Source organism: Macaca nemestrina, chromosome 2 (genome assembly GCF_043159975.1).
Source record: "Macaca nemestrina isolate mMacNem1 chromosome 2, mMacNem.hap1, whole genome shotgun sequence".
Lineage (NCBI taxonomy): Eukaryota > Metazoa > Chordata > Mammalia > Primates > Cercopithecidae > Macaca > Macaca nemestrina.
In genome coordinates this window covers 106,326,924-106,451,037 of record NC_092126.1, presented here as the reverse complement: position 1 = coordinate 106,451,037, position 124,114 = coordinate 106,326,924, and the positions used below count along the sequence as shown (strand labels likewise).

At 45.7% G+C, this 124,114-nt stretch overlaps 1 protein-coding gene and 1 long non-coding RNA gene across 3 annotated transcripts; one reads left to right on the top strand and one right to left on the bottom strand.

Moving 5' to 3' along the window:
- Positions 1-15,621: 15,621 nt before the first annotated feature.
- On the bottom strand, positions 15,622-100,288 carry GASK1A (golgi associated kinase 1A). 2 transcript variants are annotated; one of them, XM_011738913.2, is made up of 5 exons: positions 99,933-100,288; positions 40,584-41,870; positions 19,063-19,185; positions 17,186-17,289; positions 15,622-16,545 (listed from the first exon to the last, which is right to left on the bottom strand). In XM_011738913.2, exons 1-5 carry the CDS (start codon positions 99,933-99,935, stop codon positions 16,335-16,337), a joined length of 1,728 nt encoding a protein of 575 aa, XP_011737215.1. In that variant the 5' UTR covers positions 99,936-100,288; the 3' UTR covers positions 15,622-16,334. The 2 variants fall into 2 exon arrangements, with proteins under 2 accessions (XP_011737215.1, XP_011737217.1); XM_011738915.3 differs by lacking the exon at positions 99,933-100,288 and adding an exon at positions 78,259-81,153.
- A 1,552-nt stretch (positions 100,289-101,840) lies between these two features.
- On the top strand, positions 101,841-105,284 carry LOC139361951 (uncharacterized). Its single transcript, XR_011620008.1, has 3 exons — positions 101,841-101,977; positions 102,573-102,709; positions 105,166-105,284. It is a non-coding gene; the product is annotated as an uncharacterized lncRNA (long non-coding RNA).
- Positions 105,285-124,114: the final 18,830 nt, after the last annotated feature.

The window sequence follows — 124,114 nt, the reverse complement described above, 5'->3', positions numbered from 1 at the left end:
TAGGCTCAACTAGACATTCAGACTTGCAAAACCTGGACAGACCACACCTGGCGTCAGAGTTTCGTAGAAGGGTGGAGATAGATGCTCAGCATGCCAGCAGGGCCATGTCAGCAGTTCCCTTCCGCACGAGCAGTCCTCACATCAGTAGTTCTGAGGGCCATCTTGATTCAGAAGCCCATGTCCCATTAGGAGTTAACGTGTTTTCAACAACCCACAATCAGAGTTCCTAGGGTACCTCAAGGGACATGCTCAGTTACGAGTTTCTGCACTTAGGGAAGCCTAAGGCCATGCTTTCTTACCAGATGGTATAGCTTATTCTTTGTCCTTCCAGCCCAGGTGTAGCTTATCAATCAGAGGTCAAAAACTCCCATGGGCAGTTTGGCCTAATACCGCACCTGACATCCAGCTAACTGGCTTGTCTGACTTCCTGGGAGCAGAGCTAGAAAGTTAGCCCAAGATCAAATCTGTCCTGAAGAAAGAGGAGTTTTGGCCTTTTATTGTTGGGGAGACCTGCTGCAGGTCTGACTCCTGTAAGGGGCAGAGGGAAAGAAGCCGGGGAGAGGAGGTGGAGCCTAGGCTGTAGCTCAGTGCTGAGAACCTCTCAGCAGGCTGATCAGGGAGTTCTTGAGCCAAAGGTGTCCATTAGATAAGTATCCCTCCCCCCGCCCACCACCCAGTGCTAGTCGTCACCTGGGAGCTGCAGTGGGAAATGTGGCCTCAGCATCAGTACTTGGTGGATTCAGCATGGCAGCTGGGCCATCCCCTTGTTCTCTGCTGCAGGAGATCTGAATGGTGCATTTTCATGGTCGCCATGGATCTTTATGACATTCCTTTTACCCAGAATATCTTTCTTCCTAACTGTAGCGTCCATCTGCCACCACCATAAACTGCCATGGGAACCCACACATCAAGACTCAGCTCAAAGCCAGAGATCTCAGACACTGCTGGGGCTGGGGGAGTGAAATGGTACAACCCCTTGGAAAACCATTTGGCGGTTTTTACTAAAGCTGAGCACTTAGTTGCCCTATCTCTCAGCAATTCCACTTGAGATATACCCAAGAGAAATGAGTGCTTATGTCAGCAAAAAGACATGTCTTCAAATGTCCATGGTTCTACTCTTAATGGCCAAACACCATAAACAATTCAAGTGTTCATCAACAGGTATATTCATACAATGGACACGACGATTTTAAAAAGAATGAAGTGAATCTCAGACAACACTGGGTAAAAGAAGGCAGACCCAAAAGAATACTTACTGTGTGATTCCATTTGTATGAAGTCCTAGAACAGGAATACAAACATAGCAATGGAAGTCAGAATGGTGGTTACCGGGAAGGGAGGTAAAGACTGAGATGGACACAAGTGGGTTGTGTGTTGGCAACATTGTGGTCTGGATGGTGGTTGCACCGTGGACATTGAGGAAAGCCACCATCTTGCTTACACGGCACATTAGTGCATTCACTCACCTCTGTGCTTTCTGTATGGCACACCTTGATTTAAAAGGAAGACCACTTAGCCCAAGGGCCAGCTCTCTTGAAAACCCAGTTTGTCACACCCACAAAGCCTTACCCCTGTTGGCCCCGCCACTGTCTCCCGGGAAGCACTTACCTCTCCACGAGGCATTGCTCACAGGCTGGGAGCTCAGTGAGGGTTTGTGTCATGTGAGTCACAGCCAAGTCAATGAATGGTTCCTTGGCTCAATGAATATACGTATCTCTGCCTTTGTCCAAACTTTTTTACAAATTGGGAATCTGCTTTATGTGAAACTTTGCCCCCCCCCCTTTTTTTTCCTCTAACATTATGACATGACCACTGCCATGTCACTGACAACTACTCTTTGGAAACAACACTGTGGTTAGCTAGAGAATGTTGTGTACAATCACTAGGAGATTAACCTTCTTCCCCCAGGCTCCACGGAGGAGCTGGATCCATGCCCAGCAGCCCAGGCCACCCCTTGACAGCACTAAGTAGTAGCAGCATTTTTTCTTTTGCCGCTGCTGCTTTTTAAAAAAAACCATTTACTGGTGTTTATGTTGAAATACACAGATCTTCAGTGTAGAGTTACATGAATTTTGACAAATACATACATCGATGTAACACACACATCCCTACACAATAGAGACCATCTCCATCATCTCCATATTCATAGGGGGATGAATGTATAAATAATCTCTTATGACTCCTATACACACACACACAGGAGTGATTAAGAGCTTACGTAACATCAAGGGCATTTACATTTCTCTATCCTGTTTATTATGAAACTGCATCTTAACCATCAAAGAGTCAGGTGAAGGGAAGAGCACAAGAGAGAGCTGAGGTCTGGGATATGCAGACAGCTACTAAGCCAAAGTCTGTCACAAGTAACCCAGTGGCTCCCGGGGCCAGAGCTCCTCAGCCCTTGGCTTCTGCTCCTCTTCCCCCTGACTTCCGCCGTAAGTCCACTCTGAAACCATCCTGCTGGCTGTAGATGGGGTGGCAGCAGGGGCGTGCCACATCTGGACAGGGGGGCCACATGATAACTTAAACCCATAAGGAATGCCTCAGGTGTTCCTCAGCCCCTGACCAGCCTCCAGCAGTTCCAATCAGCCACAGCCCGATATAGTCAGGCTGTCCAGGTGCCCAACAGTCCATGTGGCCTACAGCTGACGGAAGACCTAGTTAAGCCAGGGTTTCCACCCTTCAGGACAGGAGGGCAGTTTCAGGCCTCCAAGTAGTCCTTTTCCAGATGCAGGGAAGGACAGAAGGGAGGCAGCCTCCTGCTGCCACCACTGGTCTCTGCAGAAGTGCAGCCCTGCACCCTCCCAGTCCAAGTGATGGTGGTGATGATGGCCTGGCTAGGCCCCTGCAGTCAGCACCAGAGGCAGCGAACCAAGGCTGCATTGACCTGTGGACCGGCACTGTGGGCCTCCCTTCAGGAGGGTACAGGTTGTGGGGCCCAGGTCCCACCGCAGAAGCAGCACAAAGCCAGCCTCGCAGTCCGCTCTAGCCACACTGAGCCTATGGGAAAGCAGGTGGGCAGAGTGAGTTACCTTAAAGGGATGTGGTCTGAAGCCTCCTGTGTCATTTCTGTTTCCATTATGTTTATATATGAATTTTTGAAAGCCAAATAAATTCTAATTAACATTTTAAAAAACACACCCCTTCCAAACAGCAGCATAGTCAGCTATGTTTGTCCTTTAACCAAAGGAGTTTCATTTCTCAAAGAAAAAAATTCATGAAGTCACACACAACTAATTTAGAATTTGAGATAATTCTATCCTGGATCCTGGGAATAAAAAGTACAAGAAGATGTAATCTTTGCCTTCTGGGAGCTTACATTTAGTGGAAATAATCAAATGATGCGTTTTTGAGTGTTGTACTTTCAGACTTTTGACTGGTTCAGGTAGGTCAGCCTTTTCCTAGGGTTGCTAAATTTAGCAAACAAAAGTAGGGGACACCCAGTTCAATGTGAATTTCTGATAAACAATGTTTTGCAATACTACCTTTTCCAACTAATGGAAAATGGGGGTGGGGGTGGATTACTGTGTAACTGTGAGGTTAATATCCCCCAGTATCCCCAAATCATCCCCATTTTCCAAGTTCAAATATAGAGACATTGGTGGAGAGGGAAGACTCAACCATGCCTCCACTAAAATAAGAAACAGCAACAATACCAAATGCCAGCAATCATGCAGAACAACTGGGTTTACATTCATTGCTGGTAAGAATGTAAAATGGTACTCTGTGAAATAGATGAGCAGTTTCTTAAGAAATTAAACATGTACTTATCCTATGACTCAGAAATTGGACTCCTGGGCATTTACCCCAGAGAAATGAAAATGATGTTCACACAAAAGCCTGTACACAAATGTTCCCAGCAGATTTGTTTGCAATAGTCAAGAACTGAAAATGACCCAGATGCCCTTCAATGGGCAAATCGTTAAACAAACCGTGGCACATCTGTACCATGGAATACTACTCAGCAACAAAAGGGATTGGGTTACTGATACATCGACAACTTGGATGATCTCGAGGACATTGTGCTGAGTGGAAGAAAAGCCAACCTCAAAAGTTTACATCCTGGGTGGTTCCATTTATGTAACATTCCTCTTGAAATGAGAAAATTTTAGAAATGGAGAACAGATTTGTGGTTGCCAGGGATTAGGAATGGGAGAGAGTGAAAGGGGTAGGTGTGACTATATAGGAGTGCAGGAGATCTTTGTGGCAATGAAACAGTTCTTTATCTTGATTGCCGAGGTGTTTGATGAGTGTACACGTGATAACAGGACTGTGGAATCACACATATTGTACCAATGTCAAGTTCTTGGTTTTGATATCACACTACAATTAAGGAGGATGTAACTACAGGGGAATCTAGGTGAAGGGTACACAGGACCTCCCTGTACTATCTTTGCAACTTCTGTGAATTTATGATTTTTTCCAAAACAGAAAGTGTTTAGCAAATCCTTGGAAGGGCTGGGGGAGTGTGCTCTAGAGTCAGCCTCAAGGAACAATTCTGCAAACGCCACAACCCCAGCGGCTGCTGCTGTGGCTGTGAGTTCAAGAACCACAAATGGAGCTGGGATGTAGGGATGAGGATGCTGTTACCAGTGTCACAACCACCTCTCAACCATCACAAAGCTGGTGACTGGGCACTGGAATCATAGTCCAGCCCCACTCTGCCAGCCTCCCACCCTTGGGACCCAGAAAGCTGGCAGGTGGATACTGAAGCCTGCTCTAGGACACCTCTCATCTCCACCACTTTGCCTGTGAACTGAAAATAGCTAAAAGGCACAGGAGGACGTCCATACAGGAAGACAGCCCTCCCAGGAGAGCATCTGAAAGGTAGAGTCTAATTTGCATCCAGAGCCCAGCTGCAAGGGAGCCTGGGTAATGGAGTGTGCAGCATTTCAGTCTCAGCAGTGCAGGAGGCTCCGTAGAAAGAGGGTGGGGTGGAGGTTGGGCAGCCCAATCCCTGACATTCACCATGGTCACCCACCAGAACTAGGTGTGCCTTCATGTGGGCAGCAGAACTTCCATGTGGGCAGGGCAGAGAAAGGATGCATCCATTCATTCCCGATGTGAAAATCATCCAAGATGCCTGGGATCCTACCCCACTGTTGTGTGTGGGTGTGTGTTTTAAATGAAGCAGCAGTCGTGAGAACCAGGCAATCAGATGTCCAAGAAGCAGGGCACCCTTAGCATTCCCTTTAGGCACGGCTTCCCGGGTCATGCTCCTCATACCCAAGGTGATGCCCAGCGCACCACTCACTTGACACATGGACACAGGGAGGGCAAAGCCTTGTGTCCTGTTGTTATGCAGAGTCTGTGGTATACAATGATCCATGGCAAATGTGGCTGGGAACACACACACAGGAGACTGTAAAAATCCATATCCTCATATCCATCAGCTTTAAGTGACTTTACCTGTACCTACACTTTGAGGGTCCCTGGACCTCCATTCCCTCGGGCACTAGGGACCTTCCAGAGCTCACCCAGCTTAGCCTGCTCTGGGTCAGGGGACATGCCTGTGTTGGACCTATCACTCCACCTTCTACTCTCTCCCTGCGCCTGCCTCAAAAGGCCAGATGTTCCCTAGGAATCCTTACAAGGAGCTAGGTCCTACAGTGGAATTTTGGACACTAGCAGTAGGTCAGCAGGGCCAAGTTAGACTTCCCTAGCATTTCTCAGATCACACCTCACATGTGGCTCCTTCTTCATCTACAAGTAAGCCTGCTGCTTTCTTGCAGGCCAAGCCCCTCCCATCACCAGCACCCCTCCAACCAACACCACCTCTGGGGTTCCCTGGGCCTCACTCCACCATCTCCCCAAGAGGTGCTTCCTCCTCTGCCCCACAGCCTCCCAGAGTCCTGCAGTCCAGCACTCTCCCCTACCCAGCCTCCTCCAAGTCCACTGGACCCATGACCCCTACTGCTGTTTTCCTGCACAAACTGGGTGCTGCTACCTCTGCTGCTGTGTGAGATGTGTCGAACCCTGAGTTTCCACCTAGAGACACTTTCCTCTCTGGTTACATTGCCTTGGAGACTCAGTGATTCTTCCCTGGTTGCTTGGACAAAACCACCCAATGTGCCCTGCTCAGAGGTCCCAGAGGCTGAGCTCTCAGGCACCCCAAAAGTCTTCAGTGCCTATACCCAAATGCCATATCTCCAGCCCCCCGAAATGAGCACCCCTGAGCAATGCTAACCAGAACCCAAGATAGTTCAGGAGAGGCCTCAGGCAGCACTTTTGCTGGTCCAGGGTTGGGAGAGGGAGGCAACAGAGGAGGAAGAACTCCACAGTTCCTCGGAGAGATCATAAGAAATCCCCCTGGGCCTCCTCCCCATTGAAGAGACCTTGGGGCAGAGTAGGTGCATGTATGAGGGGAGGAAAGACCAGTGTTGGTAGCAAGGCAGGCTTCAGAGCCAAAACCTCCTGCCTGGGCAAAAGGAAAATGGGTAGTCCAGGAGTGGGATGGAGGAAGTCTACCTGAGCCGGCCAGCACACCTCAGAGGGTCAGGTGGTGGCTGTTTACTCACCCACAAGCCCAGGCCAAGTGAAAATATCTCCAGATATTCACAGAGGTCTCTCCTGCATTTCTGTGTAGGCAGAGATCTTCCTTTGACCCCCTTTTGCCAACAGTGCTTTGTCTACCCTCCCAGGCTTTCTGGATCCTCAGTTACAGGAGACGTGCTTACCATACACAACACCAAGACACAGACAGTGACAGCCAGACGGAATATGGAAGACTGGGCCTGTCCCCAAACATCTGGAACGTGGGGCCACCACAGCATGGCCTCTTACTCCTTCCAAATTCTACGTTCTCTGTGGGAAATTTGCTTGATAATAATTGTTGAATAAGTAAATGAATGAATGAATGTAAGAAGGAAGGAAGGATGCTATAGTGGTTGGGATCAAGGGCTCTGGAGTCAAACAGACCTGGGTTCAAATCCCAGCTCCACTAGTTACCTGCTGTGTGACCTTGGGCAAGTGACCCAGCCTCTCTGAGCATTAGTTTCCTTATCTGTCAAGTGGGAACAATAATGCCTACCTTGTGGAGTTGTGAGAGTTTGAGATGAGGAAGTATCTAAAGCTTCTGGCATGGTGTGAGACCACTGTAAATGTTCAGAGCATGCCAGGTGGTGCTTATGGCTGTCTTAGAGTGAGCCTCCTCCCTCAGACAAGCTCAATGCTGCCCATTCACAAGGCAATGCAAGGGTGACATGTTCCAGTCAGGGATGCAGGGACAGGCTTCTCACAAGCAGAGTGGTTTATCGTTCCCTTCATGCCCTTTGAAACATCATGTGGCCTGGGCATCCCCTCATCCCACACCACCTGCTTCCGCCACCAGCCCCTTTGGGGTAAGCTACAGCTCCTGGCAGCTGCCTCCCTGGAGTCACCCAGGTGCTCCTGTTGAGGAACAATGACCATATTTCTCTCCACCAACAGGGGGCAGCATTTTCTGCCTGGGATTCCTGCAAGGAGCAGGTGTGGCTTCCCCACCCAGCTGTCTTCCCTAAGTGGACCTGAAATCTGGAGACCCCTCTGGCATTCCTCAGGGGGACCATCCTTTCCAGCAGCTCTCCAAAGCAAAGAGCCCTGAATTGTAGCATTTACCGATTTCCATGGTATAAATACTCCTACCGTGGCAGATTCCAGGCCACCAGTGTGACATCACTGAATGCAGAGTTGGAAAGAAATGCATAGTAGTGCACACTTACACAGTGTTTCCACTGTACAGATACACAATAGATGTAAATAACCTCGAGATCATAGATGATAGCAAAATATAGTAAAATAATTGTGAGTGGTATATTTTGAATACTTATTACTTCTGTTTCAATGTAATTTATTTAATGGTAACTATATATAGGGTTTTTTTTCTCTTTTTTAATATCCTTCAATTGGGATATGCTTTTTTAAAAAAAATAATGAGTTGGGGCCTCGCTATATTGCCCAGTCTTGAACTACTGAGCTCAAGGGATCCTCCTACCTCAGCCTCCTGAGTAGCTGGGATTACAGGCATGTGCTACCACACCCAGCATATAGTTTAATTTTTAAAATAATGGCTGTGCTTTACAACATAAGCTCTTAAAAGCCGATATGAACAGACTATAGTATTTCACTGTGGCAGGCTGAAAGAATGGCCCTCCAAAGAAATATTCCCTTCCTACTCCCCAGAATCTACAATTATTACCTTAAATGCAAAAGACTGAATATTATTTTATTTGGTGAAAGTGATATCTAAAAATTCTGAGAGGAGGCTCTTACCCTGGATTATCCAGGTGAGCCCTAGATCTAATAACAAGTGAAGTGTCCTTGTACGAGCAAGGCCGCAGGAGATTCGACACAGACACACATGGAGTGGAGAAGGCAATGTGAAAACAGAGGTAGGGATTGGAGTGATGCAGCCACAAACCAAAACACAAAACAAGACCAGGCGTGGTGGCTCACGCCTGTAATCCTAGCACTTTGGGAGGCCGAGGCGGGTGGATACCTGAGGTCAGGAGTTCAAGACCAACCTGACCGACATGGAGAAACCCCATCTCTACCAAAAATACAAAATTAGCCAGGTGTGGTGGCATATGCCCGTAGTCCCAGCTACTTGGGAGGCTGAGGCAAGAGAATCACTTGAACCTGGGAGGTGGAGGTTGCAGTGAGCTGAGATGTCGCCATTGCACTCCAGTCTGGGCAATAAAAGTGCAACTCCATCTCAAAACAAACAAACAAACAAAACAGGAGGAATGCCAAGCAGCCAGCACATGCTAGAAGAAGCATGCAACAGATTCTCTCCAGAGCCTCAGGTGGCAGCACGGACCTGCCAACACCTTGATTTTGACTCACCCCCAGAACTATGGTTTTGAACCACCCATTGGTGGTAGATTGTCATGGCAGCCTGAGAAAACAGTTACAGGCCTGACGCTTCTTCTCACATGGACCTCAGGTATTTGTCTTGTCCTTAAGCAAACCAAAACCAATGGCTGCCTTCTTTGCAGAGATTTCTTCCTTTGGATTAAAAGCTGGGTTAAACTCCTGTCCCTCCTGAGTCTTCCTATCAGTCTCCAAACTCTCCTTTTGGAGGGACTTACATAGTTCAGGTTTTGCTAGAATAAGCTGTTTGCTTAGTTCTCAAATACATTATAGAATGATTCCACCACAATTTCCAAATTGCCTGGCATTTTCATAAACTCCGGAAAGGCTCCACCTTTTCCTTAACAGCAAAGACTTGAAAAATGTGCCTGGACCAGCAGTGCCAGTAGTACCTGGAACTTGATAGAAATGCAGATTCTCAGGCCACGCCCCAGGCCCACTGAGTCAGAAATTCTGAGGGTGGGGCGCAGCAATCTGTGTTTCAACAAGATCTCTAGATGATTCTGATGCTGGCTCAAGTTCGCAGCTGCAGCCACAGACGGATGGTTTCAGAGTCTACTCAGGCTCTCAGACTCAGCAGCAGGCCAGGGGATGTCTGAGAGTCGGGGTGGAGCTAGCCCAGAGCTCCTGCACTGAGGAGGTTGCTCAGGACTCCACGCATGTGAGCTGGACACTGCAGGAATTAGAGCACAAGGAAGAGACCGGCTCCTGCCAGGAGGGGCAGACCCTCTAGCCTGGGTGGAGCCCTGCCATCCAGATGGCTTAGGCTATGGGAACTTCTGCCCATTCTTCCCACTGCCATTCTCTTCTGTCGGGCACTCCCTCTCTGGATCAGCCACAAGCTCTCTGGTGCCTTTGAAACAGAGTGCCTGGAGGTGCGGACAGAGGAGGAGAAGCACTCATGCTTCCTACTTCCACTCAGTTGATAAGAGTCTGCCCAGCACGGGCCTACAGTATGGCAGAAGTCAGTTAAACCTCAGCCCACTGAGGCACGTGGGCCAGCTCCTCACATCCCTCCAGCCTCATGGGGGATGAACGGGCCAAGGGGCTGTTTGGCTTCCTTCCAATCTCCCGACCCAACTCAGGGAACCCGCATCTGACATTCCACTTAGGGTGGGGGCCGTGGCTAGGGGAGGAGGAGCATCGCATTCACCCCTCCAGGGAAGAGCCATCACCTGCATCCTTGACCAGGCTTTCCTGTCCCTGGACTTCAGGATCCTTGTCTGCAGAACAGAGGGGTTTGAGCCAAGTCAGGATGCCTCAAAGTGCATCTTGAGGAAAGCTGACAGATGTTACTTAACGCCTCTGTGCCTCATCTGTAAAACGGAGATAACAACAGCAATACAAAGGCCACAAAAAAAAAAAAAAAAACAAAAGAAGGGCTCTTTGACAAAAGTTTACGAAGGGCTGCACTGAACGGGGCTGTAGCCTCAGGATCACAGAGCCTTCAGATGCTACGGTGGCCACATGGCCAGGATGCACCACACCCAGAGCCTCCACCTTGGAAACTTCTGAAGTCAAAGATCTCAGGATCCATGAAGCATCTGTCCAGCATCACAGGTTAAAATCTGCTGCTCCCATCTGTGTGGCCTCAGGCAAGCCACCTCTTTCTTTTCCCTCCCCGCTACCTCTGTCGTTTGTTCCTTATCTGTAGGGTAACCATAATCAAATTGGGGTTGTTGTAAGTCATTCATAAAATAATCTGTATAAAGCCCGTAGTATGACTTATTACAGGTCTGTCCAGAATCCCATACTCAAACCCTGGGGGCCAGATGTGATTCAGAATTCTGAATCTTTCAGATTTAGAAAGGTAATATGGTGCACATGCCGTGCATTATGCAGTACCCTCAGCAGAGTCTGAGGATACACCCAATAACAAAACACATCGTTATTTCTGCAGTAAGTTGTATAAATATTCACACTGAGTGGGACATGAGTTTTGGCATCAAACATACAAAAAAGCTTTTGATTTTCATGTTCTCGGGAATTGTTGGAATTGCATCTAGAAGGTTGTGAACCTATGTTACTATCGTCAGCTCCTCCAGCTTGGAAACCATCATTTTTCTTGGAACAGCCCATTCAGCTGGGGATGCAGGAGGAGCAGGTTGGACTTGGGGTGAGGCCTGTCTGGCAGCACGGAGGCTGGCAATCATGATTGCCTCAGCAGAGCCTCTGAGGCCGGTTTGCCTGAAGCGGAGCAGAACCCCCACCCCACCCCACCCACTGCAGACCCATGGCAGCTCCAACCCTACAGACTCTTGTAAGGTTAGTGGGAACATCTTGATTTCCAACTGTTTGCTTCACTTGGCACATGGTTCTCATTCCAGAGGGAACGGCTGGGTGAACAGCAAGCACTGAGGTGAAGAGGCTTTCTTGAAAAGGATAAAAGTGGATGAAGTTTCCAGTTTGCAGGAAAGACACAGCTAATAGATTAGGCAGACTTTAACAAGCAAAGAGCCAAATGCATGTGAATGTGCTTGACCAGGAGTTGCAGTTTGCGGCTCCCCGATCCAGAGAACCAGCCCTGCCACATCATTAACAGAAAGTTCTTCTGCTAATCCTTCTGAATCCAAAGGGATTAGCAGAAGAGGAACTGTCAGGGTGGCTAGGCTGGGCAGCGTGGTGGGAAAAGTGGTGGTCTTGGAGGCGAGACTTGCTAGCACAGTTCCTGCTGGGTTTGAAGTCCCACCCTTCTACCTACAAGCTGGGTGACCTCAGGTATGTTATTTAACCCCTCTGTGCCTCATCTGTAAAATGAAGATAGTAACAATCACACTTCCCCATGTGGTTGCTGTGAGGTTAAAAGCTTTGATCCATGTAAACCACCTATCCTAGGGAGCCTGTCCTCCTAACCCCAGGGAGGAAGAGGTCAGTGTTGATGGGAGTGCCCGGAAATGGTGTCCTTGCCAGATAAGCTAAGGAGGGAGAGCTGGCCCTATGCCACAGTGCTACAAGTGGTTGCACTGGGCAGGCTGAGAGGGGCCACTCCATATCTGCCCACATGGCCCCCGTCTGTGCTGAGTAGACCTGTTCACGTCAGCACACAAAAGGGCTTGGTGCAAGCTGGGGCCTTGCTCACTGACAGGAAGAGTCTGGTGTGGTCTTTTCAAAGAGAAACTCTATACACACACACACACACACACACACAAAACCAGGCAGATTTCCCCTCCTTTCTTAGGCGGCCACCTCTGCCCCATTTCAGTGTAAAGGAAATCTGCTCTCAGGATGTGGCTCAGTTTGCCTGCTCTTCAAGGTGCTGGGCCACTGCATTCACCTGGATTACCAGCTAACTTTGTTTAATCCTCACAGCCAGGCAGTATGGAAATCAACAAAGACCACCCAAGGGAGAATAGACAGAGGCTTGCTACGGCAAGGGGGTCAACACCATCACTTGCATTTGGCAGGGACTCCGAGACAGGTAGGGACTGGGAAAGCTTTATAGTGAGAAAGAAAGGGAAGGCTCCAGGTGCACCCTGATTGGAGGCTGTTGGCACGAGAGACACTGGAGGAGGGCAAACTAGAAGTGGGGCATCCTAAGTGATTGATTAGGGGAGCATATTTGGCTTTCTCTGATTGATCCCGAGTTGGAAGTAGGGACAAAAGTAAGGAAGCTGGCAGTCACTGACTAGGTCCTCACCCTACTGGGCAGATGATACAAACATTGTGGTTGGTTCTCTGAGCTGCTACAGAGGTGGTGGGTAGAGTTTTATTATTATATGTAGTTTGGTCATTGTCCACTTGCATGTTCAGTCCCTCGGTGGTGAGACAGGATTAGATCTGTTTTATTTCAAAGGGGCTGTTTAAGTCACAAAGTAGAATGAGCCTCATCCTGATGTGAGAACTCCAACTCTGCTTTGCAATGAAATGTTTCTTTGTATTCCTTTTTCCTTGACATTTTCTAGGATGACAAGTGTCTCACTCCCACCTGGCTGAGTGTAGGTCTACCAGGCAGAATGCAAAGCAGAGACTGTTAAACAGAAACTGGTTGATGCCTGGAGGAGCAGCATCACTTGATAAGGGTATCCTTGGAAAGAAGTGAGAACACAGGAAGAAGAGAGGAGAAAAGACAAAAAATCAAAGTCAAAAAAACATTGGTGACCTTAAGAGAAATGCCTGAACTCTCTAAATCCAAACTCCCTTTTCCAAGGGCCTGAGTCTTGCCCAGGACACTTCTACATTTCCACGCCCACTGAATATGCCAGGCATGTTGGTTTATTGTAGGCCCCTGCTACCTATCTCCTACAGTAGGTTGTAAAAGATCTAGCAAAAGGCACAGGGCCTGGATGGTTTTATGGGAGAGTGCTATAAAACTTTTGAGGAATAAATGGTTCTTATTTAAACTGTTACAAAGCATTAAAAAGATAATATAATTCTGAATTTATTTTATGAGGTATGTTTAAATTTAATAGTAAGACAGCCATGGAGTGCCCAAAAAAGAAAACCTTATGAATGTATATGCAAAGATTCTAAATAAAATATTTGCAAGTTAAATTCTGCAGTTCCCAAAATACTAACATACCTCAGCCAGATAGGTTTATTCTGAGAATGTAAAGATTATTCAGCATTAGAAAATAAAGGAGAAAAACTAAATGCCCAATAGATATTGAAAAGGGCATTTAATAAAATTCAATCCCCATTCTTGATTTTTGAAAAATTATTTTAGTAAGCTAAGAATAAAAAGAAACTTCCTTAACTTGATGAAAGATATTTATCAGAATGATTTCATTAAACCTTACAAAACTTAATAGAAACCACAGAGGTGTTCCCATTAAAGTCTGGAATAAGATGTGGATGCCTACTATTGTTGCTCTCCAGAAAGCTCCCAACCTAAGTAATAAGACAATATAAATAAATGAGAGGAGTACAAAAACACACTTGTGAAATATAAATGTAAAATTATCATTATTTGAAAGTATTATTTTCTACTTAAAAACTATAAGATATGCACCTAAAAGTCTATCTAGAAAAATCTAATCAAGAAAAAGAACTCATTCTCAATAGGATTGAGAAAATTACAAGCTAACTTTAAAATGAGCTTATTTGTCGAAGAAATCTTTAAAATGTTACTAGAGTTCAGTGGCTCATGCCTGTAATCCCAGCACTTTGGAGGCTGGGATGGGAGGGTGCTTTGAGCTCAAGAGTTCAAGACCAGCCTGGGCAATATGGCAAAATCCCATCTCTACAAAACAATACAAAAATTAGCTGGTCGTGGTGGTGTGCACTTGCCATCCCAGCTACTCAGGAGACTGAGGTGAGAGGATCACCCGAGCCCGGGAGGCTGAGGCTGCAGTGAGCTGAGATCTTGCCACTGCACTCCAGCCTGGATGACAGAGTGAGACCCTGTCTCAATAATCAAAAAAATATTGCTAGAGATTATCAAAGAATAGGTGGACTGATAAACCAAGAATAGGTGGATTGATAAACCTGAATGAGAGCACTCAATATTCAAATAAGTCAGATTCCCACTAATTATAAATTCAATATAATCACAACCAAAACACCCATGGGATTTTGAGGATAATAGGAGAGGGGTGGCATGCTTCATAGATTGACATTATCACATGAAAGACAAATGCACAAAAATAGCAAAGGAAAAAAACTAAAGTAGAAGAAAAATATGGGAACTCAGTCTACCAGACAGCAAAAAAGAAAAGAATAAAGTAACTTTAATTAAAACACTGTCATACTAATGCAGGAACTGAAAAATAATATCAGAACACAGTTCACAAATGGACCTCCGTGCATGTGGGAACCTAGTATCTGATAAGAGTATACTTTCACAGCAGTAGAGAAAGAATAGACTATGAAATAATGTTATAACAACTAACTATCCATTTGAAGGGAAATGAAACTTGTTAGATCCCTAACTCACACCATTCTCTGCTTAAATCCACATAAAATATAGGTTTTATATATGAATTTACAGGGAATATATAAGAAGTATATGAAAATATATAGTAAATACTATATAATATATAAGAAATATTATATAATACTAGAAGAAACACAGGAAATTATTTCAATAATCTTGAAGTGGTGACAACCTTTTTAAGAAGGCATGAAACTGAAAAGACTTAAAGGGAAAGATAAACAAATTTGACTACGTGGAAATTAACATTTTACGCTTGGCAAAAGACTATAAACAAAGTTAAGAGACAAATGATAGGCTGGAAGAAAACATTTACACCAAGTCAACAGAGAAAAGATTGATTACACTCATTAGAGTCAAAGACTTCCAACAAATTAACAAGCAAAGGGCAAGCATCTTAAAAGAAAAGGACAATGCAGAAAAGAAAATACAAATGTCTGGCAAATAAGTGGAAAGATGACTTCGTTCATGATTAAGGAAATGCAGTTTTTAAATAGGTTTTCCTCCTAAAACCCCAAAGTCTGAGAATGTTAAGTGTTGGTGAGGGTGTAGAAAAATAATCACTCTCCTACCCTCTTGGGAGAAATGTAAATTGACACCACCATTTCGGACAGCAATTTGGCAGTTTCTTTCAGAATACTGAATGCCCATACCCTTTGCCCCAGAAACCCCTTACGGAAATCTGACTCGCAGAAATATTTGCACGCCACGCAGTCATGTTCACGGCAGCAATGTCTGTAATTGATGAAAAATTGGAGCTACTTAAATGTTCATGATTATGGGACCAGCTAAAGAAAATATGACACATCCCTGCCTTGGAATTTCATGCAGTCACCAATAAAGATTGGGTCAAATCAGATGGCTGATACAGAATATAGTTAATAAAGTAAAAATATAGTGAGTTGACAAACAAAGCATGACCGCACTTTTATTTTTTAATTTGCAAGTAGTGTGACCATGAATAACACACACACACACACATACGCACTGCTAAAGAGTTTGTGGAACTTATGCTTTTTGTCATATGCTTCTATTATTTATGAACTTGTTTTTACTGAGCATGTATTACTTTTAGACTTTTATAATTTTTTAAACCAAAAAACATAACTGAGTAATAATTGAAAAGTTAAAGTCTATAAAGACAAACACATTACGTGTCGTTTATTAGACCTGAGTCTACTTTCAGCTGGAGCAACTCTGGGCTGCAAGTGCAGTTCTATGAAGATTTTACCTTTATTGGGTTTGTCTCATGTATTGCATGCAGGCACGCACACATGCCACCCACACCTACACACCTCTACACACACACAAAGTTCTCCAGCTCTGCATGTGCACGTGCATCACACATTTTTACAGTATCTTGAGCAGCTCCAGAACATTTTTTAATGTATTTGTTGGTGCAGGGGAATAAATAGCCAGAGCCGAGAAAGCGGAAAGGGATGCATTGAGATTGAAAACCCCATGCTACCTCCACCATCCCGGGCAGGTGAAATATCCCATGACATCCTTGTGCCCCTCTGGCTTCTGGCTTTTCCCATTTGTCCTCAAGATGAGTGAGCCCAAGAAAATGTGGCCATCAGGATGGATGCTCATTGACTCAGGGCTGGTGTGAGGCTCACGGGTCCTCGTCCCTGAAGAGTGTGAGGTTGTGCTTTCGGATGTGTCCCAGCAGCACCTGTCCTCGCTGCTCCAGGGTCTGGAGGACGTGCTTCAGCCCCTGAGCCCCGCCTTGGCTTTCCCAGAACACGGGGTCCATCTGCAGTGACTTCAGCAGCATATTCTGTAGACACCCTGATGCGAGAACCTTCACGGCAGACTCAGGAAACCTGGAGCGAAGGCCCCAGAACCCCGTAACAGAAAGAAAAAGCAACAGCGATCTCAGAGAATTTCAATAACAGGTGAAGCCAGATGGCCAGAGCTTGCATAGTTGAGGAACTCTGGCAAAGTCACCCTGCAAACTCCCCAGGCCTGCACCTGCTATCTCATTAACAGAGGACCCTTTGCCTAGCTCTGCTGTGAAGGCAGGGGATAGACCCTTCAGATGGGTCCCATCCTATAGAGAAGCCAGGTGAACAAATGCTGCTATCCCAGGCTCCATTTGGCAAATGCAGGGCCAGAAAGAATCCTGGGAAGGCAGAGCTGCCTGCCAAGAGTGAGCAGGGAGGGGTAGACTCTTCAGCCTAGCTCTCCCACCCAGAACAAGGGAAGGACTAGCCTCTCCACACCCCAGCAATGCAGCTAGTATTCTGCAGGCACAGGAGGCCCTCTGGATGTTGGGGTAGGCCCTGCCAACTGTGTCCCCTCTCAGCTTTCCCAGGGCTCCCCACCACCACCTAAAGTTCTGATCCAACAGCTTGTCTGATGGACCGTGGGCTTCTCAGGGCCATAGTTCAAGGTCCCAAGGTTTGCCGCAAGGCCATCAGGTCTCAGTCCCGTGAACTTCCACCCGACCCTTTTGACCCTCACCCATCTATGCCCTCCAGCAGCCGAAAGTTCAGCTTGTCCTCAGGGTGCTGAAGGTTGCCGGCGTTATCGATGTAGACCAGGTGAGATGGATTGCTGCTCCGGACCTCAGGGAAGAGGGTGGACAGATAGAGAGGTGGGTAAGGGTGCAGCTACGGCTGGCACCTATGGACTTGGTCAAGATTAAGGGGCTGAGAGCCCTGAGCTGTCAGTCCCACAGTCCATGCTAACAAACAGTCCTCACAGCTGACCACTTACTCTATGTTGGGCACTGTGCTAAGTGCTTCCAGGCATCCTGTCAGTTAATTCTCCCAGTAACCTTAGGAAGCGGGCACTAGTGTTAGCCCTATTTTACAGAAATGGTGGCACCTTAACTTAAGCAATTTGCACAAAATCACACAGCTAGTAAGTAGCTGGGCCGTTTCAAACCTGGACCCATAGGGCTAAGGCAGAGCACCATCTGCTAAATTGCAAGGCCAAAGGACTGATCCTGTTTTGGTGGCTGAAGGGTTGAGGAGCACAGGTGGGAATCGGCAGGTGCCGAGGTAGCCTGCTCCTCAGGGCCATCGCTGTGAGAGGCATCACACATGTGCTGCTCACATGTGTACACACTCAGTCACCCCTTTGTGCCACCTGTGCCTATGCACCTGGGCATCCCCCTTAGCATCACTGAGAGCACACACAGATGTCTTTTATCCTCGAAAAGCAGTGACCACACTCTGTTTCTACAGAAGAGTTTAGCAGCTCCTAAACATTTTGAAAACCAAAATCAGCACCGGAGAATTCTTTAGTACCTTAAAGAATATGGTGTGGTTGTGAATGGGAGACCATCTCTTCTCGTCCCCACTCCCACGCACGCACTCCTTTCCCACATAGCCTCCAAAAGCCCATGGGCATTTCCCACAATCCTCTCCAGCGGCCTAGGCTTAAGCTATGAACTTCTGTTTCCAGGACCCCAGCTTCCCTTCTCTCTGCCTCTTCTCCTTTCTCACCCCACTCCACATGTCAGGATCACTTTTTGCTCAAAGCTGGGTGGCTCTTCCCTCTAGAAACTGCTGTCCTAAAAGATCTGTGAAATGCCTGCTCACCAGGGGTAAACAATGGCTATTAAAGCTTTGTCTCTCCCATGGATATTTACCTTTGACAAGGGAAAAGGAGAGATGGCTCTGGGGGTAGAGGAGGAGAATTGCCAGCACCCCCACTAAGCAATCCTGGCCTCTGGGTGATGTGGCCTCCCTGAAGCCCATCCCTGGACACCATGCTGACAGCTACCCTCCAAGAGGAAAGGGAGGCTGTGGGGACACTATGCCTCACTGCAGGAGAAGATAGAGAAGCCCTTCCCTGGGGGAAGCACTTTGCTTCTTATGCAGAGGAAATGGTTATTCTGCCCTCTCCGATGGCCACAGCACATTGCTTCCCACCCTGGACTCTAGTTTTGACAGGAGCAGCAGCAGCCTGTGAGCCACTGGGGTCTTGGGTTCATGCCCTAATGCTGCTACCATATGGCCTTGGAGATTCCTTTCCCTCCAGACTGCAACTCCTCATTTACTGGCACAACGAGGATGTTGACTAGACACACCATTCTCAAACTCTACTTCCAGGAGCCCTAGTTGTTCTCTGGAGTCTCTTATGGGCAGTGGAGACAGTGAAAAGGGGGCTCCAGCCCTCATGCCACACTCCTCCTCAGGCACATTCTTAAAGCTCCATTTTATCAGTTTACATATTGCAGACTCCTGGAAATATTCAAACAACTGGTTTTGCTGAAAAGAACAAGACTGGGAAACCCCAGCAACAAATGATTTTTGAAACTTGTTAGCATCTTCTGAAGGACACAGGAAGACCTGGTTCTGGGGTGACAAGGGGATGGTGTGGAGACGTACCAGGATGTGGACCAGCCGCAGCTCGGCTGGGTTCCGGCATTTCTCTCGGAGCCTCTCTTCTACACAGGGGTCTGAGGGCTCAGGCTCGAAGCCACAACAGTAGCGATCCAAGCGGTCGTGGACCTGTGGAGACACCCACCCTTTGGTAGGGTGAGGCAGGGCAGGGGGCCTGCCTCCACCAGGCACAGCATGGAGGCCACCTGACCTGCTGTTTCCTACATGACGCTGGGGCCACAGCAGGGGTGACTCTCAGTGGTTCTCTGTGCTGGTCATTACTAAATGGGGCTTCCACTTTCCTCCTCTGGCCAGCTCACTCTGCACACCAGGAGCTGTTTGCTCATGCCTCAGGCCAGTGTGGATTTTCACCCAGTGCCCACAGCTTGACCTACACTGTTGCTCTTGAGCTCTAGCCTGGCACCACTGGGGCTCCGAATGCTGACCGTCTGCCTGTCTACCCAGGGAGATTCTACATCACTCTATTTTTTCTTTAAGCAGCAAATGCTACATCAGGGATTCCTCCTTTCTTTAGAGGTGCAAGTCCTTTAATGATCATCTCAACAGCTCCAACTGGACAGCTCTTTTACCCTGCAGCAGGCCTGAATCAAGCCGGGGAAAGAGGAGGGCATCCTCAATGTGGTGTGAGGTCAGTTCTGAGGAGCTTTGCCACCCTTCCCCTGAATAGATACATACAGATGACACCCACAGCATTTTAGAGTGGATCAGAGGATTCCTAGAATCACGCTTCCCACTCACTTGCTTCTGGGATGCTTTCTTCAGAAGGAAAGTCGCAGCCTGCAAGTCAGCAGTAGGAAGAATCGTGGTCTGCCCCAGCCCTGACCTACATGAGGATAGCATCTGCTGTAAGTGTCTAGGACAAAGAGATTGAGGATGGAGAGGCATACAAGCAGAACTGGTAGAGTCCTCTGAGGATGGTTAGGGGAGGGCTTGCTGTGGGGAGAAAGACAGGAAAGGGAGAATAGTCGAAGTGAGGAGTTGGTCTGGGGAAGGCTTGGGAGATGCTAGGGAGTGGATGAAAGATGAAGTAAGCGCGGCTGAGCAGCAGGGAATCACCATCACACACAGGATGTGCAAGCCTGGGAAAACTCATTCTATTTTCCTTTTACAAAGGAAACTTGGTTTGATGCAATACCTTGACGAGTGCTTAGGGTTGAAGGTGAAATTACAGGAGGTCTGGGTGTGGGAGGACTTGCTTTGCATGGGACAAGAAGAAAAGTTAGTTTCTTGCTGTGGAAGTGGGAGGACAGAGGAATAGAGAAGGTGAAGGGAAGCAGGGAGCAGCAGAAGGCTGGGGCTGTGAGATGTACTCTCCCATAAGTTCTCCATCCTGCAGTGAAGCTGCTGCCCTTATGAAATGTTTGGTGGATGCTGAGCTTTGAGTTCAGGTTTGGTGTGGGGCAAGTCAAGGTAGTGCTCATGGCACATCAAACAGAAGGAGTCCATCCACTACTTGGGATTTCTCCAAATCCTAGGAAGGGCTCCAAACCCCACAGGTTATGGGACCAGGGGTTTTAGTTGTTTTCTTAAATCTCTCAGGTGGTGGTGAAAGTCAGTGGGGAGGCCTTGAGGACCTCTGGGATCTACCAATCAGAACAATGAATCACATAGGTATCTAACTCTCAGGCTGCAAAATGTACTAAGTTCCTGAAAGAGCCTGCTGTGGGGAAGACCTAGATTGGACACTCTGATCCCATCTTTGCAGAATGGCTAGTCTGAATTAGAAAGCCTAGGAACACCACTGGAGAGGAAGACATCAGCCTGGGAACTTGGAAACTCAGTATGAAGGGAGCAGAGCAGACCTCATTTCAAGAAAATTGTCATTATCTGAACTGTCTGGTGATTCCCTGGTAAACTCCACTAAAAGGCATGGTTTTTTTGGTTGCCCAGTACTAAAAGCCTTCTCCTGGACGGGTAGAGGACATTTGTTGAAAACATTTACTGCCACATGTTTCAAGAACATGGCTGTCTGAGACAATGGATAACAGTTGGGACAAACAATAGATTAACCAAAAAGCTTAAAAAGGAAGAGATAAGAAATGAAATGTCCAAGGGGCTGTGAAAAGCTCCAGTATGTTCCTGGAAATCTGGAAGTCCACATGCACATGTGTAGGACTGTGCACATGTTCAGGAAAAACTTGAAAAGACCCTAAGCTCTCACCTCTGGTTGACCTTGAGACTGTACAAGCATGAGTGAAGGCAAAAGCAGATTTATCAACTGCATACATACGTGTTGGAGATGCCTCAACACACACACACACAGACCCTTTGGCAAACACTAGGAGACTTACTGGCTCCAGAAATTCATGAAAATCTGCTCAATCATCAGCTGATCACTGAACCAACTGAGCAGAAATTTCAGTGGCCATATACAATAAAGAATACAGATGAATATAGACTTTGTTCATAAAAATAAAACAAGCAAATAACAAAGAAAATAACTACAAATGAAAAAAACTACAACAAACAGCAACAACAAAAATCCTGGGGAAAAGAAGAATCTGATTTTCAGAGTGGCCATCTTATATTATTTAAATACTCAGGTTTCAACAAAAAATATGAGACAGTCAAAGAAACAAAGTATGGCCAATATGCATGAAAAAAGGCAATCAATCAAAATTGTTCCTGAGGAAGCCCAGATGTTGGAGAAAAAATTTAAATTAGCCATTTTACATATGTTCAAAGAACTAAAGGAAATCAGGCCTAGAGAAGTAAAGTATGAGAATGATACCTCACCATATAGACTACATGAATAATGAGATAGAAATTATAAAGAGAAACCAAATATAAATTATGGAGTTGAAAAGTACTACAACTTTTAAAAATTCACTGAGAGGATCAAACAGCAGTTATGAGCAGGCAGAAGAACAAATCAGAAAACTTGAAGATAGGTCAACTGAGATTATCAAGTATGAGGAATAAGAAGAAAAAAATGAAGAAAAATAAACAGTGCCTCAGACACCCATGTAATACCATTAAGTGTACCAACATATATATAAGAGGACTTTTAAAAGGAAGGGAGGAGGATGTGAAAATAATATTAGAATTAATGTACAAAACCTCCCCAAATTTGGTGAAAAGCATTGATCTACACATCCAAGAGGTCCAGTGAACTCCATTAATATAAACTGAAAGAGACCTACACCTAGAATAAAACTGTCAAAAACCAAAGACAGAGAGAGAATCCTAAAAGCAGCAAGAGAGAAGTCACTCATCACATAAAAAGGATTATTTCAAAGAGTGGTTTGGTATCAGATTTATCAAAAACCATGGAGGCCAAAAGGCAGAGGAGCAACATTCAAAGTGTTGAAATTAAATTAAAAAAAAGAGAGTCAGTCAACCAAGAATTTTATATACAGCAAAACTCTCCTTCAAAAATTAAGGATAAATGAAGACATTAACAGAACAACAAAAACGGAATTTATTGTCAGCAGGCTTGTTCTACAAGAAATACTAAAAGGGGGCCTTCAGGATGAATGAAAGGATACTAAGTAGTAACTTGAATTAATATCAAGAACTAAAAAGCTCTGTTCAAGATAACTGTATACATAAACATAAAAGACAGTATAAATGTATTTTTTTTTTGGTCTGGACTTCTTTTTTCCTCTCTGATTTTAAAAAACAACTGCTTAAAGCAATAATTATAATCTATGCTGATGGGCAGAAAATGTATAAAGATGTAATTTGTGACAAGAATAGCATAAAAGTGGGAGGGGAACAGATTTATATAGAAAGAAAGTCTTTTTACATTATTAAATTGCTGGTAATCTGACCTAGATTGTTATAAATCCAGATGTTAATGGTTATCCCAGTGCAACCAATAAGAATATAACTATAGTCCTAGTCACCAATAATCTCACAAAACCAGATGTTGAGAAATGAGACAGCATTCAATAGTCCCAAGTACTGTCCCCAAACATTATTTTCTCTGTTTTATACAGTTGAAAACAGAGAAATCACACCTCAGGTCTAGACAGGCTGAGGGCATTTCTGTGAGGCCACATTAGTAGCAGTAGACCAAATGGATTAAATATATCCACTGATTCTGGTAAAAAAGCAAGTTTATGCACAGAGGCCAATGCACAAAGTCCAGAAGATTGGTCCAGCTTGGCAAAGAACCACAGCCCTGGTTATGCAGTGAGCCAATTAGCAAGACTTCCTGAGGAGGACCCTCTTTACTGCTTTGGCCTCCTGAACTTTGGGTAACCAATACCCAATTTTCCTTCTTTCCTCTAATACCTTATTATGAAAAATTCCAAACATACAGCAAATTTGAAATAATTATATGGGTATATGAATACCCATATACCCATCACCAAAATTCTACCATGAATATTTTACTTATTTTATGACATATCTAACCATCGATACATCTCTATATCCATTCATTAAATCATCTTATTTCTTATTTTTTATGCATTTCAAAGTAAGTTGCAGACATTAGAAATTTCCCTCTAAATATATTGGCATGCACACCGCTCATTAGAGTTCCTGGTTTTCCTATAAGAGAACCAATCTTCCCTGCTAGATACAGTCTGGTGGCATCATCAATCCAAGTACCCTGCACATCCAGCCATGAAGTGAAGATGGGGTCCAAGCTCCTCTAACCATATACCCTCCATCCTTCCCCTGACTCTTCAGGCTTCCCAGGCCTTTTTCTTCCATTCCTTGAAGCCCTTAATGTCTTACCAAATACAGATTCTTTCCTTGCTTATGTTAATCAGAGTTAGTCTCTGTTGCTTGGAATCAAACTCCCTTCAAGTGATGCACCCCCTGAATTTTCCTTCTTCCAGGTTAAACACACTTGGGTTCTGAAACTATGGTAGATGTTTTTGATGCCCCCAACCCATGAACCTAGGGCTCACCTACAGAAGGTCCCAACCATACAGTGCCCATATGTAGAGGTACTCTTGCCCATAACAGGCTTAACCTACCCATGCAGCAGGCTGAAAGTGCTGGAAAATCAATGCTCCCAGGAGCAAGCTTCAACCAATGACTTATGGCAGTTAGTGTACAAATATCATAGCCCCTCACCTCCCAGGGGAATGATACCCTACAGCAGTGTTCTACAAAGTCTGTCAAGGGCCCTCATCTGGGTTCAGCCTCACTTGCTCATGTGGCAGCCTGCCCTTTACTGTACCCTTCATTAGCTTTTCTTCCTTCCCTGTTTCACTTCCCCATTTGCTCACCAGGTTTCCTAGGACCACCTCCCAAATAAATTGCTCTATTCAAATTCTAGTCAGAGTCTCTTTTTGGGGACCTCAAACCTAGATAGAAACCCGTCACAGTCTCTATTGCTGTCACATGTCCAAGCTCTTGTTGGTCAGTATTCTTGTCATACTTTAGTACCTAGCACTGGACGCAACAGCAGAGAATCAAGTTATAGAGTAGCACAGAAACATTGCCTCCCTGATTCCAGATGTTAAGACTAGATTTGCATCTTTACCAATCTCATCATGTTGTTGACACATATTTTGCATGTCCAAAATTAGCAAGTCTCTGTCTCATATATGTCCATTCAGCCAGGGCTTCATTAACCTGCATTTATACCACTGACTCACAGGCCCTCAGTAAAAGACTTTGCATTTAACACTATTCCATTTCCTCCTTTAATCTTTCATTGCAACCCATTGAATATTTTTTCGATGGTTTTGTTGTCACATTCATTTGCTTTTCCTTCCCCTGCCAATTTTAGGTTATGTGCCAGCCAGACCAGTAAGCTACTATACCAATGGGAGTATTTTCAGCCACAAGTAACAGAAAACCTGACTCAAAATGGCTTAAACCACAAGGAAGATTGAGATTATCTACAGAAGGAAGTCTTGAGGAAAGGCAGGCTGGGTGGATTTAGCAGCTCCATATTGTCATGATAAGGACTTGGGATGCTTTCTGCCCTCCACATACCACCCACAATGTTAACAGCATTCCATTGTTGTCTTAGGATGCCTGCAGGTAGGTGCTGTGGGAATATGTTTCCTTGTTCCTGTCCAGCAGGAGAGAAAGAAAAAGAGTATGAGAGAAGGGGAGAGAGAGAAGGAATCTCTCCCCTCAACAACCATGGAATAGAAGGCCTTCCCTTCAGCCAAATTAAGAGGCACACATTCTTGGACCAATAGCACTCAGTGGAAGATGTTAATGCACTGATCCTTGAACCCATTGCCTCTGAATCCAGGAATAGGTGGAAGGTGAATCAAATCAGGGCTCTGTGAGGAAGGACTACAAGAGACTGGCTGGGTCCCCTACAGCCCAGTGTCCTCATTCAGGCTACTAATAAAAATGTTGGCTAGGACAGGGTTAGAGAGCCCTGCAGCATACCACCAGAGACCTCACAGCCTTCCAGTTCATTTTAAATCACTAAAGCTAGTATCATACCGCATGTATTAGTCTGTTCTCATGCTGATGCAAGAGATGGTCTCCCAGTCTTGGGCAGCTCTGGCCCTGTAGGGTAGAGACCCCTCCCAACTGCTTTCACTGGCTGGCATTGAGTGTCTGCAGCTTTTCCAAGTGCAACAGTACAAGCTGTCAGTGTATCTACCATTTTGGGGTCTGGAGGATGGTGGCCCTCTTCTCACAGCTCCATGAGGCAGTGCCCCACTGGGGACTCCATGTGGGGGCTCTGACTCCACATTTCCCTTCCACACTGCCCTAGCAGGGGTTCTTCATGAGGGTTCCACCCCTTCAGCAGACTTCTGCCTGGACATGTAGGTGTTTCCATACATCCTCTGAAATACAGGTGAAGGTTCCCAAAGCTCAAGTCTTGTCTTCTGTGTAGCCACAGGCACAACGCCATGTGGAAGCCAATAAGGCTTGGGGCTTGTACCCTCTGAAGCAACGGCCTGAGCTGTACTTTGGCCCCTTTTTGGTGCAGCTGGGATGGAGGGCACCAAGTCCTAAGACTACACAAAGCAGCAAGGCCCTGGACCTGGCCCACACAACCATTTCCTCCTCCCAGGCCTTTGGACCTGTGATGGGAGGGCTGCTGTGAAGACGTCTGACATGCCTTGGAAACATTTTCTCCATTATCTTGGCATTGACATTTGGCTCCTCGTTACTTATGCAAATTTCTGCAGCCAGCTTGAATTTCTCCCCAGAAAATGAGTTTTTCATTTCTACCACATCATCAGGCTGCAAATTTTCCGAACTTTTATGCTCTGATTCCATCTCAATCATAAGTTCCAATTCCAAACCATCTCTGTGAATGTAAAAAACTGAATGCTTCTAAGAGTATCCAGGTCACATCTTGAATGCTTTGCTGCTTAGAAATTTCTTCTGCCAGATACCTTAAATCATCTCTCTCAAGTTCAAAGTTCCACACATCTCTAGGGCAGGGGCAAAATGCCGCCAGTTTCTTTGCTAAAGCATAGCACGAATCACCTTTATTCCAGTTCCCAACAAGTTCTCATCTCCATCTGAGTTCACTTCAGCCTGGACTTCATTGTCCATATCACTATCAGCATTTTGTTCAAAGTTATTCAACAAGTTTCTAGGAAGTTCCAAACTTTCCCACATCTCCCTGTCTTCTTCTGAGCCCTCCAAACTGTTCCAACTTCTGCCTGTTTCCCAGTTCCAAAGTCACTTCCACATTTTTAGGTACCTTTATAGCAGTACCTCCCTCTTTGTGGTACCAATTTACTGTATTAGTCCATTTTCATACTGCTGTAAACAACGGCCCAAGACTGAGTAATTTATAAAGGAAAGAGATTTAATTGACTCACTGGTCTGCATGTCTGAGGAGGCCTCAGGAAATTTACAATTATGGCAGAAGGTGAAGGGAAAGCAAGAAACCTTCTTCCCAAGGTGGCAGGAAGGAGAATGAATGCAGGAGGAACTACCAGGCACTTATAAAACCATCAGATCTCATGAGAACTCACTATCACGAGAACAGCATTGAGGAAACCACCGCCATGATTCAGTTACCTCCACCTGGTCTCTTCCTGGACATGTGGGGATTATGGGGATTACAATCCAAGACGAGATTTTGGGTAGGGACACAGTCAAACCACATCACCACCCATATATGAGCCTACTCCATGCTTTCATATGCACCCCATCCTTAGCAAGAGTCACCAGAGGCTACCAACACAGTGGTTTACTGCAGAGATCAGAAAACTTCTCTATAAAGGACCAGAGAGTAAATATTTTAGGCATTGAAGGCCATACAGTCTCTGTCATAACTACTTAAGTCTGCCACTGTAGTGCATATCTTATATATTATAGATAATACATAAACAAACAGGCATGGCTATATTCCAATATGTTGGTAGAAGAGCTGAGGCAGGACTGGCTTGTCTGTCATAATATGAAAGAGTCTTGGAAGATGTCCGGGGTCCAGGGTCTAAAACTCCTCGTGGCCTTTGGAACACCAAGCTCTATGTCAAAGGGTGGAAGGCTACCCTGCCACACCACAAATCTAAGCCCAGGGCATAAAACCCCTCATGACTTGGATGGAATCCAGGGCTCAGGGCATAAAACTCCTCGTAGCCTCTGCAATATGCACAGACTTGTTGGTTGCTCTCCCAGGCTTGTAAACATGCTCTCCATTATCTCAAGCAGCAGAGTATATTCTATATGTGTCAAAGAAAATGCTAAACCATCACAGCTACTCTTGATGCACTGCTACATTTCTACCCCCACATCCTCACGCCCTCACCTGTTTACCCCCACATCCTCAATGTCTTCACCATCTGCTTCTTTGTTTGATCACCAATAAATAGTGTGGGCTCCCAGAGCTCAGGGACTTCACAGCCTCCATACCAGCGTTGGCCCCCTGGACCCACCTTATGCCCTCTTAACTTGTCTTTTCTCATTCCTTTGACTCCGCCGGACTTTGTAGCCCCCACGGCCTGGTGTTGGGTGTGATCACCCCTTCCCCTTACACCCTTTGGCACAGAGCTTGGTGTCCCAAAGGCCATGAGGGGTTTTAGACCCTGGACCCAGGACATCTTCCAAGACTCTTTTATATTATGACAAACAAGCCAGTCCTGCCTCAGCTCTTCTACCAACATATTGGAACACAGGCAAAACCTTATGTGCACTGAAATTGAATTTCATATAAATTTAGATGTCCCACAATATTATTCTTTCAATTTTTTTAACCACTTAAAAGTGCTAAAATCATTCTAAACCATTCTACAAACAGGTGAGGAGTAAATTTGGCGGCATTGTGGGCCATGGTTTAGTTTGTGACCCCCAGTTTGAAGTTCAGATGAATTTGGGGATGAATACTGCCTCCACTATGTCCTGGCTGTGTGAATTCAGAAAATTGCTCATCTTGCCATGCCTCAGTTTTTTCATCAACAAAATGGGGAGGTGATACTCCCATGGGGCCGTGTTGAGGATCACACAGGATGTAATCCAGGAGGCAGATGTTATGGAGAGTTCCCAGAAGTCTCTGGCCCTGGAGGGGACAGGCCAGTGGTTCTCTCCTAAAAAGCGCTGGCCTCACCCCCCACTCACCCAGCACTACAGGCCTGAGAACCAGAGTCTGACATAAAGGAAGTTATGATGGTCTAGTATCTCTTCCATGCACAAGTCTAGTGTTTGGAGCATGGACATATCTGTGAGACAGAAACCCACCAGCTGAATTACCTTGGGCCAGGAGAGCAAATGTCAGGACAGCTCTAGCAAGCCTAAAGTGCAATAACTGCTCTGGATTTTGCTTCACACCAGCTGTGTGACCAGCCAAACCACCTTGCTCCCACCAAACCCTCCCTGCTCCCGTCTCAAGGCCTTACTATACAGATTTAAACTTGCAGCAGCATTTATTTCCAGAGGAAGCTACAAGAAATACTGGCCCATATGATGCGTGCAGTGCTGGCTTCCCAGAATCTACACCCATTTGAATGTTTCACAGTGAGGGCTTGGCTGGCACACTTGCCAGTTTGATTATTCTGCCGTGCTGTCTGGTTGGCTTTTTCTACAGAAGAGAAATTAGGTTTAAACAGTAGAAGACTAGCAGCCAAACAAGACCAAGCTTAACTTTCATTCCCATATTCCTTCAAGATTTGATTCTTTTCCCCTTTTTGAAAAAATGAAGAGATACCAAGAAAAAATGATAAACCTTTAGAGTTTGGGTTTTCTGGCAGTGTTACATAATCGTGTGGACTGAAGTTTTTGTTTAATTTTAGTTAAGCCATTGTAATGCCCTTACTCTGTGCCAGGAATTATCCTTAGTGCTTTACCTATCACAAGTCATTTGACCCCTGCTAGCAGCCAAGAGATAGATACTGTTATTGTTCCCATTTCAAAGATGAGGCTGAATAATGAGTCACAAATGCTGAGTAATGTGATCCAGCCCCCAGAACATGTTTGTCATAACCAGAGACTTAGTTGAAGGTTTTTGGATGCAAGAACAAATTGAAGCGCGTGACTGGCTGCCAGCATGAAGGATATAGTAGGGTCATTGCCTCTGTGACCTCCCAAACAGGACATCTGCATGGGACAAGATACTGCAGTCTGCCAAGGAGGGATACCAGGTCCAGCTGTGGGGGTGGGAAGGTACAGGGTGAAGGCTCTGGGGCCAAGACTCGGGTTCCTCAAGCAGTGCCTGATCTGGGTCTGGTAGAGTCCAGAAGAGCCATCTGCTGTCCCTGGTGTCCCATGTCCCCAGAGCAGAGATGCTTCCCCAAACTGGGAGCAGTCACAGGCCTGGGGCCTTCACGGTGGAAAGGGTGGCTGCTGGCTAGGCAGGCTCACTGCCTGGGGGTCAGAGAGTTGCAGCATAGTTGGAGGGAGGAGGAGAGCCAACTCCCCTTCCCATACTCCAAAACCTCTCTCCAAGGAGGGTGGCAGGCTGCTCCCATACTGGCTGGCTGGCTGTTGAAGAATTTGGTGAGGCTTTGGGAAGGTCAGAGTGTGGAAGAGGAGGGAGTTACTCGGCACTGACTCTCACTCTCCTCTAAAGATTCACCTTGCTATGCTCCTTGCCTTTCCACATACACGGCATCTTCCCTGGAAGCTCCAGGGAGGGAACATTTAGACTGCTTCATCTGCCCAAACCCCGAGGCCAGAAGTCTCAGCACCATCTTTGGAAGCCAGTGAATAGACCAGCTGATGGGCTTTGAGGAGCTGGATTGAGAAGGACTACGGCTTATCTAAAAAGACATCTGTGGAGCCTCCTAAATGTTAAACATCAACACAAAACCCAGCAGCTGTTAAAAGATGAATCCACCACAGCAAAGTAGGTTCTGACCAGGAAAGCTAAGATGAATCACCATTGGAACACTGTCACAAAAGGTCCCCACTTTAATAATTAGGGGGGAAAATATGGTGACCTCTTCCACGATACCCAAAAGGCATTTGATAAAATTACACATCCATTCCTGACAATGAAACTCTTCTTGTTTTTGTTTTCTTTAGAGACGGTCTGGCTCTGTCACCCAGGCTGGAGTGCAGTGGCGTGATTACAGCTCACTGCAACTGCCAGCTCCTAAGCCCAAGAGATCCTTCCCCCTCAGTCTCCTGAGTAGCTGTAACTACAGGTGCATGCCACCATGCTTGGCTAATTTTTAATTTTTAATTTTTTTTTTTTTTAGAGACAAAGTCTCCCTATGTTGTCCAGGCTTGTCTTGAGCTCCTGGGCTCAAGCAGTCCTCCCACCTGGCCCACTCAAACTGGAATTACAGTCGTGAGCCACTGCACATGGCCTGAAAACTCTTAATAAAGTAGCAATAATGAATAATTCCTCATATCTTCAGTCAAAAGCCAGCATAGTGTTCAATGGTGAAACACTAGAAATTGTCCCAAATCTGTAAGAAACATGTCATGTCTCTGGAGCCAAGAGGGTTCCTCAAGCAGTGCCTGATCTGGGTCTGATAGAGTCCAGAAGAGCAACCTGCCAGTCCCTGGTGGCCCATGCCCCCAGCACAGAGACGCTTCCCCAAACTGGGAAGAGTCACAGGCCTGGGGCCTTCAGGATGGAAAGTCCTGGGATTACAGGCGTGAGCCACTGCACCTGGCCTGAAAAACTCTTAATAAAGCAGGAATAATGAATAATTCATCACGTCTTTGGTCAAAAGCCAGCATTCTGTTTAATGGTGAAACACTAGAAATTGTCCCAAATCTGTAAGAAACATATCATGTCCATCATTCCATTAATATTTACCATTGCTCTGTGACACCAGTAAATGTAATGAGGTAAGAGTAAGAAAGAAGAAATGAAAAGATAGAATCCAATTTGTTACAGATGAAATGATGGTATGCAGGGGAAGCCCAAGAGGATAAACTGAGCAAACATTAAAAGCAAGATGAAGTCAGAAGGTGGATGGTGGCAAAGTTAATATGCAGAAGAAATAGCTTAAATATGAACAAAGAGCTACCAGCCAGAACATGTAATGAAAGAAAAGGTCCTATTTCCAGTAGCCACAAGAAGACAAAATGCCCAGGAATAACCCAACCTGAAAGTGAAGACCCAGCTGAAGAAAACATCAAAATGCTTCTGAGGAACGTGAACAGATGGAGAGGCATAACCTGTTCTCGGCTAGAGTGACTGTATTTCAGGATGTAAACGCTCTCTATATTAATCCACAAAAACTCAACTTGATTTCAAGAAAATCTCAAAAGGATCTGGGAAGGGGAAGGAAGTAACAAGCAAAAAAGTATACAAGAATATCAAAAAAATTCTAAAAAAGAGCAGTGAGAAGGACCAAGTCCTACTAGTTATTAACATAAAATATAAAGCTCAGTAATTCAAACAGTGTGACTCTGGCATATAAATAGACCCTTTGCTGGAACAGAAAAGAGTCCAGAAATAGACCTATATACGTATGGAAATTTGCTCTATGGTAAAGGTAGCCTTTCAAGTTGAGGGAAAGATTGATTATTCAACAAATGTCACTGGGATATTTGGGTTGCCATCTGAAAAAAAAAATAGTTGTTTTATACCTTATCCCTTACTCCAAAATAACTTCCAGATGGATCAGAGATATATCAAAAACATGAGAGAATTTTAAAAATAACCCTGAAATGAGAATAGCCTTTTAAAATATAACACATGAACCTAGAAATCAGAGAAAAGCCTGGTCATTTTAACAATGTACATTTTTAAAACTTTCTGCACTGCAAAAAGACTACAAACAAAGCTTAATGACAATCTAAGGGAAATATTATATACTACAATGGAAAACAAAGGGCTAAGTTCCTTAATCTATAAAAAGCTCTTAAAATCATTAAGAAAAAGACCAACAACCCAACAGAAAATGGGGCAAAGAACATGGATGGAGCTGGAGGCCATAATCCTAAGCAAACTAACTCAGGAACAGAAAACCAAATACCACATGTTCTCACTTATAAGTGGGAGCTAAACATTGAGTACACATGGACACAAAGAAAGGAATCACAGGGGCCGCACAAAGAAGGGAACAACAGTCAGTCACAGGGGCCTACTTGAAAGTGGAGGGAGAGGATCGAAAAACTACCTCTCGAGTACTATGCTTATTACCTGGGTGACAAAATCATCTGTATGCTAAACACTCATGACACACAATTTACCTGTATAACAAACCTGCACATGTACCCCTGAACTTAAAATAAAAGTTTTAAAAATAAATAAATAAAACCTACCTAGGCTGGGCACAGTGGCTCACACCTGTAATTCCAGCACTTTGGGAGGCTGAGGCGGGCAGATCACCTGTGGTCAGGAGTTCAAGACCAGCCTGGCCAAAATGGCAAAACCCCATCTCTACTAAAAATACAAAAATTAGCCAGATATGTTGGTGGGCGCCTGTAATCACAGCTACTCGGGAGGCTGAGGTAGGAGAATCACTTGAACCTGGGAGGCAGAGTTTGCAATGAGCCAAGATTAGGCCATTGTACTCCAGCCTGGGCGACAGAGTCAGACTCCGTCTCAAAAAAAAAAAAAAAAAAACCTACCTGGTGGCAGATTGTGCTGGTAGCAAGAAAAATAGATGTTTTAAAAAAGAAAAGAAAATGGGGCAAAGAATATGGATAGTATTTTTGTCTTTTAAAAGGCTTTTAAACAGAAGCAGGACTAAGATTGAGGCCAAAAAAAAAAAAAAATCAAAAGAGGTACTCACTTTCTTTTTTTTTTTATATATACTAAAAGAATAAAGATTTTTATTAAGCATTGTAAGTTGCATTCAGTAGCCTTCAGATACACCACAATCCATCGACAGTCAATCAAACCCAACAGCAGTTCATTCTTGCACAATCCATGCGTCAGGGCCAAACTCCCTTCAACTTACAGTAAGATCCTACTTAGTTCTTGTGGGCAGGGGTTGGGGATTACACCTCATTTCTGATCACTAATGTGATGAAGAGCATCAGAAGTATATGAAAATGGTAAGAAGTGATTCTGATTTCAAAGTACATTGTTTGGAAACATTAACAAAAACATCAAAATGATAGGAACATACCTGCTTCTACTAAATTCTCAATGGGAAAGTTCTCAAGAACAAGCATTTTGTTTCCTGCTACAGAATGGGGTGTGTGTGTGTGTGTGTGTGTTTTTAAGATCAAAGGGTTTTTTTCCACAGAATTTCATATTTGCTAATATGAAAGCATAAAACAGCAACAAAGAACAACAGTACATACAGCAGTGAATACACCAGTGTAATATTGATGTTCGAAATGGCTAGATAATTTTGGGGGGGCTTTAGAATAAATGCAACAGAGGTCAATAATCATAAAATTGCAAGGTTAGCGCAAGATCAGTCAACGACTAAACAGAGTTAACATCTTTTCTAGGACTATTACTGATTATTAGCATTTTTGTTTTGCAAATGGGCACATACTGATAAGAATGGAAGAAAGGACGATAACATGCATAATATTAACTACACACTTCAAAAATTACGAACCATGCAGAAGTTTAGCTCAAGTAGTAGTACTAAAGGTCTACATCCGATTCAAAACCACATAGTTCATTGATCACAGATGCATGGTGTGAGTCACAAAAAGTTTCAGAACACATTGTGTTGATTTTGAAAGGTCATTTGCATCTTCTATTTCAACTTTATCTCCATTTAACTTGCTCATAAGTATGTATGATGTATTGTATATTTAAAATCAGCAGAACAGCAATATTACTGTATAATTTTTTAGTTTTGATAGTTGCACTTTCTTTTAACACAAAAGAACCACATCAACAGTGATGAAATTTAAGAAAGAAAAACTGTGGTTGTGCCTTATTTCTTTCATAGTCATAAACATCAAACCTTAAGGAAAGCTTCATTGTGAAACAGCAATGCAAAATCAAATATAATGGCATACATATGGTGCCAAATACTAAAAATTGTATTTTAAACTATATATACTTCAAGACTGCCAAAATTTGTTTTCTTTATACTTCAAGAAACACAATTATAGGCTTTTGTCATAACCAGCTTATTAAACTTTATGTGTACCTCATTTTAAGAGTGGGAGTCAAATGCTCTTCATTTTCTTTCTCTTTTTTGTTTTATTATAGCATTTTGACTATAACTGGTTAAAATTTAAAATGTATTGTTTAAATCTCTGATATTAAAGAGGGATCTGAATTTCCAAAGTCCTCATTTTTCTCTTACAGAAAGGACAAAATGTACATAACTGCAAGTTCTTTCTCTCCAGATATTCCTAAATCCTTACCTTCCAGCATCCTTCACCCTCTATAAAAAATACATTTACTCTTCTTTATTTAAGACAGCTGCCTCCAGAGCAGCTTCTCTGCCACAAGGGCTGTCTGTACTTAGTGCATTTAAATGACGATTTGTATTGCACGTTTTAGAGTCATTATTCAAGACACTTTCAGAGTGGCTGGGGGCCCTGGCATCACCTGGGGTCCCGTTCATCTTGGGAGTCGGCTTCTCCTCAGCCATCACTCCATTTTCAGCCAGGGACCCGTCTGAAGACAGAGGACTTCGATTCCCCAGATTTTGACTTAGGTTCTGTGGCCACTTCTTCCGCTGAAGCAGCATAAGGAGGTCTGCCCTGAATCGCTTCCTGGTTTGAGGTACTCACTTTCAGTGTTGTGCAATCGCAGAGTCAGCACCCAGGAGTGAGCATGCTCTTAATTTTCTGCACCTTGGAAACCTCCCTTGCCTCACGTGTTAGTTTTCTATTGCCATGTAAGAAATTACCATGAGCTCAGTGGCTTAAAAGAACATATCTGTGATTTCACAGATTCTGTGGGTGAGGAGCCTATACATTTTTGCTAGGTTCTCAGCTCAGGGTTTCCCCAGGCTACAATCAAGGTATGGACCAGGGCTGGATTTCACTCTAGCTCAGGGTCCTCTCTTAAGCTATTCAGGTTGCCAGCTGACACCATTGCTTGCAGTCGGAGGACTGAGGTCCTCAGGGTTGCCACGGTCCTTCTAGATGTCTCCTCTCCCCATAGGCAGTTCATAACATGGCTGTTTACTTTTTTCCTTGAGGCCAGCAGAAGATTCTCTGGTGCTTCACCTTCTTTAAAGATTAGGTCAGGCCCACCCAGGATAATCTCCTATTTAATTAACTCAGAGTTAACTGATTGTAAACTAATCACTGGAGTAATATTCCTTCATATTTGAAGCTGGCCCAATTTTCCAACCAGCTGGATGCCCACAGAACTGAAGCTTAAGAAACGTACATTTGTACAATAAAATGTACCTGCCGCCTGTCGACCGGCTCCTCTTCCATACCCCTAATTCCTGTTTTCCCCCACTGGTTACAATGACGCTAGACCGCCTGCTGCCTGTTAACCAACTCCTCTTCCTTGCGCCTGTTGTTTTCCTTCCTGGCTATATAAACTCTTAACTTTGGTCAGGGAGGAAGGATGGATTTGAGATTTGGTGCTCTGTCTCTCTGGCTAACATCGCTGGTAAAATAATAAAGCCTTCTTCCCTGGCAACACTTGTCTCAATGATTGGCTTTCTGTGAGGCAAGCAATGGGACCTAAACTGAAACCCTGGTGTTCAGTAACAAAGTTTGGTTCTGACCAGAAACACCTTGCTTGTGGGTCAGCTGCCACAGGCTGGGAGAGTTTCAGAAGCCTCCGAAGCTGCTGCCTGACTACATTTGGCCCAGTGGTTGGCTTTGGGCTCTCTCTCTGGCCTCGTCACCGCTGGCCCCAACTGCATTCCTGATTGTCTAGGAAGCCTTTGAGATTTGACATGTGCATCCAGACAAGTGAGTGGCTTTTGTGGGTACCAGACAGCAGGATTGGCTCCTCTCAATTTGGGAGCTGAAGGAATATCCATCTGCATGTTGAACAAGCCCAACTGACTGAGAGAGGAAAGCATCCTGATTGTTTCAGTTTGGAAACTCTTAGGGCTTGTTGCTTGTTGCAGCGGTTGAATTGTATTTTACTGACTCTGTGTGTGTGTGTGTCAACACAGTCATGGGAGGTCAAAGTTTGATAACAGAGTGCAGCCCACTTGGGTGCACTCTTCAGGGTTGGTCTGAATGTGTTGTAGGCTGATGGAGCCAGGGAAAGTCTACAGCCATAGCACCCTGAATGTGCCCGATCTCATCTGATCTCGTTAGTACGTGATGTGCTGTGGTGCTGCTTGGCCCAGTGTTCTCTGGAGTCGGGGGCAGGGGTGGCCTTTAAAAAAACAAGCTGCCATAGAAACTGCTTTACCCAAAATTTTGGTTTGCAGCGTTGATTGTGTTACCTATTGGAGCAAGCAAAGTTTAGCCATGTGAACATGTTCATAAAACAGTGAGTTTGTGTTGCTATCTCATGGCTAGAATTCTGACATAAAAGCTATTGAATCTTGCCGGATGTGGTGGCTCATGCCTATAATCCCAGCACTTTAAGAAGCCACGGCAGGCAGATTGCTTGAGCCCAAGAGTTCAAAACCAGCCTGGGCAACATGGCAAAACTCTGTCTCCACAAAAAAATTTAAAAATTAGCTGGGCATGGTGGTGCACACCTGTAGTCCCAGCCACTCAAGAGACTGAGGTGAGTGGATCAACTGAGTGCAGGAGGTCGAGGCTGCAGTGAGCTGTGATCGTGCCACCACATTCTAGCCTGGGCAACAGAGTGAGACACTGTCTCAAAACACAAAACAAATCAAAACAAATATCAAAAAAACTATTGGATCTTTGTGTGTGTGTGTGTGTGTGTGTGTGTGTATGCATGTTTAGCTGTATTTACACATACTATATATTGTATCTACCAAATTGGTTTATAAATACAAGAACGCTCATAAATAAGTCCAAGTGTTTTTCAAGTCCATGTGACTTAAATAAATTTTTAATAAACAAACTGGCCCTGAGATTTTGGTAAAGTAAAAATAGGAGTGGCTTTGGGATTGTCAGCATACCCTTTTGACTGGGTTTTATCTTTGTCTCTGCTAGGTATTTTGAGGTGTCAAGGTTTGGCACAGAAGGTTATAAAACTATGATAAACCCAGCCACAACAAAATGATCTCTGTGTGAATTTGTTTTCAGCCTTGGCCACCAGAATGAGAGCAGACCTGAACCCAACCCACAGCTTGCAGCTCAGCTCAGTTGAACCCAACTGACCCACAGATCCTGGAGCAAGAATAAAGAGCTGGCATTGTAAGCCATTGAGTTTTGGAGGTTTGTTACATACACAGTGTTATTTCAGCAATCACTAATAATACAGAGTGTTATATGGGATTTGTGAAGCATAGGTAGGCTTTATAGGGTGTATAAGAGATGTTTATGTGTGCAGGCTTGTGTTTTGTGCTTAAGTAAATGGGATGTGGAGATGTACACAGGAAAACAAGGGTTTCTACAGGATAAAACCTACCCCAGAGTGGGCTGAACGCAGTTTGTACCCAGCCCCTGATCAGAAGGTTCCTGGGCAGGAAAGCCCACATTCTACAGCCCTGCATCTCTCTGACTTGCCAGTGGTTTCTAGGAAGGTAGCATTAGCCAGACAGGGGGTGTTTGACTGGACTGGCATTCAGCAAAGCAGGGAAGAAGTGGCACGAGTCCAGCCGAGTCATGTCTGCCCATACAACCAACCTGTGTGTGTTTTGGCTACAGAGACTTGTCCCCACAGCAGGGCTTGGCAGCTGAGGAAGAGTCCCACGCTGCAACCCTGAGAGGTGAACAGAGGGGCTCTGTGTGGAGCAGAGAGCAGCTGCGAGCACATCAGCTGGACTGGGGCTTTGCAAGGAGCTGTACCTCAGAGATCAAGGCCCCAGGACACCCATGCAAGCATCCCCTTTTCCTGCCCTCATTCATGGACAGCTGAATAGTGACTGTGATTCAGAGACTGAGCTCCAGAGTCAGACCATCCAGGCTGCTGCTCAGCCCACCAGCTGCCACCTTGGGCAAGTAACCTAACTTCTCTGGGCCTCAATTTCTCACTCATAAGTTGCCATGAAGAGTGGATGAGTAAATTCCCGTAAAGTGGGATGGTACCTGCTTATTATTGAGTGTGTGCCATCCTCCAGGCACTGTACTAAGTACATTACATAAATGACCTTGCATCCAGAAACTAAGCGTGATCAATGTTATTATCTGACGAAGGCTGGGATCCCCAGAGGACAGACCAGGATTCAACTGAGAGCAGTTTACTTGTGAGCTAACTCCAAGAAACACAAGTAGAGTGGGGAAGAGTCAGCAGTTACCACTGTGAATAACTGGGCTCCAATCCTGCTAGATTAACTGAGAGGTGTGTAGAATATGCATACAGGGCATCTATACACCTACTCTCCTCAGTTACAGTTGGAGGCTGCTCCTGGAGACAGCCCTGTTTGCTCACGACTGTCCCAGCTTCAGCCCTGAAAGTCCTATGATCTATGAACTGGGAAACCTCTCCTTCCCAACCTGCATGGTTGGCCACGCTACTTGGAGTGTACTCATCCCCAGCACTTCCAGTGCAGCAAGCGAGCAAGCCTGCAGATGCAGGTGCCAGCAACCAGGAGTACACCAGGTACTAAATGGTCAGGCTCAAGGGGATGAGGCTGGGGTGCACAGCCCCATTTTGGGGTGAGAAAAGTAGAGCTGAGAAAGGCTAGGTAATCTGCCCAGGAGTACACAGTGGGAAGTGGCCTGGGGGTGGGGGTTCAAACCCATGTCGGTCTGATGCCAAGGCCCATGCTCTTGACCATCAGGGTCCATAGCTCCTCCTTCCACATAGCAGCAACGGGGACATAGATTGGAGGAGCTGGGAGGACGACAGGAGAGCAGCTAGTCTCGTGACTGGAAACAGACTTATCTGTAGGCAGACTGGCGTAACATTCAAGAGGCCAGAAGGACAGTAGATGAGTGTCGGACAATAAAGAGGTAGAGCCTGTGGCCAAAAGGAGAGTACGGCAGCCTCCACAGGGGGCAGCAGATGCTCAGCTCAGGCTGCTTCCTGCTGTATGGGAATGAAGGACCAGTATTACTAAACCATCCAATTTTTCAAGGGAAGCTGGATTTTTATAGTAAATCTCTGAAGTATTACATATTATCTAAGAATTTTCTAAAATAGAAACCCAAACCCGTGTGAATGAAAACACCGCACATTGGTCCACTCACCTCTGCACGTAACCCTAAGGGCTGACATTGAGGACCCTTTTCTTCAACAGGGGTCTCTATAGAAATCGGGGCTGGCTCCATGTGCATTTGGTGCACACATCCACCCTCACTGAGCTTTATCTGTTTTTTGTCTTTGTTACTGTCTGGCCATATTTCCCCACATGTATATCTATGGCAGACATCCAGCTCATGGGCACCAGAACAGCCACACTGGTTGTTAACAGATCAGTAACTAGCTGGTGCCTATAGTCCCCCAGTCAGCCCGTGTACCGACAGTCCAGCCCCTTCCCTGGGATTCCCACACTACCCCTCGATCCAGCAACTCCAGGGTTAACTCCTGACAGGTCAGGGGCCTCAGCCAGCGCAGATCCCTCTCATTCTTCAGTGCCCAAGCATCCTCCCTTTCTCTCTCCCTCTCCCATTCTCTCCATCGCTATCTCCGTCTCTCCCTCTCTCACTTTTTAAAAAATTATACGACCATCTTGAATCCTTGTTGAGTCAAAGATGTAAAGTTATAAACAGTGGTGTGCTGGTAAATGTTGAACAATCAGCTCTCCAGGAGTAGAGGGGAGTCCTGATTTGTAGCATTTGCTGCTTTCCATGGTGTAAACAGATATTCACACCCTGATGGATTTCAAGCTACCAACATGAGCAAATGTGGAGTTGTTGAGAGATGTGCAGTGGCACACCGTTAGCCAGCATTTATTACATAGACACGAAGCTGCAAAAGCACAGATGATAGGAAAATACTTAGGAAATAATGCATTCTGAGTAGTTATTACCTTCGTTGCTAATATAATTTATTATTGTTTCTACAACTCAATTTTTTCATAATGCCTGTGTTTCACAACTAGGTACAAAATTCCTGAAAATTTTAGCCATCAGCTCTTGTGAACTGATGAGCTGGCTCTGGTAACCACTGGATAAATAAATAGAGGAAGGAAAATTACAAAAACAGGTGCTTGGTGGTCAAAAAACCAGGACGTGGGGGAGAGTCACCATCCAACCTCAGGTGGGCAATTCAGGCCTCTCCACCCGGAACCCCCTACCTCTGCAGCTCTCTACCCCCACTGCCCAACCCCACCTACCTGCAACAGGAAGTCGAAGAGCGCCAGGCGTGCCCACTCGGTATGATGGATGCCCAGGCATGGGGCCTGGCCTGGCCAGCTGCAGCCGTGTGCCAGCAGGGCCTGGTACTGCAGCCAGCCCAAGGCCAGAGAGTTCTGATCCTCATCCGGGTCACTCAGATGCTGCACATCGGGCGCCCACCAGATGACAGGCCTCGCTCTACCGTCTGTGTAGCGGTAGGGCAGGAGGGGGCTGTGGAAGCGGCGGGCCACGGCAGGTAGGCTCCGGCGCAGCCCCAGCACGCGATCTACGTGGAAGGACAGGACCTCAGGCAGGTCCCCAGGCCTCTTGATCAGGCCACAGAGCCCCTGGGAGCAGAGTTGGCTGAGCCTGGGAGAGGACATGCCCTGAAGGGCACCCTCAGCGGAGAAGCCAACCTGTAGCACCTGCCCATGGGCGGGGACCCTGGCTTTGCCCCCCACCTCCCCCTGCGCCAACAGCCGGAGCATCTGCACGTCGTGGTCTGTCAGCCATGGCGGAGCCTGCCCACCAGTCCTCGAGCTGCTCAACAGCGTCTCATCGTCACACCATACTGACCCTTGCAGCTTCTCAACAGAGCCAGGCCACTGATGAGCCCCTGAGGCCAAGGTGGGATCCTCTGCTTGTCGCCCACCAGTCAAGGCTCTGTTCTCAGCTGCCAGCAGATCCCTGCCTTCTGCTGTATGGGGCCAGAATGTCAGCCCAGCAGTAGCTCTCCAAGCCCGTAAAGTTGCCATGTCGCTCCCTGGGAGTGGACCGACCAGGGCGACCATCTCACTCTGTGTCTCTTGGATGGGACCGCCATGCTGGGGGTGACCCAAGTCTTTGGCTCCTGGATCTCCGACCTCATCCTCCCTCAGGAGCACAACATGCTGAGTACTGAGTCTTGGATGTCCTGACAAAGTAATATCCCTCCTGACCCTCCCTAGATGCCTGAGGTCCCCTCCTAGGGACTCCCTGCTTCTGTCCACTCTTGCTCTATGGCCTTGCTCCTCAGCACAGACCAAGATGGAGTTCCTGGGCAAAGCACGGCCTCTCCAGAAGCCCATGTTTCTGGCCCGCTGCCTCCGGCTGGAGCTCAAAGCCTGCCGGATACGGGTTGCAGGGGTGCCAGTTACCCCCTGAGGCTCCATGGGACCAGGGTCTGGGCCGGCAGATGGGCGCTGTGGGGGAAAGCGGGTGACAGCCATCGCAGAGAGGGTCATCAAGAGGCAGAACGCTATCACTGGCCGCCTCTTGCCACGCAGCCTTCTCCAGAGCCAAGACGCCTGGGAGACAGGGTAGAAAAAAAAAAGCTTAAGACCTGGGAAATACAACAGCTCAACCCACAAAACAATGGGGATGGGAAGCAAAGGAGACGCCCAGTTCATGAGAGACTGAGAAGAGCACAGCCCAAGTGGAGGGACACCTGGCTGCCTTCAAGAGAGGAAATGGGCAACTCCAGCCAACTGCACTCCTGCTTCCAAGCTTGGCTTGCTTCTCCTTCTAGGGCAACCTCTGCTGAGGCCTGCAGACCCATGCTCTTCTGCCCTATTCTCCCTTCGAAGAAACTGCCATTACAACACCATCACCATGCACCTCAAGGGGTTTTTCTCATGTCTGTCCCCATCACCAAGATCTGGCCTTCTCTTTTTGTCTCCATGGGCCCATTCTGGCAGATCTCTTGATGTCCCCACACACATGCCCTTACCCTTTTCCAGGCACATGGAAACCCAGTCAGAGATGACTTTGCCAGCCTCCTTAGCAACGGGGTGTGACCACATGACCAAGTCCCTGACTATGTCATGAGAGCCAACCACTTTTGCCAGCCCCACATGCTTCAAAGGAAGTTGGCTGCCCTGGCCTTTCTCTCTCACCATCTTTGCTGGTTGCACACAGATGTGGCAGCAACAGCTCTGCACATGTTAGCAAGAACACACCCTAGGGGCAGTGATTTCTCAACACGTAGTCCTTGAACCAGCAGTATCAGTATCACCTGGGAACTTGTCAGAAATGCACATTCTCAGGACCCCACCCCAGAACTACTGAATCAGAAACAGGGGCTGGGCAGCCTATGTTTTAAGAAATTCTCTGGGTAATTCTGATGTGGGCTTAAGCTTGAGAGCCACTGCTCTAGGGCATCATGAGCCACAAGAGGGAAGGAACACGGTGTCTGGAGCAGTGCAGCCTGCAGCTGGGAGTCTCTGAGCCTTTATGTGACAGACCTACAGGCAGAGCCCTGGTACATAATGGGATTCAACAGATATGTGACTGACAAAATGAATGGAAAATCTAGTCCAAATCACCAAAAAAAACTCCCCAAATTAAGTTTACTTATTAAATCCATGAGATATTCCTTAGAGATTTTTGATACTGTATGCAGTGTGAGGCAATTTGCTGGAATGCACAGAAAAGGCACACAGGTAAACAGAATTTTAAAGGTGTCAAAGAAACAACACCCACAAAACAAACCAGATTCCACTTTTTTCCCTGCATGTGCTTGCTCTTCTGAGAAGCTCCCTTGTGGGTGTCAAAAGAGTATTATCCAGGATCTGCAGTGGACATGTGGGTGAAGTCCATCATCAGTAGCCTCCTTCTTTCTCTCAAAAGTGCCACCTTTATCCCCCACAATCTACCCAAGCCATATCTATCCAGGGACCCCGATCCATGACCTAAGCTGATGGGGCCATCCTGGATCCTGACCCACAATGGACCAACAGATCCTCACCCCCAACCCAGTCCTGGGAGCATGGGCTTGTGATAAATCAGCAAGGCTGACTTGTCCTGCTCATGAAATGGAGAGCAGAGGCCCATTGCCACCCAGCCAAAGATGACAGCAGTGGGCCATACTCTGCTGAGAGCCAGTCTGCAGGGAGAGAGAAGGAAACAGTTGCATAGACAAACCAGAGATGAAAACAGAAGGAAGAGCCTTGCCCAGCTTTCTGCGCTGCGGTTCCGGTTCTGAGCCTGGCCCAGGAACAGCAGTAGCCACTGCCTAGGGCTCTTTGGGACTGAGCAGCATCCACGTAACCCATTCTCCCTCTACACCTGAGATGCGGATCGTGGGTACTCCTGCTACATGCAGCCAAAAAGGCCTAATTCAGATCATCTCTGAGTTCCCTTTCCTCTACAATTAAAAGAGCATTTCCTGGCCAGGCGCGGTGGCTCACGCCTGTAATCCCAGCCCTTTGGGAGGCCGAGGTGGGTGGATCACTTGAGGTCAGGAGTTTGAGACGAGCCTGACCAACATGGTGAAACTCTGTCTCTACTAAAAATACAAAAATTAGCTGGGTGTGGTGGCGCGTGCCTGTAATCCCAGCTACTTAGGAGAATCACTTGAACCTGGCAGGAGAACCGCTTGAACCCGGGAGGTGAAGGTTGCAGTGAGCCAAAATCACACTATTGCACTCCAGCCTGGGTGACAACAGCAAAACTCCATCTCAAAAAAAAAAAAAAAAAAAAGTCACAAAAGAGCCTTTCCTCCTTCAGTACCCATTTGACCTTCCCCTTCCTTCCAACCTCATGGCCTGGAGGAATGCCGCCCCTCATGAATTTCCTAATTTGTCTGCATTTTCAGTCCCTTCTAAGTCAGTGACAGTTGCTGCAGGAGCCAAACGCATTTCTCAGCACCGTAAACATCAGATAATAATCAAAAGGAAGTAGAAGTGGGAAATCTCAGTTACAACCCAGCCTTAAAGTTCCTCCACACTGGTTCTCTCCCTGTCCTAACCCCTTCTGCTTCCTGGACATGAGGCCAGCATCTCCCTCTTAGTGCCTCCATGAATGGTGCACTGATGTCTCTCAGCCCCACTTTTGCCAAACACCTCAGCCACAGGAAGCCAGTGTGTGGTGGTGGAAGGAACGCTGGACGGGAGTCAGCAGGCTGCAGTCTGTGGGGCCACCTTTACCCACTCTCTGGACCAGCTTCCTCATCTACAAGGGGTTGGGTTGGATGAAATAGCCTTTGAGGTCTCACTTCCCCCAATACCCAGTGATGCTAACTCTTGGTGGACAGTGGAGGTGAACTGACTCAGCTGTGGTCTCCCCTGAACCTCCTCCTGTCCATGACAAGCACCTGTAGCAGAATAAAGCTGCACAAGAGAACCCACACACCACCATTGCCCAGTAAGTCAATGTAGGCCCTTAAGGGTGGCTTTCAGAGAAAAGGGTTGAGATGAGGGTTTTCTGCCCCTGCCCAGTCACCACTGCGAGACCCAATCACCCACCTTGGCCTGAACAGTAAGACCATGATTGTTTGGGTGAAGGAAAAGGGACAAGATGGAGGAAGGTGAACAAGATGGAGCAGTCCCTGTTGTTTCCGGGTTCTTCATCACAGATTTTCCCGCGCCCGGGAAAAGAACCAAATCAACTGAGCATGCGCAGAATGACGTCAAGCCGGGGACACCGAAATTCAAGAAGCCACTCCTACACAAACGCCCCGAACTCCTCCCCTTCCAGCTCCCAGGCATAAAAGTCCGCCGCCGGCCGGAGCCAGGGTGACTTCTTCGGCCCCCCACATTCGTGGACCGGAGAACATCACCCGAGAGCGCTGGCGCGACTTCCCTGGCCCCCCCACACCTGAGGACCAGAGAACTTCGCCCGAGAGTGTGTGCATATTTGCAATAAAAGACTGCCACTTTCTTATGTACTTTGGCCTCATGTTTAATTACTTAGCTCTCCTAAATTAAGTTACATTAAATTAAATCAAAACAGTTGGTGCCGAAACCCGACCCAGGAGGAGACCCTTCCTCAACATCCCCTAAGGGTCTAACGAACCTCCTCCACAGCGAACCGGTTCCCAACCCAACCAGCCACGAACACCAAACAAGTGTTCCAGCTTTCCACTGGTGCCGCTCTGAGAATTTCTTCTTCGGTGAGTACTCCCCTTTGTTAACCATCTCCGTCCGTTTCCGTGTCTTTGGCCTAGAGTCGTACGTACGCCCAAGGACATAGCCACCCTGTGGCGCAGTGAGGCCTTCAACCCGGAGACGTCCGTCTTGAAGTTCCTCAATTCTCCGTTAGTGGCTCCAGGAGCCCCCGGTCCCCAGCAGCGGCAAAGGACGCTTTGCCACTGCGTGAGGTCGGTTTCCATTTCTGGTGGTTAAACAATGGGAACCTCACAATCGAAAATCCCTACGAACACCCCTTTAGAATGTCTCCTCCAAAACTTGGAAGCCTTACATTTAGCTCAATATTTAAAACGAAAGCGGCTAATTTCCTCTCCACTGTGGCATGCCAAAAACCCGGGAGGAGACCCCTCCTCAGGGCCCCCTAAGGTCCGAGGAGCCTCCTCCTTCCACGCCGCGGACGGACCAGGACCTAGACATCGCTTTCCACACCTCCAAGTCTCCTAGGGGTGAGTATCTCTTGCCTCCCTCTCATACTCCTTGGCCAGAAGTCCTGCGCAGGCCCAAGGTTTTTTGGTCACCAGGTGACCCACAGGAGAGTTCCCAAAGGTAGAGACGTCTGCCCAAAGGAACTCCATTCCAGTCCGTGTGGGACCCGTCCAGGATGGAGACGTCCGCCTGGAGGTAATCTCCATTCCGGCTCCAGGAGCCTCCCGGTCTCTAGTGGCTCCAAAGGACGCTTTGTAGCCAGGTAGAGTTCGGTTTCCGCCTATAGGCGAGAGAAAGGCAATGGGAAATCCCCAATCCAAAATACCTAGAGACACCCCTTTAGGGTGTCTTCTAACTAATCTCAAAACTTTACAATTAGAGCAAGATCTTAAACGAAAGCGACTGATTTTACTCTCCACTGTGGCGTGGCCAGTCTCAACGTTGAGACTGACAACCAGTCTCAACGGCCGCCTGAAGGCACTTTAGACCGTAACATTTTAATTAGATCTCTCTAATTTCTGCCAGAGGCTCAGAAAGTGGTCAGAAATTATCTATGTCCAAGGCTTTTAGGACTTGCGCTCTCGCCCAGACCTGTGCGCCCGGTGTTAAATGGCCCAGGTCTTGTTAGCCTAAACCCCTAAACCCTGCCCTTGGCCCCCACCTCAGCAACTGAGGAGGACTCCACCTCCATTTCAGATGGGGCCGACGGCAGGCGACCTCCCTCCCAACTTTCCAACCCCCCTCCCTATGGACTTCCTACCGCCCCTCCCGACACTCCTCCCTCAGCCACTCCTCTTACCTCTCCCATTTCCGCCCACACTCGCTCCAAGACCGCGGTAGCGGCCCCCATTAGTCAGCCCTCTACCAGTCAGCCTGCCTCAACCCCCTCTACCAGTCAGCCTGTCTTAACCTACCCTACTGGTCAGTCTGTTCCAACCTTCCCTGCTAGTTTGTTGCCCCCTCCCCTACCCCGAGAAGTTGCTGGAGCCAAAGGCGTGGTTAGAGTCCACGTCCCCTTTTCCTTGGCTGACCTTTCCAAAACTGAAGAACGACTTGGCGACTTCTCAGCCAACCCCACCTAATATTCCAAAGAGTTTCGATACCTAGGCCAGAGCATATAACCTTACCTGGCATGACTTACATGTCATTCTTACTTCCACTCTTAACCCAGAGGAAAGAGAGTGCATTCTCGCAGCTGCCAGGCAACATGCAGATCAATGGCATTTAACCGACGCCACCGTCCTGTTAGGAAAGATGGCTGTCCCGTCCATAGAACCAGATTGGGATTACCAACCGCAGCAGCCCGGCCACCATAGGAGAGACATTATGGTTCAATGTCTCTTGGCCGGTATGCAGGCAGCCTCTAACAAAGTGGTCAATTTTGATAAACTAAAGGAAATCATCCAGCACCCAGATAAGAACCCGGCTTCCTTCCTAAATCGCCTTACAGAGGCACTAGCCCAATTTACTCGGCTAGACCCCACCTCCCCAGCCGGAGCAGCTGTCCTAGCCTCCTATTTTATTTCCCAGTCAGCCTCAGATATTCGAAAAAAGCAAAAAAAAGGTTGAAGATGGGCCTCAGACTCCCATACAGGAAAATTGGCCTTTAAAGTTTTTAACTCCAGAGAAGCAGCAGCTGAGGCCGCAGAGCTAGACAAGGAGAAAAGAAGGGCTGTGCTTCAGGCGCAAGCTCTAGTGGCTGCCCTCCAACCAGCGTTGCCCACTCTGCCGGCAGGGAAGACACAGGGCAAGTCTCCCAGGGGCTCCTGCTATAAATGCGGAGACCCAGGACACTGGGCAAACCAGTGTCCCCAGGCCAAGCCGGCCACTCCGTCTGGCCCATGCTTTAAGTGTGGCACAACTGGGCATTGGGAAAAAAGGTGTCCAAATCCTCGCCTGCCTACCACGCCGTGCCCAACCTGCCAACAGGAAGGACACTGGAAGTCTGATTGCTCCGCCAGCAGGGCAGGCATTGCGCCTCAATGTGGTGCCTCTCCTCAAGGGTCGGAAGGCTCCTTCCAGCTCCTACACCTGGACGACGACTGACGTGCCCACATTCGGAGACCCCTGTCACCCTCACTGAGCCTAGGGTAACTCTACAGGTAGCAGGTAAGCCAATTTCTTTTCTCGTCAATACGGAGGCTACCTATTCTGTTTTACAATTATATTCTGTTTCGCCAACCTATGGAGGTCCTAGCCAGCCATCCACTATCTCAGTAGTTGGGGTAGACGGTAAACCGTCTAACCCTCGCCAGACCCCAATGCTAAGTTACTGCCTGGACTATGCATGTTTTGCCCACTCTTTCCTCATCATGCCCTCTTGTCCCACCCCCCTCTTGGGATGAAACATCTTAACCTAACTCAAAACATCTATTCCCCTTCCCTTATCTCCAGGTGGCCAGGTTCTACTCAAGGATCAACACCCTCCTCAAATTTTCCCGCTTCCTCACCATTCTTCATCTTAACTTAACTGACTTTTCCCTCATAAACCCCATAGACACCCTTCTTCCCGACCCATCCCCCAACCAGTAGGTTTCCCAACTTTTTACTCTCATAGAAGACCTAGCTTGGCAGGGTGCCCTTTGTGATTTCGGCAATGTTGAACTTACTCTCTACACCTTTGTCATCATTATTATGGTTCACTCTAATTCCCCTAGTTACTCCTACTAATCCTAACTTTGTATGGAGATTCTAAACCTGGTCTACAGACAACCAGATACACTCAGTCATGCAGGGCACTGCAGATTGTCCCCCCCGCCACCCAGGGTTGTCACTCTGCCCTCTCCCTAAATAAAATGTGGACTCATTAGGCCAGGATGAAGGACAGATACAGGGAAGGAGAGGCTATAACCAGAAGGCAGTAGAAAGCCCAGACCTCCCCAAGGGCCTCCGTGGCACTCAGTCCCTGTTGAGTCAGAGATAGGGAGAAGCCAGGAGGTAGGGGAGTTGGTGAGGGGAGCAGCCTTAATGAGCGGGAGGTGGAAAGACAGAGACGGAGATGGAGATGGAGACAAAGAGATACAGACAGAGACAGAGATGAAGAGATAGAGATGGAGAAAGACAGAGATGGGGAAAGACAGAGATGGAGAGAGACAGAGAGAGAGAGAGAGAGGTGGAGAGAGACAAAGACAGAGACGGGGAGAGACAGATAGAGAGAGACAGATGGGGAGAGAGAGAGGTGGAGAGAGACAAAGACAGAGATGGGGAGAGACAGAGATGGAGAGAGACAGAGATAGAGAGAGACAGAGATGAGGAGAGACAGATGAAGAGAGACAGAGAGAGATAGATGAAGAGATACAGAGATGAAGAGAGACAGAGTGAGACAGAGATTCCTTTTTGCTACTCTACGCCAAACTCTTCATGGTGTAATTGCACATAAGCTCCCAGCAGGACCCAGATGGCCCCTGTTGGAGGCTACTTTTGGTGTAACCAAACTCTATCTAAAACTCTTAACCATACCTCCATCACCCAGTCCCTTTGCGTTCCGTTATCTTTAGTGCCTAGCTTAACCCTATATAGCAAAGGAGAATTGTCTGAACTAGCTTCCCAGCTCAGCTCCAGCAATAACATCCAAAAGCGGGCTGTTTTTCTTCCCTTAATTATCGGGGTTTCCCTAGCTTCAAAAATTTAACGCCCCCTTAAGCCCCGGACCACCGGTATGGCTACTGCCTGTAGTACAGCAGATGCTTCCATTCCTAATTCCCATACTAATCCTCTGCCTTATGTTATGTCTTGCTCCCATTCTAATAAAATTTCTCCGAGCCAAGGTCCAAGAGATCACCCGAGTCACCTTCAACCAAATGCTCCTGCATCCCTACACCCAACTGCCAACCTCAGACCCTAACTACGCCCCTTAACAGCAGGAAGCAGCCAGACAGACCACGGCGCCCTAAATTCTTATAATCAATAAGAGGTTGGACTGTTTGGGTGAAGGAAAAGGGACAAGATGGAGGAAGGTGAACAAGATGGAGCAGTCCCTGTTGTTTCCGGGTTCTTCATCACAGATTTTCCCGCGCCCGGGAAAAGAACCAAATCAACTGAGCATGCGCAGAATGACGTCAAGCCAGGGACACCGAAATTCAAGAAGCCACTCCTACACACATGCCCCGAACTCCTCCCCTTCCAGCTCCCAGGCATAAAAGTCCGCCGCCGGCCGGAGCCAGGGTGACTTCTTCGGCCCCCCACATTTGTGGACCGGAAAACATCACCCGAGAGCGCTGGCGCGACTTCCCTGGCCCCCCCACACCTGAGGACCAGAGAACTTCGCCCAAGAGTGTGTGCATATTGCAATAAAAGACTGCCACTTTCTTATGTACTTTGGCCTCATGTTTAATTACTTAGCTCTCCTAAATTAAGTTACATTAAATTAAATCAAAACAATGATAACCAAAGCCTCCCTTGCAGCTCTGAACTGATCCCCCAAGACTCAGTGGGACACGCCAATACAGGGTGACTCAGGGCCAATGGACACTTTCCATCTACCTGAAGTTGCTGCTGGAGGGACCAATTAAGCTAACCTTTCCTCCCCCACACGTGGAGGGGAGGAGACAGTAGAGAAAACCCCTCTGGCCTCTGGTACCCACGTGCTAAAATATCTTCCCCCATCACCTGACACCCCATGCATTCATGCTTCTGTGAAGCCAGCAGGTGAGCCTATGTCCCAGGGCCACAAAGCCCTGCTTGGACACCTTGCTTAAGGAGGGGTGGGGTGGGGACCAGCAAGCTAAATAAACAGTGGGGAAATCAGGTGAGGTCATGCTTCTGATGTCCCTCTCACTTCAGCCAGGGCCTTCAGGACCACAGGGCAGGGAGACAAAGCCTAGAGAATATTTTCCTTGTCAGTTGTGTGGTCCTCTAGACAATCTGTGTTCCCCAAACCTGGATTGCATCTGGAATCTCCTCCTGCTTACCAGAGATGGGACAGAACAATGGTTCTTAAACTTGCTCTGGGGCTTCCTTCATGTTCTACCATGGGGTGGGGTTTAGGAGATGACTCTGTGTGCTCTGCATTTGCCACCCACACCCACATACACTTCCACCAAGGGAGCTCTGTGTTCTTTATGGCGGGTTTAGCTACTTTACATTACTTGATATGCCATACATGTTTAGTCTTAGTTCTGTTGTAATATTTTATGTTATATTTTCTGTATTGTAAACTCAAAATAAAATTCTAAGCCCCCTTACCATCTGAATGGACCCCTCCTTTTGGCCAAGGGCCTTCCAAAGTTAACCTGAAAAACTGGTTGAGGCCATCATGGGAAGAGGAAGCCAGACATGCCTCATTATACCCTTATCCCTTTTGAAATTTAGGCCCAGCTGACCAGCATGGACATTAACACAGACCTTAAGACTGATAGAACAGCCTCTTTGTCTGATAAGAAACATTTACAATCTATTCCCTCAAGCCAGCTACCTAGAGGCTTTTATCTGCATGATAAAACCTTGGTCTCCACAAGCCCTTATCTTAACCCAGACATTCCTTTCTATTGATTCTAAGTCTTTAGACAATAACTTAACTCTTTCAATTACCAATCAGAAAATCTTTGAATCTACCTATGACCTCGGAACCCCTGCTTCCAGTTGTCCTTCCTTTCTGGACCAACGCAATGTACATCTTAAATGTATTGATTGATGTCTTATGTCTCCCTAAAATGTATAAAACCAAGTTGTAGTCTGATCACCTGTTCTCAAGATCTCCTGAGGGCTGTGTCACAGGCCATTGGTCACTCGTATTTGGCTCAGAACAAATCTCTTTAATATTTTACAGTTTGACCTTTTCATCAACAACATTTATAATATTTGAAGTCTTATACTATGTTTTCTTTTCACTTACTATGACTTTGTCTTTTGGTGTATATTTCTTGTAATATTTAGGAAATTTTGATTTGGGTCCTAATTATTACCTTTATTATTGTATGCCCTTAGTTGTCTGGTTCTTTAGACTGTAGCTCTTAATCCCCTAAAAAGAACAATATTAAAATTATTTCCTCTTCCCCCTCCTCCCCCTCTCTTTCCTCTACCAATCAATTTTCATCACTAGTATTACCTTTTTTAATGTTTATCTTTGTACAATTAAATATGTTTACATTTCTAATATTTCTCAGCTTGAAATGATATTCTTTAGTTCTCTGCTATTATTAATGAAGTAAACAGCATATTACTTCTTTCTCCCACCTTTTGCCTTCATCCCCCTTCCAATTGTTTATATTTGTGTCATTTCTGCATTGGTACAATAGGAAGCATATACATTCGATTCCATCACTCTAATACCTACATTTATTCAGGTCTTAGTTATTCAGTTAAATATATTCTACGCACACTCCTGTCCCCTTGGCCCCAGTTTCCCATTATTTCTTGGTTGACTGAAGTTCACATGGGAACAATATTCTCTGATTTCTTGCATGTTCAAACTGTTTTCTACAGCATTGATACGTGAAGTACAGTTGCCTAGATAGAAAATACTTGGCTCACAGTTTCTTTCTTTGAATAGCTTATGGGTTCTGCTCCACTGTTTTGTAACGTTAAGGGAAATCTAAGATTAAACTGATTTTTTACTCTGCCTGGCTGCCCTAAGAATTCTTTCTTTTTCTTTAATATCCAGTAACATTCCTAAGATCTATCTGTGTTGACTGTTTCAGGTCAGCTTTTCTTGGCACGCAGTATGCCCTATTAGAAAAGGTAAACACAAGTCTTTTTATTTCATCAGAATTTTCTTGAACTAAATATTAAATATTTGTTCCATTCCATGACTTTATTTTTACTTTTTTCTTTAGGCTCTTCAATTATGTACATGGTGGCTCTCCTTTATCTTCCTTATATGTTTCTTACCTTCTCTTTAATCCTTTCTAACTATTTTCATTTCATTTTGTTCACTGTTCTTGTTTTTATACTCTATTTGACTTATTGTGTTTTATCTAATATTTATTCACCCTTTCTGTTATTTTCCACTTTTCCCTACTTCTTTCCAACTCATATTTCACATCTTTCCATCTTACCATTTTTTCTTGAGTTCTTGCATTTCTGCTTTGTGGTATTTATTCACAGAGGGTATTTTAAGTTTTAAAAATTCATTGTGATAAGATTGCTCAAAATTCCACTGTTTCCAGGTAACATTTTCAGGTGACCAGCCCTCATCTGTTAAGAAACATTGCTGTTCTTTGTCTCCTTTTTTCTCACAGTGTCTCAGTATAGATGCTGAACTCTTTTTATTGTATGAGTTGGACCAGTCAATTGAAAGAGGTTCCTTTCAAATTCCGGTGGAATTTGAAATCATCTGGTTTTCATAATGCAGATACTCTCTTCTTCTCATCTACCCCATGGCCAGGCTGCATCCTGAAATATGGCTTCTTAGCATGGCTCTTTATGTATCACAGTGTCCTCTGCTTTTCTAATCCCAATTGTCCAGCTGGATCCTCTGAGCCACTAAACTTGCCCCCATCCCATTTCCACACCCTCTTTTGCAGACAAGTGGGAGATGGTGATTCTACTCCTCAGGCGTGTCACTCACCTTCAGGTATATTTCAATGGTGCTTTCTAAGATCTGCCAACTTGGGCTCCCTCTTCCACTCTTTCTCACTTCCTCCAACACTGCACCTGCACGAAACTGGCTGCTGCTTGCGCTGTTCCCAAGTATTTTGGTGACTGCCTCCTAATTTAGCTGAAAAGGGAATTTGCATTTTGTCTTCCATCTTCTTTGTTGCTTTCTGCTAGCTTCCAGGATAAGGTGAGGATGCAGAGTTTATGCTGCCATGTTTATACCAGCAGTCCTCAATGGCACATTTTTAAGAAGAAAGGAGGGTGCCCTTACTGAATGTAGTGACTAATCGGCCCTCAGAGCAACGACCTTTTTCCAACTTCTGTGCTTGGGAAACACAGCACCCAAACAGCCCTGAGAATTCCAAGGATTTTGCTCCTGCTGCACATTTCCACAAGATCTATTCACCAGCTTTGTGTGAATTGAGTGCAGCCTCCAGGCCGATCACTTAGCAACATTCTTCTGGAAAGACCACCCTTGAAGCCCTTTGGAGTGACATGGACCAGGAAGTGAGGTGATCCACCTATCCCAGTTAGACTTCTAAGAGTCAAGGAGAGAGGGAGGGACCACAGGGTCACCTAGCAGTTCTCCACTTTATAATTTATGCACCATCTCATCCCCTCTCCTATGGATGCCCCTCCTTCTGTTTCCAATCTGGCTAAAAGGTAGCACTGTCCACCCAGATACCCAAGCCAGAAATCTGGGCCTGACCTTCATTCCACCTTTCCTCTGCCCCATACATCTAAATCTTGCAATTTTTTTCCCCTAAACAGCTCTTGAACCAGTCCATTTCTCATTAGACCCTCTGTGACTGAGCCCAGGTGCCCTCTTCTTTACCAGGACACCTGCAACCGCCCCCTTGGCTCCCACTCCTGCTCCTCTGCAGGCCACTTGCCACAAACTGGATCATACCCTTCAAAATCTCTTTAGAGAAGATCTAAATGCCAGAAGGGCTCTAGCCATACCAAACTTCTTTCAATTCTGGACAGCACCAGACCTTTATACGTGTTGATCCTTCTGCCTGGAACAGACCCCTCCTCCTGTTTCCATTGCTCAGGTCTCAGCTTAGACACCACCTCCCCCAGGAAGCCTTCCCCTGAGACTCCTCAATGAATTGGATGCCCTCACCATGTGCTCCCATAACACACTGTTCCTCCCCAAGCACACCCCTTTTCACTCTGTACTGGATTTGATCATTTAATGTCTGTCTCTCAATGGATGGGCTGATCCATGCAGGCAGGACATGGGCTCACAATTGCATCTCCAGACTATCACAGTGCCTGGCACATGAGAAGCTCTCTGCAAAATGAGCTGTCAGATAAGAGGGGTTATCAGGGAGGTGGAAACACTGTTCCCTGGCCTGTGGCACTGCACGTCTGCTGGTGAAGAGGGCTCCTCCAATCTCCAAGGCTCTTTTCTGTTTGGAATGCCAGCCACCCCCACCCACGACCCAACACAGCAGATGTGTTTTGTGCTCCATTATTTTAAAATGTACACAGAATTTGTTTCAAGCCAGTATGGTAAGACACACAGACACAAAAATAATTGCCATGAAATAAATTTGTGTTACATTCACAATCCACTAGAAACAGGAGGTGCAGCATGCCACACAGGGCCACACAGGGCCACAGGAGCTGAGATGGGCAGGCAAATTGAGACGGCAAATGCAGCTGAAGCCTTTACTGTGGTTTTCACAGTACAGAATGAGCAAGGAAAGTGAAGCAAACTGAAATTGAATAATTTCAGCAGACTCTAGGCTATAGGTGATAGGGCAGAGTACAGACAGAAACCTGATAAAAGATGGGTGATATAGACTCAGAATTGGTTGGTTTGCACACGAAAGGTGTGCTCACAGGCCATTTGATTACTCTCTCTTCTTAAGAATTAGCTAACCCTGGGAGGGGCAGTCCTTCCCTGAGTCCATAAGGCACCAGACACCAGAGCATCAAAAAACCAGAAAATAAGAGAATATAGTGAACACACCTGTGTTATGTCCCCGTGGCCCCCGATTGACTCCAGCTGCCCCCACAGCAGACAATCTCCTGTGCACTGCCAGTCCCCACCTCAAGGACTTGATTGCTCCTGCTTTCTTGCCTGCTGTGCCAGGAAGCTCAGGGGAAATTAACACCTCTGGTGACAGCCCTCAACCAATAGGGGACAAAAGTCAGTGGGTAAATAAGCCAACCTCCCTTTTGAGAGGCATTCAATATGGTTGCAACTAAGGGTGCTCGATAGGACTGAGCCTCTTTTCTATAAAACAAATGATGCCTTGTCACCCCCTAAGATACCTTTATCTGATGATTTTTTTGAAGTGAGATCCTAAATTTCTGTCCCAATTAGATATGTTTTTAATTTGGTCTCTGTTGCTATTTTAAAAAACACACAGGTACTACATGCATAGATATGCACTGTTAAAAACCCATGTAATACCAAATAAATCAGGGCAAAATCGAACATCTCCTTCCCCTTCCCAGAGGAAGCCACAGTTAGCAATTAGGGTGTGCATCTTCTCAGGCTGTTGCTTTTCTTTGCATTATAATATATGCATATGTCACAGTGTATTAGTTTCCTGTAGCTGCCATAACAGATTACCACTGACTTGCTGGCTTAAAACAACATAAGTGTATTCTCTCACAGTTCTGGAGGCCAGAAGTTCCACATCAGTTTCACCGGGTCAAAATCAAGGTGTCAGCAGAGCCGTGCTACCTCCAAAGGCTCTACGGGAAAATCTATACCTTGCCTCTTCCAGTTTTTGGTAGCTGTCAGCATTCCTTGTCTTGTAGTCACATCACTCCAGTCTCCGCCTCCACGGTCTCTTCTTTTGTTTGTGTCAAATCTCCCTCTGCCTCTTCCTTATATGCATATTTGTGATGGCATTTAGGGTTCACCTGGGTAATTCAGGATAAGTTCCCCATCTGAAAATCCCAAATCAGATCTGCAAAGATCCTTTTTCTAAATGAGGTAACACGCACAGCATTTGGGGATAATTTTTCAGCCTACTACATGTGGTAATTATTTTCAGCATAGAGGAAATGACTATGCCATGACTTGCTTTGGTTGACATAAGAGGCCCTGAAGCTTTTTCCATATCTATCCATATAGAGGTACTTTACTCTTTTTCAACTGCTGCATAATATTTCACAGTGGAAATGTGCCATGATTTCTTTATCCATCCTTCAACAGAAGATACTTAGATCATCTCCAGTTTCTTATTATAACAAACAATATTGCAGTGAACATCCAATAAATGCAGCTCTTGGAAAGAATGTAAACATTTCTATAGAGGAGATGCCGCCAAGAGAGGAAGTTGTTGGGTCCAACTCCTTCTTATTGCCCTTACCCTTTCATCATATATAAGTTACTATCTCCTTTAATCCTCACAACCACCTAGAGAAATAGGAATTATATAATTCCTATTTTACAACTGAGAAAACAGAAAGGTCCAGAGTGCCAATGTTTGCCCAGGGCCATATAGCTGGCAAGAATACTAAAGTAACACTAAAAAGGAAAATGGCCATGGACAAGTTGGCTTGGGTTTTTTGGGTTTTTTTTTTCTTCTACCATGAAAAATGTGTTGAATTCCTAATCTGTATTTTCAAAGTATTGGATACCACTAGGGAAAAATAAATCATCTTTTAAAAATGTTTCAAGAAGACAGGCTGTTTTGATCCTTCTTTCAGCCTCACTTGGCTTCAGAAAACGTGGGGAAAGTTGGCGGTTGTGCAGTTGTGCAGAGAAAAGTTTGAAACAGCCATGAGCAGATGTCCCAGGCAGGGCCACCCAAGTAAAGTTTTGGGAAAAGAAAAGCAGCTTTGATCAGACTGAAAGAAAACATCATCTGAAGAGAAATATTCAGCTGAAGAATAAAGAGTACATTAGAGAAAACATAAAGGGGAATGATGCAGAATCTACTACAAAGTTTGCCGGTGAGATCCAAACTGACCCTGTCACTGCAGACATGCCGGAGCGGGTGGGGGAACCCACCTCCTCCCCTCAATTCTGACCATCCAAGTTACACACCCTGTCTCTTCTGCCCTGCAACGATCATGGCAGGAGGGAAAGAGAAATGGAATTACCTTCACTGTCTGAATCTACAGCTACCCTCTTTCTCCTTCTCGGTCAAGCCCCTACCTCCCACCCCTTCACAAATACCCCTCCTTAATTCCTCAGAGAAGATGCCACGGGCTTAACAGTCCCATCCACCCACAGTTGCAGAGGAGGAGCAGTGAAAACAGGGGGATAGCCAGATAAATAGACACACAGGTTTTGTGGAAGACACCTCTGAGTTCTGCTTCTGCTCTTCTGAGCTGTGTTGCAATAGGCAAGTCACACAACCTTTCTGCTCTGTTTCCTCAGCTGTAAAATGGGGAGAATGAGATATCTTCTCCCTCCAGGAGTTGGCACAATAAATAAATGAGTCAAAGTATGTAAAAACCCACTACATGGTTGGGTATATTTACATGAGTGGTGGGATCCGGAATTTTCTGTTCCCACTTCTGGATACAGTCTACCTTTCTGGGGTCTGAAAACACTTCTTTTCCTGGGTTTTGGCTCATTGTAAAGTCAGAGTAAAAACGGGGATATTTGGGAGCATAACGGAAGGTAGAGACAGAAAGAGAAGCTCTTTCATTGTAAAACCACAAGCGTCAGCCAGGAGGAGGCCACTTGGGCAGTGAGAAAGTTCTCACTGTCTGCTGAAGCTGCCTCCAAAGATAACCAGGATGGAACAGGAAAGAATTTCTTGACCTTTTAAAATCACGTGGGAAGGTGAGAAGGGAAAGGGTGGGAGCCAGAAGGGAAGTATGTCAGGGAGTTAAAGGAGAAGACTGAGATTCTGACAAGAACGGAGTTGGGGCTGCCTAGCAATTGAGGGAAGGGAAACCAGGAGAGATCTGCCTGAAGGAGCCCAGCTCACTGAAGTTCACTTCTCAACCATGAAGTTCTTTTTTTTTTTTTTTTTTTTTTTTTTTGAGACGGAGTCTCGCTCTGTCGCCCAGGCTGGAGTGCAGTGGCCGGATCTCAGCTCACTGCAAGCTCCGCCTCCCGGGTTCACGCCATTCTCCGGCCTCAGCCTCCCGAGTAGCTGGGACTACAGGCGCCCGCCGCCTCGCCCGGCTAATTTTTTGTATTTCTTAGTAGAGACGGGGTTTCACCGTGTTATCCAGGATGGTCTCGATCTCCTGACCTCGTGATCCACCCGTCTCGGCCTCCCAAAGTGCTGGGATTACAGGCTTGAGCCACCGCGCCCGGCCTCAACCATGAAGTTCTAACCATCAAGGACAGTGTCCTTAATGGCATTGTTTGTTTACAATTCTTCCTTCTTCCCCACCTTACCATGGTTGCACTGCAGATGCAGTCTACTTCCCTGCCTACTTTCTTTGACCTTGGCCATGTGACTTGCTTTTGCTACCAGGATGTGAGTGGACATACCATATGCCATGTCCTATGGGAGGCTTTAAATGTGCTTTTGTGGTTTGGCTTGCCTCCTGCAAATCTGTCCTCACGATGAGAAGAGCTTGCCCCAGGTGAAGCACCTGGAGCAAACCTGAACTCAACCTCCAGCCATGCTCACTGGGCCCAGCCTACCCAACTGCTATTATCAAAATATAGGCATATGTTTTGGTTAGCTATTGAGACTTTGAGGCTATTGTTTATGCAGCATTATTACAGCAAAACCCAACTAATACACACACCTTTTGGTGGCATCTCTAGGGCTCAATGTGTGCCCTTGGTCAGATAACAGGCAGGCAGGTTAGCAATGAAACCTAGCACCCCTCCCTCAGTTAATAAGAGTAGTGCTGTCTCTACAAATGGGGCTCAGGCTGTGATGAGGATGATGGTGCAACGCAGTCACAGATATATCTCTTGAACCAGTTTCCCCAGTAAGATGGTATGGAGGGAAGCTTCTGTCAAATGGCGGTCTTTTAAGAAGGACTTTTCTGAAAACGTTTAGTACAAGTGAACTTTGCCCAGAGACAGCTTGAGAAATAGGGACACTTGGAGGAAAGGACTGAACTTGTAGTTTATAGTTTGCACCGTAATAGGCAGCAGGAGATTTTCCTCATTTTGTAGAGAAAGGAAAGCTCTTCTTTGGGGAAATCCAGTGAGGATCTTGCCTGACAGTCTGGCACTAGATCACCACTCTTCAGACTGCCTCTACGCCCTGCACCACTCTACACCCTGACACCTCCACTGCTTACAAATATGACTGCAGCTGGCTGACTGCACAGGGACCAGCTGGCAGAGACAGAGGCTAAGTCATCTTTCCTCAACTACCAGATATCAAAAAAGGATGACAAAAATCTGGTCCTCCACCAAACTGCCATGGACAATGGATAACATGTTGGGCAGGGAAGATGGGGAGAAGACAGATCACATGCTCTTCTCCCCACCCAAAGAGAAAAAACTCACCAAGCCCTTGTAAAGTGTTTTTTAAGAGTTTTCTGGGTGGGAGAAGGGGTAGAGGGAACCATGTGATAGTGTGTGCATGTGTGTGTGTGTGTGTGTGTGTGTGTGTGTTAAAAACTGAATTTGGGTCTAACTCTGGAGTCATCACTAAAGGTATGACAACCCCTTAGTTTCTGTTCCCCGACCTTTGCCCCCTTCTAAACAGCCACCCTGTCTGATTCATCACTACTTAAGCTCTGAGTTAAACTGGCAAAAATTTGGGAATTTGGAGTTTCTGTTCCATTTCTTAAAGTGCAGTTTGTCATAACAAAACTATGGCTGGGGTGAAAGGGAATATATGAGCAGACTTTCAGAGGGCTGGATTAAAACCACAAGTCCCAGCCCTGGGAGGAACTCAGCAGGCAACCCTGCTTTCCTTGACTTCCCAAAGTCAGACCCCAGGCAGGGAGAGCTGAACCGGCCTCTGGGGCAAAGGCAACAGACACAGCATCCCTCTCCAGTCAGATCTGCTGGGTCCTGGGAGACTGGGCTGTTTGCTTTACTGTGGGCAGAATAACAGGCATCCTGTCTCCAAAGCTACCACCAGGCCAGGTTCCATCAGAGGACTTTGATTTTTCCTCACACATCAGCAACTTCAAGACAAGAGCAGATTTTTGCCCCTATAATTTCTGGCTCAGCCAATTCCAGGAAAAAGAAAGAAAACCAAAGGAATGATAACTAACATTGATTCACCATTTGCTACATGTCTGAGACTGCTTGAAAACCTTACTTATAAATTAATCCTCATGCCCGTCTTATGAGGTATATACTACTGTTATCATCTTTATTTTACAGGTGAGGAAAACAACACATAAAGAAACAGAGAGGTCAAAGGTTCACACTGCTGGCAAGGGCAGCACCAGGGCAGGAACCCAGGTGGTCTGGCTTCAGAGCTAGCTGACCTAGTTGCTGTGCCACCCTAGGAAGAAGCTGCCACCTAAAGCCCCTGCTCCAGCCCTAATTCCGAAAGACGGCACTAGGTCTTAGGAGTGGGCCTTCTGTCAAAGGAGGCTTATCTGTTCAAGACTGGCCAGTTCATCCATAGAGTGGGGCTTGAATGAAGTCAAAGGCAGGTTGCAACCTTTTTGTATCAGGACAAATTAAGGAAAAATAAAAATGTTTTCAGGCTAAATGTTTTTCATTCAAAATGAAAACAGCTTTGTTATGTCTCTTGTCCTCCTCTATTCTTTATTTGAGAAATAGAAGAATATCAATGAGAAAAATGCCACCACACTTGATACACTCCAATCTGGAATATTTGAGAGGTAGTATCAGAAGCAGCTTACCAATAATCTGTTATCCTCCAATTAGTCTAGGGCTTGATATCTAAACCAGGCAGGTTCTATGCTTCCTGCTCATTCCAGAACCAGATGGTACCCCAGTTTCATGTCAAGAATTCTCCAGACTATCAGTCAGGAAACTGAAAACATCTGACTTGTGAGGTGACTACAGCAGATCCCAATAAAAATGACCACTTACTGAGCACATACCATGTGCCAGGAACTCTCAAAATCCTACAACATATGTACTAATATGATAACATTACAATGGTAGAAATTCAGATTAGTGGCAGGCAAGATTTAAATTTTTCTGATAGTCCATGTACTTTTCACTTCACACACAAGAATGAGGGAAGAATCCAGAATCTCGGGATAAAGATGTGAGTATAGGGGGTGCTAAGCACGGGGAAGAAACCTGGGATTTTGCTGTGATTTTTGCTGTCTTGTTCAACAACTTCCTGTAACTTCACACAGCCCTTCCATCTAACTAAATACAGCCACTTCCTGTGACCTCAAACAGCCCTTCCTGTGACTTCATACAGCTACTTCCATTGACTTCACACAGTCCTTCCTGTGACATCACACTGAATTTTCCTGTGGCTTAACACTACCTCTTCCCATAACTTACCATAGCCCCTTCCTGTGGCTTCACCCTGGCCCTTCCTGTGACTTCCCACAGCCTCTTCCTGTGACTTCACACTGACCCTCCCTGAGACTTCCCCTTGCCCCTCCCTGTGGCTTCAGACAGCCCCATCCTGTGACTTCACACTGCTCCTTCCTGTGGCTTCACACAGCCCCTTCTTGTGACTTCACACAGCCTCATCCTGTGACTTCACACTGCCTCTTTCTGTGACTTCACACTGCCCCTTCCTGTGGCTTCACACTGCCCCTTCCTGTAACTTGACACAGCCCCTTCTGTGATCCCACACTGCTCCTTACTGTGAACTCACACAGTAACTTCACACTGTGACACTGCCCCTTCCTATGACTGCCAATTCCTGTGATTTCGCACTGCCCCTCCCTGTGACCTCACACTACCCTTCCTGTGACCTAACACTGCCCCTTCCTGTGACTTCACACTGCCTCTCCCTGTGACTTCACACTGCCCCTTCCTGAGACCTCACAATGCCACTTCCTGTGACTTCACAATGCCCCTTCCTGTGGCTTCACACAACACTTCCTGTGACTTTACATGGCCCTGTCCTGTGACCTCACACAGCCCCTTCCAGTGGTTTCACACAGACCCTTCCTGTGAAATCACACAGCCCCTTTCTGGGACTTCACATAACCCCTTCCTGTGACTTCACACAGCCCCTTCATGGCACTTTACATTGCACCTTCCTGTGCCTTCCCACTGCCCATTCCTGTGGCTTCACACAACCCCTTCCTATGATTTCCTACAGTCCAATCCTGTGACATTCCACTGCCCCTTCCTGTGACTTCACATAGACTCTTCCTGTGACTTCACACAGCCACTTCCTGTGACTTCCCACTGCTGCTTCCTATGACTTCACTCAGCCACTTGCTGTGGCTTCCCACTGCCCCTTCCTGTGACTTCCCACTGCCCATTCCAGTGGCTTCAAACAGCCCCTTCCTGTGCCTCACACAGCCCCTTCCTGTGAACTCTCACAGCCCCTTCCAGTGGCTTCACACAGCCCTTCCCTGTGACCTCACACAGCTCCTTCATAACGCTTCACATAGCCCCTTCCTGGGGCTTCACAAACCCCTTCCAGTGGCTTCACACAGCCCCTTCCTGGGGCTTCATAAACCCCTTCCAGTGGCCTCACAAGCCCTTCCTGTGGCTTCACACTGCCCCTTCCTGTGACTTTACACTGCCCTTCCTGTCACGTCACACTGCTCCTTCCTGTTGCTTCACATAGCCTCTACCTGTGTCTTCACAGGTCCACTTCCAGCGTCTTCACACTGCCCCTCCCTGTGCCTGTTTCCCTGTCATCAGAGCCCCTTCCTATGACTTCACACTGCTCCTTCTTGTGGCTTCACACAGCCTCTACCTATGACCTCACACTGCCCCTTCCTATGACTTCACACTGCCTCTTCCTGTGATGTCACACAACCACTTCCTGTGACTTCCTATGCCCCTTGCCATGGCTTCACACAGCTCCTTCCTGTGACCTCACACTGCCACTTCTTTTGCTCTCACACAGCCCCTTTCTGTGACTTCACAGAGCCCCTCCCTGTGACTTCACACAGCCCCTCCATGTGACTTCCCACTGCCCCGTCCTGTGGCTTCACACTGCCCCTTCCTTTGGCTTCACACTACTATCCCTCCCTGTGGTTTTGCACTGCCTCTTCCTGTGACTTCACAGTGCCCCTTCCTGTGGCATCACACAGCCCCTTCCTGTGGCTTCACACTGCCCTGCCCCTCCCTGTGACTTCACACTGCCCTGCCCCTTCCTGTGACTTCACACTGCCCCTTTCTGTGGCTACACACAGGCCCTTGCTGTAGCCTCACACAGCACCTCCCTCCCTGTGGCTTCACACTGCCCCTACCTGTGACTTCACACTGCCCCTCCCTGTGGCTTCACACAGCCCCTTTCGGTGACTTCCCACTGCCCCTTCCTGTGGCTTCACACAGCCCCTTTCGGTGACTTCACACATACCCTTCCTGTGACTTCCCACTTCCCTTCCTGTGATTTCACACAGCCCCTTCCTGTGGCTTCACACAGCCCCTTTCATGTGACTTCACACTGTGCCTTCCTATGGCTTCATACTGTCCCTTCCTGTAGCTTCACACAGCCACTTCCTGTGACTTCACACTGTGACTTCACACAGCCCCTTCCTGTAACTTCTCATGCCCCTTCCTGTCACTTCACACAGTCCCTTCCTATGACCTCCCACTGCCCCTTCCTTTGACCTCACAAGCCCCTTACAGAGGCTTCACACAGCTCCTTCCTGTGGCTTCCCACAGCCCCTTCCTGTGAATTCCCACTGCCCCTTCCTGGGATGTCATGCTGCCCCTCCCTGTTATTTCACACCACCCTGACTCTTTCTGTGACTTCCCACTGCCCCTTCCTATGGCTTCACACAGCCCCTTCCTGTGACTTCACACTGCCCCTCCCTGTTATTTCACACTGCCCTGTCCCTTTCTGCGACTTCCCACTGCCCCTTCCTGTGGCCTCACACAGCCCCTCCCTGCCTGAGGCTTCACACAGCCTCCTTCCTGTGACTTCACACAACCCCTTCTTGTGACTTCATACTGCCCCTTCCTATTCCTTCACACAGCTCCTTCCTATGACTTCACACTGCCCCTTCCTGTGCCTTCACAGAGCCCCTTCCTGTGACTTCACACTGTGCCATCCCTATGGCTTCAAACTGCCCTTTCCTGTGTCTTCACACAGCCCCTTCTTGTGACTTCAGCCTGCGCCTTCCTGTAGCTTCAGACAGCCCCTTCCTTTGGCTTCACACTCTGCCTTCCTATGGCCTCCTATGCCTTCCTATGGCTTCACACAGCCACTTCTTTGAGTTCACCCTGCCCCTTCCTGTGACTTCACACTGCCCCTTCTTGTGGCTTCACACAGCCCCTTCTTGTGACTTCCCACTGGCCTTTCATGTGACTTCACACAGCCCCTTCCTGTGACTTCACACTGTGGCTATGCACAGCCCCTTCCATGTGACTTCAGAATGTGCCTTCCTGTGGCTTCACATTGCCCCTTCCTGTGGCTAAACACAGCCACTTCCTGTGGCTTCACACTGCACCTTCCTGTGGCTTCACACAGTCCCTTCCTGTGACCTCAAACTGCCACTTCCTGTGACCGCACAAGCCCCTTCCAGTGGCTTCACACCACCCATTCCCGTGGCTTCAAACAGCCCCTTCTGTGACTTCAAACAACCCCTTCCTGTGACTTCACACTGCCCCTTCCTTTGGCTTCACACCACCGCTTCCAGTGACTTCACACTGCCATTCCTACTGCCCGTTCCTGTGGCTTCACACACAACCCTACCTGTGACTTCACACTGCCCCTTCCTACTTCATACTGCCTCTTCCTGTGACTTCACACAGTCACTTCCTGTGACTTCTCACTGCCCCTACCTATGGCTTCACACAGCCCCTTTCTTGACCTCACATTGCCACTTCCTGTGACCTCACACAGTCCCTTCCAGTGGCTTCACACAGCCACTCATTCTGACTTCCCACTGCCCCGTATTGTGACTTCACAAAGCCACTTCCTGTGACTTCCCTCAGCCCCTTCCTGTGACTTCCCAATGCCCCTTCCTGTGACTTCCCAATGCCCCTTCCTGTGGCTGCACAATGACCCTCCTTTTGGCTTCACACTGCCCTTCCTGTGGCTTCACAAAGCCACTTCCTGTGACTTCCCTCAGCCCCTTCCCGTGACTTCCCACATCCATTTCCTGTGACTTTCCAATGCCCCTTCCTGTGGCTCCACAATCCCCCTCCTTTTGACTTCATACTGCCCTTTCTGTGGCTTCACACTGCCTCTTCCCATGACTTCTCACTGTCTCTGCCTGTGGCTTCACACAGCACCTTCCTGTGACTACCACCTGCCCCTACCTGTGTCTTCACACAGCCCCTTCCTGTGACTTCACAAAGCCTTTTCCTGTGATTTGATACAGTCCCTTCCTGTGACTTCACATAGCCCCTTCCTGTGACTTCACACTGTGCCTTCCTGTGGTTTAACACTTCCCCTTCCTGTGGCTTCACACAGCCCCTTCTTGTGACTTCCTACTGCTCCTTCCTGTGGCATCACACAACCTATTCCTGTGACTTCACACTGCCCCTTCCTGTCACTTCACAAAGCCCCATCCTGTGGCTTTACACTGCTGCTTCCTGTGGCTTCACTTTACCCTTCCTGTGATTTCCCACTCCCCTTTCCTGTGACTTCACACTGCCTCTTCCTGTGACTTCCAAAAGCCACTTCTTGTGACTTCCCACTGTCCCTTCCTGTGGTTTCACAAAACCCCTGCCTGTGAACTCACACTGCCACTTCCTCTGACCTCACCTAGCCCCTTTATGTGACTTCATACAGCCCCTTCCTGTGACTTCACACAGCCCCATCCAGTGGCTTCACCCAGTTCCTTCCTGTGATATCACACTAACCTGTCCTGTGCCTTCCCACAGCCCTTTCCTGTGACTTCACACAGCACCTTCCTGTAACTTCCCACCACACATTCTGGTGGCCTCACACTTCCCCTTCCTGTGACTTCCCACTGCCCCTTCCTGTTGCTTCACACTGCCCCTTCTTTGGCTTCACAATACCTCTCCCTGTAGCTTCACAATGCCTGTTCCTGTGACTACCCACTGCCCCTTCCTGTGGCTTCACACAGCCCCTTCTTGTGATTTGACATGGCCCCTTGCTGTTACTTCCCACTGCACCTTCTTGTAGCTTCCTACTGCCCATTCCTGTGGCCTCACACTGCCCCTTCCTGTGACTTCACACTGCCCCTTCCTGTGACTTTACATAACCTCTACCTGCGATTTCACACTGCCCATTCCTGTGGCTTCACACTGCCTCTTCCTGTGACTTCCTACAGCCACTCCCTATGACTTCTTACTGACCCTTCCAGTGACTTCACATAGCCCCTTCCTGTGACCTCATACTGCCCCTTCCTGTGATTTCACACTGCCCCTCCCAGTGGCTTCACACACCCCTTCCTGTGACTTTCCACTGCCCTGTCCTGTGACTTCTCACAGTCCATTCCTGTGATTTCCCATGCCCCTTCCTGTGGCTTCACCAAGCCCCTTCTGTGACTTCACACTTCCTCTTCCTATGATTCACACAGCCCCTTCCTGTGGCTTCACACTGCTTCTTCCTGTGGCCTCACACAGACCCTTTCTCTGACTTCACATAACCCCTTCCTATGACCCCACTGCTCCTTCCTGTGACTTCACACTGCCCTGCCCCTCCCTATGACTTCACACTGCTCTTTCCTGTGGTTACACACAGCTCCTTCCTGTGGTCTCACACAGCCCCTCCCTGCCTGTGGCTCCACACTGCCCCTCCTTGTGACTTCACACTGCCCTTTCCTGTGACTTCCACTGCCCCTCTCTGTGACTTAACACAGTCCCTTCATGTGACTTTCCACTTCCCTTCCTGTGACCTCACACAGCCCCTTCTTATGGCCTCACACAGCCCCTTTCATGTGACTTCACACTGCGCCTTCCTTTGGCTTCACACTGCCCCTTCCTGTGGCTTAACAGAGCCATTTCCTGTGAGTTCACACTGCCCCTACCTGCGACTTCACACAGCCCCTTCCTGTGGCTTCACACTGCCCCTTCCAGTGGCTTCACACAGCCACTTCCTGTGCCCTCACACAGCCCCTTCCTGTGACCTCACACTGCCCCTTCCTGTGACCTCACAAACCCCTTCCAGTGGCTTCAAACAGCCCCTTTCTGTGGCTTCAAACAGCCCCTTTCTGTGGCTTCCCACAGCCTCTTCCTGTGACTTCCTTCTGCCCCTTCCTGTGGCTCCACACAGCCCCTGCCTGTGGCTCCACACTGCCACTTCCTGTGACTTCACACAGCCCCTTCCTGTGGCCTCACGCTGACCCTTCCTTTGGCCTCACACTGCCCCTGTGACTTCACACGGCCCCTTTATTTGGCTTCACACAGCCCCTGCCTGTGGCTCCACACTGCCCCTTCCTGTGACTTCACACTACCCTTTTATTTGGCTTCACACTACCCCTTCCTGTGACTTCACATAGCCCCTTCCTTGGCTTCATATTGCCCCTTCCTGTGACTTCACCCTACCCCTTCCTTTGTCTTCACACTGCCCCTTCCTGTGACTTCACGCTGCCCTTTTATTTGGCTTCACACTACCCTTCCAGTGACTTCACACAGCCCCTTCTTTGGCTTCACACTACCCTTCCAGTGACTTCACACAGCCCCTTCCTGACTTCACACTGCCTCTTCCTGTAGCTTCATACTGCCCCTTCCTGTGACTTCATACTGACACTGTGCAGCCCCTTCCTATGGCTTCACACAGCTTCTTTCTCTGGCTTCACCCAGCCACTTTCTCTGGCTTCACACAATCCCTTCCTGTGACTTCACACAATTTCTTCTTATGACATCTTCCAGCCCCTTTTTATTGCTTCACACTGCTTCTTCCTGTGACTTCACATTATCCCTTTCTGTGACTTCACACAACCATTTTCCATGGCTTCACACAGCCTTGACTTGCTGCAATTCAGTGTGTGCTAAATCCTAGAAGCCAGCCCTGCCTTGTAAATGACAGCTCACAGAGTGGGTTCTTACATACAGAAAAATGTTCCTATTTGCCATAAAAATCTCTTGCGATCTCCTCCTAACCTTTTTTTTTTTTTTTTTTTTTTTTGAGATGGAGTCTCACTCTGTCGCCAGGCTGGAGTGCAGTGGTACAATCTTGGCCCACTGCAACCTCTGCCTCTCAGGTTCAAGTGATTCTCCTGCCTCAGCCTCACAAGTAGCTGGGACTACAGGCACATGCCACCACACCCAGCTAATTTTTGTATTTTTAGTAGAGATGGGGTTTCACCATGTTAGGCAGGATGGTCTCAATCTCCTGACCTCGTGATCTGTCTACCTCAGCCTCCCAAAGTGTTGGGATTACAGGCGTGAGTCACCACACCCGGCCCATTTCTTAATCTGCCTAAGCAAATGCCCTCCTGGCACATTTGAAGAAAACTATTTTGAACACTTAAAAGCACTATAGATATTTGACCTTAATGGATTTGTTGGGGGGTGGAGAGGTGGGAGCTGGGGGAGGTAGGAGGCTAAAGGTCCATGGCAGGGTATAATTTGAAATTCCTCTGAGGCTCAGATTTGAATCTCATTTACTTCAAGCAAATACAGTAGGAGGAGCCAGCCACACATCCATGGCTGTCTGCCCAGGTTCTGCTGCTTAGCTTCCATAGCATAATATCAGGGATATTGTAATCTTATTAGGTGATGGAAACTTCCTTGGTGAACAAATGGCAATAGCTAGTGCTGGGGAAGGAATAAAAATCAAAAGAAGCCTTAGAAAATGATGGTTCTCAGTTGGGATGGGCGTGGGGAGGGAGTGGTACACAGGGAGACAAGACCCAGAAAATATTAGCTTTTAAGGCAATAAAGAAAGGAATGTCAGACTTAGAGATTGCAGAAATCTATAATCCAAATGAATTCTCCACCCTCATGAAATAAGAAAAGCAATTCAAAAAATCATTTCAGCAAAGGTTTCAGCCAAGGTAAAAATTATTTTTCAAGAACAGTGATAGAAATTGAAATTTTAACTCTTGCAGCCCACTCTATTGCATTTCATGGGAGAACATAAAATGCTATAATGTTGTTTCTCGAATTCGGGGATTTGAGAAAGCCTCAAGAAGTAGGCTTTCTTGAAAAGCCTTGAAAGCATTAGGGTTCTACTGAAGAGTATGGCCTAGCAGGAAGAAGGCTCTGGCTGGGTAATATCTGAGTATGAGTTCACCTTTTCAGACTCCCTCCTTCACCAGAGTGGTTTCTGTTATTGTAGGTATTGAGTTGCTATTTATAACTGCCTGGAGCCCAACGTGTGTCTGGTAGACAACAGGGAGTGAAGGATACTGGGAAAGGCATGTGATGTTAGGCACTTTGGAGACCCTCAGGGCACCAATGTGGGAATCCAGAGCACCCTGGGGCAGGAGGCAGCTTCCTCCAAAGGAACAGTGTAGGGGTGAGGTTACTCCCCAGAAAAATTGTGCTGCATTACAATTTTATCCTTCTATTCTGACCTCCCCTAATGCCAAGCACTGGACCAAGAAATAAGGACACCAGTGTGAAGAAGGCTTGGCCCCTGCCCTCCAGCAACTCACTGTCTCAAGTGAAGAGGTAATGATCTAATCATTTCCCCCATGCCAATTCTGGCAAATTTAGCCTTGCCTACATTCAGGCCACTTATCTTTCCAAGCTTGTGGGACAGGGCTGGTGAAGCATGGAAAGCTGGACAGTAGCTCTGGGTGCCACCACCTGAGGACTCCACCAACGTCTGATGACACCATGAGTTTGTTACATGTTTTTCACTGTTATGGCTAGAAGGATGTTACCTCCAGATATTCTCACAATGACTCTAGCACGTAGGAAGCAAATATCATACCGTTTTATGGCTGAGGAACTTGAAAAAGAGACCTCGAAATTTGCTCAAGGTGACATACCATCTAAGTAGAAGAGCTGGGATTCCAACTCTGGCCTCCAGCCTGCAGAGACCAAGCCCTTTCCAGCACACAGGAGCCAATTCTGGCCCTGGGGACTTAAGGGCACATGGGGAAAGAATTAGCTTGGGCCATGAGGGATTTATCCAGAAGCATTTTCAATGCTCCCAGATAATCTGGGGGAAGCAGTGCTAGCAGAAGGATTTTAAAGACCTGAGAAATACCTGATCTGTATCTTCATTACATGGGCTGGGGTTCCTGACACCAGCTGAGGCACAGGAGATGACGAATTGTGTTATCCTTCAACAAACACTTACACTCACTTCAGAAACACAGCATCTGGAAGGATGCACTGAAGGATACACAGGAGTTGGACTCTAGGTCCAACCCCCAACTTTGCCACTAATGAGCATATAACTTCACATCAGTTTCTCCATCTGAAAAATGAGTATGAAAATGGTTCCTCCTTCACCTCAAAGTGTTGCTGTGAGGATTCAACACATTTTAATGTATATAAAGTGCTAAGAACAGAGCCTTGCATACATTTTTATAGTTATTACTTAGCGTTATCATTAAATCTCATGATTATTAAATCTCCGAGGTACTTGGTAACTCCGGCATCTCCTTTAAGTTACTGCCCCTGCCGCACTCTCTCCATCTGTGGATGGGCTGGTAACAGTTAGGGTCACAGCACTCTGAACACTGGTAAACCATGACTGAGAAGAAAGCATGTGAAGAGGTTTCAGGGACTGATGCCAAGGTGCTTCCTCGGAGCCACCACTTGCTCAAGTGACCAAAAGAGTGACCTCTGACTCCCTGCTCTGCTGCTCCCAAGTGCAGTTGACTTCTAAAGCATGGCTGCTCTGTACACACCTGTAGGGTCCTGGCGAGGGTGAAAGCATTCTTGGGCAGATGCCTGGCAGCAGAGAAGATCAGGGCTCAGACACAAAATACCTAGAAGATTGGCACTTGAGAAGGTTAAAACAAAGCTATAGTTGAAATCTGAGATAGAAAAATTAAATCTTTCCATTTTCCTTCAGTGAGTCTATCAGATAGGAAATCTGTAAACTGAATGGGAAATAAAGAGGCCCTGCAGTTGGGATGCTCATGAGGCATTTCCTGACAACCGTGGGCATACAGCCCCTTTCAGCCAGGTGACCTCCAGCTTCAGAGGACTAGGAAGGAAGCAGTCAGCCACGTCTGGGGATGCACATGGCACCATGGAGGCATGGAGGTCCTCCCTTGAGAGACTCCAGAACACCAACTGTAGCCAGCATTGCTGAGCATCTCCCATGGCAGGCCCTGTGCCAGGTACCTGACACGATGGTTCCTCTACTTCCTGCAACCTCCCTGGAAGGGAGGTATCATTCCTCACATTGGGAAGCTGAGGAAACTGAGACATTGACAGCTTATGTTGGTTTCTTACAGCCTCATAGCTAAGTGGCAGAGTTAGACTCAAACCCAGGTCTAGCTAACTCCATCAGTTTATTAGCCGGAGTTTTGACCCTGCTATTATAGAAGCCTAAAAGAATGAGTTGTTTCTCCACCTGCCTCCCTTCTCCAAGCAAGCAAGCAAGCAAACCTGGAGAGCTGGAAGCCAACCTCTTTCTGCCCCAGGATAGAATAAAAAGGCCTTTGCTTTAAAAGCCAACCAAGGCTCCTAGAGGTAAATTGAGCTGGGCTGTCTGACTGATATCAGGTCACCTGGGTGAGGACAGGCTTGGAACCAGACAATTCGATTTAGAAAAGTAATGCTATTGTTCAGCTAAAAATGGTAGATTAAGCACCTGCCATTCTCTTTCTTTCCTCCTGAAATATGAAAATAATAATAAAGTGTTCTTATTTTTAAAGAACAAACCCCTAAGGATAAAGAGAACAGGAAAGCAGACAACCATAAAAGCAAAATTCAGGAAGCTGGAAAGCAGGTGAATAAGTAGCAATGGCCTTAGCAGACTCATGAAAGCTGAATCCTAAACTGGAAGGCAGGTCAAAACTCAACATGATTTACACCAAGGGAGCCCCTAACAGGTCAAGGACTGGTGCTGCCAGGTGCCTCCAGAGGAGGCAGTAAAGATGAATAAAAAACAAAAGCATTGGCTGAAAGTTAACTTAAGAAGAAGCTAGACACCCAGATCTCTTATTCCATACCGTGAAGTCAGGCAGATGCCCCTCCTGCACCCAGCAAAAGACTGAAGATTGTTCTATGGAGAAAGAAAACCAGGGAATCTACATGCTGGGAGACATGTGGGACAGTTGAGGGCCGTGGGGACTATACTGAAAACAGGAGTTTTAAGAGAACATTTACATGCTGAACATTGAATTATTGAAAGGACCCCCTAGGTATCCAACACAATGGCTAAAAAGTGAAACCTTAGTGGTATAGAATTCAGTTATTTGCAATTGTCCCACACACTTGCATTTTGACGAGATCACCCCCTAGCAACAGTATGTCCTGTTTCCACGGTCATGGAGACAGTTGGTTGCTGCAGCCATTAAAAGCAAAAACTTCTATAGCAATGGCTGCTTGGGGTCACCTATCCTGAGCTTCACCACTTGGCTGTGCTGTGCCTCTCACCTGCTTCCCTGTGACTACCAGGTGTGTGATACTGAGGGGTACACAATCCAGAAGTATAGGGAAATTTATGTCAAGTGGAGCAAAGCTTTGATCATTGGGAGACTGAAGGCAGTGGGTAAATTCAAGTGGTCCTGAATTCAATTTATGCAGCTTCTTGGATAGGTCCATAGGATCACACAATCAATTGCCTGTAGCAGCAGCCAGCTTGATAATACATCGCCATATCATCTCTCCTGTTTCCCTGCTTCTCTTTGGGTGTTTCCTGAGATTGTACTCCCAAATAACAGCACATAAGCCTCCAGCCTCGGGCTCTGTTATTAGAAAACCAGGTTAAGACAAACCAAGGCACATCAATGTAATGTTTCAGAACACTGGGGAAAATATCCTCCAAGTTTCCAGAGAAAGAGGGAAAAAAAAATAAAACAAGTTTTATACCAAGTAATCAAGAATCAGAATGGCTGTGGAATTCTTTACTACAATACCAGAGTCTAGAGCACCATTGAGCAAAGCCTTCAAAATCTGACATAAAATTATTTCTTATAATTCTATACTCAAGCCAAACTATCAATCAAATATGAGGGTAGAATGAAGGCAATTTCAGGCATATAACATTTCAACATGGTTTACCCCTCCTGTAGCCACTTTTAACAAGCTTTTGGATACACTACTCCACTAAAACCAGGAGGTAAGCCAAGAAAGAGGAAGACACAGGATACAGGAAACAAAGATGCAACCCAAGAGAGGCAAAGAGACTCGTGGGATGCTGGGAAAGGAGCATCCTAAGCCAACGGCTGTGCAGCAACCAAGAAAGTGACCAGCTCAGAAGGGGCAGGTCAAAAGGTTTTGGGCAGGGGGTTTCCAAAGAAGGTGAAATTGATGTGTGCTTGAGTCTATTAAGAGGAAGTTAACTTGTGATAAGTACATGAAAAAAACTAAGGAAACAAAAAAGAGGATTACTAACTACAGAGAAACAGAAAGGTGCCCAGGAAAGGAAAAGTGATCATAACATATACAGCAGTCCCCACCCCTTATCCTTGGAAGATACGTTCCAAGCCCCCCAGCGGATGCCTGAAACCTTGGACAGTACCAAACCCAGTTGCCATAAATCAGAACACATTCCTGGAAGTTCATGTCTTCCACCCACAAATTGAATGCCTTTTCCATCTTAACCAAGCACTTATCACACACTGTGGCTGTAACTTTTGCCACAGTTTGAGGTGCAGCAGCAAAACTAGCACACATTTCTCTTTTTTTCTTCAGAAGACAATTTCACAGATAGCAGATTCATTCTTACTGCAGATCTTAGCAACCCCAGCCTACGATTTTTTTTCTTAAGTCGAGAAACTTTCATCTTTTCACTTCAATGAAGCACTTTCAGCGTCTCTTTGTCATACTCCAATTGCTGGATCACTACTCTTGCACTTTGGGGCCATATCATGAAGTAAAATAAGGTTTACTTGAACATGGACAATGCAATACTCCAATAGTCATCTGATAACTGAGATAGCTACTAAGTTACTAATGGGCAGAGAGCATCTGAGCGTGAATATACTGGACAAAGGGATGACTCATGTCCCAAGTAGGACAGAGCGGGATGCCACAAGATTTCATCACACTACTCAGTGCAACACACAATTGAAAACATAAATTGTGTATTTCTGGAATTTTCCATTTAATATTTTCAGACTGCAGGTAACCTTGGGTAACTGAAACTGTGGAAAGTGCAACCAAGGATAAGGGGTACTACTGGATAGCACTCAGCCATCAAGATATCCATGTCCTAATCCCCAAACCTGTGAACAAGTTACCTTACATGGTTAGAGGGATTTGGACGTGTGATTAAATTAAGGGTCTTGAAATGGGGAGATTATCCTGGATTATCTGATGGGCCCAATGTAATCATAAGTATCCTTTTAAGAGGGAAGCAAGAAGGTGGCCATGTGATGACTGAAACAGGGAATCAGAGTCAGTGAGAGAGAAGATGCTGCACTGGTGGCTTTGAAGACGGAGGTGGAGACCACAAGCCAAGGAATGCAGGTGGCCTCTAAAGGATAGAGTTGGCAAGGAAATGGATTCTCTCCCAGAGCCTCCAGAAAGAACCGGCCCTGCCAACACCTTGATTCTAGCCATATAAGACTTACTTTGGACTTCTAGTCTCCAGAACTGTAAGAAAATTAATTTGTGTCATTTTAAACCAACAAGTTCCTAGCAATTTGTTACAGCACCAATACGAAGCTAATATAGCTGTGAATAGGTTTTAAGTAGTCATAATGTAAACACTGATCTCACCAAAATTATTACCTAAGTATATTGGGGGAACGGATGGATGAGAATGATGTGTCTGTACTGGAGGTGGGGAAACGTGGTGAAAGGCCCAAATCCTCATCTTCCAGAGAGGGGAGTGAATAAATAATGGCCAAAATTGAGAACAGTTTGGGAAGCACTGTTCCAGTTTTCCACCCTCATTTTTGATAAATGATGAAAAGGAACTCCAGAGAAGCTGTAGTTGAGCTATCCAGTGAGTCATCTTCTCCTGAGAAGAGGGTGGGTGGGTGTGGGCTCTTGTGTGATGATCACTCATAAGCTAGTTTATGTTTTGTGTCTTAATTAAGCAATGAAACAGCTGATCAGTTAACCTAGTCATCCCCCTGTTAACCTGGGGGAACTATTGGCAAGATCTGACATCTGCAGTGTCAACTGCTAGGTGAGAAGTCATTCATTAGCCTTCGCTCTGAGCAGCTAAACATCTCCTTGGCCAATGAAATAGCTTTCACCTGAAGTCAACAGGTTTTATTTTCCATGGCCTGACCCAGACATCTCTCCCCATCAAAGACATGCTAAATACTAAAAACTCACCTCGGGAAGCTTAAGAAAAAAGGCCTTCCTCACTCATTCTGCCACTCCCAAACACCTGAAGCCTGCCAAAGTTCTTCAACCATGAGGCAGGCAGGAAAATAACAGAGTCAGAATCCAGGCTCTCAGAGGGCAGGTAAATGTTACCAAAACAACGACAGCCTCATAGATCCTAAATGAAAGAATGAGTGAATGAATGAAGGAATGAATGAATGAATGAATGGAGTGCGTATATTCAAAAGAGTCACTGATACAGTAGTGGGATTCAATTATCACTAGGGAGCAAAATCACCTTCTCTGGGCCAGTAGTCCCAAAACTTTTTGGTCATTTACCTTTACTGGTAAAAAATCTGAGAACATCCTTCCAATATTTACAAACTATTTTTTCCCACTATTTACAAATTAGAAGCATGTAATACTACATAAATATATTCATTATAAAACATGGACAATAAATTTAAAATCATAAAAGAATTAGGTAAAATAAACATAAACAGCAGTTCTGATATTTTCCTGCTGCACCTGGTGGACTGTCTAGTGTACCCACCGAAGTGGCTGAGCCCCACTTTGAGACCTTTGATCTAGTAGCAGACTGCCTTCACACACAAGATGACTCTGGCAGGGAGTGACTTGAGTTTGAGTCTGTCTATCATCTATTATTATTTTTTGTTTTGTTTTGTTTTGAGACACAGTCTCACTCTGTCACGCAGGCTGAAGTGCCGTGGTGCCATCTTGGCTCACTGCAACCTCCGTCTCCCTGGTTCAAGCGATTATCCCACTTCAGCCTCCCACGTAGCTGGGATATAGGTGGCTGCCACCACGCCCGGCTGATTTGTGTATTTTTAGTAGAGACACAGTTTTGCCATGTTGGCCAGGCTGGTCTCGAACTCCTCACTTCAGGTGATTCGCCTGCCTCAGCCTCCCAAAGTGCTGGGATTACAGGTGTGAGCCACCATGTCCGTCCTCTAAGGTTTTACTTTTAACACATCTATTCTCTTTTTAAAATGCATATTTATCCACAGTGTACTAGACATAATCTGAAGGGATTATGGGACTAAGTAAAGTAGCTATTTTGCTGTGTGAGTCAGGAGGATCACCAAGATTGAGATCAGTGCCCTAGAGATTCATTGCAGAAATAAATTAATCAAATGGAGTCCAGGCACATTTGAATAAGAGAATTAAGGCATAATGAACACCTGTCATTCTCAAACATTCAGAAATGAAAATCAGAGAAAAAGGTCTGGAAACAAGGAAGGTGGGAATTGTTGAGCTTCATTTTCAAGCATAAAAGAACTGAAGAATGAGATGGCTGTAAACCAATGTTTTCCTCACTCAGAATCGTCCAATAGAAATACAATGTGAACCACATAGGAAATTTCAAAGTTTCTAGTGGCCAAATTTTTTAAAAAAGAAAAAGAAACAATTGAAACTGATTTTAATAATATATTTTATTTAACCTGATACATAAAAATATTATCAGTTCAACATGTTATCAATATAAAAACTATTAATGAGATATTTTACATTTTTTGTAAAGTCTTTGATATCCAATGTGTATTTCACACAAACAGCACATCTCAGTTCAGACTAGCTACATTTCAGTATGTGGCTGGTGGCTGCAATATTGAACAGCACAGCTCTAAACCAAGGCAGAGGTCCTTGGAGCCCCAGGAGCCCACAGAATGCTTGAGAAACGCGATACTAAAGGATAAACAGCAGCAGATCACTCAGACCAATAAAAACACAAAAGCAAGCATAAAAAATTGTGGTACAGTAGAGTCCCAACTTATGAGAGATTCAGATTCTGAATACAGCAAATCAGACAAAAATTAAGTCCAGATCAGAACTACCCTTGAAAATCCCTTAAGAAATTGATACGCCATCAATTTTTCCTCCAGTCTTAGGACACATGCTGAGTCTTTTGTCTCAACAAAATAAAACCGCAGAGTTGGAAAATTATGTCACGTACTCAGCCTCTGGGATTGTCAGTCTTGAGAAACAAACTAAACCATCTGACAAGGAGGATTCTGGGAAGAAGAATGTTTGATTGCGGACCTACCTGGCTCCACTCACATTTAAAAGGAGACCAGCGATTATTAACACCAGAATAGCAAGCTGATTTCCAAAACTTCCAATCAGCAAGCTTTCTATGCTGTGTAACTTTTAGTAATAAAAAGCATCCCAAAGGGAAGGGAGGGCATACGTGACAGTAGAAAGGGCAGGGCACCCAGGAAGCCTTGAGGAGCCACAACTGCGGGTGGGAAAGAGGGTGGTTGAAGAGAGACAGGCAGCCGGTCAGACCCCTGGAGCCTGCAGGAGAAGGGGAAGGGGCGAGGCAAGGACCCACCTCACAGGAAGCCTCCCTACCCCTCAGAAATTCTTCCTCCAAAGCAAACTTGACTGCCAGCAGTCTAATTACACCCACAGAGGCCCACCTGTCCCCACCTTCACCTTTCTCACCTCCTCTCATGTCTCACTGAGGCGCCTGGAAAAATAAAGTGTCCCTGGAAGTAAGTAGCCATAGCCCCTCACCTTGGATATCAGCTCTTCTCTTTTGAAAGGGATCAAATTAATCAGTATTTCCCCTCAGCTCCCTGTCTGCAGCTTCATGTTCACAAACAAATAGGCAAGCTCTGCATTCTTGTCCACATGCTTGCTAGAGGCTGCATGAGCCTGCTGAGCACAGACCAATATTTCATAATATCTGGCTCCTTTTCTTTGTTCTGGCCTCCTGCCCTGCTCTGGCCAGGCCAAGTCCGTTGCAGGCTAGATGTGGCCACGTGCTGTTTGGATTTAGCTGTATCCAGCGTTAGAAGGAATGATGGCTTTCCTGGACTGCATATCATCAAGTTCCACGGAGAAAAGCAGCAGCTGGAAGGGTTTTGCTCCTTCGCTTGTGTCATGACGTGGAACTTCTTGCAGCACATGACCTGGGGTCAGCTTTCTGGACTAGGCCCACAATGTCTGGGCCCTGCTCAGGGTTCTGCCAAGGTGAAGATCTGGCACTGGGTGTTCCCAACACTGAGGCGTCTGGAATGATGCATCTGGTGGACAGGGCGGGGCAGGGGTGGAGGAGGGGAAGAGGAGCCAAGGAGAGAGTTCTCCTCCTAGGCAGGGAAATGGGGACTCAATCCCCTCTACCTTTCTGTGACAGGCACCCAGGCATCTCCACCAGTTCATGATGGTGCCATAGAGTCTCAAAAGAACAAAGCTTTTCCTGTCTTCATGGAAATGTAAAACTCAGTTGAGGAAAGGAGTCCAGGCCAGATTTTCAAAGACAAAACTAGCAAGCAGGAGAAATTAATCTTCACTGTCCTCCGTGCCCCACCTTGCCCCAAAATACAATGACAATGAAATTGTCCATCGCCTCATCCATGTGTTGAATGACTGTACAGTTAATTCCTTGGGAGCAGCACTCTACAACTAAAGTGAGAAGGATATTCTTTACAAAGTATGAATGTTATTTTCCTGCTTGCTTTCCTGAGAACCTGAGCTTGATCTTATTCATCTTCTGGGAAATGTGACAGAGGAATGTTACAAAGATAATATGCAGCGTGGGCCAAGGGAATGTTCGCCTTCCGATGTGTGAAATAGAATTATATGGAAATGCATGGTCTTGTAGGCATGGCTGCTGTCTTGGGAGAAGATTTCCCAGATTCCTTCATCTCTCTCTTTAGCATCAAAAGCCAAGCCTGGAGAATCTTGCTGATTGGCCCAGGGGCCTCCAGTTTGAGTCCCCTGTTTATGCGATCTCCTTCTGCTTTTAAGACTCTGGCTGCCTATCCACAAACTCAAAAAGGAACCTGACTGAAGAGCAAATCCCTACCTCTGGAAGTGGTAGAACACAGCAGTTACTTGTTAAATATCTAGTAACTACTGATTTTTCTTGTTTTGGTAGATGGGAGTCAGAAAGCCTTGGAAAGGCCACATTGGTCTAACTCGGTCCCAGGAGCACACAGCCCCAGCCTGACCGCTCTCACAGGACTGGGCCAACCGATGATGGGTAAGAACTCACGGTCCTCAAGGCAGAGCCTGGACAGCCCCTGTAGTTAACTGAATACTGACTCCAAAGATGTTCAGGCCCTAATCTCTGGGACCTGGGACCTTTGCATATGTGATAAAATTAAGGTTCTTGAGAGAAAGAGACTGTCTTAGATTAGCTGGGTGGGCTCTAAATGTGATCACAAGTGTCTGTATTAGAGGCAGGTGGAGAGAGAAATGAATACAGAAGAGGGGACAGCAAAGTGATAATGAAAGCAGAGACTGGAATGATGGTCTCTGAAGATAGAGGAATTCCTGGCACAAGCCAGTAACACAGGCAGCTGCTAGAAGCCAGAAAAGGCAAGAAAAAGGATTCTCCCCTAGAACCTCCAAAGAAAACCAGCCCTTCTGACAACTTGAGTTTAGTCCAGTGAAACTGGTTTTGGACTTCCGAGCAGAGCCTTAGAGAAAAAATTTGTGTTGTTTTGAGCCACTCAATGTGTGTTCATTTGTTACAGCAACAATGGGAAACAAACACAACCCCTACACTGGCTGCTGCAGAGATTGGAGGCATGGCCTCTTTAAGATGCCTTTCTACTGTAGGAGTCCCTGGGCAGCCAGGGGGCCAAGAGGGCCAGGCCCCGCATGCCCACCTCAGGAATCTGAGTACATCAGGGTGGGCTGCGAGAGAGCCAGCCACTGAAGCCTGAGTAGACAAGCTCCTCCCCACAGCCCTGCCCTGGGAGGAACAGTGGGGAGGCAGGCTTGGGGCTGACAGCTAGACCCAGGACAGAGGTTGCTGAGCACCTTCACCCCAGGGTTTGCTGCATGTGGAAGGCGCCTACCTGTGGAGGAGAAGCACCAGTGTGCACCAGCTCCGTCCAGAATGTGGAGAATACATAGGCAGGAGCGGTGATTTGAAAATGCAACAATGCATGCACTGCCTTCCAAATTGGCTTCATACCCACCAACCTGAACCAAGTTCCAGAAGAGGGGCAGCTCCATTAAAATGAGAAAGGAGTTCAATCAGATTGTCACACTGTGATTGGAACCCATTAGTACAAGGGAAAGAAAAGGAAGAAAAGAGAAAAAGAAGAGAGGAAAAAAATAAGTCATCAGGGTATATTATTTCATGAGACTTTAATTTCAGCTATACACACTGATATGTACATGTGCACACACACACGCACATATATTGGGTCACAATGTAAAATGTATCCCTATGCATATTGGTTCAAAAAAAAAAAGTCCAAAAGCCAATAGACAAAATGACGTAGTTGTGGCAGTAAGAAACAAAGAGGCTTTTCCCACCCTGTGAATCCTAGGGAAGCTGACACGGATTAGAGGGTCCCTCCACCCAAATCTAGGCATCACTAGTAGCCATGGAGGAACAAGTCAGCACCAGTTATAACCAGAGAAGTGATATCAGGTGAACTGGCACCAGAAAATCCCAGGTTAGCACCTAAGGTCACAGGGAGCAGGAGTGAGCAGGTGGGAGGAAGAGCCACCAAGAGGAGAGGGCCACTCACATAGGCAGTCTGTCATAGCAGAAGGCAGTGTGCCCGCCGCACACTCCTGCTGAGACACCTGTCCCGGGTATCCTAGCTCTTCACTCATTTCTAAAATGGTGGAAAGCTTAGCACCCACCTCCTAGGGTTGATATGAGTGTTTAATGAGTTAATGCGTATACAGTTCTATAAAAGTCACAGGGACATAGTAACTGTTCAAAAGGTGGTCGCTCCCATTATTAACATTACCCTGCTAAGAAAAAGCTACAGCAAAGGGCAACCTGGGTTAAGGAGCTGAGCTCCCGGTCCACGCTAGACACACCCACTAGCCACAAACTCTGCCAGGAGGCCCAGTCCCGAGTGCATCTCCATCGCTTGCCCTGCCCCCACCACCTCTTCTCCTTCAGCCTCTCCTGGTTCTTGGATATGAGGCCCCCAGAATATTCCACAAAAGCTGACCCTTCATCCAACCAGCTCTTGGGTGGAGACCCCTTCCATTAGGAGTTCTCCCAGCTGCGTCTTCTGCAGTGTTGGAGCTCATCACAACCAATGTCCTCCATACAGTGGACAGCAAGGCGATGTCCCAGACCCCTTAAAGGACTTCAGAAGTGGTCAGCAGCAGTGTGCCTGCTGGGAAGCTAATACCCCCAGGAGCAGCCCTCAACCTATGGTAGACAGGAATTGGCGAATAAAGACTCCATCCTCTTTACCTGTGGGGGAGGACAACTCCTAAGAGTGGCATGTTCCTCAAGGTCTCCCAGAAGTTCCCAGCAGGACCGAGCCCCCGAAGTCCCCAGCAGGAACCTGCCCTCTCATGCACCCTGCACTGGCTGTCTTCCCTGTCTCGCTTCCTCCCTACCTGCTGCTGTCTTCTGATGACGTCTTCCAGATAAACTGCTTGCACTGGAATCCTGGTCTCAAGGTCTCCTTCTGGAGGAAGCCAACCTAAGACACAACCTTATAGGGCCATTATACTAATTAAATGAAATAACTGTCAAATGCTTACCATTATTCTAGACCCACAATAGATGCTCAATAAACATAAGCTATGAGGGGGAAGAAGAGGAGGAGAACTCCTCTATTGTGCAGTTGTTATTCCAGCTACAACTGAGGAGGGAAGAATCTGCACCCAGTGAGGGCCAGAACAGCCCATGGAGGAGAGGCCCCTGGGAGACACACCTTTGAAAAAGAACGTGCATGTGTTGTTTTCCAATCTGAAGATGATTCTCTCCATCTCTGTGGATCCCAGATCTATCTCTCTCTCTTTCTCTTTCCACACTCACCTCTCTCTCTCTGTCTCTCATGCATGTGAAAGTAGTAGCTTGAACATGTAATACCTGACACTTGAAACACAGAAAGTCAGGCCAAAAGGGGGCTCCGAAGAGCAGGGAGCAGAGGCCAGAGGTGGGATCAGCAAGACTTACTGAGGCCTTCTCACCCTCAGACCCAGCAACTCGACCCCAGACACTTCACACACTAAACTATGTTCCTCTGCCTCTCTGAAATGGAGTTGCAGATGTCACCCAAGGTGCAGGTAGCAGAGGGTAGAGTGTGGGCAGGAAGAAAAAAATCATTCATCTCCTGTCCCAGATGAGGAACCCTGGCTGGTGGGGTTGCTCATCGCAGGGCCCCTCGGCCTGGACATGATTCCAGCCCAGGTTCCAGCCTCCGCTCTGAAACTGCTCGGCCTATGAAGGGTGCACGGGATGTGCAGTTCTGTACAGGGCTCTTCGCACGTGCAGCTGCCAGCTCTCTGCTCCAAGGACAGAGTGACCTACTTGTCATCAGAAAGACAAATGGCCTCTCAGAGTTTGTGCACATTCTCCAAGGAGACCACAAGTCCTGAGACTCAGTGTGGATGACCCATAGCCCACGGGGCACAGGCTGAGCCAGGAACTGAGTATCCTACACCCAAATGGTCACAGGGAGCACCCCTCAGTCCCTGACCACAGGACCATGACCTTTCTCCAGTCCCCAAACTATTTGACAAGTTTCATCTCTGGGCCTAAAGGGGAGATGGCCAGGTCCCCGTGGCCTCCTGCCATCACCAGCCTAGCATAGCTGCAAACAACACATGGGCTATTGATCCCAACTCCACTGTGGGCATTGATCTCAACTCCACTGTGTCCTTGCTGTGTGACCTTGGGCCTTGATCTCCTCATCTGTATAATGGGGGTCATAACAGTACCTAGTACCTCCTTCATAGGGTGGTCCGTTCATTAGTTCATTAAGCAGGTATTTCCTGAGCCAAGCACTGTTCCAGGCAGAAGAGAAACATCATGAACAAAAGAGACAAAAGCCCTCTTATGGTGGTGACACTCTGACAGGAAAAGAATGTGACTTGTCAATCATAAAAATAAAATCACTCTACTAAACACTATGAGAGTGACATGAGGTGTTGTAGATAAAGCATTCAAAACAGAGCCTGACATGCAGTTAAGTTCAGTCAATGTTAGCTGTCATTAGGATTGTTGCTATTACCATGATGGTAATTTTCTAGCAATGCCCATGGGATCAACTCCATGGCAGGGATCCTGGCACTGTGCTCAGAGCAAGAGCCCCATAGGCAGGAATGTCAACGGAGTGTCCCTTATGTCCCCCAGTTTGCTGGTTGCCCTGGTCCAGTCTCCACGTTGATTATACGTTGGGGCTTTGCAGCCCTGCTGGCCCCAGGAGCCCTCTCCACATCCACAGCTGAATTAGCATTTTGTTCCAGCTCACAAGAGTGCCAGTGTGGGAACACCACAGGCCAGATGGAATTTTGGAGACCCTGTCATTTGTTGGAAAATTTCTCTGGCTGCCTTGGTATTAACAGCCACATATTTTGCTCTCAGATCTGGGAGTGGGGCTGGGATCAAGAGGGGTGGGGATTGCTGCTGAAACATAAAGCAAGTTTCTTTCTGGGCTATACCTTTCCAACCTTCCAGAGATTTCTGCTCCCTGGCTGCTCAGAGGCCAAGATGCAACCTCAGAGAAGAAGGGGAGGGGAGCAAGTCTGTGCCTTCCCTGTGCACTTCTCCTCTCTTTTGACTAAACACGTGACAACAGGGGAGGCCGAGCCAATTGGGAATACTTCAGGACAGAATCCACCTCGCTCTTCACCGGACATCCACCCTAGTCTCCAGGAGGCGGTAGAGACTCATACAGGATGAGACCTAGAGAAGAGCTTATAAAACAGGACCTACAGGCCAAATCTGGCCTGCAGATGTGTTTTGCTTGGCTTGTACTGTTTTAAATAAATTTGAACCAATATTTAAAATCCAGGATATTTCACATAAAAATTCAGATTTCCAGCTTCCCTCGAAAAAGGGGAAGTTCTAGTTACACTTTGGGCCCAGGTCCCTATACGGCTGGCGTAGAGTATGGCACTCTCTCTCAATGATATGCTCCCTGAAGTTCCCCACAGGCCCCACAACTCCCTACTGTCTCCCAACACCAAGGAAGGACAGTTGCCTTTGGCATCTCATTTGCCTTATTGTTTTTCTTACAGAAGATGAACACTTCTCTGACTACAGCTCAATTAAACCTGAAAAAAACAAAACATAGGCGGTGTTTTCATTACACCCAGCCCACTTCCTTCACTTATGCTAGAAGCCTGGCCTCCATCTGCACTTCAGTTTATATCTCTTGGTCCAGGGCTACAATGTCCAATATGAGAGCCACTGGCCACATGTGACTATTTACATTTGAATTAATTAAAATTTAAAAATTTCCATTCCTGGTTGCACTGGCCACATTTCAGGGGCTCAACTGCCACCTGCAAGTAGTGGCTATTATGTTGGACAGCACAGGATAGAACATTTCCATCATCTCAGAAAGTTCTGTTGGACAACTCCGGAGATATTTAAATATAAGATGTAGGAGGCTAACAACCAGTCGAAACATCTGTTGCCCACATCCTCCACATCTACACTGTGCTGGACGCTGTTGGGGGAAATGATATGCATTGGGGCCGCTGCCTTCCAAGAATTAGGGAGAAAGCATAATTAGAGAGTCTCTGACTTCTCAGTCAAAGACAGGAGAAGTGCCTCGCAGTGTCTGATGGACCCTCTTGGATTCGGAGAAGAGGAACAGGTCTCTGTGTCCATGGCACAAAGAAAATGCTCTGCTTGTCTACCGCATGCCCTCTCGGCCCAGTCCCAAGCAGAAAACTGCATCGGTGGCCTCCAGAAATGGAGGTTCCCTCAGCCCTCTCATGAAGATGCTGCTTAGAAGACTGAGGCTGAGTCTCCATGCATGTGTCTTGGAGGCTCCCCAAGCAAAACACGCAAAGAGAGTCAAACTGGGCTTCAGAGCTTGCCCTCCCTATCAGTGCTTCCTCCCCAGCATTGGCCTTCCCCATCCCTCTAGGCCCGGCTCCTGCCTCCATGCCTCCCCTGGGGCTGTCCTCTGCCCAGGCCTCCCCAAATCCAGACCCAGGGCCCATTATCTAGTATTGCCCTTTCTTCTCCTCTGTCTATACAAGATGCCTCTGAGACCCAGACCCTTGGGACAATGCTTGATGCACCAAACTAATTTCCAAGGATATTTATTTTTAACAAAAAAATTTCCAAAGACTAGATATCAAAATGCAAGGGCTAAGTCCGAGTGTGGGAATTTTCAGGTTGATTGAGTGGAAAAAGCATCGCATTTGTGACTGGAGGGCCCACCTGGAAGTCCTTCATATTTATGAACTGCATGACTTGGCCATGACTCAGATTCACTGAACCTTTATTTACAGATCTCTAAAATGAGTCTCACACAGTAGTCTTAACATTTAAAGGATGAGAATTCCAGGAAATGATGAATGAGAAAGTTACAAAGTCTAATGCTTTGGGCATTGTTGTTATTGGGTTGTTATGCTACAATGACATAATACAATATGTTGTAAATACAGTATGTTATTATCACTGAGGGGAAATTATCTTTCAACACCCAGCACGGTGCCTGGCACACACCAGGTTTTAATTTTTTTAAAGATTATTTTTTAATGGCCGTGGAGTAGAGGCTGGGGAAAGATGCTTTTAGGCAAAGGGGCTTCTGTCACTCCCCAAGAAACAGATCACATTGATGAATATCTACGCAGAGGCAGGGGTTCCGAATCTTATTAATACCAAAGACCCTTCTGGCCACCTGGTGAAGCTGAAGATTCTTCTCAAGATGCGTTTTTTTATTGTATAAAATGAAAAATACAGGGTTACCAAGATAATCAATTACATTGAAATAATTATCCAGATCTTCTAAAAAACAAATGTGTGATATAATTCTACACGTGCTTCCTTATTAACACATTAAAAACCAGTATCTATCAGTATATCTAAAAACAAATGCACTTTCAAAACAGTGACGAATAAAAACTATATTTCAAAGTATCTGCTTCTGCTGTCATTACATAAAATATCTGTGACTTCTCTTGATGACAAAGTCACAGGTCCTGCCAACACTACTGTGGCTGGTGCCTACATTCATTATCGAAGAAACACTGAATTCCAGTTAGAGATGAGTGAAAATAAAGATGTAGCTTTGTTTAACCTAGTGCTCCCCTGAATTCCATGCATTAAAGCAAACTAAATATGGCCTGAGAAGGACTCTGTATTTCTATATTTGAGTCCCTGTGGATGAACTGTAACCTAGCTTAATAGTCAGACAAAATTAAAAACCTAACTTAATAGTATGCGGCAGTAACAACGGCTGAGTGTTCACCAATCCCAGCAGCCATACTTCAACCACTCATAGGCTGCCGAATGTTCAAACTGCTCAAATAAGGCAAACGCCAAGCTGTAACCAATCTCACTGTTTCTGTACCTACTTCCGATTCCTGTACGTCACTTTACCTTTTTTTGTCTATAAATTTGTTCTGACCATGAGGCACCCCCGGAGTCTCTGTGTGATTCTGGGGGCTGCCCGATTTGCGAATCATTCATTGCTCAATTAAACCCTTTTAAATTTAATTCGGCTGAAGTTTTTCTTTTATCACGTGCTTGGACCCCAGATCAAGAACTCTTGAACTAGGCATCCCTTTCCCCTTCCTTGAATTCCAGTTCACCATCATAGGGATGGATCCCCGGGGATGAGGCAAAGGCAGCCCCTCTTTGGCATACATCCCAAACTCCTTCTGAGGGGAGCCAGAGTCTAAGGCATCCCCCACTCCTAATCGTAGTGTTGCACTGAAGGATCCTCCTGACAGTTCTAGAAGCCCAGGCCTTGCTGTGCCTTCAGGCCTGTCTGTTGTCCAAGGACAAGGTAATCACAGCTCCCATTAACTGAGCAGTGACTATGTGCTGACTGTTGTGCAAGGTGCCTCATGCTCATTAAAGCACTGAGCATACACTCCCACAAGGAGGCCCTGGTATTGCCAAGGGAAACTGAGGCTAAGAAGTTAAAGGTTCACTGACATGCCCAAGGTGGTGAGCAGGGTTTCAATTCAGTTCCGATTACAACTCACCCTCTGAACCCTTCATGCTTTAAAGCCACACCAAGTAAGATATTACGACAATTACAGTCTAAACTCAGCCACTGCCAGGGAGGGAAGTGAGTGTGAACCAGCAGCCAGGAGCCTCTCCAGACTCCCAGCGAAGTGACTACACAAGGCATCCCTGCCCAGTCAGCCTAAAGGGAGATGAGAGGATTTTAACCAGAGTTTCAGGGGAGAATGTTCTGAAAGAAAGGAATACAATAGCATCTTTGTAGTTGCAACAGGATCTTGGGCAGAGGGGTGGGGGTGGGGGGCCAGAATGTGGTGAGTAACTGTAAGAGCCCACTAGGTCCAGGGCCTGCAGACAGTGGCCAGGCATGCAGGGAGGCTGGGAATGAGCACCCGTGCTATCCAGGAAGCAACCCTGCCAGCAGCCAGTCCCTGAGCTGGGGTTCAGGTCCCCCAGGAGGCACACACTGAGCCTCTATGTGGACAGACAACAGAGCCACTCTGTCCTTGAGAAAGAACCCTGTGTGTCCCACTCACTCTCCTTCCAGCACAGGCACAGACATCCAAATGGCCCATTCACTGGCCGTTACAGCCTCCAGCCCTCAAACTGCCTGCAGCTTCCACCTCCGCTGGGCCCAGGCACCCAGGCAGCGTGACCGCAGCCCCCACCACAGTCTGGGCACAGCTTGAGCCTGGCTCCAGTCCCACTACTCCATCAAACACCTCTGCTTCAGAGCCCAGGCAGCACCTCTGCAGCAGCTCTATGGCTACGCAAGTGTGTGAGGGTGAGTGTGTATGCCAGATTACCAGTGTGTGGGTGAGTGTGTGTTTCACTGTGACACTGTGAATATCAATGTGAGCATGTGGTTTATGTGTAAGTGTGTGAATAATGCATCTAAGTGCATGGAGTGGGTGGATGTGTGTGTGTATATCTGCGTGACTCTGTAGAGGGTTTGAATAGCAGAGACAACAGCAAGAAAAAGACTGATTGGCCAGGCGCGGTGGCTCATGCCTATAATCCTATAATTCCAACACTTTAGGGGGCTGAAAGGGAAGAATCACTTGAGGCCAGGAGTTTGAGACCAGCCTGGGCAACAAAGTGAGACCTTGTCTCTACTAAAAATAAGAAAGAAAAAAAGAAAGCAGGAAAAGGAGACTTACAGAAGAGAAGTCCCCAGGAGACTCCCAAGACCTCAGACGACATCCTTACAGGAACTTTCCCCAGCCAGTGGCCTGGCCTGGCCCCCACCCCCACTGCTTCCACCTAGACAGATCCAAGGACTTCAGGGGTCCCCAGACCTCCTCCCAACCAGCTAGGGTGAAAAGAGTGAGATAACCGCACCCATCATTTGCTTACTTGTCCATAGTCGCCCCAGGCACAGGCCTCAAGCTCATTCAGGTTTGGGTCCAGCCCTTTACCCCACCATTTCCCAGCCACAAGAGCTCAGGCAAAGCATTTGGTTCCTCTGAGCCTTAGTTTCCTCAGTAATAAAAAAGAGTGACACCTAGCTGACAGAGCAACACACCTGGCCCGCAGAACAACATGCCTGGAACATAGAACAACACTGCCAGGACTCAGAACATCACACCTGGGACTCTCAGAACATCACACTGGGACTCAGAGCTTCACACCTGGGATGCAGTCGACGCACTGTCATTAAGTAGGCAAGTAGGCTGGCCCCCATCCTCCCCAAGACTCGGAATTCCTGAGGGGCCAGGGTATAAGGCATGCTCATTCTCATCTCAATGCTCAAATGGAGGCTGGGCACATGGCAGGCAGATGCCGCTCTGATAAACAAACTTCGTAAATGTGGGTTTCCTTTGTCCTCCCTTCCTCCACCACAGACAACCACCGCTGCTGTCCCAGAAGCAGGCAGGGCAGTACTCTGAGAAGTTCGTTGGGAGTTATCCCCAAGGGTGTATGCATAGGGACCTCTTTTTTTTTTTTTTTGAGATGGGGTCTCACTCTGTCACCCAGGCTGGAGTGTAGTGGCATGATCATAGCTCACTGCACCCTCCACTTCCTGGGCCCAAGCAATCCTCCCACCTCAGCCTCTTAAGTAGCTGGGACTACAGGCATGCACCTTTTTAACTTTTTGTAGAGATAGGGTCTCCCTATGTTGCCCAGGCTGGTCTTGAACTCCTGAACTCAAGGGATCCTCCCTCAGCCTCTCAAAGTGCTGGGATTACAAGCATGAGCCAACACACCTGGCCCTGCACAGGGACTCTTGACCATGCAGACCTCCCAGCAGGTCCATCTGTCTATGCCGTGAGTCTAAGGCTGGGAACACCACACAGAGACTCCTCCAAAGAGACCCAAAAGCAGGTAGGATTTTCCACAATAAGCAGGTATTGCTCTTACAATTTACAAAAGACAGAGATAAAACAAGAGAGCTGCAAAACCCTATCAGGCCCAAAAGGAAAATCGAGGAAAACGTTCCCCTATGATCAGGTCAGGAAGAGAAGCAGTGACAATATGCAAAAGAACAAGTTTCTAAGAATCTTACCTCAACTCTACATTCACCAAAAAGAAAGATCAATGGCATTCTGAACCCTAAAAGGGAAGTCCAGACAGACAGAATGGGGCGCCTAGAAGAAAGAGATTGCACAGACCCGGAGACAGAAAGCAAACGTGAGGACCCGCCCCATCCATTAATGCGCCTTTTCCCAGGCTCTGTAGGAAACGTGTTCCTTGCTCCTCCCTGCAACCCTCTCCCCCTACCAACGTCTCCCCCTTTCCTTCCACCTGGCCAGTAAGAGTTATCACATTATCCGTGGGCTGCAGTTCATTCATCTCCTTTGTAGATAAGAATGAAAGGGACTGCGGCTTCTGCACTTTTTGAAATTACGCCCCTCTAATGTTACAGGTTGGCTGTATTTGGGTCTTCCCTTCCCATCTCAAAGATACCACCAAGCATTTAAAAACACTACAGTTACTTTGCCAGAATATCTTGAGAATTTCCTAGTGCCCAGTGCATTGGAAGTCAACTCACAACACTGCTGCAAAGCCAGTCTAGCTAGAAGCAAGACTGGCCAGTGGAACCACTGGGTTTGTCCTGCTGATAATGCCTCCCCCAGCAGGAGCACAGAGCTGACATTAGGGACAGCCCTGGAGCATGTGAAGCACAGAGAGGCAGTGGCAGTCAGCCCTCAGTCCATCCAGGCCAGCAGAAAACAGCACTGCTCTGCCAAAGGGCAACAACATTGACGAAAGCCAGTTCAGAAGAGTGTGCTCCACGCAGTCCAGGAGCCCCGCTGCATGGCACGCTCACAAGCTGAAAGGGGCGCCTGCCTGGCTCAGAACCATGCCTAGACGTGAAGGGTTCTCCACAGAGCTGGTCTCGTTTGTCTCTGTGCCTCACTCTCTTCATCTCGCATCCCTGTGTCTCTGGCTCTGACTCTTCTCGTTTTTCCCTCCCTTTCTCTCTTCTACTCTTATCCCCTCTGCTGTCTCTGACCAGTTCTTTGGCTGATGGCATTTCTGGAAAAATCCCTACCCAATTTGGCTCTTACAGAACCATGAACCTGCTTCCCCAAGATGGGAGGATTTGAATCCTCCAGCTGGTTCTGAAGAGGCTGTTTGCTCATTGCAAGCAAACACCCTCAAAAGCCAAACAAAAACTGCCCACAAGTAAACAGCATGTGATACAGCCCCTTCCCGCGGCCACTTAGCAGAAATCCAAGCCCATGGCAGGTGGAGAAGTTGGGCTAGGAAGGATGCAGCGGCCACAGCCCCTACCCACTCTCCAGCAGTGGTGGTCAGCTGGGTTGGAGGCCAGAAGGAAGGGAGCCAGGTGTCTATACCGGCTGCAGGAGAGCATCAGGGACCACAGGCAAGGTGGCTTGGGGGACATAAATAAACCTATACACACAATTATCACTGGAATTCTCTCTATCCTACCCCCGATCCCTTTTTTTTTTTTTTTTTTTTTTTTTTTTTTTTTGAGCTAGAGTCTCGCTCTGTCACCAAGGCTAGAGTGCAGTGGCTCAATCTCAGCTCACTGCAGCCTCTGCCTCCTGGATTCAAGCAACTCTCCTGCCTCAGCCTCCCGAGTAGCTGGGACTACAGGCACATGCCACCATGCCCAGCTAATTTTTGTATTTTTAGTAGATACGAGGTTTCACCATGTTGGCCAGGCTGGTCTCAAACTCCTGGCCTCAGGTAATCCGACTGCCTCAGCCTTCCAAAGTGCTGGGATTACAGGTGTGAGCCACCACACCCAGCCTCTCTCTATCTTACTCTTGTGATTATCAAGGCAATATGTACAAAATCAGTTCAAAGGCTTAAAGGAGAAGTATCAACATTTCACCATTGCTTTTAAGAATATAACATAAGTGATTTTATAGAACTAAAATGATTAGTATCATTGTTAAGTGACTTCTATATATGATCATTTGGTGGGATATGATGCAGTTTCTCTTCAAATAATCTGATCAATCTTTTATTCTGTAATTCATAGTACCCACTCCCCACCCCCCGCTTTTTTCTCCTTTTTTTTCCTTTTTGCCTTTGTTAGATGCCCAGGCACGCCACAGTACCAGGCGTTATCAGTACCAGCTCGCGTTCCTTTCCTTATTTGGAAAGCGGACTTACTTTCTAGCTCATTACAGACACCCCCTTCCCCTTCCTCTCCACTTTCTTCTACGTGCCCACCCTATCTAAAAAAAATCAAATGTTTAGCCAACCAGGATTAGTTTAGATTGTATGACCCGACCCCGGCCAGTGAGGAAAGGGTACAGGGGCAGGACTAGTGTCAGGAATAAAGGCTCTCGTGCCCCTTTGTTCAGGTGTGCTCTCATGGCAACTGGCCAAGGAGGAAACCCTCTGCACAGAAGTAAAATTGCTTTGTTAAGAATCTTTTGTTGGCATCTTCAATTTCCTTAGGATTTGAGCATTATTCCTAACAATTTCTAAGTGTGACTAGAAAAGAAACACCAAAAGCTAAATTTAAATAAAAATGAAGAGAAAGGAGGAAGGCTGACAGAGACCCATATATCCAGATGCCTGAACAAGAACCTGGAGTCACTCCTGACCTGCTCTCAGCCTCCACATCTGAGATTACCAAGGGCTGGAGGTTCTCCTGCCCAAACATCCTCCTACCTGCTCCTCCAGCCTGCTACAGAATCCATACCTCCATCCTGGCCCCCTGGATCACACTCCTTCTTCTCAGTCCCCAAAACTGCTCTCCAAAATGCAAACGCAACCCCACCTCTCAAAGCTCAAAAGCCCTTCCATTGCCCCCTCTGCCCTAGGGACAATAACACAAACCCCTAGCTGGGTGGGGAAAGCACCCACATCCAAGAGCCAGGACCTGGCCCCAGTCCCATCTCCAGGAAGTTCCCCTGTGGTCCCAGCCCAGCTCCTTCCCAGCCAACTTTTAACAGCTCATTTTTGCCTCCAGGGGTTTTGCACGTGCTGTTCCTTCTGCTAGAATGCCTTTCCCTCTTCTTTTTGTTATATATATTTTTTAACTTACATACAGTAAAACTGAAACTTTTCTGTATCATTCTATGAGTTTTAACACATGTATTAGATATGCATGTCCACCATCACAGTCAGGACACAACACTTCCATCACTCCAGAATTCTCCTTTGTGCTGCCCCTTTATAATCACAGCCTCTCCACCCCTAACCCCTGCAACTGCTGATCTGTTTTCCATCCCTATAGTTTTGCCCTTTCTAGAATGTCATATAAAAGGAATACCACAGTATGTAACCCTGTAGGATTGGATTCTCCCACTCAGCATAATGCCTTTGACATCCCTCCACATTGTTGCATGGATCTATGGTTCTTTTCTATTGCTGAGGAGCAGTCCACCGTATGGACATACCACAGTTTATCCAGTCTACAGCTGAGTGACATTTGGGTTGTTTCCAGTTTGGGGCAATTATAAATAAAGCTATTAGAAACATTTGCATCAGCTATTATAAACATTATAAACATATAAACAAAGCTATTATAAGCATAAACATTGTTTATTTGTAGACATGTGTTTTCATTCCTCCTGCATAAATACACAGGAATGGGATTGTTGGGATATATGGTAAGTGTATGTTTAACTTTTTATGAAAAACTAACAAACTGCTTTCTACTGTTTCCCACTTTCATGTAGGAGAGTTCCTGTTGCTGGCATCCTGACCAGTACTTGAGGTTGTCAGGGTGTTTTGTTTCACTTTTTAACTATTCTAACAGATGTACAGTGGCTTCTCCTTTCTTCCCTTGACAGAATCCAGATCCTCCTCAGATACTCCCTGTCCTGGAGCCTCCCTCTGCCCCACTCACTCCTCAGGTTGGGTCTATCCTTTCTCTATATCTTCAGCACAACTTTTGGCCTACAGGGCTGAAGCATTTCTTTGTGCTTCCCTCTCCCCTGAACCTACCACCTACCACGTGCACCCCCCACCTCTGCCCACACACACACACACACACACGTACGCACAGGCAGCCTCAATAGACTGTGTACTCCTCAGAGGCAGAGTATGTGTTTTTGATTTTTCTGTTTTCTGCCCTGCACAATGTCTGGCTTAAAGAAGACACTTTCTAAATGAATTGATGAATGAATGAATGACAAGGCGGCAGGGAGACAGAGGGAGCATTAACACACATTTACACATTGAACATGAATCCTCCTTTTGTGGCCTTCTTGATATGCCACTCAGGAATTCCAAAGCCACTTGGGAGCAAGACTCAGCCCCTGCCCATGGAGACACTCATTCCTTCAGAGCTCATGAAGGCCTAGAGATCAGAGTGAGGCCCCTATAACCGAGTACCCCCATTTGTCTAAGACAAAGAGAATAAATTTTTAAAAATTATTTCTTCTTCTCTCTTTCTTTTTTTTCCCTCAATCCTTGCTTCCTACTTAGCTCTTTAGAAATGCAGTTAGAAGCTCTACCTTCCCTTCACTAAACACTCCCTACATGAAAAGCTTATCTAACTATGTGCTTACTTAGAAGCTCCAGAGCCTGAGCTACCTTCCACCAGGAGCTTGCCTCGAGAGATAACAGTCAATTTACAACCTAAATTATGCCCACTCCAAAACTCTCTCCCACCTGCAGAGTATCTCAAGACAACGACGACCTTACAACCTAGATCTGCCTGTGATGGTGCTAGCTCAACTCCCTGGTAGATAAGGCACCCAAGCAAGTCATGGAGACCCCCACCTGCTTGCTCACTCCCCTGCATGCCATTCATGCCGAGTATCCCTTTAAAGGACCCTGCTTTCTGCTCTAAAGCAAAGCAGTATCCTTAAAGGCAGGAGCCTATACCTCTTCCTCTAGGCTAAGCTTTAGAATACAGTCACTTTCTTTATACCAGACCTCACTCTGGTTAATTGGACTCTACAAGTGGTGAGTGACTGAATCTGCATTTCAGTTACACTCCTGCTGTTTCCTCACCCTTCACATCAGCCTTCATCCTGCTTCCCTTCCACTCTTGACCTCCTTGACCCCAGGATTCACCAGATGCTATCATAAAGACTTTCCATCTTCCACTCAGCTGGACTCTGGGGAATAGGATCAGATCCCAGGCCACTCCCAGGAGTATGTGTGCATGCGTGAGTGTGTGTGTGCATGCACGTGTGTATGAGTATGTGTGTGATGTGTGAGAGTGAGTGTGTGTGTGTGTGTGTGTGTGTGTGTGTGTGTGTCTGAGAGAGAGAGAGAGAGATAGGAAGTGAAATCCACATAAAGAAGGGCGTCCTGGGGTTTTCCCACAATCATGTCTCCCTCTCATTCTCACTCTCAGGCCAAGTGGTCCTTCACACGCAGTCCTGTGCAGACACATCCAGAAAATGAAGGGATCACGTCCTAAACTCCCTAGGCGGAAACATTTTAGCAGTCACATCACAAGATGATCCAAGCAAAGACAGGCCCAGGTGACTCACAGCAACCATGCCTCAAAGAAAACTGATGCACTCTGTTTCTCTACTAGTACCTTAGGTGGGAGCGGATACTGGGCCTCCCAGACCTACTTGGAGGGATTTGTCAGCATCTTTGAGGCCAAGCTGAAGCATGTTTCTCTCACTAGTCCCTAAAACAACTAAGGAACTCATTTCTTTGTGAGACCTGTTCCCACCATCCCCTACATCCCTGTTTTTTGGACCAACCCCTGTTTGGTATGGTTGGGGCCAGTGGATGGTTTAAAACACTCTGCTCCCTGCCCAGCCCTGCACAAAGCCTGGGTTAGGTATGCAGCAGGAGCTACAAGTAAGGGCTGTACCCCAGAAGGGAGAGGGGATCAAATTTCCCACAGGCTCCATGGGCTGCATTTCAAAGTTCCAGTACCAGTTTAACCTCTTCTTCAGCTGAGCCTGATAACATTTAGGACTCATTCAGTGCAGAGGGACTCAATGAGGGGACCCCAGCATTAGACTCCAAGGGCCTGCGGCTGTTCGGGGAGCTACATTCTCATCCAGTCAGCAACACTGTGCAAGGAGGTGCGTGGGAGACTGGACAAACATCTGCAGGCTGGGTTTTCCTGCCTGATGGGAAGATGGACTTAAAAGAAGCAAGAAAACTACTTGAGGATAAATTCCGTCTATACTAGATCCTTACTTAGAGAAGAGTTCCACAAGCATCCCTTTGACTGGTATTGAATGAAAGGCGCCTGTGACTTCCTTACCATTTGTTTTAGACCCTAACAAAAAGCAAACCTATTTTTGTGGGTCTTTTGTAAAGCCCCCAATCTTAGAGCACCTTTGAGACACCAAGTGTTTTCACCTCCATGACTCCATTTGCTCCTCACAATGACTCCTTTTACAGATAAGGGGCTGAGGTTCAGAGCAAGGCAGCACTTACCCAGAGCCACACGGTAACCTAGCCCAGCACAAACCCCATTCTGACTGCAAACCCTGGGCCTTTCCTCTGCCACTCCAAGCCACACCACATCCAAGTCTATGATGGGGCTGTAGTGCCTGTGACAGGACCTGCATAGGAAGTGGAGGGGGACCTGGGCCCTAGGAGACCTGGGCCCTAGACCGGCTTTAAGTGACCCTAAAGAGGCCACATCCCTTTTCCAGCCTCAGCTCCTCCTCCTCTGAGTCTTAACCTCCAGGGATTTTAGCTCTTGGTTCTCCCAAGGAGGACTGGCCCGTGTGGGCTCCCCTGGGACTCCCTTTCCTCCACTGCTGCCTGCCTGATGACCTGCCCACAGCACAGAGTGAAGACAGGCAAGAGGAAACTCTTCCCACAGCACGCTGGGCCCTGGGAGGGTAGTTACAGTAAAAGCTTGGATAGAGAAAGAGGCCGGAGCAATTCGTTCTTATGAATTTGTCTGATTTCCACTTAGCTGGGCACTCAGGTCCTCATTTCCATGGATAATGAGAAGGTGGCCACATGCCACTGAAATCAGCCCCAATCCTGAAGTGACCTAAATGTCCACAAACAGGGAGACGATTATCAAAATCATCGTACTGAGCATTAAATGTACAGTTATGAAAGATTTTTCTAGAGATGTAGACATGGAAACATGTTTTGATATAAACTGAAGTAAAACAAATCAGACTGCAAAACTGCATGTGTGGTGAAATCTCAGCTCTTTAAAATAATACTCAAAGAGAATAGGAAATATGCCAAAATGATAATCGTGGTTCCTGTAGAAGTTGTATATTTTTTCTCAAAAATCAGGAGGAAAACATTTTTTAATTGGCAGTAATAGTTTCAACTTTCTCTATCAATATTTTTTCTTTTTTAATTTTTAACCTAACACATATACATCTGATTCTATCAATATTTTTCATCAAGTACAGAGTCCTTGGCAAACACCAAACCTCCCACCACCATCGCAAGGAAAGAAACTGACAAGTGCTCCAATCTTAGCTTTAGAAAAATACATACCAAGCCACGACCCCTGACCCCGCAGGATGATCAAAAATGCCCCCACAGATACTGCAGCTCAATGCTCTTTTCTTTCTTTTTTTCGTTTTCCAAAAAGACATTTAAGGATTCTAGGCTTTTATTTGTGTACTTCTAACCCAGAGTTTCCCATCATACGTACCTCAGACCAATAACAGGATGGCATTAGGGAATTACTGAATAAAGGATACCGTATTCAAATAAGCTGGGCAAGTTCAAATCTCAGTGTAATGAATTAAAAGAGGATACTCTACGGAAGGACCCTCAAAGAGATATAGCATATGATATATGCGATATCATATAATGGGAAATGACATAGCATCTATCATTTCCCAAAAACTATTTTAGGACTATCTCAAGGAATGACCACTCTGTGGACATAAGGATATCTTGGGAAGTGCAGCTTTGAGCCCCAGTTTTCCCCCATTCTCTCAGCCTTCTTGCCCTGTGGTTCTCAGCCCTGGCTGCACACTGGGCTCACCTGCAGAGCCTGAAAACATCCCTTGGTCTGGGTCTCATCTGGATTTGGGCTGGGGGATGGGGGCAGCCTGAGTCAGGGCTGAGAACCATTTCTTCCCCACACCTTTTTAGTTGTTCATGCTAAGCATAGCTCAACACTAGAATTGAGATCCAATCTCAAAGTTATTCACATATCACCCATTTTTGGAGCTAAATGGCACCTTGAATAACATCTAGTCCAATCTCTCATTTTACAGAAGAGGAAACTAAGATCCTCAAAGGATTCCTAGCCCCCTGTCTCCTCCCATGTGGCTTCCAGCCAGTGCCACGCTGCCCTGTGGCCTCTGGACCTCAGGAGCCTTCATTCAGAGGGAGAAACAAAGGAGAGCCTTCAGATCTCCAAGGCCATTTCACTGCCAGAGGATGCCCCCAGGCCCCTCTCTCTGCAAGTGAACACTGAGACTACGAAATGTTGCCACAAGTCCTCTTCCTAACACAATACCAGAACCCAGAACCAGGGACATGAAACGGGGAAGCGGCACTGACTCGCAGAACTGGAAGCTTGCACTGGCAGTGGGACAAACACACCAATGTTCCCCTAGGCATCCTGAGCAGAAGGCAGGTACCATCTCTCCTCCAGGCACTCTGCTTCAGCCGCAGACCACAGAGCCTCTGCTACATCTGCCTTTAAAGCCAGGAGACTCCAGCACATGCTAATGCCCCTCAGAGTGGATGACTGTGGCCTCAGTTCTGGCAACACTCTTGCTCTTAAACAGGGAATTTGTAATAGGATATCTCCACTCTTTTCGTTTCACATCTGTACCCCCAATTATTCCCCCTTTTGAAGCTTAAGATTCCACCATTTCCTTCTCTTAGCAGCTTTGAGAAAAAACCTGAAGCTGGATAGGTGTTAGGAGGGGTGAAACATACACACACCCCTGGCCTCAAAGGTACCCTTCCTGAGCCCCCAGCGCCTGATGACCAGCCCTCCACCTCTGCTCCAGCCACCTGCCAGGCCTCCCTGCACGCAAAGGAGCTGTTCTCTCAGAGACCCTCCATCCTACAGCGCAGTCTCTAGACAGCCTTCTAAACTCCAGGCCCAGCGAAACTCCCCACGAAGCATCTCCGGTGGGGTTCCAACCTGCCCTCTGTGAGCTTGGAAGGGAAGGAAAGAGGCGAGAGGGCACGGAAGCAGACAGGGGAGCCTGGTGAACTGCAGGAGCCCAGTTGGGGTTGCAGGGGATTTCTGCTGCAAGAGAAGCAGAGCAACTAACCAGTGGCCGGGCCTGAGGGACGCCCCTTTCCTGGGGTTGCATGTGTCCTTTAGCTAAGCCGCCTGGGCCATATTCTCAATGGGTTTTTCTTTTCTGCCTGTTAGTGTCTGTGAGGTTGATCAATGGAAGGACCACGTCCACAAGACCCTGGTTTCATCGTGACATTCCAGACTCACCAGTGCTTCCACAACTGCCCGTAGTCCTCCTGTCGGGGAGGTAGAGGGAGGCGGATTGGAACCTTACTAAAGCCAATTTAACTCAATAGTAATAAAAGTTAGGATATTATTTTTAATGTCAATACATAGCTAAATTAGAAAAGATAGTACATAATCACATAAATTTTGGAGAGTATTAAAATGACTTCAAAAGCTTCTCATCAGAGGCTGCCGTGGGTTCCCCAGGGAATGCTCCCCTCTCCCTGCCCTGTGGATTGCATGAAGATTGCGCAGAGTTGCGAGTGGGTTACGGTTCGGTTAAGGTGTGAGGATCCGTAATAAAAGCCCCCTTACTACCGTCCGCCCCGCCAAGAGCGGCAGTAGAGCCCATTGCCCCCAGTTCTGGTGCAGAAATGAAAGCCGCCGCCGCCCCATGCAACTTTCGGGGAACAACTCCAGCCTTGGGAGGCCGCGCAGGCTGCGCGCGCCCAGGGCCGCTGCGCGCTGCCAGCATCCACCTGTCCGGGTGATCGGCCCACCCTCTGCTTGCGCGTTCCTTCCCGCGAGTCCTACCATGTCCCCGGCGGTGTCCTGGCCGGCTCCTTGACGCGCTCAGCCGGCTCGCAGACTCATCCCGCCTCCCCTTGGCCGCCCCCGGCGCCGTGGCTCGCCAGGCTCCACAGGATGCACGGCTACTCGGCTGGGGCGTGTTTCCCGGACTCAAGGTGCACACCTTTCCTGCAGCCAAGTGGCCCCGCGCCAACTCTCGAGAGATCGCTGCACGCCGGGATACTCCGCGGGTGGGGAATGCACGCCGGATCTACTGAGATCTGCGGGGATCTGCGGGAGCCTACCCGCAGCCGCGAGCCTCTGCGGTTTACTGGGGACGTTTGCAGAGTTTGCAAAGTCCCTGTCGCGCGTCCCGGCCCAGCCTCCCCATTCCCCCGAAAGCGCGGGGGGGGGGAGCTCCTTTCACAATAAAAGCCCTGCCGGGGGCTCGGCCAACCGCAGTCTTCTGGAGTAGGGGCCCAGGTGCTAGGAAGGAAAGGTCCACGCCCTGCCTGCCCGCTTGCCAGGTGATGCGTCAAGGCTGGGCGGTGAGGGACGCCTCTAAGGTGTGAGGGTGCTCGGTGAGTTCACTGCAACTCGGCAATAGAGCTGAGTGTTGCCCAAACTGCTACCCTCTCCTGCCAAGCAGGACAAGTCTTTTTTTTTTTTTTTTACTGTCGCTTGTCAAAAGGACAAGTCTTTTTTTACTGTCACTTCTTCGCTTTGTTTGGGTTCGGTCCCCAAGAGGATTTGGAAGGAAAATCCGTTGACCACTACATTAATTAACAATGAAGAGTTTTTGTCCTTGAGAACTAATCACTGTTAAAGTGACTGAAGTAAGTGGCTGATACCTCTCTGCTTTGGATGTACAGACAGTGCCTTTGTCACCTACTGCAGAGTCACCTACTGCCAACAGTGGAACAGTCAGAGCAAGACCTGAGAGTGTATCTGCTCCTCGTTGGGGAGTGTCCTGGGCTTGGGGGGCCTGTAGTCCCCAAATCAGGGCTAGCCCCACTATTCACAGCTGGGTGACCATCGACCCGTCCCCAGACGTCTTTATGACTTGTGTCCCCCAGTGGCCCAGTGTTTGAACCCCAGGATTCTTAAGAGCCTGTAGGCAATAGATGGAGGTGAGGCAGACTCAGCAGTAGGGTGTCCTGAGAGAATTTGGGGGCCAGGCTGAAAAATTAGCCTCCAATATTGAAACTAACAGGAAGCATCATTAGTTAGACGAAGACAGGCATCTTCCCAGCAGTCATCTGCCCCAGAATAATTTGAGGTTGTCACTGATGGCAGTGCTTCTAAAAGGAAGCAAAGATCCAGAGGGTCCCCTTAAATTGTGTATGTGTGTATGAGCGGGAGGAACAGATGAAGGGCAAGTATTGAGTCCTTAACATTCCAGATGCTTTCTGTACATTATTTCATTTAATCATCACAAACGATCCTAAAAGGAAAACTTTTGCAAATGAGGAAAGTCAGGATTAGGGAGGTGAAGTAACTCTCCTGAGACCAGATAGCCAGTAAACAGTTTAGCAAATCCAAGTCTATTTGCTAGAACATGAAACGAAGAGGAAGACTTAATACGGCAGAAACAGGAGGCAGGACGTAGCACTGCAAACTGCAGCTTGTCAGTGCATATGGAGTTGAAAGGACAGAGAGTTTGAGCCCTGGTTGGGAAATGAGGGAAGAGGGAGGAGGACAGTACAAACCATTCAGGTTTGTATTTAGATGTTTAGGGAGACGCTGTGATCTTTTGAGTCTCATTTTCTGACTGTGACTCCACACAAGATGTATATTAAACATATATGTATAAATGTAACTAAAAGAACGTTTTATAAAACATTACTTCATGTAATGCACTCTGACATTTTCTATTCTATTTCAATTTTACATATTTTTAATGGTACTCTCAAATCATTAACTTAGGAAGAGAGTGCCCAGTATTTCCAGGATTACTGGAAGCAGAAATGTTTTTCAAAAGAAGCAGCTCCGATGACTCATGGAACACACTTGGGAAAAGCTGCTGCAGGATCTAGCCCAGCCAAATAAAATGTCACACAAGAACATGGGTAAGTTGTAAAGAATTGTTTGTTGTTATAGCATATCCTGGTCCATCCTAATAACATGAATCAAATTACTTTTAAGAAGAATTACTTGAAAAGAGTCATAAATCAGATTTTTGTCATTTCTCTGCTCAAAACCTACCATAGGCTTCACATCTCCTGCAGTGTAACATGCCACATCTTACAGGGGTCTACAAGTCCTTTCACACTTTGGCCCTCATTGCTTCTCTAACATTATCTCTGCACACTCTCTCTCACTGTGCTCCAGGACACACTCACCTTCTTATTGTTCCTTGCATATTACAGGCATGATCCCACCACAGGACCTTTGCACTTGTTATCCCTCTCCCTAGAATGCCCCAGATATCCCCATGGTTTGCTCCCTCATCTCCTTCAGGTCTTTGCCCAAGTGTCACCTCTTCAGTGAAGGCTTCCCTGACCTATTTAAGATTATACACTCCACTCCTCTTTGTAATTCAAAGTTCCACCTTGTAATTTTTTTTTTTTTTTTTTTTTTTTTTTTTTCCTGAACTAGGCAACTTCTTGGAAACTGTATTAAAGGGTTTTAAATTTAGATAACCAGTAAATCCCTCCCTTCTAGGAAACAACACTTCTTGTTTTGTTACTTTCCAAATTTTGGTTGATTGGTGGTTGGCTGCTCCCAGGTTGTTGGCAGAGCCTCTGGTTACACTGCGGACCTTGCAAGTAGGAAACACTCAACTCAGTCAACTGAGACAGGTTGGTGCTAGAGAGGAATATTTTATTATTTTCATGAGAGGGTGCTTCCAAGTTCAATAGAAGTGAGTCTATCTTTCACCAGTTAGCAGGAGATTTCCAACTTGCTCTAAGGATGTTTTAGGGTTTCTTATAAAATGATCAGGCAGCTGCCCAACAGGCCCACTCTCTAATAAGATTCCATGTCTAGCTCCGTTCCAGACTTAACTGAATCAAAATTTCCAAGGCTTGAGTGTCTTTATATTGTTTAAGCATAGCCAGGGCTGAGAACTGCTGAACTAAGCAATTCCTCTTCCTTGGCTCCCATATCCAAATGGCCTTTCTAAATGATTCTGGAATCTTTCTCCTCCTCATGGCCAGTTCTTTGGCTCAAACTTTTGTCATCACTTACACTACTCTCAGAAACTCAACTAGCATCTCAGGCTCTACTTTTGCTCTCTCCAATCCATCCTGCACATCACTGCCAAAACATAAACATTGGTCTGCCACTGACCTGTTCCACATAACTCTCAGGATTGAGTGCAAATTCCTCAGCAGGATAGCTTTCAGACTTCTTCAACGTTTGACCTCTTATTACCTCTTCAGGCCTTTTACACACTCATAAACCTCCTTCAGGGCAGTTTCCTCCATCTCAAAGCCTTTTCTTGACACATTCCTATTTCCAACCTGACATATCTCCCTGCACCAGTCCTCTCCATCCTGAAGGTTCAGCACAGCATGTCCCCTGAAGTTCCTCTGTTGCAAATATTATCTCCTGTGACTTTCCCTCCCTAGAGGAAAGAACCATTCTGGGCCTTCTGTCTTCATCTCCCTGGCACCAAGTAGCTACTTGATAAATGCTTCTGAATAAAGGAATGAGACAGAGAATACTGAGGTTCAAAACTGAATCTACCACTCACAGAGCATGGGTCCTCAGCAAAGCTACTTCCTCTCCACTGACTTCAAGTTCCTCATCTGACAAATAAGAACCATCATCCCAGCCCAGCCTAACTCCCTGGATTCCTGCAACCATGTAGTGCGCTCATATAAGTTACATCATCAAGGACAGGACTTTTCTCATGGTAAACTTTCAAAAACATTTATTGAATCCAAGAATGACGAATGAGAAAAAAACTTCTTTTGCAGCAGAGAATGTTAGCATCCAGTTTACATTCTCTCTTTTTTTCTCATTCACTTAACTCCTATATTTTAAGGGGCAGCAGTACACTTGGCCAAAAAATTATATATTTCACAACCTCCCTTGCAAAAAGGAACAGCCAATAAGAAGCAAATGGAAGTCACTGGTGGAGCCCACAGAAGCATTTGAGGGGGGCTGAGGTAATTTACATTATTGTTCAGCAAATATTTATTCCCTATATTAGTCTGTTTTCATGCTGCTGATAAAGACATACCCAAGACTGGGCAATTTACCAAAGAAAGAGGTTTAATGGACCTAAAATTCCACATGGCTGGGGAGGCCTCACAATCGTGGCAGAAGGCAAGGAAGAGCAAGTCATGTCTTACATGGATGGCAGCAGGCAAAGAGAGAGAGAGTTTGTGCAGGGAAACTCCACCTTATAAAGCCATCAGATCTTGTGAGACTTATTCACTATCACGAAAACAGCACGGGAAAGATCTGTTCCCATGATTCAATTACCTCCCACAGGGTCCCTCCAACATGGGGGAATTCAAGATGAGATTTGGGTGGGGACACCGTCAAACCATATTATTCTGCCCTGGCCCCTCCAAAATCTCATGTCCTCACATTTCAAAACCAATCATGCCTTTCCAACAGTCCCCCCAAAGTCTTAATTCATTTCAGCATTAACTCAAAAGTCCACAGTCCAATGTCTCATCTGAGACAAAGCAAGCCCCTTCCACCTATGAGCCTGTAAAATCAAAAACAAGTTAGTTATTTCCTAGATACAATGGGGATACAGGAATTGGGTAAATACAGCCATTCCAAATGGGAGAAATTGGCCAAAACAAAGGGGCTACAGGCCCCATGTAAATGAAATCCAGCAGGGAAGTCAAATCTTAAAAGTTCCAAAATTATCTCCTTTGACTCCATGTCTCACATCCAGGTCATGTTGATGCAAGAGGTGGGCTCCCATGGCCTTGGGCAGCTCCATCCCTGTGGCTTTGCAGGGTATAGCCCACCGCCCTGGCTGCTTTCAAGGGCAGGCGTTGGGTATCTGCGGCTTTTCCAGGTTCACAATGCAAGTTGGTGGATCTACCATTCTGGGATCTAGAAGATGATGGCCCTCTTCTCACAGCTCCATTAGGCAGTGCCCTAGTAGGGGCTCTGGGTGGGGGTTCACACCCCACATTTCCCTTCCACACTGCCCTAGCAGAGATTCTCCCAGAGGGCCCTACCCCTGCAGCAAACTTCTGCCTGGACTTCCAGGCATTTCCATACATCCTCTGAAATCTAGGTGGAGATTCCCGAACACCAATTCGTGACTTCTGTGCACTTACAGGCTCAACACCACGTGGAAGCTGCCAACGCTTGGGGCTTGCACCCTCTGAAGTCACAGCCCAAGCTCTACATTGGACCCTTTCAGCCATGGCTGGAACAGCTGGGACGCAGCGCACCGAGTCCCTAGGCTGCACACGGTATGGGGACCCTGGGCCCAGCCGACGAATTCACTCTTTCCTCCTAAGCCTCAGGGGCTGTGATGGGAGGGGCTGCTGTGAAGACCTCTGAGATGCCCTGGTGACATTTTCTTCATTGTCTTCGGGATTAACATTCAGCTCCTCGTTGCTTATGAAAATTTCTGCAGCTGGCTTGAATTTCTCCTCAGAAAATGAGATTTTCTTTTGTCTCCCATTATTGGGCTGCAAATTTTCCAAACTTTTATGCTCTGCATCCCTTATGAAATTGCCTTTAATAGCACCCAAGTCACCTCTTGAATGCTTTGCTGCTTAGAAATTTCTTCTGCCAGATACCCTAAATCATCTCTCTTAAGTTCAAAGTTCCACAAATCTCTACAGCAGGGGCAAAATGCTGCCAGTCTCTTTGCTAAAACATAACAAGAGTTACCTCTGCTCCAGTTCCCAAGAAGTTCCTCATCTCCATCTGAGACCATCTCAGCCTGGACCTTATTGTCCATATCACTATCAACATTTTGGGCAAAGCCATTCAACAAGTCTCTAGGAAGTTCCAAACTTTCCCACATTCTCCTGTCTTCTTCTGAGCCCTCCAAACTGTTCCAACCTCTTCCTGTTACCCAGTTCCAAAGTTGCCTCCACATTTTCAGGTATCTTTTCAGCAGCACCCCAGACTACTGGTACCAATTTAATGTATTAGTTCATTTTCACACTGCTGACAAACACATACCCGTGGTTGGGAGGAAAAAGAGGTTTAACTGGACGTACAGTTCCACATGGCTGGGGAGGACAGCATGCGAAAGACCATGATTCAGTTATCTTCCACAGGGTCGCTCCCACAACATGTGGGAATTCAAGATGAGATCTGGGTGGGGACACAGCCAAACCATTTTACTCCCCTTCCCCCTGCTGCGAGCAGAGCATATATCTTTACTGCACTGTTGTTGGGGTTGGCCATGGACTAACTCTGACCAATAAGACGTGAGCAAACAGAAGCACTCTGTGTGCTTGTGCAGTATTGCTTGGCTTTACATTCTGATGATGCATCATGTGAAGAACAAGCACAAAGGTAATTTTATATTTTGAAATTAAAGTTATATTCTAAATAAGTTACAGTCTTTAATAAAGAAAATTTTTAAATCCTATTTATCTTGGCTGCCCTTTCCTGGTGACAGTTTTTGAAATTCTGAAATCATCTTCTAAAGCTCAAGTCATTTTTTGCTAAAGTTTTTGAAACAACCTACGCATACCCATCGAACGACTCAGGTGTAGTCAGTTCATCCTTTTTCAGGCTCCTTGTTGGTCTCTTCAAAGAGCATCAAACAGTTTTGGAGAAACAGCATATAAATGTGTATAAACGTGTTTACTATAATCTTTTCTCCATTCTCATCCTCAATATATTTCCAAATTGAAGAAGAACATTGTTATGGACTGCAAACCCAGGGAGCCCTCGCCAAGACACTAACCCTGCTGTCACCTTGATTTTGGACTTCCAGTCTCCAGAACCATGAGAAAATAAATTTATCTTGTGTCATGGGTGGGCAGTGACTAGCTGGGCCCATGACATGGAGAGGGAAAAGAATTCACCAAGATAGTTTTAAATAAACAAAGACAGATTTGTTAGAGAAAGTATGAAAATACATTCCAAGAAAGCAATGAGTAAATCAACATGAGAAGAGCTGACTGCAAAGAAAAAGGGCTTGCTGGAGATTTCATACAATAGTGTTTATGCTGAAGAGGGCTTTGTGCAGTACTGATAACACCAAGGTTGCAGTGAGCTAACTTGCAGGTGTCTGGTGATCCTTGGACTCAAGAAGGCTACATGTCGTGGACCATGAAGAAAGGCAGGCTTATAGCTTATCTGCTTCTCTTTGCTTTCCAGTCTTCTCTTTTTAAGCCATCCAGTCTATGTTAAGGCAGCCCAAGCCTACTAAAACAGACATCCTTTTGTCCCACACTTGGAAAATATTATTTTATGGCAGGCCAATATTTTAGTATCTTTTCTATGGTTGACAACAATGACAGCCATGTCTAAAGAGGTGTTTTCCACTTCTATATAGTCGAAAATCTTATTAAGTGTTTCTGCAGGTTTTGAGGAATTTTTAAGTGGCCAAAAATTTTCATTATAAAAGGCTCAATGTCAAGTAAGCAAATTATATGCCTTTTTAGCAGTATTGTATATAAGATATGCAGGTTATTTAGTAGGTAAGGTGTTTTCTTTTTCTTTCTTTGGTAAGAAATTTATTTATTTATTTATTTATTTTATTTTATTTTTTTGAGACGGAGTCTTGCTCTGTAGCCCGGGCTGGAGTGCAGTGACCGGATCTCAGCTCACTGCAAGCTCCGCCTCCCGGGTTTGCGCCATTCTCCTGCCTCAGCCTCTGGAGTAGCTGGGACTACAGGCGCCCGCCACCTCGCCCGGCTAGTTTTTTTTTTTGTATTTTTTTTTTAGTAGAGACGGGGTTTCACCGTGTTAGCCAGGATGGTCTCGATCTCCTGACCTCGTGATCCGCCCGTCTCGGCCTCCCAAAGTGCTGGGATTACAGGCTTGAGCCACCGCGCCCGGCCTCTTTGGTAAGAAATTTATAGACTGAATGGAATTTGCCAAACTTTGTATTTGCACTGTGTGCTGAATAGGCAGATTGCTGAGTAAAGTCTAGTTTGTAGTTGAACACAATACCAATTATCTTTTGTGTTTTCTGTAGTTTTATTAAGATCTTAATAGAAATCAAGAAAATGATTTGAAACCTCATTTTTCAAATCAAACTACCTAACAGGTAGGGACATTTTTTGTTGCTATGATTTGACACATCACTTAATGTATGGTAGAAAGTATGATCATTGGTAAGATTTGACAGAATCAGCTCTATATGTTAGGGGGCTAACACAGCAGTTTCCCCCTCTAAGAGCCCACAGGACTTTTTAGTTGCAACTTCTATAATCAGGGAAAAAACCTTACTCGGTTTCATAGAGCAATCAAAGGAACAATAAAATAATGCGTGTTTGTTCATTCGTGTGGTATGCCCAAGCTAATTCAGTGGCCTCTATGTTCGACTGAACATTGATGTCCTTTGGGCAAGAGAAGGGAAAAAATACTTTTGATTGATTTAGAAGTATTTGAATTTCTTATCCTAGACTTGTGAGATTCAGTCTCTATCTGCATTTTCATATCTCCTTCTCCACCACGCCCAATCCCAAATTCTTTCCATAACAGGGTACAATATGCTTTGTTTCCGTTATTCACCTCCCTGATCTGGCTGGATGTGTCCTTCCATCTATCATTAAAATAAGTTATTTAGTCTTTTTTTGCAGTGATATCTGGGTCATGTTGGCAATAGTATAATAATAATTCTTATTTTCAATATCTGAACTCTTAGAAAACATGGCCATAATATTCACAATGTTAAAAATTAAACCAGCACTATCTCAACACAAAGTTCAACAGCTGATCCAGACAAAATCAAAAACAGACTGTTAACACTCACAATTACAACACACTTAAGATGGACCCTTAGGTCACATCACTTGGAGTGAAGCTACAATGAATACTCCATTATTGTGAACCACAAATCATGGTTGTCAACATCGGTGGTCAAGGGAAAAGTACGAAAGAGCAGCTACAAAAGGCAGATAATCTATACCTTATCCATTTGACACTAAAACTAGTATTGCTTTCAGCCCCTATTTTTTGGCCAGCAATGTGGTTTATGTACTTTTCTCCCAATCTTCCCCAACCAGCACCAAAAACTGGAACTTTTCATGTCCCAAGCAGGGGTTCCCTGGGACGTGGAACTTTCAGTGCTAAACTGGAACAGTACTGAGCAAACCAGGACAGTTGGTCACCCTAGATTAAAGGAAGCCCACTGGATATATCAGTCATATCCACTTTCAGAACAGATGGATTCAACTAGCAACTGATACACTTACTGAGCATCCACAATGCACCAAGTATAGTGCAAGGTATTTTAATGTACATTTAATTTTTTAAATATATTTAACAGCCCCATTAAGTAGCTGTTATATTTTCCATTTTATTACATTCTCCATTTTATAGATGGATAAACTGAGGCTAAAAATTTAGACTCCATCACTTATGGACTAGGGGAAAGAGGAAAATGGATTTTTGTCCTTTCCTTGGCTAGAGAGGAATCATATCTGAGTCAACCAAAGATCAGACATACTGGCAAAGAGGAGCAAATTGGAGAACTCTAAGGAAAGGACAGCAAATTATAGGCGAATGAATTAGGGCCTCATAATCCCACTATTCTTTACTTCTCCTGGTGACTTACTTTGTTCCTGGAAGATTGGGACCTTGTTTAAGAGTTGCTGAGGCAGGTGGATCACAAGGTCAGGAGTTCAAGACCAGCCTGGCCAATATCGTGAAACCCCGTCTCTACTAAAAATACAAAAATTAGCCGGGCGTGGTGGCGGGTACCTGTAGTCCCAGCTACTCGGGAGGCTGAGGCAGGAGAATCGCTTGAACCCAGGAGGTGGAGGTTGCAGTGAGCGAGATCGCACCGCTGCACTCCAGCCTGGGCAACAGAGCAAAACTCTGTCAGAAAAAAAAAACAAAACAAAACACAGTTGCATCCCTGGCCGGCTGTGGTGGCTTGTGCCTGCAATCCTAGCACTTTGGAAGGCCGAGGCGGGTGGATCACCTCAGGTCAAGAGTTTGAAATCAGCCTGGCCAACATGGCAAAACACTGTCTCTACTGAAAAATACAAAAATTAGCTGGGCGCAGTGGCAGTTGCCTGTAATCCCAGATACTCAGGAGGCTGAGGCAGGAGAATCTCTTGAACCTGGGAGGCAGAGTGGAAATTGCAATGAGCCGAGATTGCACCATCGCACTCCAGCCTGAGAGACAAGAGTAAAAGACTCTGTCAAACCAGAGAAAATTCAGACCCCAAGGCACATGACCATTACCTCACAGCTAGCATGAAATTCTTTCACACCAATCCACTATATACATGTGCAATTATTTTAATGTTAAAATAATTAAATTATTATTTAAATATTTTAAATACATTTCTGACACTGTGTTTCAAAATCTTAGGTCTAAAATTACTGCTTCAGAAGGTTGTACTGTGGGCAAGCCATTTATCATTTATAAGCTTCTTATCAAAATACAAAATTACTCTCTCTCTCCACTTTTTCAAGCAATTAGAAGAATTTAGATAAAACATATTATTTAAGCTTATTACTTATTTATAACTGAATAGTATAAATAATTGTACTTTTTCTGGAATTCTAACACTAGTTCTCACTTGCAAACAGTCACAGCATAACCAGAAAAGATATATCACATTTAAAGACTAATTCACTGGCCAAGCCCAAAGAGTTAAGATATCAGTATCTCATTTTTATCCTTATTTGTCTTGTGTTCCAAGTGCAGGCAACTAGGTAAGTATTATTCCCGTGAATATAAACATTTATTATCTCCTCACCACTACAGATCTTACAGACACTGTAATAGTCTAACTCCACTATTGATGTTTGACAGCCAACACTTTTGATTCCCACCTCTTCCTCTTACCCTCTTGCCCACACCTGGACAAGCCTATCAGAATGCCTGTGGGCTTCCTCCCTTGGTGCTAGCAGCAAGTTGAAACCATGTAAGCCCCTGCAGGCACACTGGGAACCCTCACCCCAATTCTACCCCATAACCACAATTAAACTTCAAGCCACTCTCCCTTCCTTGTTCTTTTAACCTACTTTCAGACTGGCTTGGGTGCCTTCCCAGCCCTCCCCAGAAAGCCGCAATATTTAAGTAAAAATTCCCTCATATCCTCTTTGTACATGTGTGGCACCATCAGTTTTGATACCCAATCCAATTTTGGATGCATGGGTGGGTGAATGGTTCCATCCCACCTGGCAGAGTGATTTACAACAGACATTAAAAACATAAAAGGATATTATGAACAACTTCATGCCAATAAATTTGATAGGTGAAATGAACAAATACTCTGAAAAACACGACTTACCAAAAGTAGCAAAAGAATAATAGAAATTTTGAATATAATTAAAGATATCGAATTCAAAATTAAAGGCCTTCCCACAAAGAAAACTCTAGTCCCAGGTGGCTTCACTGGTTAATTCTTCCAAATATTTAAGAAAGAAATAATACAAACCTTATCAGAGGACGAAAGAAAAGTAGGAACACTTTCCAATTCATTTGATGAGGCCCTGATACCAAAACCTAACAATAACATTACAAGGAGGAAAAATTATAAGCCCTTACCTCTCAGGAACATAGACACAAAAGTCTTAAAGTATGAACAAATAAATCCAGCAATATATATACACACACATATATGTAGTGACTTCCTCCATTGAAGGCTTGAGCCCCTGCAAAATCATCCTTGAGGGTTGGAATCAACTTCTTCCAAACTCTTCTTAATGTTGGTATTTTAACCTCCTCCCATGAGTCATGAATGTTCTTAATGGCATCTAGAATGGTGAATCCTTTTTAGGAGGTTTTCAATTTACTTTGTCCAAATCCATCAGAGGAATCACCATCTATGGCAGCTATGGTCCTACAGAATGTATGTCTGAAATAATAAGACTTGAAAGTTGAAATTACTCCTTGGTCCATGGGCTGCAGAATGGATGTTTTGTTAGCAAGCATGAAAACAACATGAATTCATCTCCTTGTGCATCTCCATCAGAGCTCCTGGATGACTAGGTGCATTTTCAATGAGCAGTAACATTTTGAAAGAAATCTTTTTTCTCTGAGTAACAGATATCAAAGCGGGCTTAAAATATTCAGTAAACCAATTATTCAGTAAACAGATGTGCTGTCATCTAGGTGTTGTTCCATTTATAGAGCACAGGCAGAGCAGATTTCACTTAATTCTGAAGGGCCCTAGGATTGTTTCTGAATGGTAAATGAGCACTGGTTTCAACTTAAAGTCACCTGCAGCATCAGCTCAAGAGAGTCAGCCTGCACTTTGAAGCTTTAAAGCTAGACACTGACTTCTCTCTAGCTATGAAAGTCCTCTTCTTCCAACATAAGCCTGTATCATCTGCATTGAAAATCTGTTGTTTAGTGTAGACATCTTCATCAATTATCTTAGCTAGATCTGGATAACTTGCTGCAGCTTCTCTGTCAGCACTTGCAGCTTCATCTTGCTCTTTTATGTTATGAAGACAGCTTCGTTCCTTAAACCTTACAAACCAACCTCTGCTAGCTTCAAACTGTTCTTCTGCAGCTTCCTCATCTCTCAGCCTTCATAGAACTGGAGAGAGTCAGGATCTTGCTCTGGATTCGGCTTTGGCTTAAGGGAATTTTGTGTCTCGTTTAATCCTCTACCCAGACCACTAAAACTTAAGGTTATTTCACTTCCGTGAATTCACTAGGGTAGCATTTCTAATTTCCTTCAAGAACTTTTTCTTTGCATTCACAAATTGGCTGTTTGGGGCAAGGGGCCCAACTTTTGGCCTGTCTTGACTTTTCACATGCCATCTTCACTAAGCTTAATCATTTCTAGCTTTTAATTAGAAGTAAGAGATGTGTGACTCTTCCTTTCACCGGAACACTTAAAGGCCATTTTATAGTTATTAGTTGGCCTAATTTAAATATGATTAAGGTCTGAGGAGTGGGAGAGTGATGGAGAAAATGGCTGCTTGGTGGAGCACACCAACATTTACTGAGTATGTTTGCCATCTTATATGGGTGAAGGTCACGGTGCTCCAAAACAACTACAATACTAACAACTAAGATCATTGATCACAGATTGTAATAACAGATTTAATAACAATGAAGGACTTTAAAATACTGCAAGAATTACCAAAATGTGATACAGAGATACAAAGTGAGAACATGATGTTGGAAAAATGGCGCTGATAGGCTTGCTCAATGCAGGGTTGTCACAACCCTTCAAAATGTAAAAAATGCAATTGCCTACCCTATAACAGTTCCATTCCCATATATATGTATGTGTATATTACATATGCATATATTATGATCAAAAAAAGTGTATATTACGACCAAATTGATTATGCTAATCTCAAGCTTGCTTTTTCATACAGGCTATATATTTACATATATACACATACATATATATGGGAATGGAATTGTTTTATTATAGTGTAGGCATATGTTTAGCATACATATACATATATTGTGTATATGTATATATTTACATATACATACATATATCTCCAAAAAGGAGTACTGAATAAATTATCCCAAAGGCATATAAAAGGATGTCCATATGAGCTTTATTCACAATAGTTCCAAATCTAAAACCAACCAAATATCCATCAACTTGTGGTATATTCAGTCAATGGAAGAGTATTCAGCAATTTTAAAAAGCCTCTGCTACATACAACAACATGGATAACTCTCACAGATATATTGTGGTGAAAGCATCTAAACATAAAAGAGTATATATTAAATGATTTTATTTATATGTAGAATAGATAATACTAACCTATAGTAATAGAAATCATAATGGTAACTAACCCTTGGGAGGAGACTGACTGTAAGAAAACTTTGAGGAAGCCGTCTGTGCTACCTTGATCTGGGTGGAGGGTACAATAAATCTCACTATTTGCCTCTGCTAAATACTACCTTGCTAGTCTCAAGCTTGCTTTTTCTCACTTAACAATATATTGTGACCATTTACATGTCAGCAAAGAGATCTCTTTCATTAATATTAAGTTGTTGACGTCTTTTTTCTTTTCTTTTTTTGTGACAGGGTCTCAGTCTGTATAAGCCCAGGCTGGAGTGCAGTGGCGCCATCACAGCTCACTGCAGCCTCAAACTCCTGGGCTCAAGCAATCCTCCACCTTAGCCTCCTGAGTAGCTTGGACTACAGGTGCATGCCACCACGCCAGGCTAATTTTGTTTTTTTAGAGGCATGGTCTTGCCATGTTGTCCAGGTTAGTCTCAAACTCCTAGCCTCAAGCTATCCTCCCGCCCTGACCTCTCAAAGTGCTGGGATTACAGGCATGAGCCGCCGCACATAGCTGGACATCTTTTTTTTATTAAACATACTTTCAGGAATCTTGTTCTCCAAAGTAAATTACAAATGCTACAGTGGCAGGGGCTCCAGCTTACAAATCCCATGAAGAAAGGGAACTTGGAGCTGTGGAAACAGTCCTGGGTTTAAAGCTGAATTTTGCCCCTTTGCCTGTGCAACCTTGGACAAATTACACACCTTCTCCAGGTCCAGTTTCCACATTTATTTTTTTAAAATCAGGATAACGCCTATACATGAAGTTGTTAGAAAGTTTTAAATAGGCAATGAATGTAAGCAGCTCAACACCTAGTAGGTTCTAATCAAATGATAGCCCCTTTCTCTTCCATCCTCACCAAGCCTTGCTCATAGAGCCCTCAATAAAGCTGTGATTATTTTCTTACTCTTCTCCTGTATCCAAGCACCAGGGTAGAGAATGAATGAAGGGCAGTATCAGCTCAACAGTCTTCCTAATACCAATCATTTCTTCGCAAGGTCAAGAGCCTGTTTTTAATTTGCTTTTAACAAGAGCTTGTTTTAATTTGGTTTAACTGACCACATCATTTGAGATTTGAAGATGAAACCTGAGAACTCATAGTAATGGGTTCCTTGATTTCTCTTCTCACCAGTCATGGCCAGCAATCCCGTCGGCAGGAATAAAAGGGAAGAAATGCACTGAGCTCTAAGCCTGGCAGGCAGGGTCTGACACATCCAGGCTGATCCCAGAATCAAGGATACAAGAAAGAAATATAACGAGAATTTGAAGAAGCAAATAGCACCACCAAGTGGCCAACATTCCATATGGAAGTCATTCTACGCCTGGATTCAGCCGTGAGTCTTTCCTAGCTACTGTATAATGTCCTGGCTTCAGAGGGGTGGAGAGAGAAATAAGATAAATAAGGGCAGTGAGCACAGTTGATCCCTCTATCTGTTCCTCAACAAGATCTGTGGATATGTGCTCATTGTATTTTGGGCCTCCTAACTTCATAATGAGGCTCTAATTCAACCTCTTGTCGTGGCATTTTATATACTTTAACCTGTACAAACCCCACCCTACTCCGATTTACTGCCAGCTGAACTCTCAATGTGGGGTTTACAAAAACATATTTCTTGCCACAGTTCCTGTCTTCTGCCATATATGGCTGCCTATCTACTTATGGGTTTTCCTGAACAATATGAGGACAGTTTATTCAAAGATGTAATCTTAGCACCAATCATGATGCTTGGGAGAATGAGCTTAATAAATGTTTTTGAGCAAACTAATATAAAAGTGATTCAACTGTTCAACATATGATATATCCACTGACTTCAGAAATCATTTCACTCACTCCTTGATTCAATACGTATTAAGTACCTCCTATGTGCCAATAATTGTGTATGGGGCTAGGGTGACAAAGATGACTAGAACACCAGTCCTCTGCCCGCAAGTATCTCTAGGTGGGCAACAGACAGTTATGAACATGAATAATATAACCAGAGCTATAAGAAAGGAATTAGCAGGCTTCTCTTGATACCTGGAGGAGAAAGAGGAATTCAACTTGCCTGAGTTAATGAGCTAAGGCCTCCAGGGCTTCTAGTCAAAAGAGTGTTTAGGATGAGTAGTTCTCCAGATGGACTATAAATTGGGGGTTGGAGAGAGGAATTCTAGTCAAAGAGAACAGGATGCTGTGCATGGAGTCTGAGCGGGGTCACCTCTGGACTTCACAGAGCAAGAAGCTGAGTTTTCCGCTGTGTTTGAGGAATACAAAATACCCATCTTCATAAGGACAGCATTTGAAGACATGGTGGGAAGCAATAGGGCAAAGCCCTCAAAACCTTCTCTGCAAAAGTAATAATTCCCTTTTTGGCAACCAGGAATATTTGAAAACATTTCAAAATAATGACCTCTCTTTTTCCTCCCTGGTAATCCTTTGGCAACTCTGCTTTCCTGACCCCTTGTCTGTTTCTCTCCTCTCTCCTTTCTCCCCAACTTGTTACCTTTCCCCTACCCAGTCTCAGAATCCCTGCAAGAATCCATAGGAAGCACTGCTGCCCCAGGCTAAGAGAAAAAATTAAAAATGGATCTTGAGCACATTTCAGGACCACAGACAGTGGCATGAAGCCTACCCATCTACTGACATTTCAGTCATGGCAGCTCCAACTCATTAGGCCCTCTACAGACTTGAAAACATGGCCTCCAAGTTTACCAAGCAAACAAGGAAACATGGACACATCCAGAATCAATAGGAGAGGTTAAAATAACAGATAGAACAACCAGACAAATATTGAGTCAAGGTATAAGAGATGAGAAGAATATAAAACAAAGTTGGCCTAATGGATCTTTATAGAATACTGCAACCAAAAAATTGCAAAATACATATGTTATTTTAAAGTATGGAACATTTCTTAAAATTAAGCATCCATTGTACAGTCTCAACATATTTCAAAGGATTGAAATCATAAGAGTATATTATTTACAAAGTATTCAGCCAAGCTAGAAATCAGTTACAGAAAATAACTAGAAAATCCTCATATATTTGGAAATTAAGAAATACACTTTTAAATAACAAATGGATCAAAGAATATATTCATAATATAAATTAGAAAATTTTTGGAACTGAATGAAAATGAAGATAACAACATTTGGAGATGCAGACAAAGTAGTAAATACAGAGAAGTTAACAGCCTAAATTCATATGTTAAAAAATGAAAAGGTGGAAAACTAAAGAGTTAAACACTAGCCCAAGAAGTTATAAAAAGAAAAGCAAAAACAAAGGATAAAAGGAAGAAGTTAGTAAAGATGAGAGCAAAAATTAATAAAAGGGAAAACAAACATACAATAAAGAAGATTAAAGTGAAATTTAAAGTCCTTTGAAAAGACTAATAACATGGATAAACTTCTAATGAGATTGATCAAGAAAAATGAGAGGTCACAAATAACCTATATCATGAATGAAAAAGACATAACTACAGATTCTACAATAATTAAAAAGAAAATAAGATGATATGAATAACTTTATGTCACTACATTTATAATTTAAACAAGAAATGAAATTTTTTTCAGAAAAATACAACAGAAAGAAATTTTAAAAATCTGAAATCATCCTATGAAATAGACTGCATCAACAATTAAAATCTTCCTACAAAGAAATCTCCATCCCCAGAAGCATTCAATTGGGCTTCCACAAAATTAACATGGAGGAAACAATGCTAATGTTAATAAAGTCTTCCAGAGAAAGAAAGAAAAAGGTATATCCTCCCCAACTCACTGTATGAGGCTATCACAATCTTGATAGCACAAAACCCTATGAGGATGGTATAAAAAGAAAATTTAGAGCCCAATATCATTCGTGAGCATGGATGCCAAAATATAGTATACAATATAGTATACATATATGTTATGAAGGCAACAAAATTTGGAAATGCAGATAAAGTAGTAAATACAGGGAAGTTTGCTATATAATACTATGCAGTATACATATTTACAAATAGTAAATCAAACATCAACTTTTAAAAAGGGGAGAGGGAGCTAATATACCATTACAAATATTAGTTTATTTCAGGGATGAAAGATTTAACATAACAAATCAATCAATGTAATCGGCTACATTAATAGATTAAAGGATAAAAATCCTATGTTCATTGCAATAGATTTCAAAAGAGCGTTTGATAAAATTCAACCTTCTTCTCTTTCCTAATTATAAATGAAGGCAAAAACCTTACTGGCTGGGCACAGTGGATCACACCTCTAATCCCAGCACTTTGGGAGGCCAAGGAAGAAGGATCACTTGGGCTCAGGAGTTCAAGACCAACCTGGACAAGAAACATAGTGAGACTTCATCTCCACTAAAAATTTTTTTAAAAAAAATTAGCTGGGCATGGTTACATGTATCTATAGTTCCAACTTTTGGGAGGCTGGGGCAGGAGGACTGCTTGAGCCTGGGAAACTGAAGCTGCAGTGAGCTGTGATTGTACCACTGCACTCCAGCCTGGGCTACAGAATAAGACTCTGTTTCAAAAAAAGAAAGAGAAGAGAAGAGAAGAAAACAGAAGGAAGGAAGGAAGGAAGGGAGGGAGGAAGGGAGGGAGGGAGGGAGGGAGGAAAAACCTTGCTAAAACTAGAAGCAGAGGGATTCCCCTTCATCTTATAAAGAATATCTATTGAAAGTTGCAGTAGGGCTGAGGGAGGGATAGTATTAGGAGAAATACCTAATGTAAATGACGAGTTGATGGGTGCAGGAAACCAACAAGGCACATGTATACCTATGTATCAACCCTGCATGTTGTACACATGTACCCTAGAACTTAAAGTATAATAATAATAATGAAAAGTTACAGTAAAGATCATACTTAATAATGAAATTATTGAGATTGGGAATAAGGCAAGAAAGCTCACTATCATTACTGCTATTCAGCATGGTAACAGAGGTTCTAGCTAGTTTAATAAGAGAAATAAATAAAAAGTATGAGGATTTAAAAGACAGAAACAGAACTGTGATTTACAAATGATATAAATCTAAAGTAATCTACAAATTAATTATGAGAATTAGTAGTTTAGTAAGATAGATGGATATAAACTCAATATAAAAATGGCAATTATATTTCTACATGACAGTAACATTGGCCAAATTAAATTTTTAAAAATCTACTTGTATTTATTTTCTGTCACTGCCATAACAAATTATAACAAATTTACCGCTTTAAATTTTTTTAATGTATAGACAAATTTATTATCTTACAGTTCAATAAATCAGAAGTCTGACACAGGTATCATCAGGCTAAAATCAAGATATCAGCAGGGCTGTATTGATCTCTGGAGCCTCTAGGGGAGGATCTATTTTCTTACCTTTTCTGGCTTATGATTCTCTTCCTTCCTTCTTAGAACCAGTAACATTGCATCACTTTCGTCTTCTTCCGAAGTCACATACCTTTCTGACTATAGTCAGGAAAGGATTTCCAGTTTCAAGGTCTCAGGTGATTAGATTGGGCCCATGCAGATAATCCAGGATAATCTCCCCATCTTGAGGTTCTTAGCCTTAACCACATCTGCAAAGTCTCTTTTGCCATGTATAATATGTATAAGGCAATATATTCATGGATTCTAGAGATTAGGGCATGGACATATTTGGGGGGAGGCATTATTCTGCCTATCACAGTGCAATTTATAATAGCATTAAAATGTCAAGTATCTAGGAATAAATCCATCAAAAGATCTTTAAAATGCTACACATAAAACTATAAAACATTATTGAGGACAAGTGACCACACAAAATGGCGGCATAGGAAGCTCTAGGAGTTGGTCTTTCTGCCAAAGCAAACACTGGGCTGGAAAGAGCAATTGGAATCAACTAATTCAGAAATCTGGAACCTGAGCAGATACTTAAAACAACCAGGTTGCTCAGTGAAGGAACAGACTGCCTGGGGGTGGGGGGGTGGGTAAGCAGTCTTGTTTTGGTGACTGGTTGACCACCGATAATGGATCAGAAACTTCAGTGACCACAAATAAGGAATACACATCTTGCAAAAATAGTTCAGAAAAGACACAAATGGATGGCTGCAGCACTCAACAAGCAAAAATAAACAATTCTTAAGTAGTAAAAGAATCAAATTTCCAGAGTTACCACTCTGGAGTTAATATTCAGAATGTCTTGTTCTCAACAGCAACAACAACAAAATTACAAAGCATACAAAGAAATCTGGCCCACTCCCAGGAAAAAAAGAATTTGGTAAAAACTGTCACTGAGGAAGCACAGTGGTTTCTCTTGTATTTGAGGCCACCGATCCACCACATACTGACCTCAGGCCTTGTTGCATGTAGTTTCTTTCCTTTTACTATTGTTCCATGTTAGAGAAAAGGCCTAACCTTCTTAGGCTTTGTTTAGCAGAACTTCTATTGCTACCGGGCTTTTGCAACAAATATTGACACTCTCATTTGATTCCTCCACAGTAACTTAGCATGCTCTATCTAGTGCCTCCAAACTCAGGGACATTCGTAAAATCTTGCGTGGATATACTCTAATTACTGTAAACTTTCTCAGAAAAGGTCTTGAGTCTTTCTCAAACAAGACTTCAGTCCAGGCCCATCTACACCAGCCTGAAGAAAGTCATCAATTAGAAGCAATAAGGTGGTGCTATGGTCTGAATGTGTCCCACAAATTTCATGTGTTGGAAATTTAATCCCCAAAGGAACAATGCTGGGGTGGGGTCTTTTGGGAGGTGTGTAGGTCATGAGGGAATTGATTAATGCTATTATAAAGAGGCTTGATGGAAGAAGTTTGGTTCCCTTTTGCCCTTCCACCTTCTGAGTAGACAGCATTTCTCCCCTCCAGAGGATGCAGTGTTAAGGTACTATCTTTGAAGCAAAGACCACACCCTTACCAGATACCAAATCTTGTAGTGCCTTTAGTGGACTTCCAAGCCTCCATGATTATGAGAAATAAAATTTCTGTTCTTTATAAATTACGCAGTCTCAGGTATTCTGTTATAGCAGCACTAACAGATTCAGACAAGTGGTATATTGAGATTCACTCTCCTCTTTACGTAGTCTTTTATTCTTTTCAGGTCAACATCAGGCCACAAGGGTGGGGAGTTAGAGAGTTGGATGTCTGTGCTCAACTCATCATCTTAAGCTGAAACATTCTGGATGGTATTTTAAAACACAGAACTGGTCTATTACATTCCTATTAGCTGCAATTTTGGGGTGAAGTGAAGTTCATAAAAACGTAACTCACTTCCTAGCATTGCTATTAATGTTGTTTCAGTTCCCATTGTGCTACAAAACTCAGTAAAAGTAAACTACCATTTTTGTTATAACTGCATAGACACTTCTGAGATCTCATTCTGCCTGGAGAAAAAAAAAAAAAAAACTTTATTGAAGTCTAATCCAGTAAATATGGTGCTGTCAAGAAATTGTTTTCTGTATCATCTCAATAACTCTCCAGCTCAAACTGTATTTTAGGGCTTCTCCTTCCTTCAAGTTGTTGGTCTGGTGGCTGGCTCCTTGGCATGGATGGCCTGTGATATGGTTTGGCTGTGTCCCCACCCAAATCTCATCTTGAATTGTAGCTCCCGTAATTCCCACGTGTTATGGGAGGGACATAGTGGGAGATAATTTAATCATGGGGGTGGTTTTTCCCATACTGTTCTCATGGTAGTGAATAAGTCTCACAAGATCTGATGGTGTTATAAGGGGAAAACCCTTTTGCTTGGTCCTCATTTTCTCTTGCCTGCTGCCATGTAAGACGTGCCTTTAGCCTTCTGCCATGATTGTGAGGCCTCCCCAGCCACATATAACTGTGACTCCACTAAATCTCTTTTCTTTATAAATTACTGTCTCAGGTATGTCTTTATCAGCAGTGTAAAAACAGACTAATATGGCCTGCAATGCAGATTCTTTTGTGGTGTGGCTTATTAGACTCATGTCCCAATTAGATCTGAGCAGTTTCTTGGCATAGGCAGTACTACTGAGGCAAGCCACTCGTTCTCACTACTCCAACAGCTCTAATAGATTCCTCTCACTACAGAGAAGTCTGTGGGTCTTCCAAACCACTTTAGGATCCCGTTTCCATAGCCTACCTTATGCCTACTGGAAACACTGTAACCCCCCCATGCCAAACTCCACTTAGCAGAAACAATCATGGCTAAGACATGGCAGGCAAAGAATGGTCTCTCATAGCTGGGCACGGTGGCTCCCGCCTGTAATCCCAGCACTTTGGGAGGTTGAAGCGCGTGGATGACCTGAGGTCAGGAGTTCGAGACCAGCCTGGCCAACATGGTTAAACTCCATCTCTACTAAAAATACAAAAATTAGCTGGCCGTGGTAGCGGGTGCCTGTGTTATTACAGGCTATTCAGGAAGCTGAGGCAGAAGAATCACTTGAACCTGAGAGGTGGAGGTTGCAGTGATCCAACATTGCGCCACTGCACTCCAGCCTTGCAACAGAACAAGACTCCGTCTCAAACGACAACCACCACCACCAAAAAAAAAAAAAAAAAAAAAAAAAGCCTCTCCTGCCATTCCTTCCCAACATCTTTGCAGAAGCGTAGCCTGTTGGTTCTGATGCTCATAATAAGTAAACTCCAAAGATGTGGGAACTTGGCCCTCAGTTCAGTCACCTCAGTTGAGGACATGACAAGATTAGGTCTCCCATCCCACTTCTTCCCCTGAATTATCCAGGAAGGGAATAGAGGTAGCAGGGATCATTTTCCCCAAACTCTCCCTCCAATCCACTTTATAAATCGACCTCTGTTTGGATGGAAGAAGAAACTAGTTTTTTGGGTCACAAATTTGACCTCACAACTGGCAAGTGCTCTTTGAGCTTCATAATTGTGAGGCAGGGTCTTTGTGCTCTTTCCTCAGTGGAGATCTATCCCCACAGTAATCAACATGATTCTTGGCTTTAACAAAAGATGAAGTAAAGGAGAGGTCAGTCAGTAAAATAGGGAGAAAAAGAACTTCACAATAATGCTTCATATTCATGCTGTTACACAATGTTCCCTCTCACTTTTTCAATGTTAAGATTTGATAAGCTCAATATAACCATGAGAAATGTGTACGGACAGAGGATTTTTTTTAGGGTAGTGAAAATATTCTGTATGGTACTAAAATTTATACATATATAATAATGATTATCATTCTTAGCAAACTATCACAAGAACAGAAAACCAAACACCGCATGTTCTCACTCATAGGTGGGAACTGAACAATGAGATCACTTGGACTCGGGAAGGGGAACATCACACACCGGGGCCTATCATGGGAAGGGGGGAGGGGGGAGGGGGGAGGGATTGCATTGGGAGTTATACCTGATGTAAATGACGAGTTGATGGGTGCTGACGAGTTGATGGGTGCAGCACAGCAACATGGCACAAGTATACATATGTAACAAACCTGCACGTTATGCACATGTACCCTAGAACTTAAAGTATAATAATAATAAAAAAATAAAAAATTTAAAAAAAATGATTATAACAAGGCTGGGCACGGTGGCTCACACCTATAATCCTAGCACTTTCGGAGCCCGAGGTGGGTGGATTGCCTGAGCTCAGGAGTTCGAGACCAGCCTGGGCAACATGGTGAAACCCCATCTCTACTAAAATACAAAAAATTCGCCAGGCATGATGGTGCATGCCTGTAGTCCCAGCTCCTGGGGAGACTGAGGCGGAAGACTCACTTGAACCCAGGAGGCAGAGGTTGCAGTGAGCCGAGATCGTGACACTGCACTCCAGGCGGGGCGACAGAGCTAAGCAAACACTAAGGTGAACTATAGACATTGGGTGATAACGATGTGTCAATGTAGGGTCATCAATTGTAGTAAGTGTACCCTCGGGTAAGAGATGTTAATAATTGGGGAAGCTACGCATGTGTTGGAGTAACCAATATACAGGAAATCTCTGTATTTTCCTCTCAATTTTGCTGTGAACCTAAAAGTGCTCTAAAAATGTTTAAGTACCTGGAAAAAAGAAAAAGAGTGTGGAAAAATAAATGAGTGCATAACAGATTAACATTTTTTAAAATCTGGGTGATGGTTACACGGTATGTATTCTTACACTTTAAAATTATGAAGTATTTTAAATATTTAAGAAAGTACAGGGAATGTTGAAACAAATGTACTTGAAATATACTCAATGAATGGATAATAGTCCCACCAGAAATTAAAACAATCTCTAAGCAACTAATAATTAATAGTTTAACATACTGCTGTGAAGAAAGAAAAAAAGATTCAGTGACTAATGGAGCAAAATAGAAAGCCTGGAAATCAATCCTATTTTATGTTAGAATTTAAACACATGATTATGAAGGCCATCATAAATCAACGGGTCTTAGAATACTTATTTACTTACGGGAATACATCTAGGTATTTAAAAAAAAAATTCCACG

Excerpts from the sequence above, each read along its gene's own strand:
- GASK1A (XM_011738913.2), bottom strand. Across the intron at positions 19,186-40,583 it reads TCTTCGACTTCCTGTTGCAG|GTCCACGACCGCTTGGATCG; the intron begins GTAGGTGGGGTT and ends GTGTCTCCACAG. Across the intron at positions 16,546-17,185 it reads CTGCTGGAGGGCATAGATGG|GTTTCCTGAGTCTGCCGTGA; the intron begins GTGAGGGTCAAA and ends CCTTCGCTCCAG.